Source organism: Tasmannia lanceolata, unplaced genomic scaffold (genome assembly GCF_043159265.1).
Source record: "Tasmannia lanceolata isolate RefF3 unplaced genomic scaffold, GAP_Taslan_0.1 ptg000024l, whole genome shotgun sequence".
Lineage (NCBI taxonomy): Eukaryota > Viridiplantae > Streptophyta > Magnoliopsida > Canellales > Winteraceae > Tasmannia > Tasmannia lanceolata.
In genome coordinates, this window is record NW_027518701.1 from 16088553 (window position 1) to 16232731 (window position 144179).

The window sequence follows — 144179 nt, forward strand, 5'->3', positions numbered from 1 at the left end:
CCTCTAGTCTCTCCTCCCCACCTTCCCTAGCCCTCTCCCACCACTTGATAAACTAAAATTCCTTGGAAAGAAAAAATTTCATGCCAGCCAAATATGGCCTGTAGGATATAGTTTTTAATCGGCCACATAATACAATTATGAGATGTTCCCCTCATGAACAGCACTTGACACAAAAGAAATGAAATTAACAAACTATTTTACTGTGATCAAATTAAATTACTACAGCTAGAAGAAAGGAAACAGAATTCAAGATGGGGGGCAAAAAGACCGGAATTAGATTTCTTCAATTTCCTGCAGAAATGACGTTACATACAACAATAAATTAGGTGGAACAGTCTACAACAACAGTTAAAACCCGAGCCAACGTAGCAATGTATTGACAAATCAAGCAAAAGACTCGGCGAACCATCGAAGAGCTGGACCTGAATCCAGTTCCCAACATCTGTACAATGGCCTCAGACCAAAAAAATAAAGGTCCAGACCCTACCATCCTTTTCAACTTAGTTTTTTCTCTCTTCTGTACTAAGCCTTCGCTTAGTAGTACCATATTTCAAGCTATCAAAGTGTTTTGGCTGGTGAGCTAATTTTCGGATAAAATTAGTAAAGAGAAACATCCCCAGTTCCTCACAAACTGTCAGAAATCCAAATGAAATTCATAACTCAACAGAATTGCCCTTGAAACACAGAACTGCTTCAGATGGTTTCAGTCGCTTCACAGAGAAACTCAATCTGCCAGAAATACTAACCATCCTAATGATCAAAGGGGAAATGAGTAACGAAAGTGTGGTCCCTACCTATGGAGGACTTGCACGCCGATGCCCTAGGTGAGAACCATGTCCCTTCAGCTACTTCAGCTTCCAATGATCCAACTTTATTCCACAGTTTTCCACTTTGGGTCATTATTGTACAAATGGGCTTTCTTAGCCAGTAACACGATGATAACCCAACTGCGCCAAAATCAAAAGAATAATCCCATATGATCAAAAGCCTGCTCCAAGGGCCAGCTCGTGTGATATCAGAAACCATTGACACGGCCAATAGTCGGAGATCCAGGGCTAAGGTCAAGTGATGGGTTCGACTTCACATGATCCCTCAAGAGCTGCTGAGAGACACGATCTGCCAACACTGATTGACCATCATACACTTCCCGTGGGTCCCCATGGACTACCCTTCCAAATGGCTTTCCAAAAATTTCATTTTCAGATGCCACTAGTTCCCGGAAGGCATGCGAACCTGGTTGAATCGCTCGAAAGAGTTTGGGATTGGGGTCATGATAGGTTGAGCCATTGGTGTAGTGACTGTTGGGAGACCTTGGCATGCTTCCAAAGCCTTCATGTAGGTAGGCTGATTGCTTTAGGTGATGAAATGGGATGGCGCCATTACTGCCGGTAAGAGGTGTGGACGAGCCAGAGGTAGTTCTAGGACTGGATATAGGAGAAGGGGACATCCTTCCATTCGCATATTGTGGAGATCTTGGATGCAGAAGAGGGCTTCCAATAGGAGAAACTGGACAAGATATGTTGTTCCTTGGCATATGACTGTCACTGAAAATCAGAACACCACATTCAAAAGGATCCAATTTAATGCATGGTGGTAATAGTTGGTGATAGGCTTGAATCTTATCCCTATGTGCCTGGCTAGGGTGGTCAACAACTCATTGTTATGATATTCAGAAAATTAATGAGGTGGTGAAGACAACCAGCAAAAAATAATTCACGAAGGTCAGATGACTTTGTGAAAACACAGGTCCTATGAACAGTTACTGAAACTATGATCACTATCTACTTCATATTATGTTCAAAACAAATGAATCAAGCATAAAAGCAAAATACAAGAGGCAAAGAAATATAGAATTCTGACCCTGATATCCAACGGACGCAAACTAGTAACTTTCACTACTAAATGAGAGAGAGAGAGAGAGAGAGAGAGAGAGAGAGAGAGAGAGAGAGAGAGAGAGAGAGAGAGACCGACCTGGACGATGAATAAGTGTTTCCCCCTCTAGGCTGCTGAATTGCTAGCCCTTCCATGTCCAAGGAGGAAAGATTTCTTGAATGTCTAGCACCCTGGATAAAGATCACAGAAAGATTGAACATTCAAACCCACCACCTAAGACACAAAAACTCATGCAAACAAATATGTAAACCAGTGTTTAAAAACATGGAAACAGATGAGAACTCAGTCATGGTAAAAAAAGAATCGACTCCAGCAGAGTCAATGATTGACGCGGTCAAAATCTCATAAACTCGGATGAGTCAAAGGAGTTTTCGATCATAACTCAGTCACAGATGAGAACTCGGCCAAGGGAAAAAACGAGTCGACTCAGGTGAGTCAATGATGTGGGAGGGGGTGGATTTTAAACAGTGATATGAACTAAACAGATTCTGCACAAAATTAATGAGCCAGGATGAATTTTGTTGGTCTCTTGTCTAGTTAAGACTGGATACACAGGCCCAACAGGGAATGCAACAAAGCATGCCTGCCTGCATTTCAGACTTCTTTAAGTGTGCCTACAAAAAATCTAAAACAATTTTTTACTAAACAAACACAGCATAATATGAGACAAAAAGTGAAATTAATAAACACTAAGAAAAGAAAATGACGTTCAATTCCACTTGACCGATACACCAATCTTGATCACCATGTAATAAAGAATTTGGAATCACATCAGAAGCTAGGCTACTTGGTGATCATATGGGTTGTAAACAAGCTAACAGGGAAGTTTTCCTCGTGAAGTGGAAGCCTCTATTTATGCTCTTTTGTGGAAGAAAGGACTGTTAGCAATTTCAATCTCTCTCTTAACTATCACATAACATAGATAGGGGTAAAGAAAGTAATAACAATCCTCAAACTGCAGGCCTAATCTGTACAAGTTTGTATGCAGTGTAAGCCATGGCACTGTGTTCTATTCATGCTTGATTGTGCTATGAACTATTTCTTGGTTCTCGGAGATACTAAGTTTATCCTCAGAACACGATATTAAGGGCTTGACCTTCAATAGTCATATGAAATTGTCTAATCAGTGTCACAGTATGTTAACTTGAAAGTTATTTCATCCTATCACAAACAGCTTGCTACCATACTAAATATATCAAATAATAATATTAGATGACTGCAATATTGTATACAAGCAATGAACAAGGTTTAAAATTTCAGTTTCGGACATATAGCCGAAACCAAATTTTTGCCGAAATACCGAAATTTTGGCCGAAATTGGTAAAAAAGGAAAAAGAAATCATTTAAATCCAAAAATTTTACAGAAATTTCGGCCTAATTTCAGTAAAAAAAGCGGAATTGCAAAAAAATAATAATAATAAAAAATGCCAAAATTACCGAAATGCTGAAATTTCGGCCAACACCGAAATGTGTACTGTTGGTCTCGGCCCCGGCCGAAATCCGGAATTCGAAACGAAATTTTGGTATTTCAGTGCAAATTTAAAACCAGGGCAATGAAGCATGTGACGTTCAATAACCCAGGATGTCAGAAGAAAAATATAGAATTTCCTAGAAGCCAGATTCATGCACCTAGTATTAACAGCTTCCCTTCCCTTTTTTTGTTAAACGATGACCAGGGGCCAAGGACAACGCTTTGGCTAAATCAGATTCTGAAACACCATCTCTAGCAAGGATATGCAACCAACTCATTGGTATATCTTACAACATGCACAAACGGAACATCAACTCTATGATTTCACATATAATATGACCAATTCTCCAACACATTACATCAACCTCCCAATTTAGCCAACCCATTGCCCATCTATGTTGGTAACCACCTCCATTTCTTTTTTTTCTTTTTTTTTGAAAATTAACAACTTTATAAATCAACATAAGTTGGGGGACAAGATGTCCCCGGATACAAAGAGCCCATTATGGAGCCCGGGAATCTTACAGTGAGGAAAGATACATGTAAGCGACACAATGAATTCTAAGAGTCCAAATTCTCATGAATAGGTGCTACGCTGACCGTCGTTGATGAATAGCTTCTACGCTGACCGTCGTTGCTTCCGCTACCACTCCTTGCTTCGCCAATTCATCCGCCATTTCATTCGCCGTTCTCCTTCTGTGGAGTATTTTAGGATTCATCACACTAACCAGATCCTTAACTTCTGATATTGTGTTTTGCAGTCTCCATGGCCCTTTGGAATTATTAAGGGCCCAAGCAATGGTGTTGGAAGAGTCCCCCTCGATAATGAGTGGCTTTGACACATTTCGATAGCACCATTTGAGGCCGAAAAAGTAAGGCCCTAACTTCAGCCTCATTGGCATCGCAAATTCCAACTGGCCCAAGGTATTTCATCAGCACTTCACCATTCGAATTCCTCACCACACTGCCAATACCAGCTTTCCCCGGGTTTCCAAGAGTGCTGCCGTCAAAGGTAAGCTTTAACCATCCCGATGGCGGCGGTTCCCATTTTGGGGTTTGTTTAACTCTAATTTTCCTATCCCAAATAATCGCATTCCAATTCCGGAGAATCTCCCCATTTCCGCAAGTGACGATTCTACGGCTTTTGACCCATGATATCAGTTCTATCTTTTACTTCAGTGAGCACCCGCTCCACATTTTTAGCCTTCTCGACAAATATTCGATTATTTCATTCCTTCCACACGTTCCATATTATGGCAAGAGGCAATAAATTCCACATTAATTGCCCTAGATCTCCAAATAAGCCCCCGACCAATTCAATAGTATCTTCGATATTGATTTCTGGAAGACCCACGTCACTCCAAAAGTCTTAAGCATCCTATTCCATATTTTCAACGAGAAGGGACAATGGATTAATAGATGATCTAATGTTTCCTCTGACTGCTTGCATAGGATACATTGACTAGCCAATCTGAAGGATCTTCTCTTTAACCTATCACAGGTTTTAATCCTTTTATGGACAACCGTCCCCGCGAATGCCAATATTCGAGGAGGTGATTTGAATGTCCATATCCGCGCTTGCCGGGAGGCTGGTTTGTCACCATTATTTAAAGCAGAGAAGAATGATTTTGCGGAGAAATCACCTTGGGTGTCAGGAGTCCAAATCCTTTCATCTTTATCCTTTAATGCACAGTATTGGAATTCAATAGCTCAAGTAATGCAATAAATTGGTTAATTTCTACATCCTTCAGATTTCGCCGTAATCTGACATCCCAAAGGGTCTCACCATCCACCACACTCCTCTTCATGTACTCCGACACCATTGATCCACGATTTACTGCAAGCAAAAATAGGTTCGGGAAACTGTCCTTCAACATTGTATCCCCACCCAAAGGTCCAGCCAGAATCTGATTTCATCTCCCTCTCCCACCCTGAATCTTACCACTGGATCGAAATCCTCTCTAACCGAGCATATTGATTTCCATACCCCCGAGCCTTTCCCAGTCCCTGGATTTCTCGCCTCCCATTCTTCACCTAGTCTTCCATACTTGTCTCCAATTACACTATGCCACTGAGCCTTTTTATCTTCCCCAAAGCACCATAACCACTTACCTAAAAGTGATTTGTTTCTCAATTTTACTCTACCAATCCCCAGCCCTCCATATTTTTTTAGGTTCGAGACCTTATTCCAGTTCATTAGGTGCTTGAGTTTCTTTGAGTTTCCATGTCCTTCCCACAGAAAGTCTCTCTGCAACTTCTCTATTATTTGTGCAGCTTTGCTTGGGATTTTGAATAAGGACATATAATAGACAGGCATGTTCGCGATCGTGGCTTTGATTAATGTGATTCTCCCCCCAAAGGATATATATTTTGACTTCCACATTGCCAATTTGCTCTCAATTCTTTCGACCACCGGGTCCCATTGTTCAGGCTTAAGGATACCGAATCCAAGTGGTAGCCCCAAATATGTCATTGGAAATGTGCTTTCATCGCATCCAATAATCTCCGCATACCCCTTGACAGTCTCCTGTTGGACATTTATCCCCGCCATCATACTTTTGTAGAAGTTTATTTTCAGCCCAGTTACAACTTCGAACCACCTAAAGATTCTCTATATATTTCTTACTGAAGCCATCTCTTCTTCAATTAGAACCAAGGTATCATCAGCGAACTGAAGATGGCTAACGGCTTCAGAGTTACTGCTCGGTTTTAGACCTCTTAAATATCCCATCGCTTGGCCTTTGGAAATTATCAGACTTAGTGACTCAGCCACCATTATAAATAGATAAGGTGATAGTGGATCACCCTGTCTCAAGCCTCTATTGCTTTTGAAGAAGCCTTCAGCTGTGCCATTAATTAAGACAGAAAAGGAAGCAGTTGATAAGCATGCTTTGATCCACTTCTTCCACCTTGTGCCAAATCCCATTCTGTCTTGTATGTATTCCAATACCTCCCAATCGATGTGGCCATAAGCTTTCTCAACATCTATCTTTAGGACCAAACCCCTCTGACCATTTCGCTTTACTGAATCAATGACTTCATTTGCAATTAGTACGCCATCTAATATCTGTCTTTTCTCCACAAAAGCACCTTGAAAATTTGAAATGAGGCTCCCCATCACCAATTTAATCCGTCTTGCAAGAATTTTGGAGATAATCTTACAGACACTGTTTATTAAGCTTATCGGGCGGAACTCCTTCAGACCAATTACCCCACTCTTCTTTGGAATAAGGGAGAGAAAGGTCGTATTAGCCTCTGAATTCATTACACCACGCTCATAAAATTCCCGTACAAAAGCCATGATGTCATCTTTGATGATTTCCCAGTAATTCTGGAAAAAAGCCATCGGAAACCCATCAGGCGCAGGTGCTCTGTCTTTTCTCGATCAAGAATACTGCGCCTTGGACTTCCTCTTCAGTGAACGGTCTTTCGAGCTGAGTTGCTTCTGACTGACTTAGAGATCTGAACGCCAATCCATCCATTTTAGGTCTCCAATGATATTCTTTGTGATATAGACTAGAAAAGTAAGAGATTACCATGTTCTTAATCTCTTCCTTGTCTTCTACTAGAACATCTTCCTCCCGTAAGCAATTAATAGCATTTGTACGTCTCCGAAAACTTGCAGTCCTGTGGAAGAATTTTGAGTTGCAGTCACCTTCTTTGAGCCACAGGGCGCGGGACTTTAATCGCCATTGAATTTCGTCCCTTCGTAGAATTTCTTCAAATTCCTCTATTAGCTGTAATCTTTCCATTTTCTGAGCAGTTTGTAGCCTACCGGCTTCTTCTTTTAATTCCAGTTTCTGTAAAGAAGATATAATCTCCTCCTTTCTACATCGCTTTGTTTCATCCGCCCTTCTTTGCCAATCCTTAATTTTCAGCTTCAGTGCTTTAAGCTTCCTACATAAAATGAAGCCCTTCCACCCCTCAACCGAGATTTCGTTCCACCACGATTTGATTTTCTCATCAAACCCCTGAATTTCACATAGGCTCCTATCGAATCTAAAAGGTTTGGGTTCCCCAGAGTAGTTTGACAATTCTAGGAGGAGAGGGTTATGGTCCTAGGTAGGTTTAGGTAATGTTCGTTGGTATATAACCAAGAAAGCCTCTTCCCATTCTTTCGAAATAAGTATTCTATCCAACCTGCTCATTACGAGATTATCACGATTGTTTGACCAAGTGAATCTCGACCCTTCTACGGCAGATCAATAAGTTGTCCCTGCTAGATGAAATTAGAAAATTTTCTCATGCTGATATTGATTCTCCCCTGCATATTTTTCTCAGATGGAAATCTTATCATGTTAAAATCTCCCCCTACAATCCACGGTCCCGACCATTGATCCCTTCTTCCATTAATTCAGTTCACAAAGCTCCTTTCTCCCTTGCTTTTGCTGGCCCGTACACGATTGTGATCTTCCATCTTTCAGTCCACTCGTTTGATGTAAACATAATGGATATTGTAAAACATAATGCTTACCTCCTCCGTGTTTAAACGGTTGCTTCTCCAAATCGCTATTATTCCCCCCGCCGATGCAATCGCCACCCACTGCCTTTGGTTTCTACCCCAGATTTTGTTGATTATCGCATCATTCACCCCCAATGATTTTTCATTCCACAATAGCCATGAAATCAAGCTTCCGGCTTTGAATTATATCCTTCACCGCTATGCATTTATTCTCCGTCCCAAGACCCCTTATGTTCCATATTCCAATCTTCATATTAACAGATTTCCCAATCCCAATCCCAATCCGAAATTCATAGTAGGGCTCAAACCTCCCTAGTTCCCCTTCTCAACTTTTTCTTTGTTTCCTTTCTTCAATCTTCACACTTGTCAGCATCCTCCATAATACGCCAGGTTTCAGCTTCATTTTCATGATGAGAAATACCAGATCATTGCCCAAAATCCCCATAGCTTCACGCTCAGAGATTGTTGCTTCTACAATTGACTCATCAGAATCAGGAGCTCTAGAGTAGGCTTCATTAATTTTTCCTTGAAGCTCTACCTTCAACAAATCAATTTCGATGGCCGTCACCGGAGTCCCTTTTTCCTCCACGTATTCTTCGCCTTCATCTCCAATAATTTTGTTCAGAGGATTTTCTTCTTACCCGGATCGTCATCAGTCCTTGAATTTTGTTCATGACCTCGATCCTCCATCGATTTTGCAATTTCACTTTCCTCAAGAATTTTCCTTGATCCTTCAGAAGCATCTGCCAATTCTTCCTTCTTACGTCTTCTTGATTTCAATTTGAGGAATTCCTGGACGATCTCTTCTTTTGAAGGGGACTTGACGGATTTTCTTCGCTTTAGGGTTTTCTATATTCCGGCAGACTACGAGATTTCCGTCCAAAGATCGTTTATCACATTCCTAAGTTTATCCTTGACTAAAAATTCCATGCCCTTCTCCTTTTTTCCTCCTCCACGGAGGCCGACACCTTTAATCTTAACATTTTTTCTGAAACGATGAAAAGACCTAGGCATCCTTTCTTCTCTCTCCGTTCTCCAATAGGAATAAGGCATTCTTTCCATCTGTCGGTCATGCACCCATCTTTGAGTACCATCCGTTACCCCCAAATGGATTCACACCAACATGTGGTCCTCTATTGATTCTAAAGGACAGATCTCGATGGTTATCTTCACTAATGGCTTTAACACGTACCCTTGTAGCATTTTGGTTTCTACCACGTGTCACTGCCTCTTTTAATGACTCACGTTGATTTTTGTCGGCTTCTCCAGAGTAGCTTCTACTAGACGGCACAGGTGGGAGGCCACGTAACCCCATAGCTGGCAATACTCCAGACCTTATCCTCATGTCACTGTCATCCACCCATGTAATGCCACGTTTGAGAGGGGCTTCTACCGCCATCGAATTTTCTGCCAGGGGTCCCTTTAATTTGAAATTTGAATAAGCGGTAGGATTTTGATCGTTCCTTTGAATGGTCTGATCAACGACTATTGCTTTGCCTTTTCTATCACGTTCCATCTGCCACGTGTGAGTCCGTAGCTCAGATTGACCGTTCGATTGTTGATCTTCAACAATGAACGGCAGATCCATTATCTTCTTCCTTTGTCCATCCGAATGGAGAAAATTTCCAATGTCTCTGTTCTCCGATCTTTCATCTTCTCCCAGATCGCGATTCTCACTTATCCAGTTCTTCCTGTCATTCTCCATTGTTTGTCTTGGCCTAATATTATCTTCTCCACCAACCGGTGTGGGATGCCTCAGAGTGTTCACCCACCACTCCTATTGTGTACCACCGAGATTCAACCTTCAATCGAACATAAGAACGGAGAAATCTCCATTCAGACGTGTGCACCTTCGCCACCGCATATTCATTGAAAAAATCACCTTTACCGTCCATTTTTGTCTCCATTACCGCCCCGAATAGCCCCCCCAATGCTTCCACAGTTGAGGATGCCCACGCATGGAGCGGGATCCCATAGAAGCGGATCCAAATTGCTTTAGCTCCAGTTTGAAGCGTAGGATGCCAAGAGCCAGGAGATGTTAAGAAACTCCCATATGCATGCGCTCCTCTTTTGAAGATCGATTCAGCCTGAGATTCAGATTCAAACCCAAAAAGAACCTCACGTGAACCTATAGAGAACGGTTCTGGTACGTTGGGGAGATTCCAAAACCATTTGGCCCATTCCCACACTTCTTGTAACTGCCATTTTTCAGATTTCATTCTACCGATAAGACAAGACCTTAGGAGTTCCATTCTTTCAGATACCTCCATTTCTGACTTGTCCACCCCACCTTTGGCAAGAGTATCGGCTTCTCCATTAGCAGAGCGAAGCGAGTGATACAGAGTGGGACGGATAGCCCTGAAAAGATCCCATATCTCCCTAATGGTGCTAGCCAATTTCCATTGTTCCTGAGCAGAGCCATTTGCATGATTTAGTTAAAGCAATAACATTCGAAGAAGCACCTTCCACGGACAATTTTCCACCTATTTGCAAATAAAGATGAGGAAATAAGAGTACCAGAGCATTCATTTCATTGGAATCTTAAATCCAAACACCTAGCAATTTTTTTTTACCACTTCTCTTCTCCATCCTCAAGAAACCCCAATACTGGAGAGGAATAGGTTCCAAGAGAGTCAGCATCACTGTTAAGTTTCAAGGATTTAGTCAAGGAGGCAACAGAATCCATCCCAATGCATCACCATCCACTCTATAATGGCCTCTGAAAATCTGCTTCCAATAAGTTGAAGATCTTGCATCATGTCCAAAAGTCCTTGTGAGATACGGGAAAAATACGATTGAGCTCTATCCAATTTCGCATTCCAAAAGGGCTTATTTTCTCCTAAACTTCCTCTTATTAATTTCATTCTATAATCTCTAATGAACTGCAAAAAGGAAAATTTTCCAAAAAAATTGTTGCTTTACACCAAAGGGCCCATCTGTTGGTTCACCAAAGAGATCAGTAACTATCCAAGAACATCCTTTTCATACCGAAGCGTCAACGGATCTAGTCCCAAAGCACGCCTAGTCAACTTGCAAATGACTGAAAATATGGTTAACCCAAACTTTTGTTCTTTGAAGTATCAAACATGTGAGATCTTGCTAGCCATCGGAATCCAACAAAATACCTCCACTCTAATGCTCTGTTTGGTTGCCGGTTTTTTTTGTGCCTGGGAGTTTTGTGGGAGAGTAAGTTAAATTTTGGTCCCATCCCATGTTTGGTTGCCTTTTAGCACTAGGTTTATTTTAATCCCACTCTTGTAATGATTACTTGTGGGGTGAATTTTTTAATCCCACTTTTGTAATGATTGCCTTTTCATCCCATCCCAAGATAACCCCAGGAACCAAAATAAACTCAGGAACCAAAAATAAGCTTGAGAAGAATTTTTTTCTACCCAACAGTTCAAGCAACCAAACAAAGGTTTTTTTTCCTCCCACCATATCTCCCAGGGTATTTTTTTCACAGTAAATGGTAAAAATGAAAACATCACTGTATTTTTTTAAAATATCACAATTTTTTCAGTTTTTTTTTTGTTTTATCAAAATGTCGCGATAAAACCACGATATTTTGAAAATGTCCGGGATATTTGTGACATATGACCAGACAAGTAAATCAAGCAAACATGCACAGTACCTAGCTATTTTAACAGTTACCATGAAAATGAACTTCAATATTGAAATAACCAATAAAAGAGTTGACAAATATATGCAACTTAATAGTAGCCACAAGCCAATCAGCTTAGCAGATCCAACAACTTTCACAACACAATATAACATGGGTAGCATAAGAAAACAGAATGATAAAACTAACCACGAGAAGAAAATAGACTATCCCGTGGATAAAATTTATAAAAAAAAAGGAAATTCCATACCGTGGATCTAATTCCATTTGTAGCTCCAGAAAGGAGTTCTAGATACTCGGAGCCAGGAATGGGTCTTTCCAACGGCGCTGCATTTTTCACGAAAGGGTGGTCCAAAAGCTGAGCAGCCATAGGACGATGTATGGGATTGCGTTGCAAACACTGCTTTACAAAATCCTTGCCTTCATCTGAGAGATGATCAGGAATTGCTGGAAGTTCTTTACTATTCCCAATCTTAAACATGGCAGCAACCTTTGGCTCAAACATGAAACACATCAATATGATAAACCAACAAGAGCCATTCAAAAAAACAAAAAAAAAACCCAACAAGGCGGCTCAGAAAAATTTAGTAAAACAAGTATGCAATTATGATGAGGCAATAAGAAATATATGCATTTCAGACATGCAAGAAACAATGAGATTTCAAATCAATCTATAATAGAATATAAATTAAAAAGCTAAGTCGCCCATATCTAATATTTGAAAAACTGACCCCTTCATACTGGCTCCATGGTGGTTTTGTTGTAGCCATTTCCAAAACAGTGCATCCAAGACTCCAAATATCCACAGCAAGATTACAGCCATTTGAGTTTTTTATGACCTGAATGGTCTATGGATGAGAAAAATGCAACTGGAAGTTATGTTATGAACAGAAAATAAAGGCTGTGGCAATAAAATATTCCAACCTCAGGCGCCATCCAGTAAGGGCTTCCCTTGAATGATAGTGGACATGATTGCCCAGTAATCTGAAAAATTGAAGCATGTGTTGAGATAAACAAAATCAAGAAACTATTATAAAGAGAAAATACAAATATTTAGAGTGCACAAGTACGCATGTATTTAAGTGACCCATAACACCTTGTTGAAGAAAGCTATCAACCAAAAAGGGAAAGTGTTTAATAAAGTGAAGAGTGCCATTGTCACAACAAGTGAATGTCATTAGGGATAAATATGGTCCTGGTCGGAATGAGTCAATTTTATTAAATATCAGTGGCAATGGTTTGTAAGCTTCGAAATTAGTTTGTATTGCAAAGGACAAATTATTTTGGATGCCAGATTTAGTTTTAGAATAAGTTGAGAAAATCATATTTGGTTGGAAAGGTCAATGGTTGGATGAGGCCGTGGAGGCCGGATCTGGAGGCCGTGGAGGTCGTCGGGAGACCAATGAGGCCGGACTTAATGGGGGTCTGACGGGGTTCGGTGTTGGTGCGAGATGAAGTCCGTAGGAGATCGGGTGGTGAAGATGGGTTATTGATCTGAAAATGGAGGAATGGGATGAAGAAAATGGGTTGTGGTGGAGGTGGGTTTAGATCTTGAAGAAGATGGTGGTGGTGGCTGGGTTTCAGAGGTGGAGATGGGTGGCTTTTGTGGAAGAGATGTAGGAGATACTGGAGGTGGTGATCGTGTAGGAGAAGCTGGTGGCCGGCGGGGAGAGCTGCCGGAGAAGACTACCGTCTCTCTCTGAAAATGCAGCCGAAGAAGATGACCTGGTGTACGATAGAATAAATGGCTATCGTGCACGGTTATGGGTGCACCATAGCTCTAGGTCTTCGAGCGGGATTTTTGAAAATCGAAATCGCCAGCTGGGATGAGGTGGATAAGTTTGTGTGGCATGGCAGACACGTATCATGATTTGGTGGGGCCCACAAATATGGTACTTTTGTTGTTTCTGATACAAGTTAGGGTATTGGGTAATGTAACTGGGAATGGGGATGGGTATCATATAATGGATATGTAAGCTAATTCTACTGTATGTATGGAGTGGTACTGTTGTAGCCTGTTAGGAGACAACTTGTCCCTTATTTGGAACTTTTTGGAATAATAAATGTCAATTTAAAAAAAAGGTTCAATGGTTGGATGATTCTACACTCTCACTATTGTTTTCTTCATGATATGATTTTGCATCTAACAAGGAAGCACGAATCTCAAATTAATATCATCAAGTGTGAAACAAGATTATTGGGATTGGTCATTTAGATGAAAGTTGAAAGATGGGGAAATGGGCATGCCCTTTGATCTCCCAGTAGGTTGGATAAATGTTTAAAAATGCGGGTGTGGTGCGGAACGGAGTTAAAGAAAATCCTAGTTGACTCGGCACGATATCGTCAAGTACTCGGTTGACACGGTTGCGTAATCGGTAGATGCGGTCATAACTACGCAGAGTCAATGGAGTTTTTATTGACTTTAGGGAAAAACGCGGAACGCGGCCAAGGTAAAATGGAGTCGACTCAGGGCAGTCCACGATGACGCAGGGTAGTTTTAAAACTAGGGGGATAACTTAAATTTCCCCCTTTTAGAAGCAATGATATTGGATTCATGACTCTATGGGTAGCTTCTACTTGCTATCCTTCCTTGCTTTCTTGACTCGAATCGATGATCCAAATCTAAACCTCCCATTGGTTTGGCCGATCCAAATTCCTTTGTGTGGAGGCTTTTGTTGGAATGTTATTGACAACAACATCAATACTTGAGACATGATGAATAATAACAAGGCTAGATAATTAGTGCATCACCTATAGAGAAGCTGGAAAATTTTCCAATCGGTACTATCCTTTTATTGGTTAGAAAGATAAAAAACTCATTGGAAAATTTCCCCTTTGGTAATATTATGGAGTATTTGGATGCAAAAGAACAATTTCAAAGCCAAAGATTGTCCACATGGCTTAATCACATGTAGAATTAAATCCTATATCATTCAATGGATGATCTCTTACTTGGGTAGAGGTGGTTAATCCAACTGACGCATTACAGTTGAATTTTGTTGGTACTTCATGTGATTAAAGACAGTCAATGCTCTATCATTTAGGCTTTTCCAGGTCTAATCTGTGTAGAAAATTCATGTGAAGCAGAAATCCAGGCTTCGCATGAAGGTTTTAAGGTATTTACTGTCAATCCAGATAGATTTTAAAGGGGAGGGTCATTCGGCTAATGTTATAGCTTGGGCTTCTGATAAGTGCACAGGCCTTGAGCACTTTATTAATTCCTATCGCAGATTTTTTGTATTTATTGAGTCAATAGAATATATTCGCATATCTCTTGATGTGCCAATGACATCGATTATGGTTTGGCTAGAGAGGGGGCAGAAAGAGGCCATTTGGGTGGGAGAGGCTATCTCTACTGTAATTTATTTTTTCCGTTTTTCCTTTTGTTGCTCTCTTAGAGGCCCTTTGGGCGGAAAAGGGTATCTCCACTGTAGTTTATTTGTTCTCCTTTTCCTTTTGTTGCTCTCCTAGAGGCCCTTTGGGTGGGAGAGGGTATCTCCACTGTAATTTATTTTCTGTTTTTCCTTTTGTTACTCTCTTTGTTGAGAGATCAGCTAAAACCCTCTTTACTTTTGCTTCAAATAATAACAACTCTAGTCATCATCAAAAAATAGGTACCAAATTTAGTGACCTCTTGAAAGTAGGTAAGACATGTACTGGGAATACAAAAAAGATATTTCAGCCCGACCCAAAAACTAAAAATACAACGGAGAGGAAAAGAAGATTTATCTAACACATCAAGTTATACAAGCTAAAATAATACTCAACTAGGGTTCCTCCAAATGAGTTATATGAGATGTTTTCTAACACATACTCCCATAAAAAAATAACGGAGGGAAAAAGTTGTGTTCTAAAGCACGCATCAATATAACTCTAAAGAGACTAATGTATTACCCACATGTCACACATATAAATAGCAAATGAAAATCTTACGTGCTTTGCCATCCCAAAATCTGCCAACTTAACACGGCCAACGGGGTCTACAAGGATATTTGCACCTTTGATGTCCCTGAAGAGGAAATATGGTTTAATGACAAGTATGAAGAGTGTCTAGAAACAGGAAAATCATACAAGAACGACGTGAAAGGGGTTACTATCAAATGCTTGGAATTACTGAATCCAACCTAATAATTCGAAATGAGAATAAAATTGGAAGTACACCCACCTATGCACAGTATTCTTAGCATGCAAATATGCGAGGCCCGAAAGGATTTGTTGGGTGTAGCTGCGAATTGCCAGCTCCCCGAATTGCCCGTACTCTTGAAGAAGCTTATGGATGGAACCACCAGATACATATTCCAGGTAGATATACAATTTGTCATCGACCTGTTCAAGGAGTGGAGAATCAATCTACTGAAAGAAAACTAAAGGTCTGCATGGATTGCAAGAAAAACATTTCTGATGGAAATTTTTTTCTTGGGGAAATATTTTCTTTCAACAATTTAGATGGAAATGAGGTGATTATGGTTAATTTAGAGTGATATCATCATAATTGAAGGCCCCTCTAAATAAAAATTGAATAGGGTTGGTTCCAATTATCCTTTTTTGTGTGTAACAAAAGTAGGACATTTTAGAAATATTTTTCCGTTCCAAACTTTTCCAAAAAATTCATGCAATCCAAACAGGGCCTAAACATATCTGACATTTATGCATACACAGCTGCTTGATACATTCTTTAAATGGAAATAACTCCACAAGAACAATTTTAAAAATGCGAGAAATTGATTATTCAAAACCCGGAATTAAAAATAGAAGGTTCAACTGTAAAATCCTTCAATTTGATATCAAACTACACGCAACACTAAGTTGTAAAATCCGTTTCGTTCGCCGTTTCGTTTTGGCGACTGGAATGGAACACTTCGGTGTTTTAGACGTTTCGTTCCACGTTTCGGTTGCGAAACTTTTCTTTCTGCTTTCCAGAGGGAATTTTTTTTAAGTAGTTAAAAATATGAAAAAATGCAAAAAAATCAGAAATTGTCAGAAAATCAGAGAAGCTTGAAGAGCTTAAAAGAAGATTAGAGTTCAATAGATCTTAGTTGGTGGGAAAGTGTGTAAATGAAGTTTGTAAGAGAAGAGTGGAAAAACAATGGTTAATGGGGTATATATAGCGGTGTGAATGCTTGTGGATGTGAAAAAACGGAAAATACCCTTCCAACGGCTATAAAACGGTCATAAACAATCATAAAATGAGGGTAGAATGATCCCAAAACAGTCCCAATGGCTATAATGGCATTCCCGTAATTTTTTAAAAAAATTCCGCCTTTTAGACAATTTCGGTCGAAACGGACCAAAACGGGCCGAAACGGAACGAAATCCGGAACGGAACGAATTCCGATTGGATTTCGTTCAGGTTTCCAGTCCGAAACCGAAATTTCGGCCTGTTTCAGCCGAAACGAAGTGAAATATACAACTTAGCGCAGCAGAGATGCACAGTTATAAAAAAGCAGCACCAATAACCATTTGAAATTAAAAGGTCGGTTTTATCAGGTGTAGTAACTTCAGACTTAAAGAAATAGTACCTTTTAACAATTAATAAATAGGATATTACAGAAAAAATCCTCTACCCTACTAAACACCATTTTACAACTAACTGCCTGACTTCTCTAATAATAACATCCAAAGGTCAGACACCCTCGTTCCAGATACTAACAGTTCATCAGCACATGTGACAAAGTTATGAGCTCAAAGAGCGGGAAATATAAAGAACAGTAATACTGCTTGTTCATATAGCAGTATTACTCTTCAACAGAAAAGAGCCAAGAAAATTCAGAAATTCATGTTCGAAACAGCTGCTGAAATTAGTCACTTCAGAACTGTTGAACTCGATGAAGAACTTAAAACTTCTAAGAAGAGGGAAACGACAATTAGAACCTTACCAACCAAAAAAATCAATTAGAACCTTTGTCAAGCCAAAAATGAAATCAAATCCGAAAATAAAACTCCCAAACAAGAGTGAAACAGTAATTAGAACTTGTTAACTTACCAACTTCTCCAAAAGCTTAAGCTATTGGAGAAAGGCGTTATTTATCTTTTATACTTTAACACTTCCCCGCACGTGTGGCCCACTTGGCAAACACGTGGCATATGTGGTCCCACTTTCGGCCCACCATCGCATGTGGATTTTTGCTATCCGGGAGGTTTGAACTCGAGACCTTTGGCTCTAATACCATGTTAACTAACCAACTTCTCCAAAAGCTTAAGTTGTTGCAGAAAGGCGGTATTTATCTTTTATACTTTAACAGAACTTAACACACTTTAGAACTCCTAGATAAAGATGTAAATGGAATACCTCAAATCTCTAAACATCAAAGATAAAGGCTTATGAATTTGAGATCAAAAGGACCAATAATGAGCCCATATGCTGAAGTCATTATGACATCATCACTTCAACCAGTTTTCAGGTCCTCCACCTTCTTTAACCAGTATACCTAATTATCAGTTGGAGACGGTGGTTATCCGGACTCAATGTCACCATTAGTTCTGTCACCTTCCCCAACCACACTCTGCATGTCTCATGCAATACATCACTGAGAAAGGTCACTAGCATTCCTCAAAATCAATCGCTCAATTTTTAAGCATGAGGTTGTAAACTTGTAAACTCAACTCAGACCATTTTCAAGTTGGAACGGACAGGGGTCTTCATCGAGTTCAGATATGTTTTTCTTCAAAGAAGCATACTAGAAAGTTCATCCACCTAGATCTCTCCGTCGGGATTTCTCTTTGGAGGAGGAATAATGTGCGTAACTTCTTTTTGCACAGGCGGGAAAGCTCCCCGGGAGTGCTCTCTCTGGGCAACTCGATAGGGAAGGGATTTTGTAGCTGTAAATATAACATTGAAAGTCTTAAAGAAACCTATCTTGACAACATTGAGGCAGGTTACTCTGTATATGAGGCGTTCCAAACCTTGGAGAAAAAATTGGGATTGCCTCATCTGTGGAGATTTGATAGGTATTTTGATGAAATGCTCGATTGGATAAAGCCTTTCTCTTTAGAGTTTAAGCATGTCTGCCGATCGGCAAATGAGGTGGCCGATAGGATTGCGAGAGAAGGAATGTCGAAAGAGGCATTGCCATTGTTTGACTCTCTACCTCCATGATTTTCTCTTGCCTATTTTTGTATTTTTCTCTTTTGGGTTGTTTTCCTCAACTGAGTATCTTGACCATCTCGGTCCTTTTTGCAATAAAATTGGCGATCTTTCAAAAAATAATAATAATCTTCTTAATTGATGTAACCGAATTACATCATTAGGGACAAGGTGTCCCCCAAGTGTAAAAGCCAAGATTACATTGATATCCTACTTGTACCAAAAAACAGAGCTCCTCAACATTGAATTCGCCCCACTGTAACTACAACCTGCAGTTGCATAAACAGTCTCTGCCAAGCAAAAAAACATTGTGTGTGGAAAGGAAAGGACTTTATGTGTCAAATGACCTTTCCTTGTCGAACGACCTTTCCTGCAAACCAAACAGGCCTTAAACATTCATGAACATAGGAAAAAGTCGTCGCCCCAGTTAATAACACCAAGAAAAGTAACTGCAACGATAAAAAGCCTACATCAGAATCAAAGTATACTCGTGTCCATAGTTTTAAAACTCCCCCACATCATCGTGGACTCCTTCGAGTCGACACCCTTTTTCCTTTGGCTGCGTTCCGCGTTTTGCCACTTTGTTCCGCATTTTGCCCCATAAAGTCAATAAAAAATCCATTGACTCTCCTGAGTTATGACCACGTCAACCGAGTACTTAGCAGCGTCAACCGAGTACTTGACTGCATTGTGCTGAGTCAACTAGGGTTTTCTTCGACATCGTTTTGACCAGCATCAGTATTTTGAAACACTACACATGTCACATTGCCTACAGAAATTCCAGCATCCAATATAAACTAGCATTTTAAACAACAATGGCATACAAAACCATAGTTTGCAAATTGAATCGAGTCCACCGCTGATAGAATGATACAGTACACCGCCAGTTTGAGTGATTAAGACTAGAGGGAAACAATATTTTCAGACTCCAATAAGAGCTTCAAGTCTAATCAATTCAATCATTATTGGAATCTCTTTTAAATATAATTTTTAGGATTGAATTGGTGTATGCAACGACTTTTCTGAGCCTCAATGGCTATGTTGCATGAATTCTTCGGCTTGGTGTGCCGCATTTTGCCCCATAAAGTCAATAAAAAATCCATCGACTCTCCTGAGTTATGACCACGTCAACCGAGTACTCAGCAGCGTCAACCGAGTACTTGACTGCATCGTGCTGAGTCAACTAGGATTTTCTTCGACATCGTTTTGACCCGCATCAGTATTTTGAAACACTACACATGTCACATTGCCTACAGAAATTCCAGCATCCAATATAAACTAGCATTTAAACAATAATGGCATATAAAACTATAGTTTGCAAATTGAATCGAGTCCACCGCTGATAGAATGATACAGTACACCGCCGGTTTGAGTGATTAAGACTAGATGGAAACTATTGCCTTGATTTTCTGACTCCAATAAGAGCTTCAGGTCTAATCAATTCAATCATTATTGGAATCTCTTTTAAATATCATTTTTAGGATTGAATTGGTGTATGCAACAACTTTTCTGAGCCTCAAAGGCTATGCTGCATGGACTCTTGGGCTTGGTGTGCCGAATTGTGTGTCGAGGCGTTTGGATATGAACTCGCATAGGAAACGCACGGATTTGTGTCCCAAGTGTATCCCGCAGGATTCCCGTTTTCGGGATGAACCCGACACGGCTTTAATGGGTTTTTTATACGAATCCAATATTATAAAGTTTTATAAAATATGCATAGAAATATATGTTTAGCAACAAATGGTAATACATGTAAAAATGCATGTTTAGAAACAAATCGTAAAACTGGAAACTCATCTCTTATTAAAACCCTAACCCCTTTCATCCTCTTCCTCACTCCTCAACTCACCCTCCCTTTCTCCTCTACTTCCGAAGCCCTTCTCGCCTTATCACCCTTCTCTCGATGCCCCTCTTACTATTGGGAAATTCAGACCTCTCGCCGTCAAAAAAAGAAGTAGAAAGGAGGAGAAGAAGCAAGAAAGATATCCATCAACAGTCATCCAGGTACTTCACCCCAAGCTCTTATTTTTCAAATTTTTTGGGGGATGACCTGTATTTTTGGATTACTAACAGCGGATGTCATTTTTTGATTTTTGAAGGAAGGTTTGATCTTCGGCGAAGGTCATTTGCTTGCATTTAGTACTTCTCTCTCTGAAGAGTCGCTTCAATAATAGTATTTGTTTTTTATTTATTATTTTTTGAATGGCTTTTGGGGGAAACGCCCTGAGAGACATTGATTCAGTAGTTTAGTGCATTTCAGGATCGCTGTGGGTTTAGGTTTTACTTTTTTTTGTTGCTGCGTTTTGGATTTTTTATTTGGGAGAGGCAAACTGGTTTTGCTTCCTTTTTTGTTGTTGAAGAGTCCCACAACAGCAGTATTTTTCGAGTATTCGATCAAACCATAAATTGTAATAGTAGTATTTGTTCGAGTTACTATTTTCATTTGTAATCAAATAATTAAAACACTAGAAATTCTTTCTTTTCCAAACAATTCATGCAATCTAAATATGGCCCAAGTGTTTTTCTTTTACCTCTCGATCCTTAGAAATACTAGATTAGGGAGTGAACAATTAAAAATCTTTCAAAAAAAATAAAGATAACGGGGTTTAGGCTTTAGTTTTATTGTAGCTGGTTTTTTTTAAAAAAAAAATTGGGTCTTTTTCTTTTTGTAGGAACATAATTTATTTCAGAAGAAATTGATTAAGATTTCAGCTAAGACATGACATTCTTAATGAAAATTTACGTCTGTCTTAAGATAATATACTTATGGGAAATTGTATTTTCACTTGTTTTGATATTAGCCCTCATTATTTTAGAAAAAATAAGGATGGGTAAAAGTTTTGTTGGGTTGGTCCCGATGGTAGATATACAATGCTCCAAAATCTTTTTTTCATTGGGCAATCCTTTCATTCATATCTCATGGGGTAAAATGTACAGCTCAGAATGCTAAAATGCAATTTCACAAAATCCTTGTGAAACAAAGGGCTAGGATTGCCCGATGCTTGATTTATGACCCATTCATCCTAGGGTCTAGCAGATGCTGCCCAATGCTTGAATTATGAACCATTCATCCTAGGGTCTAGCAGGTGAATGGTTTAGAACAAAAAACTGTTGAACCTCAGTTGTACTTTTGCTGCAATATTTTTCCTTGGTGTTTGATCAAATTATGGTTGCAATTTTGATGTGATTTGTGAGTATGGATATATTACTTGAATATTTCTTAGCTTTCTTGAGAATCCTATTTTATATTGAAAACATTCTCTTTAAAAAACCAATTTGGACTTTGGAAGCCATTTAAGATGATAAAATATAGGAAATGCTGAGTTACCTATTGGGGGAATCCTCTACTTTCCGTTTCTTAATAATTGGTAACCTTGATGCACGATGCAAAGGTGTAGGATCGCTCTTATACTAATGTCTTTTTTGGAGACTATTATTCTTAACTCAAAAATTTATTATTGCTCAAATTTTACATGATATATAATTTTTTAATTTTTAATTATTTATTTTTTTAACCGATTTTATGATTTGTTTCTGGTAGACATATGTAATAATCCTGACGGCAATTTAGTCATCGTACATAATTCTAATATATAGATATGATAGAGACAAGGAGCTAGTTTCTTAACTCTTCTCATTCTCTCATTTCCACTCCAACATGGTATCGGAGCCCTAGGGTTACGATGCCCTAGGGACCACGCCCGCCTCTCCTCGCCTGCGCCTCTCATCCCTAGGGACTACGCCCTCCTCTCCTTGCGTCCGCCTCTCATCCCTCTCTCTCTCTCTCTCTCTCTCTCTCTCTCTCTCTCTCTGACAAACCCATCCCTATATCTGCCACAAACTCGAGCGAAGCTCCAGATTGAAGATCGACGATTCCACTCGAAAGCCCTAATCCTAACTCTAACCCTAGCCATAACAATCCATCCATTCCAAACCCTAACCCTAACCCGTCAACAATAGCATGAATAGTGCCGTGAACAATAGCGTGAACAGTACCCATGAACAGTACCGTGAATAGTGCCACCCCCTCCAATCCCTAATCAGTGCCGCATCCCCTCTCCCTTACCCAAATCAATACCGCACCCTCTATCCAACCCTGCCCCCACCTTATTCTACTTCCTTGTTCTTAAAACCCTAACGCTAACCATCATTTAAATTGCCTATTTACTATTCCTTCGCAGCTTTTCTATTTTTCTTATGCCCTAATGCACTAGATTGCCATTCTATCATCCCTTATTTCTTTTCTCTCGTTCGCGGCTTCGTATTTGTTCCCTATGGATGCTTTATTGTGCTTTACTTTATGTGTCTATTCTCGTCGAAGCCGCATTTAGCGTGTTCTTCCTCATTTAGTCTGTCCTTCTTTTCATTTATCTTTGTTTTCTGAGCCACATAGTTGGGTTGTCAGTTATCTCTTCTTGTTTGTCGTTATGGAACCTGTTATTGAGAATCCATCTACTGGCATAACCCATGGGATCCATGTGATACCCTCTTCTTCGGCTTCTTCTTCTTCTATCTCTGTGGATGGTTCATTCCTACAGATGACCACTGCAAAATTAGATGAGACAAACTATGTGACTTGGAAGGTTGCCGTCGAGACTTATCTCGTTTGTCGTGGAAATGCTCACATCATTCGTCATGATCCTCCTCCTACTACTGATCCTACCTATGATAGATGGGAACAGGATGATGCCCTAATCCGTACACTACTTTGGCGGAGTATGGCCTCTCATATTGCTGGTCCCTTGATGCTTCCTTACACACATCTTCATTAGCAGATTATTAGATCTGGATCTATTCCTTCAGTTACGAAGGTATATTCCGGTGTTCAGCAGTGCTCTCTTGGTGACTCCTTGGTAGCTGTTTCTATTGATGGCTCAGCTCTCGCAGCATATGATAGTAGTAGTCATTCGAGCCGTGGTGGTGCCTCCTTTGGTCGTGGATGAGGCCGTGGAGGTCATGGTGGCGGTCGCCTTGGTGGCGGCCGTGGCCGCTCTTTTTTCACTCATTTTCAGCGAGAGGGCCACCATATTGATATTTATTTTCAGCTGCATCCCGAACTTGCCGTCTCGTTCGGCCCACATTACTGTTGCCAGTCTGCCTGATACTTCTGTCCCAACTGACTCGACGTCTGCACCTACTACAAATTCTCTTAACATTTCACGGCCTGATTAGGATGAGTTTCAACGTCTTCAGTTGAGCAACCGCCCAGCCACTGCGAGTTTTGCCCAGCCAAGTAGTGTTCTCGGGCATCTCTACTTAGTACCTCCAGTATCTGATCCCCACTTGGTAACTCTAGCTGATGGGACGTCCAACCCGATCTCGGGTATTGGTACTCTTTCACCCCATTTTGGGCTTACTTTGTTAGTCAGATTACAAAACATTTAAACTGCTCTGTCTCATTCTTTCCATCTTATTGTGTCTTTTAGGATCTCTCAACTGGGAGGATGATTGCTTCGGGCTATGAGCATGATGGACTCTACCGGTTAGACAGTAGCCCACCTCGTCATATTTTGCACAGTTCCGCTGATTCCTACTTTTGACAATGTCGCTTGGGTCACCCCTATATGCATAAGCTTCTTCAGTCGTCCATTGTTCTGTATACTATTCAGTCTTTTGATTGCGGGTCTTATGAACTCGGGAAGCACCGTCGTGTGTCTTTTCCCTCTGGAGTTGTTCGTCGTGTTATGAGTCCTTTTGATTTAGTTCATTCAGATGAATGGGGTCCTTCACGGATTATGTCAAATTCTGGTTAGAGATATTTCATTGTGTTCGTGGATGACTATTATCGTGTTACTTGGTTGTATTTGATTAAAGATCTCTCTCTAGTTTTTCATGTTTTTTTCACATTTTATGCTGAAATCGCTGATCAAGACTAGTGTAGAATTAAATGTTTGCACATTGAGAATGTTAGGGAATACTTCTCTACTGACTTCCAGGAATTTTGATCCAACCGTGGTATTATGCACAAATCTTCTTGCGCTCATACCTCCTAGCAAAATGGTGTGGCTGAGCGCAAACTACGATACCTTCTTGATATCATATGCTCTATGTTATTCCAGATGCGAGTTCATAAGCCTTATGGGAGTGATGCTGTACTCACTACCTGCTTCTTAGCTATCCGCCTTCCATCCTCCGTTATGGATGGATCTACCGCTTTTCCATCCTTCATCCGACTGGTGAGCCGTTTCCTGTGAGTCTATGAGTGTTCGGCTGTGTCTATTTTGCCCATACTCTCTCTCTCCATGTCCTGATAAATTGGATCCCAAGGCAGAAAAGTGTGTATTCCTGGGATACTCTCGTACCCAGAAAGGCTATCGTTGCTATAGTCCACGGTTGAGACGTATGTTTGTATCAGCTGATGTCATTTTCTTCGAGTCGGAGCCGTTCTTTCCACCTACATGAGATACTTCTGTCATTTCCGCGCAATCGATTCCTCTTCCTATACACGTCCTTCCAGATCCTGTTGATCATCCTTGTCCTCCTACAGATACACCGTGTCCTCCACCACCTGCTACTAAGGTCTATCATCGTCGAGCGAAACATACGACATTTGATATTGTGCCCGAGCAGATTTCCTCTCAGACAGAGATCCCAGTTGCTAACCCTCAGGTACTTATTGTTTCTAGCCCTGTTACGAGATCTCATCAGACTGCTTATCCTATTTCTTCTGTTGTTTCTTATAAGTATCCCTCCCCCTGCTTTCGCAGTTTTGTCTCCTCCTTGTCTTCTATCTCTTTACCCAATAATATCCAAGAGACACTTGCTCACCTTGGCTAGCGTGTTGCTATGGATGCTGAAATGGATGCACTTCAGACTAATCATACCTGAGATTTGGTTCTGCTTCCTTCTGGGGCTCAGGCTGTTGGTTGTCGATGGGTATTTGCCATCAAACACTTGCTAGATGGAACCATTGAGTGACTTACGGCGTGCCTTGTCGCTAAGGGCTACACACAGACATATGGACTTGACTACATAGAGACATTCTCCCCAGTGGGCAAAATTCCATCTGTCAAAGTTTTTATCTCCCTCGCTGTCAATCGAGGCTGTACCCTATATCAGCTAGATGTCAAAAATGCCTTCATGGACAATTGACAGAGGGGGTGTATATGGAGCAACCTCGAGGGTATTTTGCTCAGGGGGAGATGACCTCAGTTTGCAGACTTCATAAGTCCTTGTATGGACTAAAACAATCCCCAAGAGCATGGTTTGGATGCTTTAGTGATGCGATTATGAGATTTGGTATGCGACAGTGTGATGTAGATCACTTTGTGTCCAGTTGCCGTTCAGATGCAGGGCACGTCCTACTCATTGTTTATGTAGACGATATCATCATTACAGGGAGTGATACTATTGGCGTATAGAGGTTAAAGGTGTTCCTACAAAAAGAATTTGCTACAAAGGATCTTGGACGCCTTCGATATTTCTTGGGGATTGAGGTTGCATACTCTGGTACTAGTTTATATCTCTCATAGAGAAAATATGTACTAGATTTGTTGGAGACTGGTACCACAGGGATGAAACTAGCTACTATGCCTATGGACCCTAATACTTAAGATATGAAGCACGGGTACAGGTGCGGGTACGACACGGGTATGCGGGTACGCGATTTTCCAAAAAACCCAGGTGCGGGTACGTTCAGGTACGCCGAATATAATAATATATTTATAAAAATTACAAAAAATTAAAAAAACAATAGGAGAGCAATCAAATAACAATAACATCACAAAAATGAAAAATTCTACTATTACTCTTCATTTCATAAGTGATTAAATTGCAAATTGTTCCATATTTCATCATAAGATTCATAACTTAAATCACCAAAATACAAAATACATCATTCTTCATAAGAAAAGAAGTCTGTTGCCTCATCTCCAATATCGTCCTCAACATCATCGGTAAAAACAATGGACTCCAACTCCGGCTCATCCAAGGAAAGACTAGCAACTTCAAGTATCCTAACATCCTCAAAAGAATCAAAAGTATCTCCACCTATGTCCCACATCTTTGTCTCTCCTTGATTATATTGTAGAGATTGTCTTGAAAGAAGGCGAAGATTGCTATGAACGAAAACCAAATCTTGAGCTCTTTGTGGAGTTATCTTGTTCCTCTTGAGGGAATGCACAAAAGAGTAAGTGCTCCAATTTCTCTCGGCACAAGATGAAGATGAAGGTTGCATAAGAAGCTTCAATGCTATGCTTTGAAGCATAGGAGCACATGTACCATGGATGGCCCACCATTCATGAGGCTTGAAAGTGAATCTTTCATTGATGCAATGTCATTGAACATTTCAGACTTCATAGAGAATTGTGCAAACTCCACATTAGCTCTCGTGCGATCCTCAGAGTTGGGGAAGTATCTTTTGAAGCACTTTACCCTCTCCGTATAAATTTCCGCATCCTTATGTGGAGGCACCCAACTTGAATCCTCACTAAGCCATTGTTCACTATAATACCTTTAAGAAAGAAAACATTAATTTAGTTTCAAGTTCTAACTTTCAAGTTAAAAGTAAGAAATAAACATAGATAGCTACAAATCCAAATAAATTTAAAGTTTAAATCACCTAACCTTGGATTCAATGAATGAGGCAAGCAATGGAGTGGAGTGTTGCTCTTGTTCCAACGAGAATGTTGTGCACCACGCCATAAAAGGTCGAGTCATCTTCTTTCCTCTTTCCTTCCTTCCTATAAATCGCGCCTTCACTTTCTATTATGGTGTCCCACAAATCATACACCACATGAAGGCAAGGTATATCCGTGTCACACTCTCTAAGCATGTCATAGATGGGGGATGTAAATGAGAGTATGTAGTCGATGGAATCCCACCATATGTCATATAATACCTTCTCTTTCACATACCTTGCTTTCCCCACATCATCCTCCCTATAACAACTCCATTTGTCACTAATCACCATGGCTTGAAGACCTTTGCTTTAAGAGTTTGAATCTCTTAAGCATGAAAATAACACTCGCGAATCGTGTCTCCGCCACGAAAAGCAACTTCAAACTATTGAACTCGTTGAATATGGCTAATCTCATGGAATGATTCATTATGCAATTCTTAATAAGCATAATATCTCCCGAAACATCCGTGATCCAACTACATTCTCCATATATCTTGGTTTGTTTCTACATTCTTTGCCGCACATATGTTCTTCAAAGCAAGGTTGAGGGTGTGTACCATGAATGGAGTCCAAAAGATAGAAGGAAATTGTGCCTCAATAAGTTGTCCGGCCGCCTTGCAATTTGCGGCGTTGTCGGTAATTACTTGCACAACTTTTTCATGCCCAACCTCTATAATTACCTCCTTCAACAAGTTGGCAATGAAATGTTTGACCTTTGTCTCCCCCGAACAATCTATTGCCTTGAGAAACATAGGCCTACCCTCGGTTACCGCCATGAAGTTAATGAGAGGCCTTCTTTGTGAGTCGCTCCATCCATCACTAACGATGCTCACCCCTTTATCCTTCTATGTATCTCTAACGGGTTGCAACAACCTATCAACATTTGCCCTCTCTCTTTGTAGTAGAGTTGTCCTTAGCAAATTATATCCTGTAGGCAAATAACCGGAAAGGGCATTATTAGCGGCAAATGAGTATGAACTCGCGTAGTGTGGGTTCCTTGCTAGGTGAAATGGCAAGCCACCGGAGTAAAACATCCGAGCAAATTCGGCATGTAGTTGATTGCGAGCCGCCATATTGAATGCCTTTTCAACAGCACTCCCACTCCCACTTGGACCACTTGTCTTCCTCCACTTTAGATCAAAACTTGGAGGGGCAAGCATACTACTCGTGCAACCCAATGATCCACTACTCGATGAGATTGATGTCGACAATGGCACTCTCTTGGGAGCATTTTGCTTCATACGCTCTTTGCATTCTTCTTCAAACCTTTGCATTGCAAGTAGATCAATTGCTTTCACTTTAGAACATGGTCCGATTTCTTGTCCCGCTATCTTCAACAAGTGCGCCCTGACCCTTGTGTAGGAGCTACTGAAATTCTTACTACAAAAATTGCATTGCCACCTCACATTCCCTCCACCCTTAGGATCTTTATCAAATCTAGAGACATGCTTCCATAAAGGCTTCGACAAATCTTCATTAGTAGAAGACGTATGTGAGGCTTGGGCGGCACTACTAGCACCAGATGAAGACATTCTAAAATCTATTAAGCAACAAAGACAATTTTAGCATGCAACGTTGCAACCCAACAAAACAAGGTTACAAGGCAACAATATATACATATGTGTGTGTGTGTAAAGTGAACAGGGCATAAATCACTAAATGTAATGAGCCCCAAACCGATTTTTGTACTCAAAATTAAAGAGAACAGGGCCTAAACTGAACAAGTGAAGAGGGCCTAAACTGAAAAGGGCCTAAAATGAACAGGGCATAAATCATTAAATGTAATGAGCCCCAAACAGATTATTGGACTCAAAATTAAACAAAATTTTGAATCCAATAATCAGTTTTGGACTCTCAACACTCAACAGTTATTGCATTTAAACAGATTATTGCACAGATTATTGCAGAATTCCAACAGATTATTGGACTCAAAAAAATTATTCCAGAATTATTGCAGAATTCCAACAGATTATTGCACAAACAATTGCATTTAAGCCCTCTTTGTTTTGGATTTGAGAACAAATTGTGAGTCCGAAGCTGATTCTTGGACTCAAAATTCATCTCAACAGATTGTGAGTCCAATAATCAGCTTTTGACTCACAATCTGTTCTCAAAATGAAAAACAAACAGGGCCCAATGTCACTTTCAGTCCAATAATCAGTTGTGGACTGAAAAAAAAAATAGGGACAGCAGTAAAGCCTATTCTCTAGCAAGTCCCATATACAAGCAAATCCCAAAAATCCATATACTAGCAATTAACAAATCCCATATACTAGCAAATCCCAAAATTCCCTAGCAAATTCCATATACAACAGTAGACCTCTAGCCCTCTAGAGTTTAAGGCCTGTTCGTTTCAGATTTTGACAACCGATTGTGCTCCCAAAAGGCCAAAAGCCCAAAACCTGTTTGGAGATTATGACAACTGATTGTCAGCCCTAAATAGGTTTGAGGCTGATAATCAGTTGCCAAAATATCAAACGAAAAGGGCCTAAGTTTGGAGATTATGACAACTGATTGTCAGCCCTGAACCTATTATTGGACATTTGGACTCAAATAGGTTTGGGGAACACAATCCGTTGGTATAATCTGAGGAAAAAGAAAAAAATGGGAGGAATAGAGAGAGAGAGAGTTGTATACAGAGAGAGAGAGCAGTAGAGAGAGAGAGTTGTAGAAAGGGAGGGGGTGAGAGAGAGAAAAATACCTTTGAGAGAGTGGGAGGGAAAGCCGGAGAGAGAACCGGAGGGAGATTCCGTCAGAAGAGGGAGCTGGAGGGAGAGTCGGAGAGAGAACCGGAGGGAGATTCAGTCAGAAGAGGGAGCTGGAGGGAGAGCCGGAGTGAGATGCCGGAGGGAGAGGGAGAGGGAGTTGGGCCTCGATCGATCGATCGATCGATCGAGAGAGATCTGCGTTAGGGTTTGACAAAAACCTAATTCGTGTATCTTTTAAGTGTTTTTTAAACCCCACCCCACCCAACCTTTACTCCACACAACTCACCCCATTACATTGTATGTATGTTTAACCCCCCACACCCCCCGTAACTTAAGTTTTTTTTTTAAAAAAGTTAAACGTGTCGGGTGCGCACCCCAAACGCACCCGATTCACAAAACAATGGTTTTTTTTTTAACATTCTCTTGGGTGCGTGCGTACCCGTACCGGATACGCACCCGACACAGGTACGATGGGTAATTTTAAGTACCCGTGCTTGCTAAGTTATGGTAGAAGGAGACTTAATGGATAATCCTGGTATATATCGCCGACTAGTTGTGAAGCTTATCTACCTTATTGTTACTCGCCCAAACATTTCGTATGCAGTTGGGGTGGTTAGTCAGTTTATGAGTGCACCATGCACTTCTCACTGGGCAGCGGTAGTTCGGATACTTCGTTATCTAAAGGGGGCACCAGGGCAAGAAACATGGACATGCCCATGTGGAAGGTTTTTGTGATGCAGATTGGGCAGGTTCTCTAGTAGACAGGAGATCTACCACAGGATATTGTACCTTTGTTGGAGGGGAACCTTGTATCATGACAAAGTAAAAAGCAGGATATAGTTTCCAAGTCTAGTGCAGAAGCAGAGTATCGAGCTATGCCACACACTAGTGGAGAGCTTCTCTGGCTACAATCTCTCCGATTGGTTTTTCATCGTCATTTCCAGCACAGCTTTATTGTGATAATAAAGCTGCCATTTACATTGCTACTAATCCTGTATTTCATGAGAGGACTAAGCATATTGATGTAGGCTGTAATTTCATTCGCCAGAAGATACAGAGCGGCGAAGTTCAGGTTGCCTTCACTCAATCTGTAGATCAGCTAGCAGATGTGTTTACCAAGCCCTTAAGTAAAGCTACACTCAATGACATTTGTAACAAGTTAGGAATGTATAATATCTACATTCCAGCTTGAGGGGGAGTGTTAACATATGTAATAAGCCTAAGGGCAGTTTAGTCATTGTACATAATTCTAATATATAAATATGATAGAGAGGGGGAGCTGGTCTCTAACTCTTCTCATTCTTTCATTTCCAGTCAAACTTTCTAAACATAAGTTTCTACGTTTACAAAGATTTGTTTCTAAACATATGTTCTATGCATATTTCATAAGCTTATAAAATACTAGATTCATATAAAAAACCCATTCAAGCTGTGTCAGATTCATCCCGAAAACGGGAATCGTACGAGATGCACCTGGGAAACAAATCCGTGTGTTTCCTATACGACTCCGTGTCCGTATCCGTGCCTAAACGTCTCGACACGCGAATCGGCACACCAAGCCCAAGAATCCATGCAATATGGGTTTCTACCTACAGGGACAATTAATTCTAAGTTTCTACCTATAGAGAGATTAGCATGGACAAAGTAAGAAGTGAATAAATGAGCTTAAAATAATATAAGGAACTTTTAGGAATGCGTAAGTCGTGAAATATAATTTAATGACACGTATCCAATTTTCAATAAAATTTGATGAATAAGCATATTGGAAACACAACAAGGAGGTACAAAATAAAAGGTTAGCAATCAGCAGAAATCAACACAATGAGGCGTACTGTCTCTGATCCATAATACTGCACAATGTTCTGATGCCGCAAGCGACTCAAGAGAGCTATTTCCTGTCAAAATGGCCAAGAAAGGAAAATGAAATTCCCAACGAAAAAAATAATATAAAACTCACAGTAAAACAAGTTGCAGAAAGAATAATATAACAAAACATAAACCGCAAGCTTTGGGCAAATACTTCAAGTAATCATAGTGGGAAAAGACATACTTGCATCAATTGCTTGGCACTTTCTTTTGATTTAGCATCATCAGCAAATAGTGTAACCTCCTTCATGGCGCACATTTCACCACTTTCACTAAAATCAAGAGGAGAGAATAAGAACATTCATGCTCAAATGAATAGATAAGACAACATTACTCTAAAAAAAGCTCAGAAGATGCATGTGATGGCGGCATATAACTTCTCCTCCCATTTGGAAAATCTATCTATCTATAATGTATACTAAGCATGCATCTTTCCATTGTCATTCGCTTTCTTTCCAAGAATTTTTTTATTAGAAAGCATTTTCTTTATACCTCATGTCTTGTTTTGGGAGGGTGGGGCCTAACACGGTATACCCAAGCAAAGCATGGGCTGGGCCACTATTTTACACTTACTCTGATCGGCCCACTATTTTACACCTAATGCTATGATGGGGTGGGACTTAACATTTAATGATCATCCCTAGCATGGGTGGGGCCCACCAGTCTACACCTAAAGTTTTGATGCCGTGGGCCCATCATCTCCACCCAAACCCATGCATAGGGTGGGGTCTACCATTTTACATCTCATGTTATTGATTTATTATGGGATAGGGCCTGCCATTTTACACCTCAAGTTTTGGTGCGTGGGTTCCACCATCTTTACCCTAACCTATGCATAGGGTGGAGAACAAAATTTTACTCCTAATGTTATTGATGAGGTGGGGTCCACCATCTCTAGCCAAACCTATGCATTAGGGTGGGCTCCACCATTTTACACCTCATAATTTGATGGTGTGGGGCCCATCTGGAACGTGGTTTGTTCCGGTATGCGGTAGGGGAACAGGTATGGGGTACGATTGAAGGTAGGTATGCGGTACGATGGGGTTAGGCTAAGTCGGTTCGCTATTTTGGCTTGTGGGTCGATTTGGAGCACAAATCTGGGTTACTTTGGTGCTATATATATATAGCAGAAGAGAAAAGGAGAGAATTATTTGAATTTCTCCCAAAATTGTATGAGAATTACACATCACTTTTTTTGACTGTTTTTAACGAAGGCACCCATTCAACCCACATATTTTCAATCCTACCCCCTCCTTTATGCTTTTTAACAAAGGCACCCATTAAAGCTACATAATTTCAATCCTACCCCCCTCCATTATGCTTTTTTAATTATGGAAACCTCTATAGATTGGAGGGCTAGGATCAGCCTATGGAAATGATTTTACAGGCACAACCTATTGATGTTGTGTTCCATCACATGGACAGTTTGGATCAACCTATGATCTGGTCCGTACAGTTCTTTGTCGGCCCGTGCATCGCACGGGTTTTTTTTACTAGTATATATATATATATGAGGAAAGTGAAGCTTTGGTGATCCAAAGAATTCATTTGATATATATACACCGCCGGCTTAAAATACAATGGGCCCACATTGTTTTGGTGATCCAAAGAATTCATTTGATTGGCCCTCACATAGATAGGGTGTCCACCAAAAATCAGCTCCATAGGATCATCCCAACCCTTCAAACTGTGGAGGCAAAAATGGACAAATTTGTGAAGGTTTTTACACGTTCATTTTTGCCTCCACAAATCGTAGGGTTGGGATGATCCTATGGAGCTGATTTTTGGTGGACACCCTATCTATGTGAGGGCCAATCAAATGAATTCTTTGGATCACCAAAACAATGTGGGCCCATTGTATTTTAAGCCGGCGGTGTAGCTTCACTTTCCTATATATATGAGGACAGTGTTCCTGAGCTCGAGCTCAAAAACATGTGGCCCCACATTTTTGGGGTGATCCAAAGCATTCATTTGGAAGGCCCTTCCATGGATAGGGGGTGTACCAAAAATCAGCCCTATAGGATCATCATAACCCTGCCATCTGTGGAGGGAAAAAATGGGCAGAAACATGGACACACAATGTATGTCCATTTTCCCCTCCACCTTTGATTGGGTTAGGATGATCCAATTGATCTGAATTTTGGTACACACCCTATCCATGGAAGGGCCTTCCAAATGAATGCTTTGATGGCCCAAAAAATGTGGGGCCACATGTGTTTTGGAGCTCGAGCTGAGATAAGGTTATCTGAGCTCGACCTCAGGAACACTTTCCTCTCTCTCTCTCTCTCTCTCTCTCTATATATATATATATATATATATATATATATATATATATATATATATATAGAGAGAGAGAGAGAGAGAGAGAGAGAGAGAGTATATATATATATATATATATATAGAGAGAGAGAGAGAGAAGGGTTCCTCCGCTCGAGCGCAGATAGCTTATTTGCGCTCGAGTGCAGGAAACAAGGGTGGGGCCACATTGTTGGGGTGATCCTAAGCATTCATTTGAAAGGCTCCATCATGGATGGGGTGTGTACCAAAAATCACCTGCATTGGATCATCATAGGGTGTCCATTTGTCGGGGTGAAAATGGACAGATACTGTTTGTCCAGTAATCTGCCCATTTTTTCACCCCACAAATGGACGATGATGCAATGGAGCTGATTTTTGGTGGACACCCTATCCATGAAGGGCCTCCCAAATGAATGCTTTGGATCCCCCAAACAATGTGGGCCCACCCCTGTTTTTGCACTCGAGCGCAGATAAGCTTATATGTGCTCGAGCGCAGAAACCCTTTACTCATATATATATATATAGGAAAGTGTTGGTGAGCTTAAGTGCCCAATCACATTGGGGCCTACTTTGTTAGGATGATCCAAAGCATTCATTTGAAAGGCCCTTACATAGATGGGGTGTGTACCAAAAATCAGCTCCATAGGATCATCCTAACCCATCCATTTGTGGAGGTCAAAATGGATAGACATTATTTGTCCACAAATCTGCCCATTTTTGTCCTCCACAAATGGAGGGGTTAGGATGATCCTATGGAGCTGATTTTTGGTACACACCCTATCTATGATAAGGCCTTGCAAATGAATGGTTTGGATCACCACAGAAAATGTGGGACCCATGTGATTGGGGCGCTTAAGCTCACCATAAGTTTGGTGAGCTTAAGCTCACCAACACTTACCTCATATATATATATATATATATATATATATATATATATATATATATATACTAGATTTAGACGCCGCTTTGCAGTCAAAGACCGAGTTTCTATGGGATCGGTTCGAATATATGGGATTTGCTACCATCCATTGCAAAAGGCATTTCGCGGATGGTCTGTTGCATGTGGCAGCAGCCACCTCGTGAATGGAGATAAAATCTGTTGAAAAGTGAGCTTATGTGGCTGCTGTCACATGCAACAGACCATCTGTGAAATGCTTATTGTGACGGACACTAGCAAATCCTTAGACACACACACATATGGAAAACTGTTTATGAGCTTGAGCTCATATAGATTATATGAGCTAAACTGCTAGAGTGCCACAAAAACTTGGGTCCCACATTTTTTGGGGTGATCCAAAGAATTCATTTGGAAGGACTTTACATAGATAGGGTGTGTACCAAAAATCAAGTCCATAGGATCATCCTAACCCATCCAAAAGTGGAGGGGAAAATGGACAGACACTGCTTGTCGACAAATTTGCCCATTTTTGCCCTCCATTTTTGGAGGGGTTAGGATGATCCAATGGACTTGATTTGAGGTACACACCCTATTTATGATGGGGCCTTGCAAATGAATGGTCTGGATCACCAAAAAAAATGTGGGACCCATGTGTTTGGGCACTCAAGCTTATATAAGCTTATATGAGCTCAAGCTCATGAACAGTTTTCCCCATGTGTGTGTGTGAGAAAACGGTTCCCGCGATTGTCCACTAATCTACCCATTTTTTCACCCTACAAATGGACACCCTAAGATGATCCAATGGAGCTGATTTTTGGTTGACACCCTATCCATGAAAGGGCCTTCCAAATGAATGCTTTGGATCCCCCCAACAATGTGGCTCCACTGTATTTTAAGTCGACGGAGTAGCTAAGTTAGCTACCCGTACGTGTAGCTACACTTTTCTCACACACATATATATATATATATATATATATATATATATATATATATATATATATATATGAGGAAATGGTTTGTGAGCAGCTGCTCAGATAAGCTTACCTGAGCAGAGCTCACAAACCATAGTGGGGGACCACATTTTTGGGGGATCCAAAGCATTCATTTGGTAGGCCCTTCCATGGATAGGGTGTGTACCAAAACCAGCCCTATAGGATCATCCTAACCCAATCAAAGGTGGAGGGGAAAATGGATAGACACTGTGTGTCCATGTTTCTGCCCATTTTTCCCCTCCACAAACAGGGTTAGGATGATATTATAGGGCTGATTTTTGGTAACCACCCTATCAATGGAAGAGCCTTTCAAATGAATGCTTTGGATCCCCCAAAAAATGTGGTCCCCCCTATGGTTTGTGAGCTCTGCTCAGATTAGCTTATCTGAGCAGCTGCTAACAAACCAATTCTCTCTCTCTCTCTCTCTCTATATATATATATATATATATATATATATATATATATATATATATATAGAGAGAGAGAGAGAGAGAGAGAGAGAGAGAGAGAGAGAGAAAGAGAAAGAGAGAGAGGTAGCTAAGATAAGCTTGTCTGAGCTATAGCTCAAAAACACATGTGGCCCCACATTTTTTGGGGGATCCAAAGCATTCATTTGGAAGGCCCTTCCACGCATAGGGTGTGTACCAAAAATCAGCCCTACAGGATCATCCTAATCCTGCCATTTGTTGAGGGAAAAAATGGGCAGACACACATTGTCTGTCCATTTTCCCCTCCACCTTTGATTGTGTTAGGATGATTATACAGGGCTGATTTTTGGTACACACCCTATCCGTGGAAAGGCCTTCCAAATGAATGCTTTGGATCCCCCAAAAAATGTGGGGCCACATGTGTTTTTGAGCTATTGCTCAGATAAGCTTATTTGAGCTATAGCTCAGGAACACTTTCCTCATATATATATATATATATATATGAGGAAACTGTTGGTGAGCTTAAGCTCACCAAACTTATGGTGAGCTAGCTTGCCCAATCACATGGGTCCCACATTTTGGGGAGTGATCCAAACCATTCATTTGCAAGGCCTTATCATAGATAGGGTGTGTACCTGTGTCTGTCCATTTTTGTCGTCCACAAATGGAGGGGTTAGGATGATCCTATGGAGCTGATTTTTGGTACACCCCCCATCTATGTAAGGGACTTTCAAATGAATGGTTTGGATCATCCTAACAAAGTGGGCCCCCATGTGATTGGGCAAGCTAGCTCACCATAAGTTTGGTTAAGCTCACCAACAGTTTCCTCTATATATATATATATATATATATATATATATGAGAAAACGGTTTCTACACACGTGTAGATAAGTTATCTACACACTAGCTTAAATTACAGTGGAGCCCACATTGTTTGGGTGATCCAAACCATTCATTTGATTGGCCACATAGATAGGGTGTCCACAAAAAATCAGCTCAATAGGATCATCCTAACCCTTCAAACCGTGGAGACAAAAAATGGACAGATTTGTGAAGGTTTATACACGTCCATTTTACCTCCACAAATCGTAGGGTTGGGATGATCCTATGGAGCTGATTTTTTATGGACACCCTATCTATGTGAGGGCCAATCAAATGAATGGTTTGGATCACCCAAACAATATGGCCTCCATTGTATTTTAAGCTAGTGTGTAGATAACTTATCTACACGTGTGTAAAAACCGTTCTCTCTCTCTCTCTCTATATATATATATATATATATTTCATATTTTTTTAACAAGAATGTCATTCTATAGTCCATACTACATACATTTAATAAATAAAACCACCGTGTATGCCATTCATGTATATTCAAAATGAAAATTCAAGTTTCAATCCAATCTATAATGTATAAAATTTGAAGATATCCAAATATCACTAAATTAAGTACTAACATGTATTGCATTCTCAATCTTAAATGAAAGCAAACAAAAAATCACTACCCAGTTCTGAAATAAAGACATAAAAACATGAACAAACTAATAAACTATTGTGCAACTCTTTTTTTCTAGTCCACCGAAGTGTTCCCTCTCTACGCATCTCTCTCTCTCTCTCGAGGGTCGCTCGGGTCGCCAGTTTCGGTGATCCGGGTCACAAACGACCCACGTTTCGGGTTGGCGACCTCGGACCCGGATCGCGGGTCGAAGCGTGGGAGGGCGACCCTGGTAATATTGGTCCACCGTATCTAGGCATAGGATGGATCACACAATTTTACCCCTAATGTTATTGATGATGTGGGGTCCACCATCTCTAGCCGAACCTATGCATTAGCGTGGGCCCCACCATTTTACACCTCATATTTTGATGGCGTGGGGGCCATCATTTTACACAATGCATAGCATGGGACTAGAAAACTAGTACCGGAATAACTTTGGAAAGAGCCTCTCCAAGGAAATTAAAAGCAAGCATACACAGTTGCAAGATTTTAAGCTCTATTGAAAATAGGACTATGTGACTGGGCCACGGCTAGAAAATATATAGATGGTAAACAATGAAAAAGACCAATATGACTACCATCCACAATTATCTAACAGGCTAACATGCAAGCATACTAAAGCAGCAACATATTGCTAGTAAGTTCCATGTAAAAAAGACAAAACCAGTATATGCAAACATCAATTTCCTTCAAAGCTCTCAAAAGACGAGACACTCACCTGTTAAAACCAACATAAACATGTCCAAATGTGCCTCTGCCAAGTAGCTTTCCTTTCTTCCAGCGTGAACCAGGGCTTGTGGGATTCTCGGCCCTTCCAGGACTCCGTGGAATTGTTATTGGGGGGAGTGGGAGCCGGTGGCTTTGTTGTTTCCCATCATCGGGCCAGCTTGTGGGCGATTCAGGTTCGGCCCCTCCAGCCCGAGGGTGCAGCGGAGTGACAGCACCACTATGTATTCTAGAGCTAGGTCCGGGACTTGTCATTCTAGGGCTAGGTATTGGAGAACACTCTGGGCTACCCCTACTCTGCTGCCAAAATAACTGTCCCGACATATCTCCTCCCATTGAATTATGCCCAGAGTTATGGCCTGAACCTGGACTGGAGCACTGGCCCGATCCAAGTAGAGCAACATCAGGGTAAGGCTTTGCAGCCCAAAAGGCAGAGGCTGTAATCTGATCGGGGCAAACCACTCTCATAGGACTTCTACAAGGACTTGACATTGAACTGTCAGGAGCACTGCCAATCCCAAATGCACTATAGTGAGGAATTTGTAAGTTAGATGGGCAAGTGCTTAAAAGTCCTTGTTTGGGCGATGTAGAGAAGCCTTGGTTATTGAACAAAGGATTGGTTGGCTTCAGTGTCTCCTTTGAGTTCCTACGGTTGATGAGAGAGGATTGATCCTTATGCATCAAACTTCAGGAGAGATTAACAAAAAACATGTTAGGATGGGGGTCGAGACTCACAGGGGAACCAATTAGAAATGTAATCACAAATTAATTGCCCATAATCATATTTCCTCCACTACAAGATCCTTAGAACTATGTCACAAATATCGTGAATTTCTCAGCAAGGGAAAATCTCGGGATATATTAATTTTTGTTTATTTTTTCCGAGTTTATATCGGGAAAAATGATAAAATAAAATAATTTAAAAATATATAAATTAATAAAAAAAAAATATCGTAAAAATATCTTGATATTATCGAGATAAATGAAAATATTTCTATATTTTTTAAATGCTCAGGATTATATCAGGATTTTGTCGTTTTACTAAAATATCATGATAAAGTCGCTATATTTTGAAAATATCGGAGATATTTGTGACATAGCCTTAGAACAAGCAGTGTAGTATTCAACCAGATCATTAGCAAACTCACCTGGATGGGCTGTTTCCAACAGTTATGTACCCATTCTCGTAGTCATTTCCCTGGGGGCTAAAAAGACGAAAATCAACTGGATCATCACTATCAATGGAGCTACCACTCGAAATAGAAGCAGTAGCCAGATCTGCGTCAATGTCTATAGCATCTGATGTAATAGGGATACAATCAGGTTTTGGAAGAGGCAAAAACATTGATGGCTTGACACATTTTTCTGATAATAGTGGTCTCGATAAACTGATTCCCGAGGCAGTGCGCCCAATGCTTGAAGGGTGCAACCCAGGTAATGGAAGTGGCTGTGCATGTGGCCTCTCTGCAAAACTTTGACAGCGCGATACTTGAGTAGAGGGTGATGGTGATCTTGACTCTGCTCGGGATCTAGACCCTTTTTTGGAAGAGATCTCACTATTATTACGCCTTCGAGACCCTCCTGATTTAATATTTCCTTTCTGTTCAGATGGTGTCTTAAGTTTTCTCTGTAACGTATCAATAAAGTTCTCCTTGCTTGTCTTCTTTTTCACTTCTTTGGATGAAGACTTCCCCCACCATGAAGGCATGTTTTAATGTAACAAAGTTACAGAAAATGATGACTTGGATCCTCCAACTTTAATGCATTCCTTGCCTGTCAACTACCTGAATGAAAAGGCCATGGCCATAAATATGTAACATACATGAGCTATCATTGTAAAAGTCCGGCTGGCATTAAATAAATTGTACAAAACATAGTTCAGTGGAAGAATCAATAGAGCACTTAAAATAGGCAGAGACGAATAAACTTTTGAAAACAACCATGCAAAACGAGTCCGGTAATTGCAGTGAAGTGAACGTAGAAACTAACAAGAACAAAGTCAAGTAGGAAATTTTTGGAACTTGAGCAATAGCTTCTTTTAATAAGTTATCTATATGTATCAAAACAAAATAAATTAGTGTGGGTAAAAATCCAACCTCACAAATTGAGAAGGGAAAGAGAGTTGTTCATGTGGGTGAAAATCCCACACGAATCCGTGGCGGGATCCAATACCAAACGAATCGATTTGCGATTCTCAGTGGGCTTCACACGAATCCATGCAACATAGTGAATAACAAAAATAAGGCCAAATTCTTCTAACTCCCGAAATTCACACGCTTCCACTTATTTAAGAGTATGTTTCCTAATTAGGTGATTACTTTGTTCTTAAAGGAATTTTTTCCCTTTTTAATAATGCCAAAAGAGTGTACTTCAAATTCAAAAACTCATCTTAAGATCCAAATAAAACTTCAGTGGATCTTTCCACAAACTTAGACACTAAATCTAAATGAATAAAACATGTAAAAGTATAAATTCCTATAACTTGTAATTCTAATCAGTAGTGAAGTCCTCTTTTCTACTTAACCTACATTAAACCTTCCTAACCCACTATAACTCTTATCTTTCTAAAAGCTTTGTTTCATCTTTTCTTTCCATAGAGCTTTTTATTGCCTGCATTTACTCTTTTCTAGCTCCCATGTTTCTGCCTTCAGCCTCCCTATCGCTTCTTGCACTCGCTTCTCACTCTGGCAGCTAAACCTGATACTTAAACCTTCATATATTGGGCCCTATCTCATTCTTCTTGGTACCGTTCTTCTATATCATTCGTCTCTATCCCATTCTTTTACAATATTCAATATTAAATCAACATTTTTTTTTAGAAAGGTAACTTTATTGATTTGAAATAGTCTTACATATGAACGGAGGGGACAAGTTGTCCCCCATCCCTAGGTAAGGTACAAATATAAGAAATTTAGGGAAACCAAATCCCTATTTTTGAAGCCTAACTGGCCTGGGATACAATGAAAACACTCTCTACAATGCAACTGCTTTTCATACCGGCCTTCGCTAACTCGTCGGCCTTTCATTTGCAGACCTATAGGTATGTGAGAAACTTGCCCAAATCACCTTGCAGCAGTCCTGAATTTCCATGATGATATCAGAGAGTTTCCAAGGGATGATGTTCGAAGTGTAATACAATATTTTCACCTCTCGCCCAAGAAATGATGTTCGAAGTGTCTCCCTCTGCTATTAAGGGGCCCACACGATGGGTAACGAACCACTTAAGACCATGCAATAAAGCTCTTGCTTCTGCCTCATTTGATTCACATATCCCAGATGGACCAAAAAATGAAAATATTGTATTGCAGTTTGTGTCACGGATGGTCCTCCAATTCTTGTAGGGCCCGGTTTACCGTTAGCACTTCCATCAAAATTGAGTTTAAGCCATCCGATCAAGCGTGGCTTCCAAGATGGTGAAGGGTAGATTATGACTCTCAAATCAAAATTGAACTCGTGTAAATGATGACTCTCAAAACACAGATGATATCGAAGCGACAAATGATGAAAATCAGAAAACATGGAGTGGTGTCAAAATGTTGACCAACTATTTGACAATGCATTGGAGTTGAAAGTATAAAAAATAGATGAATGAATTCAGTATGCAGAATCTCAAATAGGATCAAGTCAACATGTTGACTGTTAGCTTAGTTACCAGAACATCACATGCCTTGTGGAACAATCTGTTTTTGCCTACAAAAAGGTAAAATGTCTACCCTTAAGAATACTAGAAGCAAGGCAAAGGATCATTATTACAATGCAATCATTCTAGAGGTACCTGAGAAAACTAAGCTGTCTTTAATCAACTAAGCAGATAAAAATCCTTACCCTCTGGAAAAGATTGAATAGATCAAACTGACTGTTAATGTGTATTGATATCATGTGAAGATGTAGTCATTGAAAACACATCAGCTATCCTGCCTCTACTAAAATGATTTTGCAAACCCTTAAACTGTAAGGAGACAAATTCAGGTACATTGGTTAATTTTGCATACATCATTTCCAAAACACCTGTAACAGCTAAGATCTAAATAAATGTAAAAATGAGTTATCAGTGATCCTACAGCTGAGAATTAATAACCATATGGGCCATAACAGCTATTCACTTGCCAATTCAAATTGGTTGGTGTTAATCATAGATATAAAAGCAAGAGGTCTTAAAATAACAAGGAAAATTTTTGAGAAACAAATGTCTAACACTTGGTGGTCAATCGTTGACCCACCTAGCTGACTTGGCTTTAGCCCAACCTATAAAAAATCAAAACAATCATTCAGATAAAGGCCAGTAAAGAAATTCTTCAATTCAGCCAAGTCAGCTAAGTCAAGAATTGACTTGGTCAAGTTGAATCCACCGTGCGCCAGAACAAGTCCACGTCGAAGACTGAGTTTTTAAATGTGCGGAAAACAATGAGCATGAACAATATAAATATGTTTGCATAGATTGAAATGTCAAGAGGTCTTAAAATAACAAAATACTTCTTGAGGAAACCAATAAATTACAAAATACTTCTTGAGGAAACCAATATTTAAACAATTGACAGGTCAACTGTTGACTCAGCTGAGCGCACTAAATCGATCGAAAAATTGAAAAAATTGTCTAGATCATGGCCAATGAAGAACACGTTCAACTCAGTAAGGACGGACAGGTAAATAATGAGCCAACTCCCACAGGTCACTTAGCAAGCCCACATCTAACAATGAACATGAGTAATATAAATGTGTACATGATTTATATATATGAGGAAAGAGTGCCTACTCCCCGGAGTAGATAACTTATCTACTACGTGAGCTTAAAATATAGTGGGGCCACATTGTTTGGGTGACCAAAGCATTCATTTGACGGGCCCTCACAAAGACTGGTCTGCCCAAAAAATCAGCTTCCATAGGATAATCCCAACCCTTCGATTTCTGGACGCAAAAATGGACGGGTATAAACCTTCATAAATCTGTCCATTCGAAGGGTTAGATGATCCTATGGAGCTGATTTTTTGGGCACACCCTATCTACTTGAGGGCCCATCAAATGAATGCTTTGGATCACCCAAACAATATGGTCCCCATTGTATTTTAAGCCCACGGAGTAGATAAGTTATCTACTACGTGGAGTAGGAACTCTTTCCTCATTATATATATATATATATATATATATATATATATATATATATATATATATATATATATATATATAGAGAGAGAGAGAGAGAGAGAGAGAGAGAGTAAAGGGTTCCTGCGCTCGAGTGCAGAAAACAAGGGTGGGGTCACATTATTGGGGTGATCCTAAGAATTCATTTGAAAGGCCCCATAACAAATGGGGTGTATGCCAAAAATCAGCTTCATTGGCATAGGGTGTCCATTTGCGGGGGTGAAAATGGACAGATACTGTTGGTCCACTAATCTGCCCATTTTTTCACCCCACAAATGGACACCCTAAGATGATCCAATGGAGCTGATTTTTGGTGGACACCCTATCCATGAAAGGGCCTTCCAAATGAATGCTTTGGATCCCCCCAACAATGTGGCCCCACCCTTGTTTCTGCACTAGAGTGCAGATAAGCTCATATGTGCTCAAGTGCAGGAACCCTTTACTCACACACACACACACACACACACACACACACACACATATATATATATATATATATATATATATATATATAGAGAGAGAGAGAGAGAGAGAGAGAGAGAGAGAGAGGAAAAGGATTGTGCGCTCGAGCGCACCAAGCTTAGATGCGCTTGAGTGCCCCAAACTCATGTGGGCCCACTTTGTTAGGATGATCCAAAGAATTCATTTGAAAGGCCCTTACATAGATGGGGTATGTACCAAAAATTAGCTCCATAGGATCATCCTAACCCATACATTTGTGGAGGTCAAAATGGACAGACTCTGTTTGTCCACAAATCTGCCCATTTTTGCCCTCCACTTTTAGAGGGGTTAGGATGATTTAATGGACCTGATTTTTGGTACCCACCCTATCTATGATGGGGCCTTGCAAATGAATGGTTTGGATCAGCACAAAAAATGTGGGACCCATGCGATTTGGCACTCGAGCGCACCTAAGCTTAGGTGCGCGGTTGCACAAACCATGTGGGGGGCCACATTTTTTGGGGGATCCAAAGCTTTCATTTGGAAGGCCCTTCTATGGATAGGGTGTGTACCAAAAATCAGCCCTTTAGGATCATCCTAACCCTGCCATTTGTGGAGGGAAAAAATGGGCAGAAACAGTGTCTGTCCATTTTCCTCTCCAACTTTGATCGGGTTAGGATGATCCTATAGGGCTGATTTTTGGTACACATCCTATCCATGGAAGGGCCTTCCAAATGAATGCTTTGGATCCCCCAAAAAATGTGGCCCCCACATGGTTTGTGTAGCCATGCACATATAGCTTACCTGTGCAGCTGCACACAAACCATTTCCTCTCTCTTTCTCTCTCTCTCTCTCTCTCTCTCTCTATATATATATATATATATATATATATATATATATATATATGTGTGTGTGTGTGTGTGTGTATGGGATTTGGTAGGGACCATTGCAGAAGGTATTTTGCGGCTGGGCTGTTGCATGTGAAAGCAGCCACTCAGCCATGAAATGCCTTCTGCGATGGTCCCTAGCAAATCCCAATATATATATATATATATATAGAGAGAGAGAGAGAGAGAGAGAGAGATAGAGAGAGAGAGAGGAAAAGGATTGTACGCTCGAGCGAACCAAGCTTATGGTACGCTTGAGTGCCCAATCACATATGGGCCCACTTTGTTAGGATGATCCAAAGCATTCATTTGAAAGGCCCTATCATAGATAGGGTGTGTACCAAAAATCAGCTCCATAGGATCATCCTAACCCATCCATTTGTGGAGGGCAAAATGGACAGACCACAAATCTGCCCATGTTTGCCCTCCACTTTTGGAGGGGTTAGGATGATTCAATGGAGCTGATTTTTGGTACACACCCTATCTATGATAGGGCCTTGCAAATGAATGCTTTGGATCACCACAAAAAATGTGGGACCCAAGTGATTGGGGCACTCGAGCGTACCATAAGCTTGGTACGCTCGAGTGTACAATCCTTTTCCTCATATATATATATATATATATATATATATATATATATATAGAGAGAGAGAGAGAGAGAGAGAGAGAGAGAGAGAGAGAGAGATGTAAAGAAGAAACCAAGGCCTTGAAACAAGGTTGAATGTGCATTTAGCAAGAATTAAGGAGGAGAAGCATGGAATGGTTACAAGCCTTGGAAATATAACAGGCCATGCTGTGTTTTGGCCACTTCAGTGGTTTACCAGAATAAGATCCTTTGATGAATGAGTAGCAAAGCATGGTTTGCAATATTTGATGGAATAACATGCAAATATGAAACCCAAACCCAAATATGAGATAATTTTTTTCTAAAATATGGTCAAGCTTCCTTCTAGTCAATTTTCATATAACGTTGTAAGTTTTAACTGATTCCCAAATGAGGTAAACCCCAAAAAGCTTTCCTTTGCAGTAAGGCAAAATACCTGGTGTAAACTGTAGGAACCCAATAAATCAGTCTGTCATAACCCCTCCAATGGCATAATCAAGTTAATTGATAATACTCATTCATTTCGCATCCAAATTTATTTAAAAGCCAGATTCTTCTATTAAATTATTAAATGCCAATAACAATCACACAAATCCCACCTAACAGTTTAATAACCCTTCGTTTTCAAACCAGTTTTTTTCAAAACGGGGATGCGGGTGAAAATGCAGCCAAAGAAAATCCTAGTTGACTCGGCATGATGCAATTGAATACTCGGTTGGTTGACACAGTCATAACTTAGGAGAGTCAAAGCAGTTTTGATTGACTTTGTAGGGCAAAACATGAACTTGAGAAAGAACACGACCAAGGCAAAAGGGAGCCAACTCAGTAGAGTTTTGAAGCTATGCTTGAAACATCATTTTTTTTGCCTTCATTTTAATCACACAGATCCCAGCTAACATTTTAAAATTTTAATCCTTCCTCTCCAAACACCATCAAATTCCAAACAATTGCATCAACATTCTCACATCATTTCTCAATGTTTTTAAATAAAACTCTTAAACAAACATCATTTTTTGCCCTCTGTTAGAAATGAGATTAGGGTTAGAAGAGAGGAAGAAGAAGAGGAGTGAAGGATGGAGAGTCTCCACTAGGGAGCTCCTCATGAATATGACGTATATATAGGCCCAAACTAAGGCAAAAACATACAATGACTACAATACCCCTAACTAATACAAGTAATGTCTAAACTAACCTAATACATTATTCAACACTCCCCCTCAAGCTGGAGTGTATATACTATGAATAGGGGTGTGCACAATTCGGTAGTAACCGAACAAACCAACCGAACTGAATTATATTTCGGTTTCGGTTTCGGTTATTTATAATTTCGGTTCGGTTTCGGTTTAAGAATTTTTGTGTTTTCGGATATCGGTTACGGTTTCGGTTTTAAAGAAGAAATTATTCGGTTAGACCGAATAACCGAATTATATTTTGGCTATTTGGTATTTTGGTTGCTAAAACTAAAAGTCAAGGGATTCATTACAACCACATAAAAAGCATCTTGTAAAGAGAATAATTATTACAAAGGACAAGGCAACCTGACGTGGCTAATAGCTATCCTAGCTTTTCCTCTTTACTTTTGAATTAAACCTATTTCCATTCTCATTTCTCATTTCTCACAGCAAAGATCACAGCAAAGCTTTTCCTCTTTATTTTTGAAATGGGTTTCTCTCTCGACGCCACCTCCACGACTCACCGACGGGCGATGGGCTAATGGCCTTCGAATCTTCTTCTCTCTCTCAAAGCCTCAACGAGTTTTTTTCTACTCTTTTCTTGAGAGGGTTTTTGCTACAAGCCTCCTCCAACTCCGGTTCAACTCCGGTCAGATGACTCAGATGAGAACACTCAGAAATCAGAGGTGTATGCCTTTTTTAGGTTTTTAGGTTTTGCTTTTAGGGTTCTCCTTTTTTTCCAATTGAAATAGGGTTTTGTGTCTTTTTTCATTGATTTCGTTGTTCTACTGGCATTGAATAGCTTACTGCTCTTTTTTTCCATGAATTGATTATTGATGTTTCATGGAGAAATGGGTGCAATATTTTTTTTTACCCCCAATCTTAAGTCAAAAGAAACAAGATTTGATTATTCGGTGAGACCGAACTAACCGATTAACCGAATTAAAATTTCGGTTTCGGTTAGATTCGGTCATATAAACTTTCGGTTACGGTTTCGGTTATGGGTTTTAGCTAACCGAATTTAATTCGGTTAGTAATTTCGGGGCAATTCGGTTCGGTTAAAACCGATTGAACACCCCTAACTATGAAGCTCCAGCTTGCTACAAAGAACTACGTCAACAACTAAAAAAGTAGAAGAAGCTCATACACATCCAGCTTGGTATAACACTCATCCTCAAGCTGGTGTGGTACATACATAATGAAAAACATAAACAAAAAAACAAAGGCCACCATGAACAGCATCGAGATCAATGTCCATAAAAAGAGTAGCTCCCCTGAAGTAGCACAACAACGAGAGCGATCAAATAGGGCCTCTCCCTGAATGAGAGCACGACAAACATATCCGCATATCGAGGACAATGGAGGCGCCATGGCAAGAACAACTACAATTCAGCAAGCAGAAGAGGCACACCAAAGGTGCGGACAACGAACATTGGCGAAGCAGCACAACGCCAAGTGAAGAGGATAGCAATTGATTGAGAAACCATCGAAGACAAGGTCGATGGAGAAACTGTTGCCTGGAGAGAAGGGATAGAGAGAAAGAAGATAACCAACCAACGATGGGGAAACCATCATCTGGAGACTAGGTCGACGGTATGAACATCGTCACCTGAAAAGATAAGAAGATAGGAAGAGGATACCCAACCAGCGATGGGGAAACCATCGTCTGGTGACAACGTCAACGGCATGAACATCGTCGCCTGAAGATAAGAAGAGGAAGATAACTAACCAACGATGGGGACATCATCGCCTGAAGACAAGGTCGACGGCATGAACATCGTCGCCTGAAAAGAGCATACCAACGATGGGGAAACCATCGCCCGTAAAGGAGAGGTCGACGGGAAAAGACAGTCGCCTGTAAGAGAGCCGACCAACGATGGATATGGAAGCCATCGCCCGAAAAAGGAGGAAGAAGATAACATGAAGGGATAAGGCAAAAAACCGAACAACAAGAAGAGACATGAAAAACAAGACATGAAAACAAGACAACACTCCCTCAAGAAGACAAAGACAACACTAACAACACTCCCCCTCAAGAAAAGACAACAAAGTGGACAACACTCCTAAGAAAAGACACAAAGAACTAAATGAAAACACTCCCCCTCAAGTTGAAGGTCAAATACCTTCAACTTGCAAAGAAAAGAAGACAAATAAGGCACTGCACCGCTTTCGGACATTTGATCAAACACTTGGTGTGCGCCGTAGAGAAGAAGACAAAGGAAAAATGACAAACAAGGCACCACACCTCTCTTAGATATTTTATCAAATACTTGGTGCGCGCCTTGAAGAACTACATAAAAGACATAGAAGGTAATAGAAAGAAAGAGATGATAAAAAGACGACAACAAGACAAGCACAAGAGAACAACAAGAAACAATACAAGACAACACTCCCCCTCAAGTTGAGGCCAAAGGCCTTCAACTTGAAACAAAAAGAACACTTTCAAGGCACAAAATCCCTTTGAGACATTTCATCAAATACTTGGGGTGCACCTTGAAGATGAGATGAGAAAGACAAAGGCCATAGGCCAAAAAAGCTATAGAGAAGAGAAAATAAAGAGAGCTTTGGAATGGAGGAGAACCCAAAATGGGTTTACACAAGTAATACAAACATGATTTTTGTTTTGTTTTGAGATATACGATAGAGGGAAAATGGGTTAAAAACGAAATGGGTTTGACGAAATGAAAAAGAAAGAGTGAGATTTCTAGGGTATAGAAATGGTTTTTTTTATTTATTATTTGGGTATTGTAGCAGGTTACTGTAGCGGTACTGTAGCGGGTTACTGTAGCAGTTACTATAGTGGCTTACTGTAGCAGGGAATGGAGGGGTTAGGGGAAAGGGAAGAGGGGCAGTGGGAGGAGGAGGAGGGAAGGACACGAGTGGGGAGAAGAATTGAGGGAGAAACTATAGAGAGATAAAGAGAGGAAAACGAGATACGAGAGAGATACGAGAGAAAGGGATGATGGCATGGAGGGAGATACTCTTCTTCTTTGCTTCTTGAAGGATCAGCCCATTGGCTCTGATACCATCTATGAAGCACGGGTACGGGTACGGGTGCGGTTACGGCACGACACAGGTACGTGATTTGCCAAAAAAACCGGGTGCGGGTACGTTCGGGTACGCCGAATATAATAATATATTTTAATATTTTATTATATATTTATAAAAATTAAAAAAATAATAATTGTAGAGCAATCAAATAACAATAACATCACCAAAATGAAAAATTCTAATATTACTCTTCATTTCATAAGTGATTAAGTTCCATATTTCATAACATGAGGCATCAATATATCATTCATTAGAAAAAAAGTCTGTGACCAGTGTGTTGACCAGTGCCTGACAAGATGAATAAGTTTTAGAGACCAAATTATGAGATTTTTTTTACCGGACTTTTGGGATTTAATAATGTTTGGACAACAATAGATTTTATGAATTTTTAAAATTTGAAAAATACCCTACCGTTTGGAAGTTAAGAAAGTTAAAATTTTGACCCGACCCTTTTTCTTTGAATTTTGTACTAGAACTGGAGAGTTGACTTTTTTTCCTTTTAGATTTGAGTGTTGAAACTATTTTTAATAAATCCAAAAGGGGGGTATTCCGTTATTTACATGTAAACCATTTAAGTAAATGACATTTACTTAAATGGTTTACATGTAAATACCGAGTAAAGGAAAGTAGAGAGAAGTACAGGAGAGGAAAGAGAAGCAGCAGGAAGAAGCACGACGTGTCGGGTACGCGTGGTGCGCACCCGACACGGTTTTTTTTTATAAAAAAAATGGGGTACGTACCCCGGACGTACCCGGGGCGTACTCGGACGTACCCGCCCGCACCCCATACGTGTCGGGTGCGCGAGCCCCGGGAGAGTACCCGTGCTTCCTAGGATACCATGTTAGAAATGAGATTAGGGTTAGAAGAAGAAGAGGAGTGAAGGATGGAGAGTCTCCACTAGGGAGCTCCTCATGAATATGATGTATATATAGGCCCAAAATAGGGCAACAACATACAATGACTACAATACCCCTAACTTATACAAGTAATGTCTAAACTAACCTAATACATTATTCAACACCCTCATTTCGGCAGCCAATTCATCCCCATATTTAAAAGTCCGAAACTGAATTTCACCAGACCACCCTCTGGTATACAATCTTCTAAACATTACTGAAAGTTTGAAACTTTTAAGTTCCAATTAAGTTCCAATCAGATCATCGCGATGAAATCGGAGGAAGGAGCTCTCACTACAGAGCCAAAGGAAATTGAAAACATCCTTATTGACTATTTTCGGGGCCTGGCTTCAATGCAAATTTTTTCAAGCATTTATGGTACCTTACTAAACATGACTTTGTTGCAGCAATCAGAAAAAATTTCAAAAGTGGTAAATTGCTGGCTGAGGTGAATTCGACCTTGATCACTTTGATCCCAAAAGGCTCGGACTCCACCTCCCCCTCCAAATTCGGGCCTATTTCATTATGCAATGTAATTTATAAAACCATTACAAATATACTGGCTTCGAGGTTAAAAACAGTGATTGGTAAGCTGGTGACTGCTCCGCAATCAGCTTTCATTAGAGGGAGACAAATTCAGGAAAATATCTTGCTGACCCATGATTTATTACACAATTTCATAGCCCCAACCATAAAGCTGCAATGTGTTTAAAAGTTGATCTGGTGAAAGCATTTGACAATGTCAACCGACAAACCATTGCAGGTTTCATGCTTAGGCAAGATTTTAACCAGACCTGGGTAAATTGGATCATGGAGTGCATCTCAAAGCCCTCTTTTGCCATCATGATTAATGGCACTCCGCGCAGTTACTTCACCTCCTCCATTGGAGTAAGGCAAGGGGACCCGCTCTCTCCGTTGCTATTCACCTTAGTCATGGAGATCCTAACTCAGCTCCTGGAGAAAGCTAGACAAAATCACACTTTTTCTACTCCCTTCGTTCAGGGCGAACTCACAGTATCTCACTTGATGTTCGTGGACGATTTGATGATCTTCTCGAATGCAACCAGGACAGCAGCAAAGGGGCTGATGGAAGATTTTACTGATATAACTGGTCTTGAAGCTAACAAATCTAAATGTGAAGTGTTCTTTGCAGGAACAAGCAGTCGAAAAAAGGAGCAAATCAAGAGGACCTTGGGTATGCAAGAAGGCATGCTGCCAATTAAGTACCTGGGGTTACCTCTTTTCACTTCGAGAATAAAGAAGGATGATTGTCAGCCGCTGATTGGAAAGATCAGAAAGAGAATTCAATCCTGGGCTTGCAAATCCCTATCTCAGGCAGGTCGACTGGAGCTGCTGAAATTGGTTTTAAGCACTTACCAGTTATACTGGTCTGCTGCTTTCAATGTGCCTTCTGGAATCTTGGAAAGCATTGAGAAGATTTTCCGAGACTTCATCTGGGGGGGAGGACAGAAGAGAAGAAAAAAAATTCACACAATAGCATGGAGCGACATTTGCAGGCCTAAAAGAGAGGGAGGCCTTGGTCTAAGAAGGCTGGCAGAGGTAAACAAGAGCATGCAGATTAAGAACATTTGGCACCTCATTAGCACAAAGAATTCTCTTTGGACGGCCTGGTTCCACGCATAATATGTAAAGCACAAAAACATTTGGACCATCCCGGTTTCAGCGAAGCCATCATGAGGAGTGAGAAGTATCCTCAACTCCAGAGATATAGCAAAACAGCATGTTTGTTATCTTGTGGAGGAAGAAAGCAGCATCGAATTATGGAATCAGCCGTTGCACTCAAAGGGGGTGCTGAACTGAATACACTTATTTCAAAAAGAAGTACCTGCTCCTCTCTTGCTGTAATGAAAATGTTGGACAATGTCACAAGCCAAGGAGTATGGAACCCTGTTTTGTTTAAGGAGTCCCTGAAGGAAGAAAAAATAATTCTGGGTCAAATTCTGAGGAGTGGAAGCCAAGAAAACCTGCCAATATGGAAACTAGAACCAAGTGGAAAATTTACAGTCAAATCAACTTGGGAAGAAATCAGAAAGCATCATGGGAAGCCTGAATGGTGCAAAACAATTTGGCGCAAAGGGTTCAGCCACCGTCAAGCCATTGTTACTTGGAAGGCTATCCAGGGAGGGCTGAATACGAAAGAAAGGCCCACTCATCTGGGCATCCGTATCGACACAACCTGTAATCTATGTGGAGCAGCTGCTGAAAGCACCGATCACTTGTTTTTCAAATGTGGGTACTCGGCCAGGATATGGAGGTCGATTCTATGGCGAATAGGAACAAGAAGAAAACCAAAAATTTCAATTCTGGAGGAAGAAAATTGGATTAGAGAATCTGTTAAAGGAAGAGGGCAGAGGGCCACGGCTCTAAAATTGGGCTTCTAATCTACCAGATACAACATATGGAGAGAGAGAAACCAGCGAATTTTCAAAAATAAGTCCAGCCATAGGAAACAAATTTCCAGGCTGCTACACACTTGGGATATAAATTGCTTCCATCATTAGATAACGAAAGGTACTGCTCATGGGAGAAACCTGAGAAAGAAGTCAAATTAAACAGTGATGAATCTCTGGAGGAGGAAGGAGCCAGCATTGGCGGACTACTTCGAAATAAGAGAGGAATGATCATGATGGTATACTCAGAAAACATGGAATGCGATGAAAGCGCTGATATCAACATGCTCGAGCTTTAAGCTATTCTTCGTGGCCTCAAAGCAGCAGTGACTATAGGAATTAAGTGAATTTGGATTGAAGTGGACTCTTTGCTGGCGGTTCAAATCATAGAGAGAAAGGCTTGTACACCATGGAAGGCAACCCAAATTGTAAATCAGATCAGATCCTGTCTGCTTCGATTTTCGGCATGGAGAATCACGCATATATAGCGAGAAGGAAATGCGCCTGCAGACTATCTCTCAAAGAGGCTTTGCCCTTGCAAGGGTGCAGAGATAGAGATGGTCAAAAATATGTTAGGCTTAAGGACTAAGCTTAGGTAGAACCTGCTGGTATTGTGTTTTCTTTTTAGTTGGCCGATGTTGGCTCCTTCTCCAATTGTATTCTTTTTGCCTTCTGTTTAATGAATTCTGGTCGGGGTCCGCCTAACCCCAGCTTGCCCATTAAGAAAAAAGTCTGAAACTTTGAATTAACATTAATCTTGCAAAAAATTAACTACACGATAGTCCGATTTGATCATAACTCGAACCAGAATGCCCAAAACCCAACTCATCAACACAGATCTAAGAATTTCCAACAGTACATCAAAGAAAAATTACATAAATTAAAGAAAAAACTTAACAAAAACAAGCTAAAATTTATAAATAATCAAATAAAACACTCTACTTACCTTAAATATCCGAAATCGATACAATCCTTCAACAGAACGAATTGTCACGAATTCCCTACCGAACGCAGACTGACAAGTGGCAAAACCGTAATTTTCTCCAAATTAAAGAACCTGATGGCATAAAACCCTAGCAAGACCATGGAGTGTCCGTATCACTTGATACGCAAAAAGAAACAGAAAAATCAGTCGATTTTTCAGCTGAGAATAAAGCTATTGGTGTAAAATATGAAACATGGAAACCCTAGACAGTGAGAGAGAAAAAGAGGCGAAATGGAGAAGCAGGGAGGGGATTTACGCAAGATTTGGAGATTTTTGAGAGTGAGCTTGGAAGAGAGGGCTGAAAAGGGAGAAATGGGATTGAAGAAATGAGAAAGAGATGATTAGAAGAAATGGAGTTGTCCGAGTGTTGATTTTAGTATACTAAAATCGGATGTTAAAATAACCCCCCTCTGATGGATATTTTGCCCCTTTAACAGAAATCGTTAACTTTTAATGCTTTTGGAGTTAACGGTTGCGCCTCCATCCTTCACATATCCTAATTCCTAAGGATATGGAAAATATCCATCAGGAGGGGGGGAATTTCACTGCCTTAAAATAATGGGAAAATGACCAAATAGAAGGAGTTTCTTCTGACTATGACATTTCAAGAGGGCTGTTTTCTAAATCACCAATCAAGAGTGCATATGACTAAAATGCCCTTGACTCTCTCTCTCTCTCCCCCTATCAAATCACCTATTTGAAATGATTATATTTAGGAGAAAACAAATCCCAAAACCCACATTTTTCCCTCTTCTTCTTCTTCCTCCCACGTACCAAAAAAACGTACGTATGAAAAACCCAAAAACCTCCATTGTTAGATGCCAAAAGCTCCATTCTAATGCTAAAAACCTCATTTTTAGATGTAAAAGCCTTCCTAACCCTTCATTGCATTGCACAACGCCTCCATTTTCAACAAATATTGGAAAAACACGTTATTAGATTTGGAAATCTTAAAAATCTTCACTAGAAACCACCATTCCATTTCAGAAAGCTTCCATTGAATGGAAAGGTGTGTATTTTTACCCCTCTCCCTTCTTTCCATTATAAGGCATGTTTATAAACTTGAATGAAAGTTTTTCATGTTAAACTACTGTCTTCCATTGCAGAAAGCCTTCAATCACTATTTAATCTTATTTAAATTACTTTAAACACTTTATAATCATTGTTATTTTACTGTAATCCACTAATTTCTTAAGTTAAACCAGTATTTCACTACCATAAACCAGTACTCAAGTGGGTGTTTATAAGTGGTTTATATAGGTTCTTTGGGTAAGATTCCTCCGTAGTGGTTTATAATCGTAAGTAGTGGTTTATTAAGGGTTACCAGTGGTTTAGAGTGTTTATAAGTGGTTTATAAGGATTAACAATGGTTTAAAGTGTTTATAAATGATTTATACAGGGTAAGAAGTAGTTTATAGTGTTTATAAGTGGTTTATATAGGCTTATCAGTGGTTTAGAGTGTTTACAACTGGTTTATATAGGGTAAACAGTGGTTTATATAAGCCTATCAGTGGTTTAGACTGTTTATAAGTGGTTTATGTAGGCTTATCAGTGGTTTATAGTACTTATACATGGTTTATACAGGGTAAGAAGTATTTTATACTGTTTATAAGTGGTTTATATAGGTTTATCAGTGGTTTAAGTTTTTACAACTGCTTTATATAAGGTAAACAGTGGTTTATATAGGCCTATCAGTGGTTTAGACTGTTTATAAGTGGTTTATATATGCTTATCAGTGGTTTAGAGTGTTTATAGATGGTTTATACAGGGTAAGAAGTAGTTTATAGTGTTTATAAGTGGTTTATATAGGTTTATCAGTGGTTTAGAGTTTTTACAACTGCTTTATATAAGGTAAACAGTGGTTTATATAAGCCTATCAGTGGTTTAGACTGTTTATAAGTGGTTTATGTAGGCTTATCAGTGGTTTAGAGTGTTTATACATGGTTTATACAGGGTAAGAAGTAGTTTATACTGTTTATAAGTGGTTTATATAGGTTTATCAGTGGTTTAGAGTTTTTACAACTGCTTTATATAAGGTAAACAGTGGTTTATATAAGCCTATCAGTGGTTTAGACTGTTTATAAGTGATTTATGTAGGCTTATCAGTTGTTTAGAATGTTTATACATGGTTTATACAAGCTAAGAAGTAGTTTATAGTGTTTATAAGTGGTTTATATAGGTTTATCAGTGGTTTAGAGTTTTTACAACTGGTTTATATAAGGTAAACAGTGGTTTATATAAGTCTATCAGTGGTTTAGACTGTTTATAAGTGGTTTATGTAGGTTTATCAGTGGTTTAGAGTGTTTATACATGGTTTATACAGGGTAAGAAGTAGTTTATACTGTTTATAAGTGGTTTTTATAGGTTTATCAGTGGTTTAGAGTTTTTACAACTGCTTTATATAAGGTAAACATTGGTTTATATAAGCCTATCAGTGGTTTAGACTGTTTATAAGTGGTTTATGTAGGCTTATCAGTGGTTTAGAGTGTTTATACATGGTTTATACAGGGTAAGAAGTAGTTTATACTGTTTATAAATGGTTTATATAGGTTTATCAGTGGTTTAGAGTTTTTACAACTGGTTTATATAGGGTAAACAGTGGTTTATATAAGCCTATCAGTGGTTTAGACTGTTTATAAGTGGTTTATATAGGCTTATCAGTGGTTTAGAATGTTTATACATGGTTTATACAAGGTAAGAAGTAGTTTATAGTGTTTATAAGTGGTTTATATAGGTTTATCAGTGGTTTAGAGTTTTTACAACTGGTTTATATAAGGTAAACAGTGGTTTATATAAGCCTATAAGGAGCATGCCATATGGCAAGGAGGCTCTGGACCGCTTAAGTGTTTGGAACATAAAACGGAAGATGATATAGGGTAGGCAAACCTTGCGACGCTCAAGAATACAATAGATGAGGTAGGCCTCTAAGGGCCTTAGAGCATCGGTCATGCCCCCGCGAGGGGTGAAGTTGCTGAACATGAAGTTGTGAAGCATCTTAGCTTCAGGAATGAGATGGGAGGCTTTCACTATCATGTTGGATCTATAACTCCGGGTAATCCGACCATACACAGTGTCGTGATCAAGATCATTAAGTGAATGGATCCCATTTACAGGCCAAAAGTAATGCTCAAAACCATTGGGACTAATCTCAAGCATCTCAGCAAGTTCATGATAATTGAGTCGAATCGTTGTTTTCTTGACGCGAGACTCAATTTCGAAGTACGTAGGACTGATTGTGAGATTGGCATAGAAAAGACGTACCAATCTAGGATAGATAAGCTCATCAAGATGAAGAAATTGTGTCCATCCAAGAGCGTCAAACCGAGCTTGAAGGTCAAAGTGTTTGAGGACGTCGGGCTCTATGAAGCGCCCTGTGCGGACACCACGATTAGCCATTTTCGGCCATGCCTTCTTCGCTTGTCCAGAGGAGAAGTAGGGATTTGGAATAAGCTCCGGTTCGGGAGCCGGAGCCGTAGCTTTCTTAGACCGCTTCCTCGATGGTCCTTCATCGTCCTGGCGTTGGGAAGAACCTCTGATTTGGACATTTTTGGTTCGAGACATCTTGAGAACAGTTAGGGAATAAGAGAAGTTGTAATGGAGGGTAAAACGGAAGATGGGAAACCTTAGATTTCTGAAAATGGAGAAAATGAAAGAAAATGGAAGAGAAATTGATTATAATGGAAGAGATGACGAAGAAAATGAGGAATGTGGAAGAAAAATAAGAGAAAATGGAAGGAGAAGGAGTGTGAATGGAAGAAAATGGACAAAAGGAGGAGGAAATGGAGGAATAGGAAGAGAAATTGGGGGTGTTAGCAGGGATGACGCATTTTGTGACCTTTTGGGTAAAAAACAGGGTTTTGGAGGATGAAGATGATGAATTACGGTTAGATTTGAAGGGATTGTAAGGGAAAATGGTTAATGGAGTTAGGGTTTGGAAACGGTTTTCAGAGAGAACGGAAAACGAAGGAAAATTAGAAGAGGCAAATGAAAAAAAATGCACGTTCGAGGGTTTAAAAGCGGTTAGATAAGTGTCGGAATTCCGAGACTGAAATTTTTTTTTTAACCCATCAGAGTCGCTGCGGAATTCCGATAGAAAATTCTCGGAGTTCCGACTACATAGGTTTTGCATTTTAAAAAGATTTGCAGTTTACTGCGGAATTCCGAGAAAAATTCTCGAAATTCCGACCAGAATTGTGAAAAACCAAAACATTTTCCTATAGTATCTGCGGAATTCCGAAAACAATTCTCGGAATTCCGACAAATTTTTTTTTTCTACGGAATTCCGACTAAATCTCGGAGTTCCGAGCAGTAGTAAATTTTAATTTTTTTTTTGATAAGAAAAATATCATATCTACCCTAATGTGCTATATTGGATTTGATTGGCCGCCTCCATTAAGTCCATTATTTTGGAGCCTTTTCCATCCATCCTATCCCCATGAAAACAAATAAATTGAATTTGTTTCGAATAGTGTATCTCACTGCAAGCAGCATATGTGAACTCATGACCATGCGCAACAATCAAATCCTAATCCAACCAATTATTAGATGCCAAGGTCTTGAAAGTTACATTCGATTTGAACCTGCATTGGAGTTGGAAAATGGAAGAGACGGTCTGATCCTTACACAATGGAGAAATTTACATACATTCGAATTTGGAACTGAAGAAATGGAATAAGTGGTCTGACAATCACCATAATACATTACAATTTACAGACATTACAATTTCGAAATGATATGTCTCGAGAGCGTCGACCCACCATAAGCACTCGGCCTCACAATCAGCATAACAATCACTGCCTTCTAAAAGTGGAACATAAGGTGCCTAACCCTTCAATGGTTCCCTCCGTAACAATCACCTGCAACACCACCACCACAGCCCCTACAAGTTCACAATCGTGCCACACCGGCCATCTAAAAAATCCTCTAGTAGTTGTCTTCTCATGACCATGATCTCTGCCTGACTGAACTTTGGCGGCACATCACGTGCTAGGCAATCCATCTCCTTCAGCACAAACAACCCACAATCATTGCTGCAAAAGAAGAAGACATCATCGACCAAGCTCGTGGAGCGCAAATAAGAGGCACAATGAATTTAAGTTTCCTAACTCCTGATTCTAATGAAATTTAGTACCTTTTTCTCTGTATGGGCCTCTTGTCAAGTTCTTCCACTAGAAACTTACTTACATCCACCTTCCACTTTTCTAAGTATAGCCCCTCCAGGTATCGAACCTATGAAATAATCATTACAGGGTAACAGTTTTATATACTTACAAATTTAATGAAGAAAGGTGAGACTCGAACTCACCAATGGTCGAACCTCTGTCCAGTACTTAACATCTTTCAAGGAGTTGTAGATGTAGAACTTTTTGTCCACCATATCAAGGACTAGAAGAATCCAATGCTGAGGGACATGCACCGGGAAGAGGACTCTTTTTAGGCTATCCGGCGGGCATTGATTCAAGCGGCAAACGTACTTCTCAACGGAGTCGGGGCCGGGGCCGGCGTAGCCCTTGTCAGTTATACAATCCTACAGAAGCAATACAAGCAAAGTGATTCGTGACCAAAACACATTCAAAGCTTCCTAAAAAATTATAAAATGAAAGTTTGGGAATGAAAAACGATTTATTCTTACGTAGAGGTAGGTGCTGATGGAAACACAGGCTCTTTCTCCAGGTTTTCTATTCCGTTCATCCCGGACGTTCAGATACTCGGCGTATATGTTCATAAGCTACGTAAGATAACATATAGATATTAGAGACGAATATCACTACTGAAAGAAGTCAGTATTAGAAAAAATAACCAAAACACTTACTGGAGAAGTTAACCACGCTACGGGGTCGTTAAGAATAAGCAAGTCTTTGGCACACATGTACTCGTTGTTGATCTTTATGACTCGGTGGCTGCAAAACTCCGGATTGTTTAGCATTTACAAAGGGTACATAACTATATTACAGAAGAGCTTCAATCCAATTTATCTTTTGGGAAGTGCAAGAAGCGGTCTGAGCAACCGATGGTTTTGCGGCTCTGTCGCCGTCTGTTTATTGTTCGTCTTCTTACGTCCAATACCTCTATACGGCGAACTAGTGTATTGAGAGGCTTTCTTCCTTCTTAAACCCAACTTCACTACTCTCTCAATACTCCAAACTTTCGGACCCATAGGTTTTATTGGAGTGTCGTGGATGGAAATTACTACCGGCTCTATTCCCTCCCGTCGGTCTTGGCTTCCAAACACGACCAACTGCTGGTCCTCCCCTCCATCCGGACCTTCACCTTCAACCACCTCCGGTGTATCCTGGCTGGGAATGATGACCAACTCTCGGTCATCCCCTCCTTTCATCACCTCCCCCCCTCCTTCATCTCCATCCTGGCCTTCGGCCTCCTGGTCCCCTTCAGCCTCCTGGTCCCCTTCAGCCAGCTTCCTCTTCAACTCAGCTACTTCATCTTCCAACTCAGCTACTTCATCTTCAAGTTGTCTTAACCTCCCCACTATGAAATTTAATTCAGCCCTGCTTATAGGCTTCTCTTCTCCATCCACTTTATTCTTTTCCTTATCAGTTTCTTTTTTTTGTCCATCTTCTTCTCTTAACAGCTACATTGCTCTGAAAAACGTAAATGTGAAGTTAATAACATATGAAATATATAGTTATTGAAAATGAACTATAAAGACCGTACCAGTAGACTCAGAGACGCTATCGTTTCTTCCTCTGAAATCTGAATGTCTTGGAGACGATCCTTGTCTCCAACACCTTTTCTCTTATAAACCTACGAAGATTAAAGGAAATTTAGATAACTTGAATACAATGACCCTATGTAAGCAAGATAGTGATGTTCCTTACCACTGATATCGGAGTAGAACGTTTTGCGATCAAAACATTGTCGACATCTAAGACATCATCTTCTCCGACGGACTGCCGCTGTCCCTCTTCTTGAGGAAAAAGAGGATCGTCGAGATTGTCTACATCATCTGCTACGATGGATAAGAGACTCTCTTCTTCAGGAATAGGTAGTAGGCACTTCAGAACCTGACATCGAATAGTTCATTTCGGTTAGAATAAGTGAGACCTAGAGGAGTACAGAAGCTTTACGTCTCACCTCCTTCTTCTTTAGCTTCCTATCACGGATCAGGGTAATGAGGGTTGTCTGCTCCTTCATCCGTGTATCGATCCTCGCGGTTCACTTCAATAGGCGTGGACGCGCATCTGGAACTGAAGGTTCCCACAGGGTAGTATGCTCGAATAGCCACACCTGGAATGAAGACGTACGATGATTAGAGAACAAAAATTTAACTTACATATCACTTATATGGTACATACTATATGTACTCTTTACCTGTAGCAGAATAGCACAACCGTTGGTATATCCCATCCCCTTCTTCGAATATGAATCCAATGACTCTATGAGGAAGCCATAGACAGGGTATGCCCAACCAATTCTTCTGATGGTCTCTGCTTCTAAGTAGGGGAAAATGCAGGATTTCGTCTTGTGATCCGTGGAGTCGGCATGTGCAAAAAGCACAGAGCAGCAGAGGAGTAGCAAGACATGTCTGACTGTCGCCTGGATCGATAAAATCTCGTCCGACATGGACTCTGCCCTAATAACCTTCTCAATCTCAGTGAATCTTGCCGTTGGACTGCCAAACCTCCAACCTTCGACCTCTTCTGTCGAATGCCAGTCTATCCTTATTCTATCCCCTGTAAGGCTTAGACCTAATGCTAATGCTACATCCTTAACCTCAAAGGGGACTACGATGCCGCCTACTCTAAATGCCCTGGACTTGGGTATCCAGGATCGCACGAGGGTGGTCAAAATTGCCTTGTGCAATTTTACACCTTCTAGGTTAAGCAAGCCTCCAAATGGGCTTCTACTTAGGATATCAGTATGTACATTCCTCAACTGCAGGGACTGGAAGAAGTCGTAAAACTTGGAGGGGCAGCATCTTGACGTAACATAAGACGGCTGGAAAATAAAGCATTATTAGATATATAGCACATTAGCAGAAATACAACACTTAAAAGAATAACAGGAGGTATTACCATGATTTCACAAGATGATTACTATATGCAAAAGATGAATATGAATCCAAATAATCAGATGTGGACCTGTTCAAACACAATGTGAGGAAACAAATTACCAAATATCCATTTAATTTCTTAGAAGCCTATTAGGGTGTAGAGCAAATCTCTAAGGAGAATTAAACCCCTAATTTATCTATTAAACCACTGTAACATGAAAAATTAGGGGTTTAAACACCTGATTGCTCGCAAACTCAAACCCAATATAGCAGTGAAATGTTTATTCTATTTTTTAATAGCCTAGTAGGGTGCTGACCAAATCACTACGGAGAATAAACCCCTAATTTATCAATTAAATCACTGTTAACATAAAAAAGTAAGGGTTTAAACAACTGATTTGTAACAAATTCAGCCCCTATAGAGCAATGACATGTCCATTCATTTTATTACAAGCCTATTAGGGTGTTGAGCAAATCACTATGGAGAATAAACGCGTAATTTCTCAATTAAACCACTAATTTCTCCTAAATTAGGTTTTTAAACCATCAATAGTTAGTTAAAACACCTTATTTATCAATTAAACGACTGATTTCTCACAAATTAGGTGTTTCAACAAATAATTTCTCAGAAATTAGGAGTTTAAACCACCGATTTCTCAGAAATTAGGTGTTTAAACCACTGCTTTCTAACAAATTAGGGGATTATAACCATCAATACTTACTTAAAACCCCTCATTTATCAATTAAATCACTGAGATTGGTTTAAACCACTGATTTTTCATAACCCTAACTGAGAAAACGACTAAATCACTGCCTTATCAAAACCCTAAATGACAAAACCACATAGAGACTGAGAGGGAGAGAGTGACAGTGAGAGAGATGGGTTACCAACCTGTGAGATTTGCCGCTGAGATTTGCTGCTGAGATTTACCTAGAGAGAGATAGAGAGAGGCCAAGAGATAGAGAGAGAGATAGAGAGAGACACACAGAGAGAGAGAGAGCGAGACAGAGAGACTTGCCGGAATTTCTTCGCCGACGCTCGTATTTGCAGCGAGAGAGAGAGAGAGAGAGAGGGAGAGAGAGAGAGTAAACAGTGGAAAGTAAAAAGTAAAAAAAAAAATCAAGAGAGTAAAAACAGAGGGAGAGAAAGAGAGTAAAGTAAAAACCGTGTTTTTTAAGTAAGGGTATTTCTGTCCCATGGTCATCCAAACCAGTCAACATCACTTCTGTTTTGTGATTTACAAAACACCCCTCTTGAAATGTCATTCTCAGTAGAAACCCCTTCTATTTGGTCATTTTCCCTAAAATAATTAGTCTACTGATGTTGGCACCACCATTTATGATAATTGTATGAACTCATTTTGTCTTTTAGTATTTTAACATCTAGCAAAAGTTATCACAATTCATAAAAAAGCTCTCAGAAGCTAATTAAAAAGGAAAAGACGAGGTGAGTCTACGCAGTTTCATTAAGAGATCTCCACATAAGCAGCAACCAGCAAGAGAATGGTGAAATACCGGTTTTACCCTTCTATAATTATCGATTAAAATCATGGTATTTGCTAGGCTTTTGTGGAAAGCCCTTTCACAGCTGATTTTTGCACGAGCGGACAGCCACACAGGCTCACTTTTCAACAGATTTTGTCTTGTTCATTTGATTCGTTAGAAGACCTTAAGGGTGCAACTCGGGTCGGGTTGAGGCCAACCCGAACCCAACCCGAGCAACCATTTACTCAACATAACCCGAGTTCCAACTGGACGAGATTCAACCCGACCCAACCCAAGGAGCCTTTTTTGGCAACCCAAACCCAACTTGACCCGAGTTCCACCCAAGGTTTAAAATTTCGGTTTCGGTACCGGTTTCGGACCCTAAAATTTCAAAATTTCGGTCGAAATCTGGTACAGAAACCGAAATCAATATTTTATTTAATATTAAATTTTGGTAATTTCGGTGAAATATTAAATTAATATTAAAAAAATAGATTTTTTGGGTCAAATTTCAGAAAAACCAAAATTTCGACTGAAATTCTGAAATTTCGGCCGAAATAAATGACCGTTTCGGTTTTGATCGATTTCGGTGTCGGTCTCCACCGAAATCCGAAATTTCGGATTTCGGTCGAAATTTAAAACCATGGTTCCACCCGACCCAACCCGAGATTTTAAGCTTAAAAAATAATAAAATTATTTAAAAATGTCGGGCTTCACCCGGGTCGGGTTGCCCAAACCCGATCCGAATTCAACCCGGGCTAAGAAAACCCAACCCGAACCCAAACTCAAACCCGACCTGAACTCAACCAAACCCGACGGGCTTGGGTTGAGCCCGCCCGAGTTGCACGCCTATTAGAAGTGGTTGATCTCTCTTGCAAAAGTCAGCTGCGAAATTGCGTAGCAAATCCCTAAAATCAAATATTGAAATCTTTATATATAAATGATTTTTAGCTATCAATACCCAATTGCCAACTATTTTCCACTTAGCCAATGAAATTAAGAAAGAGTGTTGCCAGGGGAAGTGAAACTGAACAAATTCCCCCACGCCACACGGTATAAGATGAGTAGTTTTGCAATTTTAAGAAACAAAAAGCCATAAAACAACAAAAAGATTGCTAATGTGGGAAAGGCTGTTCAGAGTCATCGCCCACTCTACACAAGTGCCGGAAGGGACTTTTCGGTGCAGGGTGATGCGGGCCCACACGGGCATAGATAAATCCTAATTAAACTAGGAATTCTATTCACTTAAGAGTTTATCTTTAATTGTGGTTTCTAGAAGTATTGCTTGGGTTGGAATTAGTTTCTAATTTTATGTTAAGAGTTAGTTACTGTAGACACCCCATTTTGATCGTGCCCAGCACCTCCATGTTTTGTGTTTAGCTCTTCCAAATCAGTGCGTTAGGGCCCCAAATTGCACCCTGGGCTAGCTCAGTGTCCCACCAAGGTCTCTCTAAAATTTCGTCGCGATCCGAGCCCGTTTGCCTAGCGAACGAGCTAAGACAGTGTCGTGGTACAAGTTCAGAAGGGCGGAGGCGAAATATGTCATTTCCCGTATACAAGAGGGCATTCTTGGAAATTTCTATTGCTTCCTTCACAAGCAATCTTTGGTGGCCATTAGATCAAATCAGAGGGTTAGGACTCATGTAAAGGTGAGTGAATTTTTGCCCTGTTCTCTACTTAGACCACCCATGTCAATATAAGAAAATATTGAGAAGTGCCTTGGGGTGGGCTGTCTGGGGAATAAAAGGGGGCAAAAATATCATTTTCCTTCTTTAAAGCCCAAATCAATTAGGGTTTTGGAGGAGGCCTCTTCATTCTCTTCTCCAAGAGGGAGCCCCATCTGCAGCCGCATAGCAGAGAGAAGCAGAGGGAGAGAAATTTACAGAAAAGAAATCGAGCAGAGAGGGGAAGAGCCATTGCCACCATTCTTCTTCTTCTTCTTCTTCTTCTCCCAACCATCACCTCCATTTTTCATTTATCCCTGATCCAAACCCATCCTCTGCAAATCCGACCGAGCACCACCATCTCCCACCATTCGAACCCACCGGAATCCATTACCCACCGGAGCTTCACCACCTACACCCCCATCGACCGCCTCCAATCAAACCCCCATTTAACCCCAAACCCCTTTTCCATTTCGGAAAATCACAGAGAGAGACGAGAGCAGAGGGAGATCTCATATTTTTACAGAGAGAGAGAAAGAGATTGCAAGGAGAGGGAGGGTGCTTCTTCTCCGGCAAGCACCTCCTCCGACCAAATCCGCGCCACCATCTCCTCCTCCTTCTTCTTCCTCTTCTTCATCTTCTACCTCCATCAATCCCCACCAATATTCCCACCACCTTCTTCCATCATCCAAACCACCAAAACCCCCTTCTCATTTACCCATTCAATTCCAACCTCCATGGATTCCGGTGGCTTTGCCGGAATCCGGTCATTCCCCTCTACAAACCCTCTTCAACCCCACTTCATTTTCTCCACCTCCAAACCCCCAACCGCCATTTCCACCACCCAGCTCTCCTATTGCCGACACTTCCATCTCCCCCTTTTCTAGAAAACCCTCTTCCATTTCCCATCACCATTGATTCTGGCAATTTCCCCGGAATCCGACCAAACCACCTCTCAGCCGCCCCTCATTCCCACTTCTTAATCCCCAAAACCCTTTTCATTTTCCTTTCAAACCCTCTTCTCCACCATTATCACCACCACCATCAACCTCCACTCAAACCCACTCCGAACTAGAAACCCATATCCATTGTCCCCCATCGCTCCTCCATTAAACCCTCTTTGAAATCCATACCGACGGATTTTCGTTTCTCATACCCAAACACCCAAAACCCACTTCGATTTCTCTACTGCCCAAACCCATAAATCCAATCTGACCCTTTTCCCATCTCCTAACCATAGACCAAACCCATCTCCGACCACCTCCTCCCTCTCTGCAACCCATTTCCATCTATAAAAAAAAATCATTTGCAAGAGAAAAGCAGAGAGAGAGAGAGAGAGAGAGAGAGGGAGGGAGAGGGAGAGGGAGAGGGAAAGGAGAATCCGATCCCCTCTACCCATCTTCTCCGGTGGGTTCTTCACCGGAGCCCGGCCAATCTTCAACCGCATCCTCCAGCGAGCCACTATCTCTGCGCCGTTGTCGTCGTGACCAACGTCTCAATCCGTTGGCAATTCTACCATGGCTAATTGATTCCCCAAAGGATTAAGGAGCTGCTGTCCATTGCATTATCCTGCTGTAAGTGTAGTTGGTTCCATCAAGTTCCTTATGCCTTATTCTTGGTCTACGCTACTCTGTGTGCATTGCTCCTTCGATTTTCTTGTGTTTTATGCTGAATTCGAGTAAGAAATCGCTAGACAAATATAGGGTTTTCTTTGGAATTTTCATAAAATGCAAAGCCCATATTTTCTTTGATCTGTTCTCAGCAAGGAAATGATAATCCCATTACTGATTTTGTGGAAATTGGAGTACTTGCAAACCAATTGAGATTTTCTCTTTGTTATGTTCGAGTATATGGTTTGAAGATTTTTTCTTTCACGGTGTATGTGAGTCCAAGTCATTTGGGTATCCGTAAAGGCAATTGAGATTTTCTTATTTTTGTGTGGGTCTTGGCTGATGGCATATGGGCAAAATAACTTTGGTTTCTTTCCCTCTGTGTTTGGAGATGTGGCTTAAAGTTTTCTTTTGTGGTATATGTTAGTTCTAGTTGGTAGAGCTTTTGCAGGGAAATGGTGATTCTCACTCTTATGGGTTTATTTGCTTTGGTTTGAGCATTGATTGAGAGGCTTGTATTTAGAAGGAATCAAGAATAGGAGCCATTCTTGCAGCTTCATTTCTTTTGGAGCTTTAGTTCTCGAAGTTCTCGCCCGTAAGGAGAAAAAAATAGGACCTTGTTAGAAACTCCAATGTTTGATTTCATGTCTTTGTATCATGGGGCGATAAAGGCGATAGCTCAAGCCCATCCTTTAGAGGACCTACCTTGTCTTGATGATACCCTATGTCCTCTTTCTCTTTCTTTAGGTAGAGATCTCTTACCTTTTAGGTGCCTTCTAATTGAAGATAACCCTTTCGTTGTGAGGGCGATGAAGGCGATAGCCCAAGCCCATCTTTAGGGGACTCGCTCAATCCAAGTAGCGCTCCCCTCTTTTGTTTAGTAGGCCTACCCAACCTTTTGGATTTCTTTTAACCATTTTTTTTAAAGAACCCTTCTCTGGGCAATGATAAGGTTACTTGGAGCCCGTCTTTATGTTTTGTGGCTCACTGCTTCGTACTTGGATCTGCACAAGTTGATGTCCCCTGTATGCACTGAAATTTTTACTAATTGGGATTATCATAATCTTTTGATATTTCTAATACTCTTCTTATCTTAAGCATTGAGTTAGGTTGTGAAGACAATAATGAATGGACTGTTCAGGTGAGATTATTTTGAAGCTTATCATATTTGTTTAAATTTTATTTAAATAAATTGTTTTAGGAAAGAAGGAGATCAGATGACTACTCTATTCGATATTATCGACATGAGTACTGTCTGATTTCAAGGCGGGATTAGAAATATTATCATATGTATTATGATATCAGATGATTACTTTAGCATCATCTGATTTCATCCCCATATTGGGGTGGTGTTTGTGGTTGGGCATAGAAGTGTTTGATATTGTTTTTTTGCTTTATTAGGCTATCCAGCGGCTGGTCTGGACTAATTAATGTTGTTTATCATTTTATGATTGCTATAGATTGTGTATTTTTTTTATTGAAAATTCTTCTTTGCTTAGCGCTTGTTTTATTTTTTATAAGAATAGAATGGGTTTGCGATTATCTGGTAGCCTTTTCTTCTCTCTTTGATAGACTAACACAGTCTTATAGATTTCTGTTAAATTTCTTCAGATACTAGAATCCCCTCTCATTGCAAGGGCGATGAAGGTGCTAGCCCAAGCCCATCCTTAGGGGACTTGCTCAGTCCGAGTAGCATACCCCTCCTTTGTATATAGGAGACTTGCCCAGTCTCATTCTCTTGCTAAACCTCCTCTTTGTGCGTCGTTTGGTTTTGGGAGAACACCCTACTCAGCTTGGCAGCATACCCCTACCCTTATGGGTATTGGGTTGCACATTTGTTGCACCCTAGGGCTAGGTAGCTGTCCGGCCCGGCTGGGTGTTTTACCTTTGCCAAATATGCACAGGGTCTCTTATTCCTTTTTACGTCATTTATGTCTCGGAGACAAGCCTTGTCTCATGTAGAGAGTTTCTCTTTTAGGAGGCTTACCTAGCCTCATGTTAGAGTGGCTTCCTCTTTTAGAGTGAGTCTTTGACTCGGTAGTGTTACTAGAGAGTCTCTGACTCATTTGTTCCCCTCTTTAGTATTTTTAGTTAGGAGTTTCTCCTTTAGAGTTGTCGTTACTTCGCTTTGATTAGAGGCTAACTCAGTCTTATTAGAGCTTTGCTTGCTTGGGATCTTGGATCGTTTTCTCTCTTCTTGGGACGCTATCTTTCTTGTTGTGGTTCGTCTCTTTGAGGCGTTAGTTGCTTGTTCGGGGTTTCCCCTTTTGGATTTAGGGCTTTGCCCTAGTTTGTGGTTGTTCTTGCGTGTTCCCTTCAAGATTGAAAACGTTTAAAGGTTTAGAGCATTGGAAAAGCTTTAAAAAAAAAAATCAGAAATTCGAAACTAAGAAAACATTTGAAAACTTTAAAAATATCAAAAATATTTGAAAAACATAAAAAACCTTTAAAAAATCTAAAGTGTTGAGTGTTTCTTTTAGAAGCGTAGTTTGAGAGTTCGTTTTCGAACTACGTTGGCTTGATCCTCTTCCACGAGGTACGTAGTGCAGCTTGAGATTCTTATCCCAGGTCCAGCCAAACCTTTGTAAATAAATCTTTTAACCCTTTTAAAAAAATATATATAAATCTTCCAAAATATTATTTTTCGAAAAGATCTTCCTCTAGAGTTAGGACTTTGTCCTAGATAGAGAGTTTTAGAGTTATGAGTTTGTCTTGTGTTGTGTGGTTTGTTTGTGTTTGTGTTAGAGTTAGGGGTTTGTTACGCCTCCGTCCGGTCAGTTGGCGATTCACATCGCCGACTGATGACTAGGTCTAGGATGCGTTAGCGATCCCATTGTTTTCCTTAGGACGCACAGCCTAGTTACACATAGGTTGTAGGAATCACCTGCATTAGCTTATGGCTAATCTGCATTTAGTTAGGGCATATAGGGCGTCCTAAAATTCACAATTCACTGGAATTTAAATAATCGTTCAAGAAGCTTTAATAACTAGTCCGGTCTTTTAGATCGAGTCTAAGATAGAGGTCTAGGTGTCTTAGGCATCCTAGCTTAGAATAGGCGCGAAGAACTACGTTGCCTTGATTCTCGTGGAGGCGGGGATACGTAGGCTTCTTTGGATGAATATCAGACCATCCGAGGACTCGGGCTAAATCGTTTAGAGTCTTAGGATTTGTTGTGTTGTTATATTGTGTATTTTGTTGTGTTTCCTTACTTTCTTGTGCAGACCCTATACCTGTAGCTGTAGCATGCATGTGTTTGTCCACCAGAACTTAGACACCAGTTAGGTATGTCACTCATAACCTAGTTGTGATTAGGCGACACATTTTTTATTTTGTTTTGTATGTGCTTATTATTTCATCCCCTGGTCATGCATGATTAGGTAGACGTCTTCCCGGGGATATTTGTTCCCATTTCACATGATTTTCGCCCAAAACTCTTCGAGGTTAATAATAAATGGCATAAGAGACCAAGTGTTCGCACTCGGGCGAATTGGGGGCGCTCTTCGGACCTTCTCCATTCGTCATCAGGCACGGACCTTTTGTATCTCTGGTTATCCATTGTAAACAGAGCATTTGTTTTTGGTTCCATGGCGTGTCCATGGATGGCGACTTTGAGTTATTTTCAGATATATCTTGGTTTCGAGCCCTGGCTCCGGATCAGGATGTATCTCTTTCTTTTTATATCGCCACTCATGCTATGCTGTGAGGGTGGCAACAGTTTCGAGAGTTCCTTGGTAGAGCTCTCCTTCACGTTGTGGAGATCTTAGAGGATTGCAGGAGGGATCTCGCGTCCCTCGGCACTCGTAGAAGAGCAATCGAATGGTGTTCTCTTCTCTCCATCGTAGAAGAGTGGTGGTCTCTTCTCTCCATTGTAGAAGAGTGGTGTTCTCTTCTCTCCATCGTAGAAGAATGGTAATTCTACAATATTTGAAGACCACCAGAGGGTTGATTGTGATGAAGAGTGGTGTTCTCTTCTCTCCATCGTAGAAGAGCAAATCGATGCGTGTGAAGTTGCTTTTACGAGTGCAAATGTTGTGGCTATCGCTAGTTCGGCGGACATAAACAAAGGTGACCGAATAGACTATTCTAGAGATTGGATAGTTGATTTGAGATGTTTGAATGACATGATCGGAGATGAGAAGAAGTTTGTGACAAAGACCGAATACAAAGGCAATCGAATGGTGGTAACAACGAATGATACGAAATTGCCTATTACCCACATAGGTAATGTTTCTCGATCTACTGAAGAGCACCATTTTTTGAAGGATGTCTTCCACGTTCCAGACATGAAGAGGAACTTAATGTCTGTATCTCAGTTTACGAGAGCAGGAAATTATGTTCTTTTTGGCCCCGAAGATGTGAAGATCTTCAATGAATTATGTGTCTCAAGTACTCTTTTTATGGAGGGAAAAAGAGTAGACTCGGTCTACGCGATGACAGCTCAGGAAGTGTATATATAGAGAACCCGGAAGAACGAGACTGTGGATTTATGGCATGCGACATTGCCGCATGTTGGGTACTCAAGGCTGAAGGTGATGATGAAAAAGAAACTGGTGAAGAGACTTCTTGATTTAGAGGTTTGACATGACATTGTCTGTGTCGGGTGTTAATATGAAAAGGCACATCAACTTCCATACCCCAATTCAACATTTCAAGTGAAGAAGCGCTCGAGCTAGCACTCAGACGTTTTTTGGAAAGTGAGAATACCATCCCACTGGTGGTATGAATTATTTGCTGACATTCATAGATGATTTCTCACTTTTTGTGGGTTTATTTTCTCAAAGAAAAATTAAAAGTTTTTAGAAAGTTCAAAGAGTTCCAAGAACAAATGGAGAGTGATCTTTGGTTGTAAGATCAAGTGCCTGAGAATTGATAATGGTGGCGAGTACACATTGAACGAATTCATAACTTACTTACGTAAACACGGGATTCGTAGGCAGCTCACATGTCTTGATACACCTCAGCCGAAGGGGATGGTTGAGAGAAAGAATCGGCACTTGGCAGAAGTTTCGTGGAGTATGTTGCATGCGAAGAATGTACCGTCTCGGTTTTGGGCCGAGTATATGAGAACTGCCGCTTATGCGATGAATCGTCTTCCACACCCAAAGCTTGGGTTTATCTCACCATATGAGAAGCTGTATGGTACCAAACCAACTGTAAGTCATTTCAAAGTTTTTGGTTCAATTTGTTATATTTTTGTGCCTGATCATCTGCGTAGTAAGTTTGACAAAAAGGCACTTCTTTGTGTTTTTACTGGTACTGGGTATGACTATGAAAGAAAGGGTTGGAGATGTGTGAACCCAGAAAATGGATGTGTGCATGTTTCAAGAAACATGTTTGATGAATCTAAATAGCCCAGAGCTAGACACTAATCTACGAGAGAAGTTAAATGCTGAGGTTCCAAGTGGAGATGGTGTTGAATCATAGAAACCTCAGAAGGAGGTGATGCCTAGACAAGAGAGCCCTAAAAGTTCAAAGTAACGGAGTCCATGGAAAACTAGTGTTCATGAGCCAAAAACAACTGAAGAGATGAGGCCGTCTCAATTAGAGGAATCTGATGTTCAAGTGAACTGGCTAAGGAGATCCTTGCGGATACGGAAGCCAAATCCAAAGTTTGTACATGCGGCACATGTAGAAATACCAGGTAGTGAAGTCGGTATTGCAGAACCGACAACTTTGAAGAAGTGTACAAGAAAACTTGGTGTGACTTATAGAGAATCAGCGCTGAGGGGGACTGTTGAGAGTCATCACCGACTCTACAAAAGTGCCGGAGGGGACGGGACGATGCGGCGTGATGTGGGCCCACACGGGCATAGATAAATCCTAGTTAAACTAGGAATTCTATTCGGTTAAGAGTCTATATCTTTAATTGTGGTTTCTTGAAATACTGCTTGGGTTAGAATTAGTTTCTAATTTTATGTTAAGAGTTAGTTACGATATGGCGTTGGAGTCCAATTAGAGTAGGTTATGGTGGGTTTTAAATAGAATAGAGTTAGAAAAAGGAAAAGTTTGTTTATTAGAAGGCTATTTTGTTTAGTTTACTTTACACTAGGACTTTAATTTATCTTAGCCTATAAATAGAGAAGAGGATAGAATGTGCACACAGAGAGGAGGAAAACGTTACACACGGCAGAGAGAAGTGCAAAACGGTTTTGTAGATAGAGAGTACTATGTGTGACCACTACTTGTGTTGAGAAGAGAGAATGCTCACTGCTTGTGGTGTGAAGAGAGAATGACGTGAGCCAACGTTAATACTTATGTATGTTTTTTTTTTGTTTTGAATATAATATTCAAATAGAAGAATCTCTCTCTCTCTCTCTCTCTCCATCTCTTTTGGGATTGTATTTCTTGTGTTTGGCTTGTGGTTTTGCTTCTTGTTTTGGTCACTTTTGCAACAAGGGTATCAAAGGTTTTGTGTCTTTGATCTCTTGTTTTCTACAAAGGCTATTTGTTTGCTTCAACTCTCAGTTCTACTCTCGGTTAGCATAATTATTATTAAGGCTCTGTTTCTTTAAATTAGGTATATGCAAAGTTCAAGGGAATCCTCGAGACTTACCTAGGGTTTTCCGTATTTGTGTTTGCGCGTAAAATTGGGATATAGAAAAAAACTAAAAAACCAACAAAAGAAAAGATTAAATTTAAAAACTTACCTTTTGAATTGCTTTCCCCTTTGCTACAGTGCTTTAAGATTTGCTACAATGTTCTCTTCTTTTGTGAAAATGGTGCGTGGAGAGGGCTGGGCATAGGGGCAGGTAGGCCTAGTCAGAGGGGGCGGGCAGAAGGATTGGGCAGAGGTGTGGAAAGGGTGGAGAGAGAGAGAGACAGAGAGACAGAGAGAGAAAGTAGGATCATGGTGCTACCAATCTTACCAAAAGCTATGGCTGATGGAAATGGCGGAACAATTATCTTTATTGAGTAGCACCATCGCAGACGGACGGGGTTGATCACACCCTGGTGCGGTTTGAGCCCTCTAAGTAGAGGGTCATTGCTGGCCCACTTAAGCAAACGAAATCCCCCCCAATGAACACAGGAAGTCTCGAACCCACAACCTCACTCTAATACCACATGTTGCATCATGGCACTACCAATCTTACCAAAAGTTATAGACTTATAGCTGATGGAAATGGCGCAACCATTATCTTTATTGAGTAGTACCATCGCAGGACGGATCGATTTAATCACAACCTTGAACAGTCAGAGCCATCTGAGCACAGGGGTATCATTGGACCCCGTAAGCCGAGAGAGAGAGAGAGAGAGAGAGAGAGAGAGAGAGAGAGAGAGAGAGAGAGAGTACACGAGTACCTACAAAAAAACCCACTTTTGGGGTTATTTCACCGGGGGCAGAAGGTATGCCACATCACCCGACACCCTATGGTTCCCTCGCCCATTACTCTTAAAAGGCAAACAATCAGAGGTTTTTGCTTAGGTTACACCTCATCCTCCCAAATAATCCCTAAACATGCCAAAAGTTGGGCATCCAAACAGAGCCTAAGAAATGTCTAGAGAAGTTTTAATTTCTTAAAAAATTATTTCCATGAAGTTCCTGAATACTGCATTATTGTTTAATTAATTCTAAAATCATGATTGTTTGGCTAAATAATGTTTAGGTTTATTGTTTTCTCATATTAAAAACCATTGAATCCTTTTTTTAAAAAAAAAACCATTGAAGTTTTTGCATAATATAAGAAAATTGGGCAAAAAAAGTTAAGTGTGGTATTTTAAAATAAGAAGTATTTAGGGACTTATTTGAAATGATTTTTTTAAGAAAAAAGCTAACTATGACTAAATCATGATTCTTGACAACTAAAGCCACATTTATTTTGGATTTTGAGAACTGATCGTGAGTCCAAAACTGATTATTGCACTCAAAATCAAACATAAATTTGAGTCCAAGAATCATTTCTAAACACACAACTGGTTCTCAAAATGCAAAACAAACATAGCCTTAATCTTGAGTTTAATGATTAGTTCGACCCACAGGCAGTTCTCAAAATCCAAAACAAACATGGCCTAATTGGCATTTATTTTACGTATAATGGGTTCATAGGTAAAAAAAGCCTACCTATTAAAAACTATCTCAAGAAAATTATTTGACAACAAGGAAAATGCGAGAATTGTTCGTGGCTCAAAATAAATTTGAAATCTTACCTATTTTATGGCTTTTCGATGGGTCCCATTATACGAGGCCATGTTAGAAATTTAATTAACCTTAAGCGGAAAGATTGTTACCTTCGGCCATGATGATCAGATAGAAGCGATTGACGATGCTCTAGATCCAACGGTTGAAGACGCTCCACGATGAACGCGACAGACTCAGTTCTGACTTAGTCTTCAGATCTATCCAAGCCTTATGCTCAGATCAATGGAATCACGGGTCGTTCTAGGTAGATCCGGGACCAGACAGAGAAAACCCTAAACCCAAGTTTCTGATGGAATAGAATTGTTGCTCCCATTAAGAAACACACGTATATATGCTTGAGGGAATGATTTGGTTTCCCAATTACACTAACTCTTTCTAATTTAGGTTCTTAATGAAAGTTATCTTTAGTAGCCAAAAACCCACTTTACAAAAGTCTAAGATTTCCCAAATCTTAGATGTATCAATTATGGTCCACCTAAATGGAAATACGTTTTCAACCGTCTCCCACTTTGTCCATATTGATAAGCCTAAGGTTTTTTTTTTTTGAAAAGACACTTGGGTTTTAGGCATTTTAAAAACCTTACGTATGGCCATACATTTCGAAAACTAACTCTCAATCCATATTCTTTAAAAAGTTTACCTTAGTTCATATAAAGAGTCTCAAGGGCGGTACTACCCTAAAGCGAGCATTCCCTTCCATGTATCACAATGCTACTGATTCACTTTATTGAACAATTTATTTAGTGTAATTCTTTATGAATAGGCTAACCAATGCCCATTCCGGTCCAACTTTATTTTGTCCTCATAGACAAACCTTATCTTTCATTGGAACTTTATGTATAAACTGTAGTTGAAAGATAAAAATAACAATAGCAAGAATCATCAAAACATAGGTGCAACTCAAATGAAAATAATGGTGTCACTGTATCACAATCAAGCACTAAATGATCTAACTAGACCCATGTGCTCCACTTGACCCTCATACAATCTGGGAGGAAGCCCCTTAGTCATGGGATCTGCAATCATCATATCAATGCGAATGTGCTCTATCATCACTAGACGATTCTTAATCCTCTCTCGAACAGTAAGATACTTGATGCCAATGTTCTTGTTACCACTGTCACTCTTATTGTTCTTTGATAAGAAAACTGCGGCAGAATTATCACAGTAAGCCACCAAAGGCCTAGTAATGGAGTTAACAACCCTAAGCCCTGTGATAAAATTTCGCAACCATAATGCTTGTGAAGTGGCCTCATAGCACGCCACAAACTCTGCCTCCATAGTGGAAGAAGCGGTCAGACTCTGCTTCGCGCTCCTCCATGAAATAGCACCTCCTGCAAGTAGGGAGACATATCCTGAAGTGGACTTCCTAGTATCGAAGCACCTGGCAAAGTCTGAATCCAAATATCCAATCACCTCCAAATGATCAGATCGCCGGTAAGTAAGCATGTAATCCTTCGTCCCTTGAAGGTATCGTAGAACCTTCTTTGCTGCCTTCTAGTGCTCCATCCCTGGATCACTCTGATATCTGCCTAACATCCCAACTACAAATTCGATGTCTGGTCTAGTGCAGACCTGCGCATACATCAGACTGCCGACTGCACATGCATATGGAATTTTTCTCATCTCATTTCTTGCTAATTCATTCCTCGGACATTATTCCTCTTGGAACTTATGACCCTTCAGTATAAGAGCTACACTAGACGAGTAGTTTTGCATCCGAAATCTCTCTAGAATTTTGTTGATGAAGGCCTTCTGAGATAGTCCCAAGAGTCCTTGAGACCTATCTCTGTGAATCTCTATGCCTATAACATAAGAGGCTTCACCCATATCCTTAATATCAAAGTTCTTAGTTAGAAACTACTTTACCTCATGTAGTAACCCTAGATCACTAGCTAGCAAAATGTCATCTACATATAGGACTAGAAATATAAATTTGCTCCCACTGACCTTAAGGTATATACATTGATCCACGACGTTCTCTATGAATCCGAATGAGGATATCATGTCGTGGAATTTAATATACATTGGTGGGATGCCTGTTTTAGCCCATACACAAACTTCTTTAATTTGCTTACCAGGTGCTTTCCTTTATCCGATGTGAACCCTTCAGCCTGAGCCATATAAACTTCCACGTCAAGATCCCCATTGAGAAAGGCTGTTTTCACATCCATTTGGTGTAGCTCTAAATCAAAATGAGCCATCAATGCCATGATTACTCTTAATGAGTCCTTCTTAGAAACTAGAGAGAAGGTCTCATGGTAATCCACACCTTTACATTGAGAAAATCCCTTAGCCACAAGTCTTGCTTTATGCCGTTCGATATTACCAGATGAGTCTCTTTTAACCTTATAAACCCATTTGCATCCAACAGGTTTTACTCCTTTTGGTAATTCTACAAGATCCCAAACTTGATTTTTGGCCATGGAATCCATCTCATCCTTCAAGGCGTCATACCAAGACGTGTCATTTTCTCTACTCATGGCTTGTGAAAATGAGATTGGGTCACCATCGATCTTACCTTCATGGTCAATATCTTGCAAGTACACCTCATAGTCATGTGGAATAGTCGACTCCTTACTCTTGAGGATCTCCTTAAAGTCACCTCTTCGTCTACTGGAAGTGGACTTAATGCAACGGGTTCAGTGGCAATCGGTTCCTCATGGGGCGGCACTGTATTGGCTGGTTGCTCCACCGTGATATCCTGTGGGATGGCAAGGGGTGCAACCATCTTTAGTGCAGGTGTAAAATCCTGATCCCACATCTCCTCAAGTTTGAGACTTCGAGGTTGCTTGCTCCCACTGATGTCACTATCTTCAAGAAATCTGGCATTCCTAGCCTCAACTATTTTGGCCGAGTGGGATGGACAATAGAATATGTATCCCTTGGACCTATCAGCATATCCTATGAAGAACCCACTGATAGCCTTTAGGTCCAACTTATTCTCATGTGGATTGTACACCCTCACCTCAGCTGGACAATCCCATATGTGTACATGGCCTAAACTGAGTTTCCAACCATTCCAAAGCTCAAAGAGAGTCTTTGGAACTGCCTTACTGGGAACCTTGTTAAGAATGTACACAACGGTCTTAAGGGCTTCACTCCACATAGAGATTGGGAGATTGGAGTTGCTGAGCATACTACTTACCGTATCCATTAGCGTATGATTCCTTCTTTCAGCCACGCCATTTTGTTGTGGGGTTCCCGGCATGGAGTATTGGGCAATGATACCCTCCTCCCTAAGGAAGTTCGCAAATGGACCAGGCTTTTGTCCTGTTTCCATGTACCTACCATAATACCCTCCTCCTCTATCTGACCTCACGATTTTAATTTTCCTTTCCTTCTGTCTCTCTACCTCTGCCTTATAAGATTTGAAAGCATTTAGTGCCTCACTTTTCTCAAATAGAAGGTAGAGATACATGTATCGTGAATGGTCATCGATAAAGGAGATAAAGTATCTTTGACTGTGAAATCCAGTGTCTTTAAGATACCGTCATTCACTAACCTTTTGATTCTATTTATGGAGATATGTCGTAATCTCCTATGCCAGAGGATAGATGAGTCCTTATCCATATTACGTCTTTTAATGCCTCTTTTATCATGTAGGGCCATTAGGTTGTAATTAGAAGGAGATTTAAGGTGTAATTTATACGAACCATCAACAAGATTACCATACCCAATAACTGAATGGTTTAGATAGCTCAAATGTAGCGTCAAAGAAATTAAACGAAAAACCACAAGCTGTAAGTCTGGAAATAGAAATTAAGTTCCTAGAAAACGATGAAATGTAAAAGACTCACTCAAGGTGCAAACTAAAACCAGACTGAAGAAAAAGCGTATATGACCCAACTGCTTCCACACGTGAGCTCACCTTCAGTTGGGGTTCTGTGGTTGGTTAAGCCCTGCATGGTATTGGCAACATGGATTGAGGAACCAGTGTCAATCCACCAGGAATCATGAAAGACGTCAGCAGCATGAGATACATAACTAACACATGAATAGAGATTACTTTTCTTTTCAAGCCACTTTGCATATTTGGGGTAGTCTTTCTTGATGTGTCCTTTCTTCCTGCAGAAGAAGCAAGGGCATTGATCCTTATCGCCAGTAAACCGAGCTGACGGTTTCTTATACCAGTCTCCCTTCCTCTTGAACACACATGGTCAATAATTCATTTATGGACCAATTCACCTTATGTGTGTTATAAGAGATCTTGCCCATATTGATTTGGAAGGGAACTGAGTATGAAATTCACGAGGAAAGGCTCAGAAATCTCAATCTTCAGTGAGTTTAGTTGAGCGGCTATATCTCTCATCTCTATGATGTGTTCACGGATCCCTCTTGCTCCAGTATGTTTTAAAGAAGATAACTTGCCCATTAGGGTGCTAGCCAGAGCCTTATCGGAACTTCCATACTGCTCTTCAACAACATTCAGAAATTCCGTGGCCTTATCGTACTTGGGGATGGATCCCCTAATGCTCTTACTTATGTGGCTCTGCATGAGTAGAAGACTCAATCGGTTGGATTTCTCCCACCTCTCATACAGATCCTTTTCCTTTGGCTTACTGGTTTCCATGGATTTAGGAGGTTCTTTCACACGGAAAGCCAAATCAAAGTCCATCCACCCTAATGTAAGCAAGACTTTATCTTTCCAGTCCGAGAAATTTTCCCCACTAAGAAAGGGAATATGAGTAGCTTCATTACTTAACATAGTAGAAAGCAAGGTTTTAAATTTCAGTTTCGGTACCCATTTCGAACCCACCGAAATCGGTTTCAGTATCCATTTCGTACCCGTTTCGGTACCCATTTCAACCGAAATTTTGTAACATTTTTTTAATAAAAAGTGGCATTTAATCGAAATTTCGGTTTCGGTCCCCATTGAAATCCAAAATTTTGGATTTCGGTTGAAATTTAAAACCATGGTAGAAAGTGCAACTGTAAAACATAAGAACACGGCATTTTAATAAAATGCGTGCTAGATTCCATTTAAATATATTAGGTCATCAACCCACGTTAACGACGCTGGCTAGAGATAAAATGCGTCATTGCAACACTCCTGTGGGCAAAGGTTGCAACGCACTAATAATTTGCCAAAATCCTTATTTACGGGGTCAACCAGTTGTAAAACCAATCTCAGAGATATCCTTATACTTGTGGGCATCTAGAAATATCCCCAAAACTGATCTCCCACTGATCACCTCAACCGATCAATCAGTGAACCATGATTGCTTCCCTGTGGGGCCTATCAATCACGTTTCACTGCCTGATCGTAATGGCATGTGTCACTTAATTCAATGCAAATCGATCAACCCCATGTGGCGTAGTGCACTTTGCCGTTGCACTTCGCCATGAGAACCTCATCATAGCCCAGGATGCTGTGGCTACTCCCGAGTCAATTGGAAGCTCTTGCCTTAGATCGATTAGAATCAATAAATCCATAGTTCATACATTTGCATCGAATTCTCTTGCTGTGGTTGAGTGCAACCAACGGTCTTAATTAACCACCGAATGCCAATACAAGTCAAGATGTTGTGGCCACTCTCAAGTTGTCATGACATTCTCCTTTACGTGACATAAAGAAAATCAAAATCGACTCATTGGCCCTAAACCGTATGCTAGTGGGTCGATTCCGGTTCACAAGGGTTCCTTCGGGGAGGTACTAACTGTAGAGTATGGATATCAGAATTACATTTCCATAAGAATCAATAAAGAAAACAAACCATAATCCCATACTAATCATTTAGAAGTACATCCATACATACACCAAAATAGAACATAATCCATAAGTGGGCCTTGCAAAACATATGCTTTGCATACTTTAAGGTCCCAAAACAACTTTTTACACCAAAGCCCATAACGATAAAACCTTAACCATTGAGCTTGAACTCTTGGTTGACCAATGGAGTACTTTATATGGCCTAAGTCCAAGAATCCAAGTTAATGGTCTACTTGAGCGGTTCCCATGATCGACTTTAACATCCTTTAAAAATCGATCTTTGGCCCCAAAAAATCATTATGGGTTTTAACGATCCACTTACTTTGCTGTAAATATATTACGGGAATTTAATTTCTATGTTTGGGCTCAAACAATAGTTTTGGGCCTGGTTAACTGGATCCTGGGCTCAGTCCCAACATTCTGGATCCAAAACTGGGCTCAAGGACCGGACCGTGGGCCCAATTCTCAAAATTCAAGCCCCAATTTTCATAAATATCCATTTCAATAAAAGGTAATAGGAAACATGGTAAAATTGTAATTAAAGCATTCATAAGCTTACAACTTTGCCCTTCTTATTTCACCTAATCACCAACCAACCGTACTTGTGGCATTAAATGCTAAAGTGGGTTGTGGTGGGTGAGATTACTGTCTTGCCCTCTCCTTTTCTCTAAATTACAAGTCAAACCATAGACTTTAAAGGAAAGCCAAAGGGTGTTGAAATCAATAACCCTATTTTTAACAAAGTTTCCTAATTCCTTTTAGAAAGTTTGACACGGGGGGGACAAATAAATCACATAATATCACAAGGGTCAAGTGTTTGTTGAAAATTACACAAGGGGGTTAAAACCCAGATAAAGAGGTCAGGCATGACGAAAATGCCCCTCTGCCATATAAACAGAAGCAGACAACTGATTTGACTTGAAAATCTATTTTTCCCTCTTCCCTCTTCCCTCTTCCCTCTTCTCTCTTCGTTCTTCCCTGTTTTGTTTCCTCCTCACCTCCGGCAACGTCATTTTCGCCGGCGATCTCGATGGTGAGCGCGAACGTGTAGCATATACACGGTTAGGGTTCAAAAAATGTTAGTTATTTCCTCTCTCTCCCTCTCCTAACTGCCATGCCATGTTTTTTTTTTGTTGTTGACCTATGTGACCATGAACTTTTTGATGGGTAATCTTTGATTTGTAACCATTTTTCTGCTATTTTGTGCTTGGATTTGTGATAGGATTTCAATGGTTGAAATATAGATTTTTTGAACTGTGATGAGTGTCGGATTGAATGGATTCCCTTCCCTCATACTCTTTGGTCTCTCCACAATCTCTTCTCTCATACTCTTTGGTCTCGCCACAATCTCTTCTTTCTCAAAATGCCCAAACACCGATTTCGCACTCGCCGATTTCTTCATCTTCTCCAGCAACTTCACCGGCCGTTCTCCGGCCGTCGGATGTGTGTCCGACACACTCCTCCCAAAATGCGGGTCGGCCTCCTCTACTAGGGTTTCCGAATTTTCTAGGGTTTGGTGGGTAGAAGGGTGTTCGAGGAATGTGGTAATGGGGGAGATTTCTTCAGTTTTTTAACGGTAGAGATTGAAGGATTTTAGTCTTTCTAAGACAGAACCCGCAGGTGTGAGTTGGGGTTTGTTCTCTGGGTTTCTTATTTTTTGGATGAGAAAGCTATTATGGTTCCAATTACTCTGTTGATTAGGATGAAGAGAACTGTGGGGGTGAAAAATTGTACATGGAGAACCAGATTGAAGGAAAGTTTTTTTCGAGCATTTTTTCTAGGTTTTGTTTTTTCTGATGAGAGATTGTGAGGGTTTTGGGGGAGAGAAAGAAGATTCTAAGCTTCTGGTTGGAGAGTGAGAGAGATGAGAGGGGTGAGTCCCCCTTTACTACTAGTAACCCAATATAGGTAGTTGGAAACCCCTCTGAGTGTGAACTTCATGACCATGGTTTGTAGTTGATGGGCCCTCTATGGGGACTTCTTCTACCCCATTTAAGGGCCAATAATATCTTCTTCAATACCTTGTAGAGCTCCCCTATATTGCCCTTCAAAACCCTCTTTAAGGACTAGTAACCCCACCTAGTTAGCTGAAAATCCTTTTGTGTGAACTTGAGGACCATGGCAGTTGATGGGCCATCTATGGGGACTTCTTTTACTCCATTTAAGGACCCATAATACCTTCTTTAATACCATGTGGAGACCCATGTACCCTACAGAATCCCCCTTTACCTACTAGTAACCCAATATAGGTAGCTGGGAACCCTTGAGTGTGAACTTCATGACCACGGTTTGTAGTTGATGGGCCCTCTATGGAGACTTCTTCTACCCCATTTAAAGGCCCATAATACCTTCTTGAATACCTTGTAGAGCTTCCCTACATTGCCCTTCAAAACCCTCTTTAGGTACTAGTAACCCCACCTAGGTAGCTGAAAACCCTTTTGTGTGAACTTGAGGACCATGGTGGGCAGTTGATGGGCCCTCTATGGGGACTTCTTCTAACCCATTTAAGGACCCATAATACATTCTTTAATACCATGTGGAGACCCATGTACCCTACAGAATCCCCCTTTACCTACTAGTAACCCAATATAGGTAGCTGGGAACCCTTGAGTGTGAACTTCGTGACCACGGTTTATAGTTGATGGACCCTCTATGGGGAATTCTTCTACCCCATTTAAGGGCCCATAATACCTTCTTGAATACCTTGTAGAGCTTCCCTATATTGCCCTTCAAAACCCTCTTTAGGTACTAGTAACCCCACCTAGGTAGCTGAAAACCCTTTTGTGTGAACTTGAGGACCATGGTGGGCAGTTGATGGGCCCTCTATGGGGACTTCTTCTACCCCATTTAAGGACCCATAATACCTTCTTTAATACCATGTGGAGACCCATGTAATGCCCTACAGAATTCCCCTTTACCTACTAGTAACCCAATATAGGTAGCTGGGAATCCTTGAGTGTGAACTTCATGACCACGGTTTGTAGTTGATGGGCCCTCTATGGGGACTTCTTCTACCCCATTTAAGGGCCAATAATATTTCTTCAATACCTTGTAGAGCTCCCCTATATTGCCCTTCAAAACCCTCTTTAGGTAATAGTAACCCCACCTAGGTAGCTGAAAACCCTTTTGTGTGAACTTGAGGACCATGGTGGGCAGTTGGTGGGCCCTCTATGGGGACTTCTTCTACCCCATTTAAGGACCCATAATACCTTCTTTAATACCATGTGGAGACCCATGTAATGCCCTACAGAATTCCCCTTTACCTACTAGTAACCCAATATAGGTAGCTGGGAATCCTTGAGTGTGAACTTCATGACCACGGTTTGTAGTTGATGGGCCCTCTATGGGGACTTCTTCTACCCCATTTAAGGGCCAATAATATTTCTTCAATACCTTGTAGAGCTCCCCTATATTGCCCTTCAAAACCCTCTTTAGGTAATAGTAACCCCACCTAGGTAGCTGAAAACCCTTTTGTGTGAACTTGAGGACCATGGTGGGCAGTTGGTGGGCCCTCTATGGGGACTTCTTCTACCCCATTTAAGGACCCATAATACCTTCTTTAATACCATGTGGAGACCCATGTAATCCCCTACATAATCCCCATTTACCTACTAGTAACCCAATTTAGGTAGCTGGGAACCCTTGAGTGTGAACTTCATGACCACAGTTTGTAGCTGATGGGCCCTCTATGAGGACTTCTTCTACCCCATTTAAGGGCCCATAATACCTTCTTGAATACCTTGTAGAGCTCCCCTATATTGCCCTTCAAAACCCTCTTTAGGTACTAGTAGCCCCACCTAGGTAGCTGAAAACCCTTTTGTGTGAACTTGAGGACCATGGTGGGCAGTTGATGGGCCCTCTATGGGGACTTCTTCTACCCTATTTAAGGACCCATAATACCTTCTTTAATAACATGTGGAGACCCATGTAATTCCCTACAGAATCCCCCTTTACCTACTAGTAAGCCAATATAGGTAGCTGGGAACCCTTGCGTGTGAACTTCATGACCACGGTTTGTAGTTGATGGGCCCTCTATGGGGACTTCTTCTACCCCATTTAAGGGCCCATAATACCTTGTTGAATACATTGTAGAGATCCCCTATATTGACCTTCAAAACCCTCTTTAGGTACTAGTAACCCCACCTAGGTAGCTGAAAACCCTTTTGTGTGAACTTGAGGACCATGGTGGGCAGTTGATGGGCCCTCTAAGGAGACTTCTTCTACCCCATTTAAGGACCCATAATACCTTCTTTAATACCATGTGGAGACCCATGTTCATTGTTGAAGCAGTCATGGTTCACTTGTTTTATCTTGGATTTCATTTAGTAAATTATTGGTCCAATGGTGGTCATTGAATTCCAATTGCTAGTGCTAATCTGCTTTCTTTCTCAAAAGGTCTGATGCTATGAGTTTTTTTTTTAAAGTCATCTGAGCTAATACTCGCCTGATGCCCATGTGGACCAAAATTTGTACAGACCTCCTAATCTGTTTTGGGGGTTTGTCCTTGTTGTTGTGCTTTGAGAAAATTCATATAGAACACTGATCTTTGCACTTATTGGTCAACTCTTTTGTTTCTTGTTTGCTTTGCTTGATATCTAAGAAGCCAGACCTTAGAGGTTACAAACATGATACATATTTTCAGCTTAGTATGAGAATTGTAATAATTGTTGGTTTTCTTGCTAGCTTTTCTTCAAAATAGTAGTGATTGGGAATATGAGTTTATGCCATGGCTTGGATTTTATTGATTTTCTTGCTAATTTCTTTTAGAGATGATGAGGATCAGAATTTTAATGATGGTCAATATAACTGAGTTTTTGGGTTATGAATTGATCTTGGTGATTTTGATTTGGTTGTTCATTGCCATACAATTTTTATCCAGTCAGGAGCTATGGCAAAGCCTTGAAAGATGTTGATGCGAAAGAGTGATAGACTGAAAGTAAGAAAGGCTCCAAGAAGGTCGGAAAGGAGTTTAAGAGGGGAGGAGAGGAAAACGGGAGCTGTGAAGAAGAGACGAACACATGTAAGTGTGTATGTTGTTAATTGTATAAATCATAGTAAGTTTTTTCATTTACGACATATATTTTGGCGATGTAATTTATTTTGCAGGCTCCATACGTCCCAGCACGATGTTCTTCAGCTTCTTTCAAATCGGCAATGGACAGGATAAAGTTGCAGCCAGTCCATTCTGATGCCATAGAAAAGACTCATTTTCGACATCTGTTTGGCATTGAGGACATTATCATGCACAAGCCTCTGATAAGAGCTATCCACGATAAGTAGACTCCTACCACTAAGACGTTCACGTTAGGGAGTATAAATGTCCCCTTCCTTCCAAGCGATGTTGCATTGGCATTAGGACTGCCACTTAGTGGAGAGAGAATGGAGGTCGTGAGGGTTCTCTCATTCGACAGGACAAAACCCCAACCTAAAGTGCCTGGCTGGCCATTTCTAGAGGCCAACGTGAAGGCATCGGTTATCGAGAATGAGAATACAGCAATAGTTAGAGAATGAAATCAAGCTTCGATAGAGAAGACCGTCAAATATGTTCTCCTGTATCTTTTTGCGTCTGTCCTTTCCACAAAAAGCGCACATCGAGCTGACGAGCTGTTCTGGCCCTACATCGACGACATAGGAAAGATTGGCAAGTATAATCGGGCGATGGCAGTGTATGACTGGCTGGTAGATTACCTAGACAGAGTCAGTAAGGGTGGCAGGTACCTTGGTGGCTGCTCGTTGGTAATTCAGGTAATTTGGACTCATGACGTTTAATATTCTAACTGCGCTGTTTATAGTATGATTAACATGGTGTTTCATATGTATGCAGGTATGGTTATACGAGCATACCACATTTTGGATTCCCACCAAACCAAGTGCTCGTCCACGTGTGCTTAAATGAGACTGGAAAGCAAACGAATCAAAGACACATCGATTAGTCGAGCAGAAGAAGATAAAGAAATCGAAGGTGAGATATAAAAAAATTGTTAACGTATATATCAATACTACTATCTTGTTAACTGACTATCTTTTCCAAAAATTCAGGTGGTGGTCACATTGAAAGTATCTATGTTGGAGAAGTCATAGGACCTAAAGGATGAGGTAATGCAGTCGAGCAGGACTATGTTGCCTACGTTATTTTATTTTACTTGTTGATATTTTAAAATTGATCATTGACTGTCATGTTTAAACATTAGGATGTTGATGAGACAATGGAAACCGATGAGGAACAGTTGGAATCCGAGGGGATAGTTTTGGGAGTACAAAGTGAATTGAAGAAAGGAAGTAGTGAAGATGAGTGGAAGCATATAAAAATTTTGGCGAGAGAGAGAGATGTAGTGGATAAACAGTGGCAGATGATTAGAGCAGCATGGGAAGACATTAAGAAAAAGAGAGGAAGATGTCGGAAAGAGAGAGGAGGAATTGAAAAAAGGATGGGAGCGTATGCGGACAACAAATGAAGGGACAGGGGGAAGAACGGAGGGGGTTGAGGAGGAGACAAAGGGCGAAAATGCATCTCAAGGTGCACGATTATCTTCGCAGCTGTGCGAGGATTGGACGGATTTACCTGACCTTGAATGTGACATGGATGCAACCGCCACCCTAATAGATGTATCGTCTCAGTACCCCGACTCACATGAAGAACGATTCTGCACCACACACGGGGTGATCGTTAAACCTTTGCAACAATTGTTCGAAATGGAGGTGAGCAAGGAAGTAGCACCATCTACTGAACAAATTCCTCGTAGCCCTGATGGTGAAGTTGAGCTGAAAGTGAGGGGTCCAAGGGATGAGATGGTGGATTCCGAATTAGGGAGCATTGTAAGGGGTGTGAAGATGGATGGAAGGAGTAGGAAACCTGAGAGAGCCAGAAAAAGCCCCTACTTATCAGGAAAGACTCGAAAGAGGAGGCAGAAGAAAGGGAAGAAAAAGGGGGAGGACCCCAACATACCTAAACCACCCCCGAAGAAGAAAGGGTATGACGGGAAATTCCCTAAGGGAAGGAGAACAGCTCTAATAGAGAGACGTCTAAAGCATGAAAAAAGGCAAGTATATGTGAATTATATTAGACCATGATTTAAGGTGATCAGAAACGAAAATTATTAACTAACAATTTAATACAATTTTGCAGTGATATTCTCATGGAAAAGGATGATGTACACCTATTAGCCGAAGACCTACAACACCTTCGGAATGTCAGAGAATACCTCACTGGCACTGTAAGTGTCATTTTTTATCAATAAATTCTACATTACCATAGGTAATAATCTACATCTCACATTTACTTCTCTTCCTTGAAGATCGTGGATATATATGGGAAGCACGTACAGTCCTCCAACGAGGATGGGTTAGCAGATCATAGGGGCGGAATTGTCTTCGTTCCTTCGGTGGCACATGTAAGTGTAATTTCTATCATCCCACATTTCAGTTTACATAAGATTATATATGTAGTATCCCATTGAATTCCTTTTTTTTATAGGGAACTCTAACTGCAGTGGGGAGCGAAGTGACTGACGAGCAGAGGGTAGAAAGTGGAAGACGGCGAAGGACGCTCTGCACGGTAGACTTATAGACCACCAGCTCGAAGCAGTAAAAATGGTACTATTACCATTATGTGAAGACAGCCATTGGGTTCTTCTCATTGTCGATATGGTGACTAAAATCTTCCACGAATGCAATTCGTGTAAAGGAATGGAGTTCCAGGAACGAGCAGGATTGACCGTAAGTGGTTTAGCATCTTCAATGTTTTCCTAGTTATAAATCTATACGTATAACACTTATGTTTCCTAAACCTCTCAATGTTAACCACTTGCAGGTAGCGTTGTTGAAGGAGTACTTCAAGGAAAGCGGTTGTGATATAGACCATTTTCAATATGCTCAGATGGACAATTTCCCACAACAGGCCAATGGGTCAGTATATTTAAATGTTTCTTTTTCTAGGGTATGAATTTGATTCGCTTAATACAACCGTTGTTATGCAGGTTCGACTGTGGTTTGTTCGTGCTTAAAGCGATCGAGCATTTGTATGAAAAGGATCATTCACTTTCACCAAGTGTGACATTCCCGCTTCCCGCTTATCGGGGACTGTGGCGATTTTCTTAAGGGGGATATATGAGTGAAAAATGAAGAAGATCTCCACAGCTTGATAGACTTATGTCTTTCGCATATCGGGTTTACATTTATTTATCCACCTCGGGTAAATTATGTAAAGTTCTCATGGATGGTGTAAACGGGATGGATGTTGATGGTCCTTCCAGTGAAGTTTTGTGTGTATTTGTAAGCAAAATGGGGTAAATTTATTTGTAATTATTGGGCGCATATGTATAGGATAGAAACCAGGCTGTAGAAACACAGAGGGAGGGTTTTTTTGTATCTCAGCATACTGAGAATTATGTATTTCTAATTAAAAATCAAGTTCTGTCAAGTGATGGTGGTTGTGGCATTGGGTTCATTGCGAAATATGCTACAGGACTTTGAAAATCATCAAATGTTTGTTCTGAAAGTTTTGGGGGAATTCTTATTTGTATTGGATGGAAATATGATTTATTTGTATTTAATTGTGGTTATTCTCTCTAGTTATTATTTTCATCCTCAGAGTTGGCAATGAGATCCCTGTTTTTTGTGCTTTTCCGGGTATTTATATTTTTATTGTAGCTGAAAATGTTAGGACTTTGTCTGAAAGAGCCCCAAATTGCCCCCAAGTCTTTGAAAACCATGATAAGATCGATTCCTTAATAGGGTAAAAGTGCTTTTGGATGCTCAGACAAAAGCTGAAAGTCTCATCTAAGAGGAGGCAGTTGAGTTCAAACTCTATTCTTTTTACACTTGTATATGGAGCTTTGTTATTAATTCCATTTTGGTGGGGATTTCGTTTGCTTAGTTGAATGAAACATTCTAATGCTTTAGCCGTTTCGAAAAAAAAATACACTATGATTATTGATTTTTTGTATTTCAGTTCGTATTTTAGGAAAGAAATAGGTTTTGTACAGGTGTACAAATGAAGGATTTTGATACATTCTAATGCTCCATTTATTTGGGACATCAATGCCCTTCAAACGAACAAAAAATGGTCACTAAATATGGTACAAAGAAAAGAAAAACCCAAAAAAAATATTGCAAAATGATGAACTTTTTTTGGCCCATTATCTCAGTATTCGTCCAGTTTTTTGGCAGAAAGTTCTGTTTCGTTATTTGTTCCATTCTCCAAAATGAAAAATGAAATCGAATTCATAACTAAAATTTAGAGCATTTGAAACTCATCAAAAAAATTTCAAGTAAACGGTATTCTTTCAGTTATTTACACTGGAAAGTGAATTGATTCAGTTGAAATGGATTATATATATATATATACAACCAAATTTCTTTTCCAGTTGTTGATCTATTTTCTTAGCAGCAGGAAAAAACTTATTTCAACAATGCTTGCAAGGTAGAACTCATTCCAGCTTCAGAAAACTGGGCAGCCTTCAACTATGAGAACTCATTCCACCTTCAGAAAACTGGGCAGCCTTCAACTACGATGCCTTTCGCAGTAGGACAAGAAGCCAAGGGGCACCCATCCAAGTCATTTCCCCACTAGTTGAGGCTAATATTCTCCAATCCCAAACACAGATACAACAACACTCCCATGAAGGCCAGACCGGCATCGAGCGCACCAGAAAGCACATAATTATGCCTCTGCCACCAGTCTCGCCGGTACTGATACACAACGAAGCCCGAAAGGAATCCAAGAATGACCTAGCTAGTCTAGTTAACAGCTGTGGCCGGCGGCATATTTCATGTGGCACCTATAAGGATAGGCATGTTGATGAGAGGGATCCATTTCTGGTGAGGGTAGGCCTTGTGGGCAAGCCACACAAGGAGAGGAGCAATTGCACCGCCGAGGAAGAACCAGTTTATGGCGGAGTATGTGCCGAGATCTCCGAAGATTCTGCGAGGCCCTATCAAACCCCAGATGACGGAGGCATTGTAGAATACATGGTCACCTGGGCAAGTCCATGGACTGTTTGAGGACAATAATTCAGTATCACAAATGTCTGGGATAGTCTCCAAGAGCCACCATGCAGTTCCCAAGTACACCAGTGCTGCTATGAGGGTACCCACCACCTGAAAATTTCATTCTATTCATCTTCATTGTCATTATTTAGAAGGAAAAAGATATTGTTAGGATGACAAATTTGGTTATTAATTTGTTCAATTGGGTAAAGAGGAAAGGTGGAAGAGGAGAGACACAAACCTGAGCCATGAACATTGTTCTTGGAGGAATCTTCATGTGATGACCAAGCTTGAAGTGTTGCAGAAATGTGATAGCCTGTGACATACTGATATACCCATAAACCTTGAAGCATATGTTAGCGACGGGGTATCCTGGGTATAAATACCCGAGTATATACTCTGTTGTGATATTTATCCCCGGCGTCTGGCAATAGAATCACCAAGTCAGATAATAATATTGAAAACTCTATTAAGGATACTCTTGTCATTTTATATAAAAAAGGAAGGCATTTTTGTCATGAGAAAATGTTATGTGGATGATCATAAACTGAATGAGTTTGTGTGCACTGTTTACACCTGACTAGCGCTGAAAATGCAATTGGATTAGACGCTCAATCTGTCACCCACCCTATTTGTTTTGGATTTTGATAACCTATTAGGAGTCGAGAGCTGATTATTGGACATAGAATTAAATGTCAATTTGAGTTGAATAATGACTTTTGGGCTCTCAACAATTACAATGTCCCCCTACTTTTTACATGAACTTTCGAAGCTCTGATGACAGTTACTTCATAAGTTCAGAATTTTGTGACCTAATTTCATGTAGCAGAACTAAAAACAAATTGAAGCATGGAGTCAGAATGCAGGAATTGACTTTCATCTACTCTTCATGTACTGTTCTGATCTTTCTCTTCGGGGAATTTACTCTGTTTGAAGACATCGAATATTTTGTTTTAGGATTCTTCCCTGCCAAATAGACTCAAACCCAATATAAACTAGGATTCGAGTACATTTTTTGAATTCAGTACACAAAAAAGATAAATATATGCACACCACTAATTACAGTATACCAAAAAAGGATTTCCCGTAGCAAAAAATTAAATACAGGAACTAATTACTGTGCACACTTTCAATTAATCCACTTGTCCTCCTTCATCCGAGTGGAGCCTCCAATGCATTGTCCGCGGAGTAATTACGTGAAAAAAGGAGCTGCATAAGGTACACTCGACCTACAAACACCACCACCACACCGAATAAGTATGGAATCGGGGAAGTTTGATACTACTTATTGACCTCCATAAATTACGTATCACGTACCTATTGAAAACGGGGGCAGAGGGTCCAATGGCAGTTTCATCAGGCAGTTGTCTCTCCATGGGAGGTTCTCTGCAAGTCCTTTTGTTGTGGCCAAGTTTTCCACAGATCGTGCATTTACGATGCACTCCACTCTGCAATTCGCGGTCAGATCTTCTCGTACGCGGCCGTCCATGTGGTCTTTTCGCAATTGGAGGTAATACAGTGTTGAGAGGTTCTGGAGGCACTTCCCATTGACTGCGATCTACTGTAGGGTGGAGCACCTCAGAGTACGTTTCCCGATACATCTCTATACGAAACCATTTCTGGCAATAATCGTACTCATCAAAATCCGTGATGGCAATGGTTGCCATGGCATGTCCGCACGGCAGCCCAAGCGTTTGGAACTCACGACATGTATAGGTTTGCAGCAGCAAGTCTACGACATCATGATGATCACGGGACCTTACTTCAAATTCGTGCACACCTACTCGATAAGCATCATATCCACGACCTTGTTCCCTGGCCAGACCCAAATGTTTTTCTGCATAATGTGTGCACTTTGTTTCCCACATCGCTTGACGTTTCTGTATGTATTCGGAGCTCTTAAAACGAGTCAGCTCCACCGCAGCTGCAATCGACAATTTTCTGGCATCCTTCAGCACTACATTGTAATACTCCGATCTATTGGTGGTCAACACATCATATCTATCCCCCTTGAAGTAGAAACTTGCCCAGTTTTCCTTGGGAATAGCGGCTATCCAGTTGTGTGCATTTTCACTCATCGCCTTAATTTTTTTCATTGTGTCTATGAAAACACTCTCTCTCAAAGCCCTAGCATCTCTCCAGAACAATTTCTTAAGTGAAGGGTCTTTGAAGTCGGTCTACAAATTGGCGGCGAGGTGACGCATGCAGTAGCTATGGTTTGCAATAGGCATTACTTTAGGCACTGCTTGCATCAACCCCTTTTGTCGATCGGAGCATAGGGTGAATGCGCCTATCCCCTCCGGCAATACGTGCCGCTTCACCAAATAGAGGAACCAGCACCAGCTATCTTCATTCTCAGTCTCGACAACTCCAAAAGCTAATGGAACTAATCCGTTGTTCCCGTCTACCTCAACTGCGATCAGTAAGATTCCAAGATACTTTCCATGTAGATGCGTCCCATCGACCAAAACTATCGATCTGAGTGTTGCTGGAAAGAACGTATGCTGGGACCAAATGCCCAGAATAAGCGAGCAAATTTATCATCTCCCCCTGGACGTAGATCTCTCGCTCGAAAAACATGCATGTAGGTGCCCGGGTTTGTTCTCATCATCTCAATTATCAGTGCAGGCAGCAAGCAGTACGAGTCCTCCACATTTCCACACTTTATTTCAAGGATGATGTTCATCACAAGGTGTGCTCTTCGGTAGGTCATGGTTATACCCCAATGCGACTTGATGTACTGTCTTATGATCCTTGTCCCGACATCTTTTGGATGATCAAATAGGGGTAAGCATGTCTCGGCAACCCATGGTGATGTAGCTAGATGATTATCATTGCCCTTTAAGTGAGATGTACACGTATGGTCTCTGACAAACTTCTTCACTAACACATAAGTCATACGGTTAATGCCTGATATACGCCACTTGCAACCTGGTTCCTTGCATACAACGGCATACTTCTTGGGAGTTGACCGTGACTTCTTGAACACGAATCCTTGCCGAATTGCATACTCCTTAATGACCTTCTTGAACTGCTTCATATTTGGATACATAGCCCCAACAGTTAACTCATCGAACTGAAGATTATCTGCATCTACCTCATCAGCCCCAACATACATGTCGTCTACTTCGATTGGTCGACTTGTGCCAGCAAGTAGAAATGGCCGACCATTGCCGGTAGGGGGAGCCACTTCTGTTGGCCTAAGGTTTTCACCAGAATCTTCTTCGTGATTTTGATTTCCATTATAATTTTCAGGATCATGGGGGGCCTCATCACCCTGCTCATCCTGAACCTCAGCCTCAGCCTCGTCATCATCCTCATCATCATCCTCTGCAGGATCATCATCATTGTCATCTTTAGTTCTAAATTCTTCCAAATCACAACTGAAGACATGAAAATCATCCTTGAAAACATTAATATGCTCCAACAGCACATCTGCATCGTTCCCGGGGACAATGATATCTTCGGAGATATGGTTCCTATACATATTGTCCGAGAAGTTTTCATTTAGGTCAACTCGAACCCTACACAGTTCAACAATATAAAATAAGGATAGTAGATTGAGTACTTGAATATAAATAAAATTCTACAAGACATACCTTGAACTAAATTGTGCCGAGTCACCTCCTATGCTTGTATTACCCAATTCTGTTTCATAATCACTTTGTAAGTCTACTTCAAAACGAGAGTCGGGAGTGACAGTTACTCGTTCCGGTGGATATCTTAGGTGTGGAATCGGTGGAACGGAAGTAGGAGGTATGCATGCATTATGAGAGGGATTTTGAGAGGGAATCGGTGGTACAGAATTCGAAGGTATGGCCAGGTTATGAGAGGGATTTCGCGGTGAAAAGGAAGGAGAAGGTATGACATTGTTTGGGGGCAGAATAGAAGAATACGATGAATTTAGGCCATTGTCAATTTTTATTATGTATAACATCACAGAGTTGAAAGTATCGTTCTCAAGCACCCTAACCAACGTTTGGAAGATATCATCGCTATCGACGTCGATTAGAATGCTTATATATGGATCAACATATCGACATTTGATGGATAGTGACACCCGTCCTCCAATACTCCCAATTCGACTGTAGATTAGAGCCTCCAATTCTTTAAGATTCATTCGGGGACTTACCAATAAGAATTTCTTACTCCCACCAACATATTCCCAATTAACTTCATCATTCAGTATGCCATCATAGTGTAACAGTAGAGAAAGCATTGTGCGTGCCAGTTTACGAAGACCTGCAAAGGGCCGACAAGATATCATAAGAACCACTACGTAAAGGGGGCTTCTCAAGGCGAATAAGTAGAGGCCGGCTTAACCAAAACCTTGGGAGGCACACGTTGAGGAGGTGAACCAGACAACTCTGGTTCTGAAAGAAGAAAATATGAGCTTCCTGATTGAGAACTTGTTTGCAAAAGGAGTATATGATATGGTTAAGACTTAAACATGACAAGAAGATGGTAACATTTTTATTTAGAGTATATTTAATACCAAACTAAAGCATGCAAATAATTGCACATAAGTGAACATTGCATTTCAAGTATACAGGTCACAGTACCAAATCTAGTTTAAAGACGAAATCTATCAGAAATTAGTTTAACATGTTAGATCTGGCAAGGATATAATATTTTCTTAATTAAATGACACCAGAAAATACTACTTGGAAGAACAGAATGAAGACTGGAAGGAAGAATATCTAGAACTAGAGTAGAAAAGAGGAATAGTAAAAGCTGCATGCAAACCACCTACACATTTCCAGAACTAACCAACACAGTTGTAACCCAGTCTCAATCAATGGGAAAGAACATAATCAATTAGGTTATGCATGCCTCATTTATGAAATGAAACTAATATAGAAACTGAGGATGAAAAGGAGCTTAAATAAATGAGTTTCTGATGCGGGGAATCCAACAAGATACATATCGATAAACACAAATTCAACAAACATGATTTCCTAATAAAACACATCCATAAGTCTGACAAAATATCATCGCTATCGAGGTCGATTAGAGTGCTTATATATGGATCAACAACAACCTGCTTCATATTTGATTGATAGTGACACCCGTCCTCTAATACTCCCAATTCGTCTGTGGATTAGAGCCTCCAATTCTGTAAGATTTATTCGGGGACTTACCAATAAGAATTTCTTACTCCCACCAACATATTCCCAATTAACTTCATCATTCAGTATGCCATCATAGTGTAACAGTAGAGAAAGCATTGCGTGTGCCAGTTTACGAAGACCTGCAAAGGGCGACAAGATATCATAAGAACCACTACGTAAAGGGGGCTTCTCAAGGCCATTAGAGGGGAGCGGTGAATGGTATTACAGAAGGGATTATGGGCCCTCAAATGGGGTAAAAGAAGTACCCTTTGAGGACCCATCAAATCCGAGAAGATGGTCCTCAAGTTCAAACTTAGGAGTTTTCAGCTACATAAATGGGGTAACTGGTACCTTAGGGGGGCTTCTCATGGGCAATAGAGGGGAGCTGTGCATGGTATTACAGAAGGGATTATAGGCCCTCAAATGGGGTAAAATAAGTACCCTTGGAGGGCCCATCAAATCCAGAAGATGGTCCTCAAGTTCAAAGTCATGGGTTTTCAGGTACAAAAATGGGGTTACTGGTACATAAGGGGGGCTTCTCATGGGCAATAGAGGGGAGCTATGCATGGTATTACAGAAGGGATTATGGGCCCTCAAATGGCGTAAAAAAAGTACCCTTGGAGGGCCCATCAAATCCAGAAGATGGTCCTCAAATTCAAACTCAGGGGTTTTCAGCTCCATAAATGGGGTTACTAGTACCTAAGGGGGCTTCTCATGGGAAATAGAGGGGAGCTGTGGATGATATTACAGAAGGGATTATGGGCCCTCAAATGGGGTAGAAGAAGTACCCTTGGAGGGTCCATCAAATTCAGAAGATGGTCCTCAAGTTCGAAGTCATGGGTTCTCAGGTACAAAAATGGGGTTACTAGTACCTAAGGGGGGCTTCTTAAGGGCAATAGAGGGGAGCTGTGCATGGTATTACAGAAGGGATTATGGGACCTCAAATGGGGTAAAAGAAGTACCCTTGGAGGGCCCATCAAATCCAGAAGATGGTCCTCAAGTTCAAAGTCATGGGTTTTCAGGTACAAAAATGAGGTTACTAGTACCTAAGGGGGGCTTCTCATGGGCAATAGAGGGGAGCTGTGCATGGTATTACAGAAGGGATTATGGGCCCTCAAATGGGGTAAAAGAAGTACCCTTGGAGGGCCCATCAAATCCAGAAGATGGTCCTCAAGTTCAAACTCAGGGGTTTTCAGCTATATAAATGGGGTAACTGGTACCTTAGGGGGGCTTCTCATGGGCAATAGAGGGGAGCTGTGCATGGTATTAGAGAAGAGATTATAGGCCCTGAAATGGGATAGAAAAAGTACCCTTGGAGGGTCCATCAAATCCAGAAGATGGTCCTCAAGTTCAAAGTCAAGGGTTTTCAGGTACAAAAATGGGGTTACTAGTACCTAAGGGGGGCTTCTCATGGGCAATAGAGGGGAGCTGTGCATGGTATTACAGAAGGGATTATGGACCCTCAAATGGGGTAAAAGAAGTACCCTTGGAGGGCCCATCAAATCCAGAAGATGGTCATCAAATTCAAACTCAGGGGTTTTCAGCTTCATAAATGGGGTTACTAGTACCTACGGGGGGCTTCTCATGGGCAATAGAGGGGAGCTGTACATGGTATTACAGAAGGGATTATGGGCCCTCAAATGGGCTAAAAGAAGTACCCTTGGAGGGCCCATCAAATCCAGAAGATGGTCCTCAAGTTCAAACTTAGGGGTTTTCAGCTACATAAATGGGGTAACTGGTACCTTAGGGGGGCTTCTCAAGGGCAATAGAGGGGAGATGTGCATGGTATTAGAGAAGGGATTATGGGCCCTAAAATGGGATAGAAGAAGTACCCTTAGAGGGTCCATCAAATCCAGAAGATGGTCCTCAAGTTCAAAGTCATGGGTTCTCTGGTACAAAAATGGGGTTACTAGTACCTAAGGAGGGCTTCTCATGGGAAATAGAGGGAAGCTGTGCATGGTATTACAGAAGGGATTATGGGCCCTCAAATTGGGTAAAACAAGTACCCTTGGAGGGCCCATGAAATCCAGAAGATGGTTCTCAATTTCAAACTCAGGGGTTTTCAACTACATAAATGGGGTAACTGGTACCTAAGGGGGGCTTCTCAAGGGTAATAGAGGGGAGCTGTGAATGGTATTACAGAAGGGATTATGGGCCCTCAAATGGGGTAGAAGAAGTACCCTTGGAGGGCACGTCAAATCCAGAAGATGGTCCTCAAGTTCAAAGCCATGGGTTTTCAGGTACATAAATGGGGTTACTAGTACCTAAGGGGGGCTTCTCAAGGGCAATAGAGGGGAGTTGTGCATGGTATTAGAGAAGGGATTATGGGCCCTCAAATGGGGTAGAAGAAGTATCCTTAGAGGGCCCATCAAATCTAGAAGATGGTCCTCAAGTTCAAACTCAGGGGTTTTCAGGTACATAAATGGGGTAACTAGTACCTAAGGGGGGCTTCTCAAGGGCAATAGAGGGGAGCTGTGCATGGTATTAGAGAAGGAATTATGGGCCCTAAAATGGGGTAGAATAAGTCACCATGGAGGGCCCATCAAACTCAGGGGTTTTCAACTACATAAATGGGAATCCTAGATCGAAACTTGTGCAAAACAGGAGCTGATTCATGGGTTTATCTTGTGCATAAACAGAGGTAGGCTGCTTACTCCTCTTTCCCTATTTGCTTTTTCTTGCCTGGTTTAAGCTCGGACAAAATGGTGGGAATGATGGCTGTAAATCTGTTTCCTTTTTTATTCTCTAAAATCTGCTAATGCAGCTCCTTCATCCTCCTCTAACAGGTTCTAAAAATAGGCAATGTTTAACGAACGGAGAGAGAGAGAGAGAGAGAGAGAGAGAGAGAGAGAGAGAGAGAGTGGGGTTTTAAAGTTTGATGAAATTGGAGCTAAATAAGACCCGATCATTGTTAGAGGGCTAAAAGGTTTGTATCAAAGCCAATAGAGGTGATAACTGTAGTATAATGAAAGCCTGATATTGAATGAGAAAGATCTCGAATTGCTCTAGGCAATAGAATTGCAGGTGCAACTGATGATGGAGTGCAGAAATCAAAGGGGCTGAAATTGGAGTTCTAAAAAATTAAGCTCTCAACAATAAATTCTTCATCCAATTGGAGCATTGCCACGAGCCACTTGGATATTTTCTTTGCCTATTTTGACAGAAGCGAACCACAGACTTGGCTTCCTGAATCTCAAATGACTTGAATTACCGTCAGACTTCAAATCGTGATGTTTCTCCTACACATTGAATCTGCTCTTTTCCTCTTTTCAAATCGCCACATGAGACTTCTAATATGAGTTGCAAGATCAAATCATGGCCATTTGTTTTAGCCAATGCTCAATAGAGAGGATATTAAAAATGGTTGTTTTCATACCTAATGTGGCCTAAAGAGTGGTTTCCCTCATAGTATAGTTGAATGTTCTCCTGTTAAAGAATGTTTCCAAAGTAAGATTTATGTTTAGTGATAACAACTACTTTCTAAGGTAAGATTAATAGCTCTTGGACAAAATTCTGTTCACACCGAATACAAATCATGAAAAAGAACAAGAAGGAAACTTGGTGACATGTTTTATTGTCTAAATTTTGTGGAAGATAAGATATTGCTAAGTCACAACTTTCATCAAACACTAAACAAGCAGAAGTGTTGAAAACTTTAGTCACTTCAATTGATTCAATCCGACACTCATCACAGTTCAAAAAATCTATATTTCAACCATTGAAATCTTATCACAAATCCAAGCACAAAATAGCAGAAAAATGGTTACAAATCAAAGATTACCCATCAAAAAGTTCATGGTTACATAGGTCAACAAAAGAAAAAAAAACATGGCATGGCAATTAGGAGAGGGAGAGAGAGGAAATAACTAACATTTTTTGAACCCTAACCGTGTATATGCCACACGTTCGCGCTCACCGTCGAGATCACCGACAAAAATGACGTCGCCGGAGGAGAGGATGAAACAAAACAGGGAAGAGCGAAGAGAGAAGAGGGAAGAGGGAAGAGGAAAAAATAGATTTTCAAGTCAAATCAGTTGTTTGCTTCTGTTTATATGGCAGAGGGGCATTTTCGTCATGCCTGCCCTCTTTATCTGGGTTTTGACCCCTTTCTGTAATTTTCAACAAACACTTGACCCCTGTGATATTATGTGATTTATTTGTCCCCCCTGTGTCAAATTTCCTTCCTTTTATTATTATTTTTTAAACCCTAAGAATACCAAAGGGAATAAAGAAAGGACGACCATGTCCTTCTTCTTTCTCAACAGTATGAACGAAGAATGTATTGGTTCGTTATACGTTTCCCATGGGGTTGGACTTCGTGGCTAAGGCGCCGACCACCACCGACCTGAATCTTGTCGCCTCAACATGCCATCTCCTAATGAAGAAAAGGCGACGGTCATGATTCCAAATAAGCGACATGAAGATGGCCCAAACGGCAACTAAAACCCCATATTCTTTTGAAACCCCTTTCAATATTATTTTTCCTTTAGGTATTTCCAATCTTTTCTGGAATTTAAAGTATTTATCAACCCCAAATCATAGATCCAGAAAATTGAAGATGTTTATCACTGATCTGTTGATATGGGATGGAATTTCTCGGCTCTTGATACTGTAGACACCCCCATTTTTCTACGCTTTAAAAAGCAAAAGGTTTGTTTGGTTTGTGTCTGTCATTTTCATTAGGTATTCTTGCATATCACCTCATTTTAGGAATTTTGAAGTTGATTCGCAATCCTAAAAGTCTCTAGGGGGAGGCCACATGCAAAAACGTCCAACATGGGATGAGGTGGTTGGTGACATCATATTTGTTTTGAAAAAACTAATAAAGAAAGGAAGAGTTATAATTAGAAAGGGCTAGTATGATCAGGTTACTAAAACGGCCATAACTTTTTACCTCCTTGTTTAAAGAATTTTTGTTTATTCTTGTTCCGAACATCTCGAAAAGATCTACAACTTTCTAATTATGATTTTTCCTGATTCTGCCCCTAAATAGGTCGAAAACGAGCTCAAACGTTGGGCAGTCCTTTTTGGACGGGAATCTTTCATATATATGTTATTTCCATTGTGTGAGAATTTTTAGAAGAGTCCTGAAAGATCTCCCCTATGCAAAATGGCATGCTTTGCTTTCCAAGTAATCCTAATTAGAATCAAATCAAATTTGAAAACAAGAAAGAAAGCAAGAGAGGAAAATTGGAAACAAGCTAAAGAAAGGAGTTCCCACATTGGAAACTACTAATCCTCTCTTAACCCTAACTTTTTCTATAAAAGCAACCACACATCAACCCTTGGGCGGCTCTTAGAAATTCGTCCCTCTCTCCTCACTCCCCAAGAAAATTCATCCCCTCATTTGAGTGTGTTTAGTTCATCTCTCCCAAGTATTCTACACAAAGTGTACTTGAATTCCTTCTTCTTCTTCTTCAACACATGACATATTACGGATTATTGGATCATTCTTCTGGCTTTCTTTAGCAATTATAAGGGCTAGACAAAGCGTATATCTCGAAATATCAGCCCTAGAGATAAGGATTCGTGATCAACGGTAGGCGTTCTTTCACTTTTTTAGTTTTTTGTTTAGAAATCATATTTAGGATGTTTTAGGGTTTAATTTTTAATTATGATCTAAACGATTGAGTTTTTGGATGAAATTTGAGTATGATAAAATATGAGTCATGATATTTTATTTTTCAGTTTTTTGCTGAAAAATTAATTTTTCTTCATTAAAATATTAATTTTCTTCGATCTTTCTTCAATACGGGTTTTGAATGAGATTTTCAAAGCAAGTCCTCCAAATCGTTGTGTTTTTCAGAACCTAATATTTTTTGATTTAATATAAAATTAAGAACTACTAGAAAGTATAATTTCTGACCATGGTTTGATCGATTTATTTTCCATTTTATTTTTTGAAAAATAACCCAGAAAATGGTTATTTCTCGAAGAATAAAATAAAAAATGGTTCAAATAAAATCCAAATTCGATAGGAATGTATTCGTAAACCAATATTTAGATTTTCAGATTACTTAATTTTTTTTGGATTTTTTAGAATATCTTTAATCTGATTTTAAATTATTTTAAATTTGGGCTATTTTTAATAAATATCAAAAAAATTTAAAAACTCATGAAACTTTCTAGATATTAGGTTTATATATAAATAGAATTTTTTATGAAAGAAAATTTTGAAAAGTTTATTTTATTCATTGTTTTCCAGCCGAGCTTTTCGTTTTACGTGCCATAATTATTTCTTATGATAAAATCATTAATTCCAAAAAATTTCTCTACAAACCAGTAATATATATTACTGGTATGTCTTAGAAATTTTTTATGAATTTTTATAAAGATTTAATATGGTTTTTGATTTTTTTTAATAAAGCGGGTTTTGATTTTCTTTGAAACAAGTGAACTTTTCTTTAAAAATTGAGTTTCTTGGAGAAATTTTGATTTTCAAGTTCTGAAATTTTGAATATAAATATCATGATTTATATTACATCTACTCTAATTTTTCTTTGATTTTAGGATGTCATTTAGTATGCATTTTTGATTGATTCTTCCAAAATATCCAGATTTTGTGTGACTTTTTATTTGATATCAAATCAAAATACAAATTCATGAAATTTTTACAGTAGTCTATATCATGATTATCTTGATACCATAAAATGTTGGATTAATTTGGAATTTGTTTGCTATGGGTTGTTTTGTATTATCATACAATTTGGAATAAATCTAATAAAATCGGATTATGATAGTAAATCACCTTCGTAATTCATGAAAGTTTTACAGTAACCTTCTCTGGTTATGAGTAAGGTTCTGTAAACATTTGAACTTGATTAGAATCCTATTGTTATATGTTTCTTTGTAATCAACAACCTGAACTCAAGCTATTACAACTGAATAATTAATAGTAAATCATAATTAAAATTAATAAATTTTTTACAGTAAGCTTATTTTATGATCCTCATGTTACTGTAAAAATTTGAACTTAATTGGAATAGATTTGCTATGTGTTGCTTTGTAAATCACTAATCTGGCCTCAAATTGATAAAATCCTTTAAAAATTGATTTTAATTCAAAAAAACCATGAAAATTTCTGAAACATCTAAACTTTTCAGTAAGAATGTAATTCTTGAACCATTTAAACAGAATCCATAGATGTTAGTAGTTTCCTTTGGAATTTAGAGTGTTAGGTTATTCTAAGTGCAAAGATTGAATTCATAATCCTTTATTAATTGCATCAATCTTGTATAGTCTGGCCATCAAAATTATAGCATGTTGTTGGCTCCGAGGTCTTCTGTCCATGGAAATCCTGAGAACATGCGAGGCAACAAGGTGTTATAATTTATATGCTAAATTGTATAAGAGTGGAAAGCACGATTCCCTTCCATGAAGGCAACCTATGCATAAGAATATGTCAGCCCTTAGAGCCTTAGGTTTCCCTTAAATTTTAAGATATTAAAAACCCCCTTTAAAAACTAAAAAATTAGCAACTTAACAAATTAAGTTTATTTGATTCATGCTTTTGGAACCGTTGGATAACAGTATCATCTTGTAGGAACCCTTAAAGCTGATTAGAAACACTTATGTCACGTCGTGTTCTAGGTTTTAGGGTGTCCTAGAGTTAGCAGTCCAGCCTCATCACGGTCGTTTGCTATGGATAGCAACTGTGCTATAGATCTAGTTACACTAGTTAACCCATCTCCTTATAGGACAGGCCTAGTTAACCTAGGATGTAGGTTCACCTGCATTAGTTTAGGGAACGTTTTTCACTTAGATAGGACCATATAACATATTAGATGAAGTCCTAGGATAATAAAATCTATTCAACTTGAACTAAATAATCTCTCTTAAACTGTTGAAATAGTCAATTCAGTCTAGATCGGTGTCCTAGATGTCTTAGGCATGCAGCTTAGTTCAGGCACCGAACTACGATCGACTCTGATTCCAGTGAGGCTTGGATACGTAGGCAGCTTTGGATGCTTTGAATGGCATACCGAGCACAAGTTGGCCCCACACACAATCAGTGGGGTTTTTAGGGTAGTTTTTTTTATTTCTGCTCATTTAAAACCTTAAATTAAATTGATTAAATCACTTATGATTTTTTTCCAAATTAAAATTTTAGGAGAACTTTCATATAGATTGAATCTCAACAAATTAAAAAAATCAAGATACACATTTAGGAATTACATTGAAATTAGATTTTAGGATGCATGTCACATAGTTCGCACATCAAAAGAGTTTAAATGAGCCATTTAAAAGAAATTCAAGAGAGTTAACTTTTAGAATTGAAGACCGGATTACGGGGTAAGAATGGTGCATGTGGTGGTAATTCCCCATACCTTCCATTCTAATAATCAGGTAACGAATCTAGACTTCTGGGACCGCAGATCATTGCAGTGTCACTTATGGGTCATAGGTCTCTTACCTAGGTGGTGAATCTGGTCATTCTCTTTTGCGTGAAATTTTGAGTGATCCCAAGTTCACTGAAAAGATGAATTAAATCAATAATAAAAAGTACACGCCATTCGCGTGGGTACGAGAGACCAAGAGGGGGAGACGGGTCGGGCCCCCTCTCACGGGATCGGGTCCCACAGATACATCGAGTACTTGTAGTGAATTGAAGATCAAGATCCAACCAAAAGCATACTATAAATCCCAAATAAAATTGAAAACAACATACTAATTATTCGATCAAAGCATCACGCTACGATCGACCATTATGGATCAGAGGTATGCTCTTATACCAACTGTTAGAAATTTAATTAACCTTAAGCAGAAAGATCGTTACCTCCGGCCATGATGATTAGATATAACCAATTGACGATGCGCTAGATCCAACGATTGAAGATGCTCCACGACAGACTCGGTTATGACAGGTTATTTTAGGCGGTGAAGAATTCAAAGTTGAGTTTCAAGTTATTGATATCAAGGCCACATTTAATATGCTTCTGGGACGTCCCTAGCTATATAAGGAAGGCGTCGTTGCTTCAACCCTCCATCAGAAACTAAAATTCATCAAAGATGGAAAGCTGATCACTGTCAGAGGTGACGAAGAGCCAGAGATAGGGCAGATAATAGGAGAAATTCTGATTCTCCCTGTGGCAAAAGCAAAAGAATACAGTCTGGATGGTTTTGCGTTCGAGGTTGCACTATTTCATACGAAGAGGCCTCCCGTGAGGAACCGTGTTTGCCATATGCCATGAACCCTGTTGTTGCCAAGATGATGAGAAAAATGAATTATTTTCCTGGTATGAGTTTGGGCCGTAATTCGAGTAAGGCGTTTAACTGGCGTCCAATCAAAGCAAACAAAGGAACCTTCGGTCTCGAATATGTACCTACTGAGGAAGAGGAAGAAGCCATGGAAGAAATGTTGAAATTAAGAGACAAAATCCGCCGCACTGGAGGGGTACTCCCAATGGCTCCGTACTCCCTATCGATGAATGGTCATTTTGTCAGGGAAGGCGAGAATTCACCATACTATGGGTTCTTTGAACCATGGTATGATTTGGTAACCGGGATTATGATATTTGGTTTTGAAATATTCAATGGACTTGCTCTCCAAGAAACAGAACCGCCAGTACTTTGTGTTGAGAAAGCTGTGGAGGACTGGTTAGTCTACCTTGAGCCGGGTTTGCTGCAATCCTTATATGAAGAAGATGAACCTGTGGTTGATTGACAAGAATTACCTGGGTCAGATCTTTTAAAGAAAAAGACGTCCTGATAGCTGCTATTCAGAGTGATTCTACATTCGCCGAACCTCAGAGTTAGATTGCACCCACAACAGAAAGTCTTTCAAATTGGAGTTCTGATGTTATTCATACTTATCTTATTGCTAAGTCGAGTCCAGTTAAGTCAGTTAAGTCCGTGTCAGTGCCTAGTCCGGGCGAGTCATTTTCTGATTTTATTTATAATGTGAATCCTGAGCTTGTTCAGGATGCATCCGATGATGATGTAGTTTCTTTTAATTCAATGAAATCTGATTCTCAGTATGTATCTGTGTTTGCTTCTAACTTTAATAACAATAACACTCCCTCCTCAGACTAGGAAGAAGGGATCGACGAAACTCCCCTTGAGTTGCAGCATATGCTCAAACGAGCCCAGCCTCTTAAAGATGAAATCGAAATTATAAACATCGGAACAGAAGATTTAACACAGGAAATACGAATTGAATATACTCTATCTCCTGAAGAGCGCGACGAATTAATAAACCTACTTAGGGAATATGAAGAAGTTTTTTCGTGGTCCTACAAAGATATGCCCGGGTTGAGTGAAGACATCGTTCAGCACATGCTACCTTTGTTACTAGGAATTAAACCTAAAAAGCAGAAACTAAGGTGCATGAAGCCCGAGTGGGTCTTGAAAATAGAGGAAGAGGTTACTAAGCAGTTGACTGCTGGGTTTCTACAAGTAGTGGAATATCCAGAATGGCTCGCAAACATAGTACCTATGCCAAAGAAAGACAAGAAGGTGAGAATGTGTGTAGATTTCAAGGATTTGAACAAGGCAAGTCCAAAAGATGATTTTCCTCTACCACATATAGATATCTTGGTGGACAATACAACTAGGCATGTGTTACTATCGTTCATGGATGGTTTTTCTGATTTTAATCAAATTAAAATGGCACCCGAGGAGATGAGTGTGGACCCCGATCCGAGAGAGGCGGGGGACGAGCCCCCGAGAGTCTCTAGATCATCCACGTGAAGGAGAGCTCTACCATGGAACTCTCGAAAAAATGTGCCTCTCACAGCATGAGTGGCGATGTAAAGTGAGATACCTTTCGATTCGGGACCAGCCCGGATTTGAGACGTACCTTAAACAAAGAAGAGTCGTCATCCAAGGAAGTAGGCCCTGAATCCCATACTATGCTCTGTTGCAATGGATAACTAGAGATGTAAAAGGTTCGTGCCTGGTTACGAATTTGGAAGGTCCGAAGAGCACCTCGTCCGCCCAAGTGCAAGCACATGGTCTCTTATGTCATTTATTTATTGATTTTGAAGAGTTTTAGGCGAAAGTCATGTGAAATGGGAACACATATCTCCGAGAAGACGTCTATCTAATCATGTATGTCTCGGAGATGAATAATAAGCACACACAAAAGAAATGAAAGAAGTGTCACCTAAGAATAGCTAGGTTATGAGTGTCATGCCTAATTGGTGTCTAAGTTCTGATGGGCAAACACATGCATGCTACAGCTAAAGGTATAACGCCTGTACATGAAAGTAAGAAAACACAACAAAACACACAACACAACTTGACTCCACACACGACTCGACACGACAAACCCTAGACTCTAATGTGATACTTGACTCAGACCAAGATAGCCATCCATCCTGGCTGCTCTACATATCCCAGCCTTGGGAAGAATCAGAGTCGACGTAGTTTGGTGACCTATTCTAAACTACGATGCTTAACCATCTAAGACCGCTATCCTAGACTCGATCAACTACACCCGACTAGTTTTTAAAGCTTTTTGTACGAGTTAAGTTCAAGTGAATTGCAATTTTTTAGGACTCCCTATATGCCCTAACTAGTGCAAGTTGGTTAGCCTTAAGCAAATACAGGTGGTTCCTATATCCTATGTGTAACTAGGCTGTGTGTCCTAAGGAAGACCATGGGCTAACTAAGTATTTCCTAGTCTAGCCATCGGCTCGATTAAGTGTCTAACCGACCACGACTCGAGGCCTCCTAACTCTAGGGACACTCACACGACAAGACACAACATATCAACACAATCAGGACATACTCCTAACTCTAAGACACCTCAAATATTTAGGACAAACTCCTAACTCTAGGGGAAGATCTTTTCAAAAACAGTTGTAAAAGATTCGTTTGAAGAATTTTTTAGATTTTTGGAAAGTTTGAAATGTTTATTTTGGAAGGTTTGGCTGAACTTGGGATAAGAATCCCAAGCTGCCTACGTACCCTATGGAAAGGGATCAAGCCAACGTTGTTCGGATCAGACTTTCCTAACTACTCCTAATGACTCAAGATTTTTAGTTTTTCAGATGTTTTTGCTGTTTTTGACTCAAGAGGAGCGAACCTCTCATTATAAGAGTAGGACAGACTCTAGATATCCCGCAAAGGTTGGACAACATCCTATGCTTTGCGGGAGAATTGAACAGAATCACGAAAAATGCAAGGGTTGGACAACATCCTATGCCTTGCAAGGATTGGATAAAAATCACATGACTTGATGAGAGGTTGGACAGAATCCTAACCCCTATGATGATAGGACAGACTCCTGAAATTGAAGGACCGACTCCTATGCTAAAGACTGACTCTCTAACTAAGGATAAAAACTCTTATGCTAAGGACAGACTCATATACGAAAGGACTGACTCCTAGTGCACAACCCTAAGAGGAGAGTGCTAATGAGACTAGGTTAGTCTCCTAAAAGGAAACTGACAGCTGATGCTTATGAGACATGGCCTGTCTCATAAACTCTGAGAGGACAAATAAGGGTGTCATCGAGACTAGACAAGTATCCTAAACACAGAGATGGGCTCCAAGTAACCTTATCATTGCCCCTGCAATGATAGATATGGTTAAGGTAACTACCAGACTAAGCTGGTCTTCAACTAGTGGGGGTGCAACTTGTGAGACTTGGATAGTCTCCTATGTGTAAACTCTCTGGTAAGAGAAAGCGTGTCTCCCAAGGATGTGGCTCTACCGAGACATAGCTTGTCTCCTAAAAGGGAAGGCTCCAGATGTCTCTATCATTGTTCTTGCAATGAGAGAGCTAATGATTGCAAGGTACATGTCTAAAAGGCTCGACAAGTTTCTAAATGAGAGGGGGATTACTATTAAGACTGGTTAAGTCCTTTAGTAAGATGGGCTTGGGCTAACGCCTTCATCGCCCTTATTCTAAAAACTTAATCTAATAGTCCTATCTCAGTTGACAATTATCTCAATATCATAGAACAAATAAAATGAGACAAATATCTCATAGATAAAATTACCATCTCATGACTATCTAAACCTGAACATATAGAGTGATTCTTTAGCTCACATAACTTCCATATAATGAATACCAAGCATATGAGAAATTACATCTACAAATAATGTGAGGTTTATAAACAAAATAAGCTACAAATGATTCCACTGTCAATATATAAATCTTGGATTTTATTCCAATCACCACCATAACATACCTCTATGCATACCTGTTACTTCATTATGCATAGGAGTAGATCACACCATCTGTTCATGGCCCAAACTCTCATGATTGATTTGCATTTAACCAAATAGGCCTCCCCAAAGTTCATTTCAACATTTAGCTCTAAAATAAGTCCAAAATATTGTGAATATTTATTACATTATGCTAGCAGCATAATACAACTATATGACCGAAAGTCCAATAGTTCAAATGGACTCATAACTATTTTGGGAACCCAACAGAACCAAATCAATAATTATTACAAGAACAGGTTCCGAGTTCAAAAAAAAAATGATAGGTTCAAGGTCACTTGAGGTTGTATATATATAAGGAAAAAATCAAAATGCAAGTCATCTATAAGGCACACACAATATCATCTTTTGCATAGGCAAATTATTTATACGAAAATACTCAATCCAACCATTACCAACTCAATACTATATAAAAATGATGGACAATGTCATGAACTTTAGCCAATCCCATGTAGAGGTGCCTTACTATTCGAACTACCTAAAAGATACCTCATTTTTCAATCACCATATCCTCAAATAGAGAACTCTAAAATCAGCCAAGAATAACATATAAAAGACATCCCATAGACAATATAGCAATGGTGAGTCAAAGCCTTGAGATATGAGGGAGAAAGGGCTACCAATATCAAAGTGAAAAGGGGGCTGCAAATACTAAAGTGAAGTGGTGGCTGCCATTATCAAGAATGTAGGGGCTGTAAATATGAAATGGTGGCTGCCATCATCAAAGGATGTGAGTAAAAGTAGTACCATAATCAAAGAATGACAATGCAAGTATCAATTGCTTAAGGAATGATATTACCTCAATCATATTTATCTCATGGGACAAGCTCACTTTGTCTTTTACTTAAACGAAACAATTCTAGAAGCCAAGAAATTGAAATAAGAGAAGTAGGTTGAGCACGAGCAGTTCTATAAATAGAATTAGAAGGGTACCATTTGAATCCACAAAATTAATAGCAAAGATCTAAATACCATTTTCAGAGAATGATTCCACTTGGTTAATGAAAGGTTGTCTGACCACTTCAAGGATAGAAGTCATATTTTTTAATAAAACAAAGTCATACCATATAGGGATCCTAACAAGGTAAGCCTACATTAATTAGCGATCAAAGCATAGTAGGTTCTCGCTATTAAATAATCTGAACAAACCACCTTATTTAGTGATCCAAACCATTCATTTATTTGGGGTGCCTTGATGCAAGCCCAGGTTGTGAAGTTGGAGTCCCAAGATAGAGCCAAAATCATTTCATGGGGGGAATTACTTAGGTATACTCTATCCTAATCTGACAAAAGTAATGAATGGCTCAGATCACTCAAGTAATGTGTCTAATTATACTTTGAATTACATGTGCCTGACAATGCTCTATATAATTTCTAGAACGATCTCAACCTAATGTGTCAATTGTAAGCTCACTCAACACAAACTTATCATATTAAATTGAAGTAGCAAGCTTTTACCTTATAAATATTAGAAATTATAGTAGCATATTACTAAAAAAAAAAAAGGAATACGTACCTGACAAAAGTAGTTGAATCTTTGAAAGCCGAGCTTTTGCCGGACAACCTTGGGTTTCATAATCAAATCCCCTCATTTTGTGCTCCAGGTGCAGAAATCAAAGACTTACCAACACTCTGCAATTCACACATTCTTTCCTTGTTTATACATAGAACATCTTCTAGGCAGGCCCAAATAAGACATCCCCTCCACCATTGCTAGAATTTGACAACCTTCGGATTTGGAAGCCCAACTATAATTTCTGAAACACCTTAAGATAAAAGCCTCTCTTTTATGCTACCCGGCAACAAAAATTGGGTGAGATCACCGGATTTCGGCGGGATTTCTGCCGGAGAAGATGACTATTCTCTTCCTTTTCTCCATTTTTCTCCCTCTCTCTATTCCATGCTTTACAATTTTCTATAGATCTAGTCTTTATATGTATAGCTAATGGAAGAAAAACATTGGATCTAAACTTTTAGAATGTAATGGCTGCAAAGAGGTTTACAAGAATAATAAAAAAAATGTATCTTATGGCTGACTAGAGGTTGAAGATGAAGGTAGGAGAAAAAAGATCAATAGTAATGAAACAGGATTGAAATGATGAGTGGCCGAATTTCATGGTGGACGGCCAAATTTCGGTGAGTCTTGCAGGAGAAGACAAAGTTAGGGTTTGCATCTAGGGCTTAAAATTTAGATCTAGGATTATAGGGCATAGATCTAAGGCTTTGATGAGTGTAGAAGTAAGGAGGAGGTGCAGGAGATGATAAAGAAGTGCTCCGGCGGTCGGATCTCCGGCGAGACGGTCGGAATCCGGCGAGATCTCACCGGAGAAGATGAAGATTAGGTTAGGGTTTAAGTGAAAGGAAAATAAGAGTTTTTTTACCAAGAAGTAAAGATATAAAGAGAGAAAAACAGAGATCTTCTTGGAGAATGAGCATGGAGATGCCGACCGGAGGTTAACCGAAGCTCCGGCAAGGACGGTCAGAGAAGAAGAGGAATATATTTTCTTTTCTTTTTCTCTCTCTCTCTCTCTCTTTCTCTCTCTTAATTAGATTAGAGGAAAAACCTAATTTATGAAAAAGAAAGGGTTAGCTGCTATTTATAGGAAATATAGGTTGTTGATAATGCCACTCCAATTTGATAAGCGGGCGGATTTGCGCAAAAGTTGATAGGCGCACCACTGAATCGTGTCCTATTAGGCTCTGGGTCGGCCTCCTCCAAGATAATCCACCCCCTTTCTGCGTATTTACAATACGACATTGCTTGACTTGTTCGCTAGGCAAACGTGCTCGGATTTCGATGAAATTTCGCAGGGACCTTGGTGGCACCTTGTGGACCCCGATCCTGAGAGGACGAGTGCGGTGAGGGACGTGAGGTCCTCCTGCAATCCTCAAAGATCTCCACATGTGAAGGAGAGCTCTGACAAGGAACTCTCGAAATAGGTGCCACTCTCACAGCATAGCATGAGTGGTGATACATAACGAATGAGATACATCTTGATCCGGAGCTAGGGCTCGAAACCAAGATATACCTAAAAATAACTCAGAGTCGCCATCAATGGATACGCCATGGAACCAAAAATAAATGCTCTGTCTGCAACGGATAACCAGAGATACAAAAGGTCCGTGCCTGATTACGAATGGAGAAGGTCCGAAGAGCACCCCCAATTTGTCCGAGTGCAAGCACTAGGTCTCTTATGACATTTATTAGTAACCTTAAAGAGTTTCAGGCGAAAATCATATGAAATGGGAACAAATATCCCCGAGTGAACGTCTACCTAATCATGCATGACTCGGGGATGAAGTAATAAACACATATAAAATAAAATGAAGGATGTGTTGCCTAAGCACAGCTAGGTTATGAGTGACATACCTAAATGGTGTCTAAGTTCTGGTGTGTAAACACATGCATGCTACAACTAAAGGTATAAGGTCTGCACATGAAAGTAAAAAAACATAGCAAAACACACAATTATAACAAATCCTAAGACTCTAATGATTGAGCCCGAGTCCTCGGATGGTCTGATATTCATCCAAAGAAGCCTACGTATCCCTGCCTCCACGAGAATCAGAGCAAAGTAGTTCTTCGCGCCTATTCTAAGCTAGGATGCCTAAGACACCTAAACCTCTATCCTATACTCGACCTAAAAGACCGGACTAGTTATTAAAGCTTCTTGAGCGATTATTTAAATTCTAATGAATTGTAGATTTTAGGACACCCTATATGCCCTAAGTAAACGCAGGTTAGCCCTAAGCTAACACAGGTGGTTCCTACAACCTATGTGTAACTAGGCTGTGTTTCCTAAGGAAAACAAAGGGTGGACTAACGTATCCTCTTCTAGTCATCAATCGGCGATATAGATCGCCAACTGACCGGACGGAGGCGCTCCTATAACTCTAGGACAAACTCCTAACTCTAAAACAAGCACACAACAACCACAACAAATCAAGGACAAACCCTTAACTCTAAAAGAAACTCTCTATCTAGGAGAAAATCCTAACTCTAAAGGAAGAGCTTTTTGAAATCAATGTGTTGTTTATTCAAAAAGGTTTAAAACAATATTTTCAAAGTTTGGCTGGACTTGGGATACAGATCCCAAGCTGCACTACGTACCTCGTGGAAGAGGATCAAGCCAGCGTAGTTTGAATCGAACTCTCCTAACTACCACTAAAAGCAAACACTCCAAATGATTTAATGGTTTTAATGTCTTTCAAATGTTTTTAATATTTTTAAAGTTTTCAAAAGTTTTTAAAGTAAAGAGTTTTCACCCTTTTGGTCAAAGACCTAAGAGAATATACAAAGCAAAACCATAGGGCCAAACCCTAGGGCTAACGGGGGAAACCCCTAAACCAGGTAAGCTAGTGCCATAGACAAGGAAATGATCTAACACTGCCAAAGGGACGAAGGAGTCAAAGACTCTCTAAAAAAAAAGCCTTCACGAAGATAGATGAGTCAAAGACTCTACAAAGGACAAATGAGTCAAAGACTCGCTAATAATACCACTAAGAAAGACAACTGAGCCAAAGTCTTTCTAATACTACCATTTAAAGGATGAATGAGTCAAAGACTCTCTAATACTACCACCTAAAAGACGAATGAGTCAAAGACTCCCTCCAGAAGAAGGGGGGTTCTAACATAAGGCTGAGTAAGCCTCCTAAAAGAGAAACTCACTAATGAGGCAAAGCCTGCTTCCCTAAGAAGGCACGACTTTTCAGCGAGACAGAGCTTGTCTCCTCAGAGATGCAACTAAATTCTAATGAGACAGTGTATGTCTCCTATGGGTTAATTTTCTATAAAACTAAAAAAAAGGGCTCCCTAAGGGATAGATTCTAAACTGACAAGGCGCGCCTCCGAAGGAGAATCACCTTAGCGAGATCGAGGGTGTCTCCTAAGAGAGGCGCGATTTCGCTTATGTAAGACATGGGTTGTCTCCCTAAGGGTGAACTCTAATTTCTACAGGTGTCTAAAAGACTGAGGCTAGTCTACTAGAATACAGAGGGGAGCGCTATTTGGACTGAGCAAGTCCCCTAAGGATGGGGTTCTTTTTTTTTACTTGGCAATCTAAGCCACTTAAGCTCTCAACATTTAAGAATCCGAACACGTCTAAATCATTAAAAGGGGAATATAGTATAGATTGCTAGCACAACTATAATAACTCAAATATAATATCAAATCACCTTGCATTGTCAATCATCATAATTCAATTCACATCTGGATCTCTAAAGATTTATCAAAACTTGAACAGTATCCATGAAATAATTCTTGTGTATCACATTCACATTTTGCTCACTTCCCTAAATCAACTTATCTTTTAATATTTTAAAGAAAAGCTTGTAGAGTTTACCATTTTAACCACCTGAGAGAGTATCACAAACTACTCAAAAGAGAAGATAAGCTATAATAGCGCAACATCCACAACAGGTTTGGACGAATATCATCTTGTAACAAACAGAAGTATCATTCCAATAAAATCACCTAAGGGTCAAGCTTGTAATCCATGAGTCAAATATTAACAATAATTTGTAATACAAGATATCATTGACTCTCTCCTTGATCTCAAGAAACCGAGACTATAATCCATCTATACCCAATGTATCTTGTCGTCAATGAATTTACAGTCCATTACATACATGGCTACACCCAGCAAGATTCCACCAATGAAATCACAGGCATTTCATTTATAAAACAATATCCTAAGCAATGAGTAATAATGATTGTTTCAATGACCTAGGCTATAAAAGGCCTCATAAATTGGTCCTTTTTGCATCAAAAATAAATTTTTTTTTAAAATCTCAAAAATCATAAAATCAGGTTTTGACTAAAAAAAAATCAGGAAGGGATTTTGAATGCCTAATATTCAGCAATTTAGTAACCACCATCTGCATACATGCATCTACACTCCACAAACAGAACATGAACCATGTTTCCAGGTTCAATCACGCCTCTCAAAACCAAAATAGAATTAGTAGTCCATGTAATGTGAATCTCATACTTTTAGCCCAAACACCAGTATTACAACAAATCGAAAATGAACATATTGTACTGGTATGGAATTTTAGTATACCCCAAAACCCAAAGCAAATTCGAATATCATTAGAATACCCATTTCACAGTATATGACAAGGATCCATGTTAAAACAGAAACAAGGATAGAAACAATGTACTGATTGAGATTTTCAGCATTTTTTGCAAAGTTTCAGAGAAGATCAGAAACAGAGTTTTAATTCTAGAGTTCTTCTTCATTAAAACAAACATGCGGATATCAATGGACTGGATGATCAAACGAATTACATTCCAGAAAAGAGATTAACCATGATACTTTAATTAGAGCAACCCATGATTCATATCAACAGGGTGAATAACAACCAGAATTGTTATTGCCGTAACAAGAACAAAAGTGTATACACTACCTTGCTTCAGGGGATACTCCAAATTCTCTTCAAGTTTCATTATAGACATCACATTAGAGCTTGTTGCAATACCACAAAGTAATCTAAGAAACCAAGTGAAGTTTCGAAGACAAGCAAGTTTTTGTGACCATCGAACATGATTGAGCTGGTGTCATTTTACATGGAAAGTAATCTAAATCATGGGAAATTTTCGAACATGGTCATGCCCATCTATATTGAGCCAAGATTCTGAGAGAAAGGGTTCTATTAGAAGCAGAAAATGTACAGACTCTAAGCTTTTGTGCAATCAGCAGGGGGACCAAGAATTCCCAAAAGATAAATGAGATACAATAATCTAAGAAATGTGACAGGGCTCGCGCATGAACATTCGAGATAGAAAAGGTGAATATATCAGCTCCCAGCTCAAATTATGTCGATTAGACAAAACAAATATCCGAGATCACTGAAGTAGTGAATATGAAGCTAGGAAGAACAATATCTTATAGAACTTTAGGGCATAACGAAATCTCAAACAAAACAGAGCATTATCCGCTATTGATCTAAATGATGGAAATGAGTAAAAATTTATACAAATCAGGCCACTACTCAGATGCTCAAATTAGCATGCCGAAAAAACAAATCAAATGAAGAATCGATAAAATCATTGAAACCCATTCGACACTCCTCCAAACACTATCAATGAAACACTTCTCAAACACCATCAGTGAAACAAATCTCTAGCAAGAAGCAAAATCCAAACCCTCAATTGAAGAACAACCACAATAGGAATTAATAAGAAGGGTAAATGGGTACCTTCTTTTCTGTCTTACTCTTTGGTTTCTCTTCCTCCTGATCTCTCTGTGCTTGCTTTTCTTCTTTAAGAAACTTTAGATCACAACTATTTTTTTTCAACCTTCTCTTCTTTCCCAATTTCTACTATGTATTTAGCTTTAATAAAAACCCCAATCGAAGGAAGAAGAATGCTTTGGATCCGAAGAGGCGATGGAGTTGGCCGGAGCTCCGGTGGGTTGTGGTCGGAATTAATGGAGGCAAACTCAGAGAGTGGTGGATGGGCTCTAAATCTGGTGGAAAAAAAAGGATGGGGTAAGGGTTTAAATTGGGTTCCTAGGGTAACAGAGGAGGTAAGAATTCTAAAGGTTATAGAAATGGTTGTAAAGAAGAAGAAAAAGTGATGGGGTTTGATGGTTGTAAAATTATAAATGAAGAAGAAGAAGAGGTGGTGGCGTTGATCGGTGGTGGGGAGATGGGATTCGCCGGAGAAGATAGGGTTGGGCCGGAATGGGTTTGAGGATGGGGTTGAAACAGAGGGTTAGAAAATGGTGGAGATGGAGAAGAATCCGATGAGGGTCTTGATTTTGCCGAAGGTGGAAGATAATAGAGGTACTGGTGGTGGGATTCCGACAAAGGTTGGTCGGAGAAGAGGGATGGAGGTGGATGATGGGATTTGAGGTGGGTTTGGGTTGGATTTAATGGAGAAGGGTTTGAAATGGGTTTAAGGTGGAGATGAGAGGTAGCTGAGAGAGGGGGTTTTGGTTTAATGTCCGGCCAGAGTGGGATGGGCTTGCCGGATTCTATGGTTGATGATGAAAGAAGGATTTGGGGTGGAGAAATGGTGGTTGGTCTTGGAGAAGGTGGAGGTGGTTGATGGAAATGGGTTTGGGGAAAGAAGAAGAAGATGTAGGTGGGTAGTGGGGGTGGCAACTTGGCCGGATTCCGGCCGGAAGTTGGTCGGAGGAGATGATTAGGGTTTACAGAGGTGGTGGGAAAAATGAAGTCGGTTTAGGTTAAACAGAAATGGGGTTTATGGAGATGGAGAAATGGTAGAAATGAAGGTGGTCGGTCGGAATCAATGGGGTAGGGTTTGGGTCGGATTTAAGGATTAGAAATGGGGTTTAAGAAGGAGATTTGGGTGGTGAGGGTGAAGGTAGCAGAAAAGGGGAGATGGTGGTGGACCTCGGGTTCCGGTGGCTTACCGGAGATGAGAAATGGCCGGGGAGATGACAACTCCCTCTCCTTCTCTCTCTCTGCAAGTTTCTCTTCCCTTCTCTCTGCTATGGCCGGAGCCACCGGAGGAAATAGAGAAAGAAGAAGAAGAAAAAGAAGAAAAAGAAGAGTAAGAAGATGATGGTGACCTTGGATTTGGATTTTGAGAGGTGGGGGTTGGTGGCTGTGATGGAAGGTGATGGTGAGATGGTGGTGGGGGGCCGATCGGATTTCCAATTGGAGGTTGGCCGGAGAAGAGGGAGTTGCCGGAGAAGATGCAAAGAAGGAAAAATGGCTGAGGCCCCTCTCTGTGTTTTTCTCTTTGCTCGATCTTTAAGAAAATAAAAAATCCTCCACTAATGCCCTGATTCGATGGTCTCTTATAAGACCAAAACTATTATGCCCCCCCTCTCTCCTATGGACAGTCCACCTCTAGTATATTTATGGCTATTCTTTATATTAGCAGGGGGCGGCCCAAGTAGCAAATAGGGGGGGTGGAAACTTTTTGCAAAATATTTTCTCTCTTTTGATCCCAACCCTCCAAATTACCTTTGTCGTTCAAGGGTTGGGATCAAAGGAAGCATAACCAACTAGGAAGCTGCCAAGGAAGCTTCCTAAGATTCTCTCTAACTAATCCTAGTCCTAAGCCTTTCACTAACCTGGCTTAGGGCCTAATGGTGACTTGGAGGGGAAGAAAAGCATCTTCACTATTTACGAGATTGCCCTGGCTCAGGATAATACACCCCCTAATTACGTTACACACTAATACTCATACCCCTATATCTCCCCGGACAACCCATTACGGAAACTTTGAACTGGTTTTCCAGGTTCCAGCTGTAGACACCCCCATTTTGCTAGGCTTTAAAAAGCAAAAGATTCGGTAGTATCACCAATTTTTATATCTGTATTTAGCATTAGATTAGGCATCCATGCATTTTAGGGTAGATTTCATTTCATTATGAGAGTTTTGAAGTTGATTCGCAATCCTGAAGGTCTCTAGGGGGTTCCTTTGGCATCTGAAAGATGAAAGTTCAAGTTTCCAAGCAAATGAAAAAACCTGCTATTTTTAAAATTTTCAGGGTTTCCCTCAGTTTTGCCTATTTTGCACTGCAGGGGTATTTTGGTCATTCCCGATGTGTCTCGTTTGACCCCCGAGTTATATTTGAGAAATCTTGAGTGATTTTACAAATTTTGAAAAAGCTGCTATTTTTAGAAACTCATGGGGCTTCCACATTTTCATCATCTTATGGATATTTCAATCATTTCTCATATGTCCAAAACCATCTCGAGGGTACGGCTGATGGATTATGAGTAATTTCGTAACCTTTGGGAAACCTGCTAAATTTAGATCTCTCAAGATTTTCTCTTAGTCTTGCACTTGGGGGGTATTTTAGACATTTCCAAACATATCATATTTGGTCCCTAAGTTGTGTCTAAGAAATCTTGAGTCCGTTCATAAATTTTCGAAAATCTGCTATTTTTAGAATTTCTCAGGGTTTTCCCTAGTCTCGCCAAAATTCTAGCGCCTTGGGGTAATTTGGTCTTTTCCTGTGTAATTCTTTTGATCCTCGAAATATGTCTGAGAGATTATGAATGATTTCCTGAATTTTGGAAAACCTGCTAAATTTAGAATTTCTCAGGAATTTCGCTTAATTTGGAAATTTTAAGTGTTGAGGGCATTTTGGGTATTTTCAGGGGATACCAAATGATTCTGTTTAATATTGCTCACCGAAAGGACCCAATTTTAAAAGTTTCTATTTTTGAAGTTTGACCACAAAGACTTTCCATTTTTAATTTTTCCCTTTAGGGGTGAGCCAATCTGAGGGTATTTTGGTCGCATTTGGAGTCTAACAGTCAAGTAAGGGCATTTTGGTTCGAAAAGTTATTTTCCAAAAAAGATGGTCCGATCATGTGTGAGGGATGCACCATTAATGTCAAATGGGTTGGGTCCATATATAGAATGTTGAATTTAGAAAGATTTTATTGATTTTTTACGGAAAATCTCGAAACCCGTGTGAAATGGCCCATTGGGCTAAAGCCCGCAAAGATGAAGCTCATGTGGGTTCACCCATATGGGTCAACCACCATGGTGGGCGGCCCAAGTGGTTGACCCGCATGAGTTGAGTACCCACCTTGATGATGTCACAATGGTGACATCATATTTGTTAAAAGAAAAATAAAAAGAATAAAAAATGAAAAGAAGAAAAGAAGGAAAAGATGAATGATTGCTTAAAAAAGTTTTCTTCCAAAGAAGCAATGTGGAATGAGGATAACATGTCTTGATTGACAAGAAATTAAGATTGGAATCAAATCCAATTTGGAAACAAGAAAGAAAGAAAGCAAGAGGGGAAAATTGGAAACAAGCCAAAAAGGGAGCTCTCACATTAGAAATTGCTATTACTCTCTTAACCCTAACTTTTTTTATATATAAAAATCAAAGCAAACAATCCAGAAAAGGGGAAAAATTCCAAATTCGTCCATTTTCTCTCTCCTCCCAAGAAAATTTTTTATTTTTTTTCTTTTCTCCCTTTAAGTGTGATCTCTCTCTGAAGTGTTCTTGAAAAAAGGAATTCTTGAATTCCTTCTTCTTCTCCAAGGCATCATACAATCAAGAATGATTGGAGTGTTCTTTGGGTCTTTTTCATCATAAAAAAGGGTGCGACAAAGCATATACCTCGGAACTACGCACTCTAAAGACAAGGAGAGCGATCAACGTGGTGGAAATAAAAAAAAAAGCAAAGAAAGAAAGGGAAGAAAGGACGCAGGATCGAGCGTTGGTGTAGACACCCCATTTTGCTCTACCTTAATCGATAAAGAAATTAGGGTTTGTTTTCCGTCGGTTTTCCAATGTCTTTCTTTCCCGCATCCGTTTGTTACATTTCTAAATATTTTTGGTCGTTTCCGTCGTGTTTCGTATTTTCCCGCTAAATGTTGAGAAGGATTATTCAGAAAAATCTAAACCAGAGAGAATTGGGACCCGTTTGGTGGGCCCGCATTGGGTGCTTCGATTAAATTTGGATCGAGAAAGTTGGACCCATTTGGTGGGGCCGCATGATGCATTTTGATTAAATTTGGACTCGTTTGGTGGGCTCGCATTGAACATTTGTTTAAAATCGAATCAACCGAGGGCCCACATTGTGGGGCCCGCGTTGTGGGGCCTCAGTGGGGCCTCTTGTGAGGCCTCTTATGAAGAGCAATGATGGTAGCTCTCCACTAAGAAACATGATGGGCCCTCCACTAAGAGCAATAATGATGGACTCTCCACTAAGAAACATGATGGGCCCTCCACTAAGAGCAATAATGATGGACTCTCCACTAAGAAACATGATGGGCCCTCCACTAAGAGCAATAATGATGGACTCTCCACTAAGAAACATGATGGGCCCTCCACTAAGAACAATAATGATGGATTCTCCACTAAGAGGGACAACATGATGAGCTCTCCACCAACATATCTCTCTCTCTCTCTTTCTCTCCCTATATATATCTCCCTTCCCATCCATAAGAAAGAGGAAAAAAAAAAAAGAAATTTATCTTCCATTATCTCTTTCTCTTCCATTATCTCTTCTAATCACTCCCTCCAATCCCTTTCCTCTATATATTCTTCCATCCCTCTCCCTAATATTCTTCTTCCATTATCTCTTCACTCCCTCAATCACTCCCTCTAAACACTCCAGAGAAAGCGAAAGACGGCGGAGCGGATCGGCGGCGGCAGGATTTTTTATATATTTTTGGATTGGGCGGAGATCTTCACCACAGGTAGGTGCATTGTTCTCAAAATATTTCTGTATTTTTCCGAATTTTTCTGATTTTTTCCGCAAATTGTGTTTTAAAAATGGAAAACTCTTCAAAAAACATCTTTTGACAAAGAAAAATTAAATTATATACCAAACAGATTCTAAAATTAATGAAATTTCGTGGGAAAATAATATGTTACTGATTCATTTTACCATGAATTTGTAAAGATTTTTGGAGTTTATTTGGTATATTATTTAATATTTTCTTTGAAACTTATCAGATTTTAGGAGAATTTTTACTAACATCAGATCATCATTAAAATTCATAAAATTTTTACAGTAGTCTTATCTTCCATATTACTTGTTACTGTAAAATTTTCGTGTGATTTGGATCTGTTTTAATATGGGATGTAGTGTTAATTTATAATCTGGTCTGGAAATTGTAAAATCCGAAATTGGTAGTAAATAATTTCTAAAATTCATGAAAATCTCACTGCATGCTATTTTGATTCATATAGTATTTCTGTAGAAATTTCATAGAATTTAGAGTTATATTTTTACTAGTTTATGTGTTAATTGTGCAATCTGGACATTTAATGGTTTAATCAAGATTAAATGTGAATTTAATGTAAAAATATGCAAAACTCATCCTGTAAGCTACATACATTTTCATCTTGCTGCTGTAGAAATTTCAAATCATTTCGAATTTATTTGCAACAATTTCACTTGTAAAACCGCTCATATGCTTAAAATTGATAAAATCCATGGAAAATTCGAAATTAATTGAAAATCATATAAAAATTCCTAAAGAACTTTAAAATTCTGTCACATGTTCACTCCTTAATCCATTGAAACAGAAATTTTAGGATCTTTAGATTTTCCTGGAAAAATGGCCAGTGCATCCATAATCGTATCCCAATTGCAACTTGATCTTTGACAATTTGAATATTTAAGTTATAGCATGTTGTTGGCTCCGAGGTTAGTGTCCACGGAAATCCTGAGATTCTGCCAGGCAATAAGATGCTATAACCTAAGTATTAAATTGCACAAGGAAAGAGCGCACGATTCCCTCCTTTGGATGCCATTCAAGGCCGAAATTGGTGAACCCTAGAACCATTGGTAATCCTTAAATGTCTAGAAACTGAAAATCTTCGAAATCTGAAACTCATTAACCTCGAGAACTTAAATCGATTTATCTTGTGTCTTTCGGAACCATTGGATTATGGTTTCCAATCTAAGAACCATTAGAGCCCAATTTAGGAACACTGGTGTCGTGCCGTGTCCTAGGTTTTAGGGAGTCCTAGAGTTAGGAGTCCAGCCTCATCACGGACGCTTGCTATGAATAGCAACCGTACCATAGGTCTAGTTACACTAGTCACCCGATCTTTCCCTAGGACAAGCCTAGTAAACTAGGATGTAGGCAAAACCTGCATTAGTCTAAGGGACAACTTGCATTCAGATAAGAATCATATAGCATCTTAGATGAAATCCTAAGATAATAAAATCCTCAACTTGAATTAAATAATTCCTCTTAAAACTGTTGAAACAGTCAAATCCGTCTAAGTCGGTGTCCTAGTTGAGTTAGGCATATGTAGCTTAGCTCAGGTGCACCGAACTACGTCGACTCTGATCCCAGTGAGGCTTGGGTACGTAGGCAGCTTGGATGTCTGACGGCATACCACCCGCGAGTCGGCACCACAACAAATTGTGGTGTTTTGTATATTAATTTTCTTGTAAATACTTAATCAAATCAGTTAGGGTTTTCCATGAAATTAGAATTCTAGGAGAACTTTCACGTAGAATGAATCCAGACAAATTAATAAATCAAGATACACATCTAGGATTCACATTGAAATTAGATTCTAGGATGCATGTCACTTAGTTCGCACATTAACATAGAGTTGAATGAGCCATTTAAAATAAATTTAAAAGAGTTAGCTTTTGGAATCGAAGACCGATTATCGGACAAGAATGGTGCATGTGGTGGATAACTCCCCATACCTTCCATTCTCGTAACCAGGTAGCGAGTCTAGATTTCTGGTTAATTACGGGTCCTAGATCCCACATCTAGGTGGCGACTCTGTCAGTCTCTTTCGTGTGGAATTCGGATTGCCTTAGTGATCCCAAGTCCACAGGAAAGACGAATTCAAATCAATATTAAAATGCACACGCCAATCGCGTGGGTACGAGAGACCAAGAGAGAGCGCGCGGCGGCTCGCGCCCCACGCCCCTCTCGCGGGATCATGTCCCACAGTCTGGCGACTCTGCTGGGGACCACCTAACTTCATTAAAATTTCAAAAGATAATTCATTTGAATTTAATTTAACTGGCTCATAAAAACTCTATACTTGTTAGATTAGTTTGTCTCGTTTTATTTTCTCATCACATTTTACTCAAACTTAATTTAACAAAACCTGAAGGCATCATAGATTGCGCGAACTTATTGCACACACTTACATCACTTGCATCTAAACCCTTGCATTTCACATGCACACACGTCCTATTTTAGGAACCCGGAGTGTTATCTAGCATGGTTGACTGGGATTTCATCACCTGGTGCCTCTGTGCTAGAGAAGCATTCCACCCTTAGCCTAGTACCTTTATGGTGCGTAAACGGATCTCTTGTTCACGTACTGATACGCCGGACACTGGTACAGTATATCGAACATGGATTCGCGCTAAGGGGACTCTTGGCCTTACCCCTAGATTAACCCACACATGCATGCAGTATACGAACACATGTGCACCACATGTGTGAACCTAGTTTAGGATATCCTACCCATTTGTGTCTAGATTAGGCCGTAGTCCATCTTCCAATGGCTACGATCGGTCCTAGGTACACAAACAAAGTCATGAGTCGAGATCCTCTCTCCACTCCGCTAGATTAGGATTAGGGTTGATGCCTTCAGGTAACACTGTTAAAATGTGCGAAGACTAAAAACTTTTCCTTTGGGGTTAGGATATAAATCCCATCATTTCCAAAGATCTCATAGGATTAGTTATTCTTGATCTACCCGTTGAAAGTAATCCTATGCAATCTCACATTTTGATCATGTGTCTATCATTCGTCTCTTGTGGGATTCGATTGTGTCTTCATTGGCGGAAATTGTGTCTCAATCATTTGATCGTGCAATCTTGATGATCCAATCTTGCATGTACCCTTGATCTCTTCCTCCTCTAGGGGCTACCTTTTTCAAGAATATTTCTGCTAAATCCTTCAGAGTTCACTATCATAATCCTTGAACTAGGGGCGTTCCCATATGCGAATCAGTAATCATGGTCAGTACAATTGTTGAGTCCGGTCTTACATTTCAAGGTCAATGCCTAGTCCAGGCAAGATATCTTCTGCTTCTCTTTTTTATTTAGAGTTGTGAATCCTAAGAATGTTCAGGATAGGTCATCAGATGTAATAGCCATTTCTTTAAATAAAAATTTCAGTTCCAAAAGTTCATTGGTGTCTGTTTCTTAAGTGTGCTTCTGATCTTAAAATAAGACTCCCTCATCAAATGAGGACAAAATTGACGAAACTCCACTTGAGTCACAACGATTACTTGAACAAGAGGAGGAGCGCCAATCTCAGCCTTTCAAAGATGAAATTAAAGTGGTAAACACTGGCACTGAAACCTTGATCCAGTAAATGCCGATTGAAAATACATTACCCTCTGAAGAATGTGAAGAATTGGTAAACCCATTTTGAGGATAAAAAGATGGTCCGGTAAGTGTTACCATTAATGCCAAGAGAAAGACCCAGATAGAAGGTTCAAGAAAGAATGAAGTGAATATCATATGCTATGCAAGGGGCATGGAGTGGAAACAACTTTCATATTACCAATCAATGACCTTGGTTCTCAAATTCATAACATAAAGCCATCAAATTCGAGATAAGAAGTTCAAGAGCAAGCATTGAAAAGTGATCATCAGATATCAAGAGTTACAAATCCATAGATGGAGGATGTCGAAGAACAAGTTTCGCTCTATGAAAGTCGAAGGCACGTATTAGAATCTTGAAAGAAGAAGATTTATTATCTCTTACCTGGAAATGCCGTCAAACTCCGTAAAAAAAAGAAAAAGAAAATAAAAAAATAAATAATCAGTACCAGAGGGACTCTAGTAAACTAGATCGACTCCCAATCTGAACATCGGAAGGCCTCCTTTGGCCGAATAAATCCCAAAATCAGAACCCAACGTCAAAAGAATACTGGTTTGCAAACCCTTCGAGCCTAAATGAAATTTTCTTGAAAACCCATCAAACTAGGGGCATTCGCCCCGAACTACGCGAGACCTGATCCCTACACTGGGGTACGTAGGCAGCTCGGTTAAACTGAGTTCGGTCAATTCAAAAAAGAAAAGCAATTCAATCAATCCAAAAAAAAAAAAAAGAAATTCAATCCTTTCAGAGAAAAAAAAAGGGGACAAGTTCCTAAAGAAGAGAAGTCAATTATTCCAGAAAGAAGAAAAAAAAAGAAAAATCAATAAACTTTCGAACAATTTATCTTCAAACTAGGGGCATTCGCCCTGAACTATACACGACCTGATTCCTACCTTGGGATATGTAGGCAACCTATTCACAGGTCCGGTCGAAATCTTTGTTGAACCTTAAGCCATTCTTTGAAAAGCCCTATCCTACCTATAAAGTCCTTCCGGTGTTCAGAACTAATGATCTAGGTCCCGAAACAAAAACAAAAAAAAAATGATGATGAATAAAAAAAAAATGGAGTTTGAAGATCTGCTAGACTGAAAACCTGAAAGGGCGGTTTAGGCAAAATTTAAGATCATTCCCCTGTTAAGTTGAAAACCCGAAAGGGCGGCTTAGGCAAAAGCTAAGGGGATAGCCTGCTGAATCGAAAACCTAGAAAGACGGTTCAGGCAAAAGTTAAGGCTACCACGGTCCGCCAAGTTAAAAACCCTGAAGAGGTGACTTGGTCACGGTAAGAGAATCATTATAAGAAGGCTACAGCCAGTATCAAGACTGAAGATCAACTGAAGTTCAAGCAAATTTATAAGAAGGTTACAGCCGGTATCAGGACTGAAGATCAATTGAAGTTCAAACAAATTCAAGTGACATCCTCAAAACTGGGGGCATTGGAGCTAAGCAATCCTAGGAGTTGTAATTAAATCATTGAGGCATTACTGTTTTAAGGAAAAAGTCCAGTGTTTACCAATTGAAAAAAATATTCCTTGAAAGGATAGACTTACCAAATAAAACGTTAACTAAGTCAGAAGCATTACTGTGTCTGTCAGTGTAGTTAATCAATCGTTGTTATTCTATGTTCACTCCTTTAGAGCTCCTCAATCCTTTGAGTAGTGCCTTTTATCTAAGTTTTCTATTTAAAAAGAGTCAATCGTCATCCATATGTCCAAATGATGCAACTGTCTCGGTGAAGGAGGCCCGGCCTCGTCAGCTCCCTGCGATTGTACCTGAAAAAGTTCGAGAATCTAGTCAAACAGCTATATTTCAAAGATGATCAACCCAGAAGAATTCAGAAGTAGAAACATCAGAAAGCCCAGCTTCCGTAAAAAGATCATACCCCAGGAAGGCATCTTAAGCTTGGAAGAGCCTCAGATGCAATGATGGTCGAGCCAATTTCTCAGAAAGATGAACCGTTAAAATTCAGAATTTCCTTCCAGTTAGTTAAATACTTTCCTGGTCAAGAAATGTTTATCTAAACACCTATCAAGAGGCAAGTCCCACTTTTCCATGATTATATCCAAGAGAGCCGTTGTTCTAGATTACCAATTTCAAGTGTCTTGTTCAAGGTTTCAGTCATCCAAATCCCCAAAGACAAGACTAGCAGTCTCTTTGAGAAAAATCTTGTTGAAGTTTCATAAAAGTGTTTCTAATCCATTCTTGTTAGTAATGGTTCTTCGGTTTGCCGTTTCATCATTCGTCAAAGTCCTAGTTTCCGATATCTTTGTCAGGCACGATCTATAACATCCTCGATTTCATTAAGTTCAAAAAAATCAAAAATTTATCAAATCCAATCCTATGTCAAATTCAAGTTCATGAAAAATCTCTAAATTCTTCGTTATTGAATTCATCAATCAAAGCTATCTTGTTTCTTTGAGCCTGTTTGTGAACGGTGCCTCTTTTCTCGAGTCCATTTGTAAATAGTCTCGTCTTCTCCTTGAACCCGTTTGTGAACGGTGTCTCATTTTTCTGAGTCCATTTACGGTCTCATGTCCTCCTTGAGCCCGTTTGTGGACGGTGCCTTATTTCTGAAAAATCAAAAATTCATCAAATCCAATCCTATGTCAAATTCAAGTTCATGAAAAAACTCTAAATTCTTCGTTGTTGAATTCATCAATCAAAGCTATCTTGTTTCTTTGAGCCTGTTTGTGAACGGTGCCTCTTTTCTCGAGTCCATTTGTAAATGGTCTCGTCTTCTCCTTGAACCCGTTTGTGAACGGTGTCTCATTTTTCTGAGTCCATTTACGGTCTCATGTCCTCTTTGAGCCCGTTTGTGGACGGTGCCTTATTTCTGAAAAATCAAAAATTCATCAAATCCAATCCTATGTCAAATTCAAGTTCATGAAAAAACTCTAAATTCTTCGTTGTTGAGTTCATCAATCAAAGCTATCTTGTTTCTTTGAGCCCGTTTGTGAACGGTGCCTCATTTCTCGAGTCCATTTGTAAATGGTCCCGTCTTCTCCTTAAGCCCGTTTGTGAACGGTACTTCATTTTCTGAGTCTATTTGTGAATGGTCTCATGTCCTCCTTGAGCCCGTTTGTGGACGCTGCCTTATTTCTGAAAAATCAAAAATTCATCAAATCCAATCCTACGTCAAATTCAAGTTTATGAAAAATCTCTAAATTCTTCGTGGTTGAAGCTATCTTGTTTCTTTGAGCCCATTTGTGAACGGTGCCTCATTTCTCGAGTCCATTTATGAATGGTCTCATGTTCTCCTAGAGCCCGTTTGTGAACGGTGCCTCGTTTCTCGAGTCCATTTGTAAATGGTCTCGTCTTCTCCTTGAACCCGTTTGTGAACGGTGTCTCATTTTTCTGAGTCCATTTACGGTCTCATGTCCTCCTTGAGCCCGTTTGTGGACGGTGCCTTATTTCTGAAAAATCAAAAATTCATCAAATCCAATCCTATGTCAAATTCAAGTTCATGAAAAAACTCTAAATTCTTCGTTGTTGAGTTCATCAATCAAAGCTATCTTGTTTCTTTGAGCCCGTTTGTGAACGGTGCCTCATTTCTCGAGTCCATTTGTAAATGGTCCCGTCTTCTCCTTAAGCCCGTTTGTGAACGGTACTTCATTTTCTGAGTCTATTTGTGAATGGTCTCATGTCCTCCTTGAGCCCGTTTGTGGACGCTGCCTTATTTCTGAAAAATCAAAAATTCATCAAATCCAATCCTACGTCAAATTCAAGTTTATGAAAAATCTCTAAATTCTTCGTGGTTGAAGCTATCTTGTTTCTTTGAGCCCATTTGTGAACGGTGCCTCATTTCTCGAGTCCATTTATGAATGGTCTCATGTTCTCCTAGAGCCCGTTTGTGAACGGTGCCTCGTTTCTCGAGTCCATTTGTGAATGGTCTCGTCTTCTCCTTAAGCCCGTTTGTGAACGGTACCTCATTTTCTGAGTCTATTTGTGAATGGTCTCATGTTTTCCTTGAGCCCGTTTGTGAACGGTGCCTCGTTTCTCGAATCCATTTGTGAATGGTCTCGTCTTCTCCTTGAGCCCGTTGGTGAACGGTACCTCATTTTCTGAGCCCATTTGTGAATGGTCTTTTTATTCTCCTTGAGCCCGTTTGTGAACGGTACCTCATTTTCTGAGTCTATTTGTGAATGGTCTCATGTTTTCCTTGAGCCCGTTTGTGAACGGTGCCTCGTTTCTCGAATCCATTTGTGAATGGTCTCGTCTTCTCCTTGAGCCCGTTGGTGAACGGTACCTCATTTTCTGAGCCCATTTGTGAATGGTCTTTTTATTCTCCTTGAGCCCGTTTGTGAACGGTACCTCATTTTCTGAGTCTATTTGTGAATGGTCTCATGTTTTCCTTGAGCCCGTTTGTGAACGGTGCCTCGTTTCTCGAATCCATTTGTGAATGGTCTCGTCTTCTCCTTGAGCCCGTTGGTGAACGGTACCTCATTTTCTGAGCCCATTTGTGAATGGTCTTTTATTCTCCTTGAGCCCGTTTGTGAATGGTACCTCATTTTCTGAGTCCATTTGTGAATGGTCTCATGTTCTCCTTGAGCCCGTTTGTGAACGGTGCCTCGTTTCTCGAGTCCATTTGTGAATGGTCATGTGTTCTCTTTAAGCCCGTTTGTAAACGGTACCTCATTTTCGAGTCCATTTGTGAATGGTCTCGTCTTCTCCTTGAGCCCGTTTGTGAACGGTACCTCATTTTCTGAATCCATTTGTGAATGGTCTCTTATCCTCCTTGAGCCCGCTTGTGAAAGATGTCTCATTTTCTTTTTCTTTAAAAAAAAAAAAAAAAAAAAAAAAAAAAAAAAAAACCGCTTGAGAACGATCTTTGTTCTTTCTGTTCGGAATCCATTCGAAAGTGGTATCTCATTCTCTCGTTGCCCGTTTGTGAACGGCACCGCATCAGGATTTCTTATTATGTTCTAATTCTAGGATTTCATTTAGGGCCTTGCATTAGGTAGTAAATGTTTGCGTCTAAGTTCCGTTTGTGTAGAGTCTTTTGTCGATTAAAGCTACGCAAAATGGCTCTGTCATTTTGACTTTGGTATTCGATGACTACGTCATCTCTACCAAAGAGGGGCATCTGTAGACACCCCATTTTGCTCTACCTTAATCGATAAAGAAATTAGGGTTTGTTTTCCGTCGGTTTTCCAATGTCTTTCTTTCCCGCATCCGTTTGTTACATTTCTAAATATTTTTGGTCGTTTCCGTCGTGTTTCGTATTTTCCCGCTAAATGTTGAGAAGGATTATTCAGAAAAATCTAAACCAGAGAGAATTGGGACCCGTTTGGTGGGCCCGCATTGGGTGCTTCGATTAAATTTGGATCGAGAAAGTTGGACCCATTTGGTGGGGCCGCATGATGCATTTTGATTAAATTTGGACTCGTTTGGTGGGCTCGCATTGAACATTTGTTTAAAATCGAATCAACCGAGGGCCCACATTGTGGGGCCCGCGTTGTGGGGCCTCAGTGGGGCCTCTTGTGAGGCCTCTTATGAAGAGCAATGATGGTAGCTCTCCACTAAGAAACATGATGGGCCCTCCACTAAGAGCAATAATGATGGACTCTCCACTAAGAAACATGATGGGCCCTCCACTAAGAGCAATAATGATGGACTCTCCACTAAGAAACATGATGGGCCCTCCACTAAGAGCAATAATGATGGACTCTCCACTAAGAAACATGATGGGCCCTCCACTAAGAACAATAATGATGGATTCTCCACTAAGAGGGACAACATGATGAGCTCTCCACCAACATATCTCTCTCTCTCTCTTTCTCTCCCTATATATATCTCCCTTCCCATCCATAAGAAAGAGGAAAAAAAAAAAAGAAATTTATCTTCCATTATCTCTTTCTCTTCCATTATCTCTTCTAATCACTCCCTCCAATCCCTTTCCTCTATATATTCTTCCATCCCTCTCCCTAATATTCTTCTTCCATTATCTCTTCACTCCCTCAATCACTCCCTCTAAACACTCCAGAGAAAGCGAAAGACGGCGGAGCGGATCGGCGGCGGCAGGATTTTTTATATATTTTTGGATTGGGCGGAGATCTTCACCACAGGTAGGTGCATTGTTCTCAAAATATTTCTGTATTTTTCCGAATTTTTCTGATTTTTTCCGCAAATTGTGTTTTAAAAATGGAAAACTCTTCAAAAAACATCTTTTGACAAAGAAAAATTAAATTATATACCAAACAGATTCTAAAATTAATGAAATTTCGTGGGAAAATAATATGTTACTGATTCATTTTACCATGAATTTGTAAAGATTTTTGGAGTTTATTTGGTATATTATTTAATATTTTCTTTGAAACTTATCAGATTTTAGGAGAATTTTTACTAACATCAGATCATCATTAAAATTCATAAAATTTTTACAGTAGTCTTATCTTCCATATTACTTGTTACTGTAAAATTTTCGTGTGATTTGGATCTGTTTTAATATGGGATGTAGTGTTAATTTATAATCTGGTCTGGAAATTGTAAAATCCGAAATTGGTAGTAAATAATTTCTAAAATTCATGAAAATCTCACTGCATGCTATTTTGATTCATATAGTATTTCTGTAGAAATTTCATAGAATTTAGAGTTATATTTTTACTAGTTTATGTGTTAATTGTGCAATCTGGACATTTAATGGTTTAATCAAGATTAAATGTGAATTTAATGTAAAAATATGCAAAACTCATCCTGTAAGCTACATACATTTTCATCTTGCTGCTGTAGAAATTTCAAATCATTTCGAATTTATTTGCAACAATTTCACTTGTAAAACCGCTCATATGCTTAAAATTGATAAAATCCATGGAAAATTCGAAATTAATTGAAAATCATATAAAAATTCCTAAAGAACTTTAAAATTCTGTCACATGTTCACTCCTTAATCCATTGAAACAGAAATTTTAGGATCTTTAGATTTTCCTGGAAAAATGGCCAGTGCATCCATAATCGTATCCCAATTGCAACTTGATCTTTGACAATTTGAATATTTAAGTTATAGCATGTTGTTGGCTCCGAGGTTAGTGTCCACGGAAATCCTGAGATTCTGCCAGGCAATAAGATGCTATAACCTAAGTATTAAATTGCACAAGGAAAGAGCGCACGATTCCCTCCTTTGGATGCCATTCAAGGCCGAAATTGGTGAACCCTAGAACCATTGGTAATCCTTAAATGTCTAGAAACTGAAAATCTTCGAAATCTGAAACTCATTAACCTCGAGAACTTAAATCGATTTATCTTGTGTCTTTCGGAACCATTGGATTATGGTTTCCAATCTAAGAACCATTAGAGCCCAATTTAGGAACACTGGTGTCGTGCCGTGTCTTAGGTTTTAGGGAGTCCTAGAGTTAGGAGTCCAGCCTCATCACGGACGCTTGCTATGAATAGCAACCGTACCATAGGTCTAGTTACACTAGTCACCCGATCTTTCCCTAGGACAAGCCTAGTAAACTAGGATGTAGGCAAAACCTGCATTAGTCTAAGGGACAACTTGCATTCAGATAAGAATCATATAGCATCTTAGATGAAATCCTAAGATAATAAAATCCTCAACTTGAATTAAATAATTCCTCTTAAAACTGTTGAAACAGTCAAATCCGTCTAAGTCGGTGTCCTAGTTGAGTTAGGCATATGTAGCTTAGCTCAGGTGCACCGAACTACGTCGACTCTGATCCCAGTGAGGCTTGGGTACGTAGGCAGCTTGGATGTCTGACGGCATACCACCCGCGAGTCGGCACCACAACAAATTGTGGTGTTTTGTATATTAATTTTCTTGTAAATACTTAATCAAATCAGTTAGGGTTTTCCATGAAATTAGAATTCTAGGAGAACTTTCACGTAGAATGAATCCAGACAAATTAATAAATCAAGATACACATCTAGGATTCACATTGAAATTAGATTCTAGGATGCATGTCACTTAGTTCGCACATTAACATAGAGTTGAATGAGCCATTTAAAATAAATTTAAAAGAGTTAGCTTTTGGAATCGAAGACCGATTATCGGACAAGAATGGTGCATGTGGTGGATAACTCCCCATACCTTCCATTCTCGTAACCAGGTAGCGAGTCTAGATTTCTGGTTAATTACGGGTCCTAGATCCCACATCTAGGTGGCGACTCTGTCAGTCTCTTTCGTGTGGAATTCGGATTGCCTTAGTGATCCCAAGTCCACAGGAAAGACGAATTCAAATCAATATTAAAATGCACACGCCAATCGCGTGGGTACGAGAGACCAAGAGAGAGCGCGCGGCGGCTCGCGCCCCACGCCCCTCTCGCGGGATCATGTCCCACAGTCGGCGAGATTTTTCAGAATTTTTGGCTTTTGGATTCGGCGAGGATCTCCATCACAGGTAGGTGCACTATTCTCAGATTTTTCCAGGATTATTTGGTATTCTTTATATATTTTGGCATGGTTTTTAGCATTTAATTGAATTTAATTCGATATTATATGTGTGTGCTCAAAATCATGATCTACATGAGTGTTTCAATTCCGATTCGTCCCGAAATTTAATACAATGATCTATTTAAATAGACTAAAATAACCATCGAATCGGATCGGACATTGAATTAAAGGATTTTGAAAATTTGAGTGAAGAGTGGAATTTTATTTAAAATAATGGCTGAGAAATTACAAAAGTTAAAAAAATAGCTATCTCAGGATGATTTGTTTTGTGGAATTTCAAAATTTTCTTGTGTTCATCACATCAGAACAAGGTTAAAGGACATTTTCCGGAGTCGTAATTTTCTCGAAAATCATGTTTTAAAAATAGAAAACTCTTCAAAAACATCTTTTTGACGAAGAAAAATAAAATATATACTAAACATATTCCAAAATTAATGAAATTTGGTGGGAAAATAATATGGAATTGATACATTCTACCATGAATTTTTAAAGATTTTTGGATTTGTTTTTGGTATATTATTTGATGCTTTCTTTGAAAATTATTAGATTTTGTGAGAATTTTTACTGACATCAGATCACAATTAAAATTCTCAAAATTTTTACAGTAGTCTTATATTTCATATTTCTTGATTTGGTAAAAGTTTCAATTGATTTAGATCTTGTTTCCTAAGGGTTCTAGTCTAAATCCATAATCTGGTCTTAAAATTGAAAAATCCGAAATTGGTAGTAAATGGTTTTTAAAATTCATGAAAATCTCACAGCATGCTATGTTTACCCATATCTTATTTTTGTATAAATTTCAATGAATTTAGATTTCTATTTCTAGTAGTTTCTGTGTTATTTTAACAATCTGGTCATATTATTGTTAAATAAAAAATAAATAGGAGCTTAATGTAAAAATCTGTAAAACTTTTCCAGTAAGCTACATACATTCCCATCTTGCTGCTGTAGAAATTTCAATCCATTTTGAATTCGTTTGCAATAAATTTACTTGTAAAATCACTCATGCGGTTTAAAATTGAGAAAATCCACTCAAAATTGAAATTAATTAAAAATCATTATCAAAATTTCTAAAGAACCTTAAATTTTTGTCACATATTCACTCTTCAATCCATTGAAACATAAATCTTAGGATCCTTAGATTTTCCTGGTAAAATGGCCAGTGCATCCTTAATCGTATCCCAATTGCAACCGATCTTTGACAATTTGAATATTTAAGCTATAGCATGTTGTTGGCTCCGAGGTTACTGTCCACGGAAATCCTGAGATATGCCAGGCAATAAGGTGCTATAACCTAAGTATTAAACTGCACAAGAAAAGAGCGCACGATTCCCTTCCTTGGATGCCATTCGAGGTCGAAATTGGTGAACCTTAGAACCTTTGGTATTCGTTAAATGTCCAGAAACTGAAAATCCTTGAAATCTGAAATTAATTAACTTCAAGAACTTGAATCGATTTGTGTCGAGTCTTTCGGAACCATGGGATTATGGTTTCCGTTGTAAGAACCATTAGAGCCCAATTTAGGAACACTGATGTCAAGTCGTGTCCTAGGTTTTAGGGAGTCTTAGGTTTTAGGGAGTCCTAGAGTTAAGAGTCCAGCCTCATCACGGACGTTTGCTATGGATAGCAGCCGTGCCATAGGTCTAGTTACACTAGTCACCCAATTTTTCCCTAGGACAAGCCTAGTTACCTAGGTTGTAGGTTAACCTGCATTAGTCTAAGTGACAACTTGCACTTAGATAGGATCATATAGCATCTTAGATGAAATCCTAGGATAATAAAATCTTCAACTTGAATTAAATAACTTCTCTTAAAACTGTTGAAACAGTCAATCCAGTCTAGATCGGTGTCTTAGTTGAGTTAGGCATAAGTAGCTTAGCTTATGTGCACCGAACTACGTCGACTCTGATCCCAGTGAGGCTTGGGTACGTAGGCAGCTTGGATGTCTGATGGCATACCAACCGCGAGTCGGCACTACAACAAATTGTGGTGTTTTGTATATTAATTTTCTCGTAAATGCTTAATCAAATCACTTAGGATTTTCCATGAAATTAGAATTTTAGGAGAACTTTCACTTAGATTGAATTCAAACAAATAAAGTAATCAAGATACACACTTAGGATCTACATTGAAATTAGATCATAGGATGCATGTCACATAGTTCGCACATTAACATAGAGTTAAATGAGCCATTTAAAATAAATCTAAAAGAGTTAGCTTTTGGAATCGAAGACCGATTATCAGGCAGGAATGGTGCATGTGGTGGATAACTCCCCATACCTTGCATTCTCGTAACCAGGTAGCGAGTCTAGATTTCTGGTTAATTTCGGGTCCTAGATCCCACATCTAGGTGGCGACTCTGTCAGTCTCTTTTGTGTGGAATTCGGATTGCCTTAGTGATCCCAAGTTCACATAAAAGATGAATTAAAATCAATAATAAAAATGTACACGCCAATCGCGTGGGTACGAGAGACCAAGAGAGAGCGTGGCGGCTCGCGCCCCACCCCTCTCGCGGGATCGGGTCCCACACCAGCGCACCCCTATTTCGGGCTAAATCGCCACCCTTATTCCTACACTACGCTACACCACAAATGTCAATCGTTTACTAAGCAAACGGCGACGGATTCAGATGAAAATTTACGCGGATCTAAATGAGACCCTAACCTACCTTAGGGACAAATTGGGGACATTAAAACACTAGTTTGATAGGGTTTCTATCCTAATGACTCTATTAGGGTTTGGTCAAAATGGGGTGTCTACAGATGCCCCTCTTTGGCAGAACGTGTGTAACGCGCGAAGGCCAAAGCTGAACAGACAACACATTTCGGCCGACCCGAAAACAAAGCAAATTTTTGGGTTTTAAAAAGGGATTCACAAAGGTAAAATAACAAAATAACACTATGAGACTCAAAACTGCAAACAAAAGGGAGATAACCTCTCACCGACCCTTAACTCGACAACCATGATATCTCAATGAGATAGCCTCTCTCTAATACTCACGACTCAACTATCTAAACCAAAATGCAAAGACTCTATTAAGAGAAGCAAACACAAAATACAAACATACTCTTTATCTTTAAGACATACTCTTATGAAAATGAACACAATGGAATTACTTCAGAGAATGTAAACCATTATCAATGCAAATGTAAATCAATCACTCGAGGAATATCAAATCAATCACTCGAAGAGTCTATAACACTCACAGAGTCTCAAATCAAACACTCAGTGGGTCTGTAACACTCAGAGAGCTTCAAACACATACAGAAACCTTTATACTCAAAGAGCCTCAACTACCCGAAGAGTCTGCAACACTCAAAGGGTCCCAACTACTCAAAGAGTCTCAAATACATCAAAAAACATTTATACTCGAAAAGTCTCAACTACCCAAGAGTCTGTAACACTCAAAGGGTCTCAACTACTCAAAGAGTCTCAAATACATAAAAAAATATTATACTCGAAAAGTCTCAATTACCCGAAGAGTCTGTAACACTCAAAGGGTCTCAACTACTCAAAGAGTCTCAAATACATCAAAAAAACATTTATACTTGAAAAGTCTCAACTACCCGAAGAGTCTGTAACACTCAAAGGGTCTCAACTACTCAAAGAGTCTCAAATACATCAAAAAACATTTATACTCGAAAAGTCTCAACTACCTGAAGAGTCTGTAACACTCAAAGGGTCTCAACTACTCAAAGAGTCTCAGATACATCAAAAAACATTTATACTCGAAAAGTCTCAACTACCCGAAGAGTCTGTAACACTCAAAGGGTCTCAACTACTCAAAGAGTCTCAAATCGACAAAGGAACTGCTAAATTGTCCCACAAGAACCCAGATTTATATGCCCGTGATGCAACACGGTTCCATATAAATCCAGACATGTATGCCCGTCATGCAACACAGATCCATACAAACCTCCCTGCAACTACGCCTGACTCCTACCTTGTTAGGTAGGGACATATTGCGGATATTCAATGAGTTTTAACACTCAGGGAATCTCAAACCAAAATACTCAAAGGATCTGCAACACTCAAAGGGTCTCCTTTTTTTTTAGAAATTGAAGCTTTACGAAAGCGACACTTAACCAAATACTGAAAGAGTAAGAATTAAACAAGTACACTAATGAATCAAAAAGCTCTTTTTTACTGGGGATATGATTTTTGAAAATCTTAATCTAAAAGGAAACAACTCAACAGGGGAGCTTGAACTAAAAGGATGTTTGAAATTCCACTTAGCAACCCAAGAGGGGGTGAATTGGGTTTCTTTTCAAATTTTAAGGATTTTAAAAACTTAGATTGCACTAGTTTTAGATTGAATAGGAAATCAAAAATAGTATTTAAAGCAATAGTAAAAAGCTTACCACAAGAGAAGAGGTGAAGAGACAAAGAAGCTTTGACACAAGGATTTTTATAGTGGTTCGGTCTTAGCTCAAGACCTACTCCACTCTTCTCAAGTTACTCTCCTTGAGGATTCCACTATCTTCTCCAAGGAACTTAAATACGGCGTTCCTTCCACCTTGTACAAATCGAGCTTCACGCTCCAAGGGTCTACTATGGCGCCCTTTCTACCAAATACTAAGAAGATGAAAGGTTTTAGCTTGCTTGCCTCTAGATAGGCTAATTACAAGTAAAGCTCACTCACTCTCATAAGAAAAGGATCAACAAATGAAAACCCAAAAGTCTCTCAAGAATAATCTAAGGTAAAGGCACAAGAGAGAGATGGAGAGTGAAAATCTTGAGGAGAAAGAGGATCAAGCCTTTTAGTGCTCTTAAAATATTTGTAAACTCCTTAGATAGTTCCCCAAGAGTCCCAAGGTTCATATATATAGAGGGGAGAAAAATACATAATTTTTAAGCTCCCCAACGGTCTTCTCGGACTTCGGGCTCGGAGCTCCGAGTCCTTATTTTTTTGAACCTGGAACAATTCTCGGAGCTCCGAGAATATTCTCGGAGTTCCGAGAAGCCTATAATCAGCAAGATTTCTTGTTTTATTGCTGATTTTATTTGGGCTTTTGGAACTCAATCTAAGCATGATAAATGGAATGTTATGTGGGTCCAAATATGTTGGGACACCACCATGAACATTCACTAACCAATTAAATTCTATCTAGGTTGATTTTAACTCTCCCTTCTGCCATAAACCTAGATTATACATGAAGGACCATTTACATCTTAATTTTACTTGGTCTTCAATCTTGTTGGCACCTTGTAGAGGCTTTGACATGTCTTTACTCAACTCCATTGATGCTTGAGCCAAGCTTGAACTTTTGAGTTGATTGCCATTGTAAGCCCAAGGGTCTACTCTCCTATCTTGTTTTGATGATTCTAAACATAATTGATTATGTTCTTGAATACTAATCAATTTGCCCTGAAGTGTTGTGTTAAGATAGGTTGATCATTGAAGGAACCAACACACCACATGGTCATGCTTGAAGATGTACCACACAAAAGTCAAAGGAGCTAAGTGGAGCTCACATAATCTCTCAAGCAAGCATACATAAAATGGAAGATCAATTGAAGACCAAAACTAAAGAGAAGTTGAAGGTTACATAGATTTTACTCTACATCTTTTCTCTATAGATTTCTAAGTCAAGGCAACGTTTTTCAGAAGAGTTTTCAAAAACACTTAAGAGCTTAAATTGTTTAGTGACTGGTTATGTGGTGGACCAACATGTTGGGACCCTCATAAACATTCCAAAATTATCATAGGAATTGAGTTCCAAAAGCCCAAAATCAAATAAGCAATAAAAACATAAAAATCTGCTTATTTTAGGCTTCTCGGAACTCCGAGAAATGGTCCAGTAGTATTTCTCACTTCTGGTCATTTTCTCGGAACTCCGAGAAATTTTCTCTGAACTCTGAGAAATGGTCCAGTAGAATTTTTCCAACGTCTGGCCGTTCTCTCGGAACTCCGAGAATTTCTCGGAGCTCCGAGAATGTCGCGACAACTGAGAAAAAAGCCGTTGGTTTTTTAATTAAATATTGGTTTTTGAATTCTTTAATCCCAAACGGTCATATTTTGTTGAAAAGCTATATATACACCTTCAAGAGGATTATTTTCCTCTCTTGAATATTTGAAACAAACTTGCAACCCATTTTGAGCTTAAGAATTTGTTTTCTCCCCAAAACTTGCCTTGCACTTGCAAATCTTTTGAGTTTGGATTTAGGGCTTTCAACTTGCAACCTACTTTAGAGAAGCATTCAAGGGACTACAACGTGCATCAAGCTTTCAAGAGAAGCCAAGCTATTAATCTTCTATTCTTGTAAAGGTGGCTAGGGCATCCTATCTTAATACCCTAGAGAGTAATCGCTCAGAACTCGGCGAAGAAGGAGAGTCGGTGTAAAGGTGTCAAGGGCATCCTCATTTAATATCCCTTGGAAGTGTAATCGCCTCTGAGCCGGGCATCGTGGAGGTCTCGCATAGTGGAAACCCTTAAGGACGATCTTAAGAAGAGTGGAGTAGGGCTTTGCCCGAACCACTATATATCGGTGTGTTCTTTCTTTTTCTTGCACTTTCATTCTTGATTTTGGTTTGGCATTTCATTTTGTTTTGGTTCAATACTTAAATTTCAAAAGGCATAATTTAGTGTTAAAACCAATTCACCCCCCCTCTTGTTTATTTCAGCCATTCTTGTTAGGCTAGAGTTCAACATTGTCTTAGAATACCTTTGAGATGGTGATGCCTTCTTCATGCCTTTGATATCACTTTGAGCTTGAATGATTTGCCATTTGTCATGCACTCTTGAGGATGCTACGCTATGAACACCATAACTTTGCCAATGGAAATCATTAGTGTAAAAAACCTTTATTTTATAACAAATTGAGTTTGTTAATCATCAAAACATTTCAATGGGAGTACTTGTTGAACTCTTGGGCTAACGATCTCCCCCTTTTTGATGATGACAAACATAATTTGTTTTAGGGTAGGAGCTCCCCCTTTAGGGATGAATAAAATAATTTGTGCTCACCCTAAGAGTTTGATTTAATCGAACATTTAAGGCATTACTTTTAATGATGGAAATTTGATTGCAAAATTATAAGCATAGAGCTTTGCTCTCCCTTAATATATGCATATTATTATGACTTGGGAGCTCAAATATTCTCCCCCTTTTGTCATCACCAAAAAGGTGGAACAAAAGGAAAGAGGGTAGGTGTGAGCCAATGAGACAATTGAATTGCAATGCAATAGAGAAAGCAGGCATAAGACAAGGTATGCGAGCAAAAAAATAGAACAGATAAGAACACCGCACAGTAAACCAAAGATATATATATATATATATATATATATATATATATATATATATATATATATAGATGATGTGAAATGACATACATAAAAGTGCATCCAACCAGTCAAAGAACATAGCATCCACGACACATCATAACAATGACAGAATTAGATAATCCGAATACATCCCAAAAAGATCCAACGGACTATAAAAGCATCTAGCTAAATAGGATCCATACAACCAAGTTATAATCCAAAGACGACCTAGGCAAATAGAAACTTATAGATAAGCCTAATATAAAGAGAAATCTGAGCAAGACAGGATCCATCATCAGAGAACGAGAGCCATCTACTGCTCCGGAGGAGGCGGTGGCTGATGAGAAGAACTGCCCGGCACCTGGCCCCACTGGCCACTGGAGATGTAGCGATAATAGGCGGCCCACTGGTCAACAACATTGGTAGTCATGGTCTGGAAGCGAGTAGAAATCTCAGAGTCGACATGGGTAGACAGCCGCTAAAACTGTGAGGCCATGGATCGCTCAATAGCCTCCTGCATGTGAGCCAAATCCTGGCGAGTGCAGAACTGAGATGTATCCTGTGACGGTTGGGGTGCCGGTGCTGCATGGTCCTCGGCTTCGTAGCCGCCTCCATCGTCAGAATCAATGTCAATTGCTGCTTGATTAAGAGCCATGCGGTTAAAGGTCTGAACATCAAATGGGGTAGTAGGAGTCATGGTCATCTCTCCATCCAAGATGATGCCAAAGTGGCAGAAGATACGGGTGAGAATCATGCCATATGGCAAGGAAGAGCGGTAGCGGCCAGGGGTCTGAAACATGTAGCGAAACATGATATAAGGCAGACAAAGCTGGCGGCCCTCTAGGATGCTGTAGATAATATAGGCCTCTAAGGGTCTTAGGGCTTCACGCATCCCAGCACGAGGTATGAAGATGTGGTACATGAAGTTATGGAGCATGCGCGCAACCGGAATGAGGTCGGCAGATTGTACGGGCATTTTAGGGTAGTAGCGCCGTGTGATCCGACCATAGACAGTATCATGATCAATATCATCAAGTGAATGTGTCCCATCTTCCGGCCAAAAAATAGTGTAAGAAGCCCTCATGGCTAATCCCAAGAAGTGTGGCAAAAGTGTGATAGGAGAGTTTGATGATAGTTTTCTTGATCTTAGATTCGATTTTGAAGAAGGAAGGGGAAATGGTGAGATTGGCATAGAAGAGACGCACCAATCGAGGGTAAACGGGTTCGTTGAGGTGAAGGATGGGTATCTAATGAAGGGCATCAAATTTGGCCTTTAAATCAAAATTTTGAAGGACAGGGGGATCAATGTACCTACCGGTGAGGATGCCCCTAGTGCCGACGTCAGCCCAGAGTTTCTTGGCCTTATCCCCAGTGAAATAGGAGTTGGATACAACCTCGGCCGCCACAGCCTTGGCCTTCGCCTTCTTCCGTGAAGGCCCTTCTTCCTCGGGAACGTCTTCAGGTACGTATTCGGGATCCGCAACTTGGGAGGAGCCTCCAATGTTGAGATTTTTGGTTTTAGGAGGCATGGTGAGAGGAAATGTGGGTGGAGAGAAAAATAATGTGTTAAAAAAATAGAGAAATAGCCCTAAAGTGGAGGAAAATAGGAGAAATAGAGAAAGGAAGAAAGAAAAAATAAAAAAGGGTTGAAATCCTAGGGTTTGAATGTGAAAAAAGGAAAAAACTAGGAAGAAGAGAGGGATTTGGAAGGGAGAAGAGGGTTTTGGAGGAAGATGTAGGGGAAAATGAAGAAAAAAGGAAAATGGAGTTAGGGTTTGGAGAGAAATGGAAGGAAGAGGGAAAGAAGAGAAGAAAAAAATAAGAAAACCGAACCGGTCCATGGTTATAACGCTCCTGGCCCGATTCTCGGAGCTCCGAGAAAAATTCTCGGAGTTCTGAGAACACACGGATTTTTTTATTTTCTACTGGCCCGAATCTCGGAGTTCCGAGAAATTTTCTCGGAGCTCCGAGGACCACCTGGACGAAATCTCGGAGTTCCGAGATATTGTCTCGGAGTTCCGAGAACCTTTCCAGGTTCCCTCTGTCCCTATTCTCGGAGTTCCGAGACAAAATCTAGGAGTTCCGAGATTTTTTTTTTTGAATGTAGGAGGACATGGTTATATGATCCAATGCATGATCCAAATTGCAAGTTCAAACCATGATCCATTGCATGAATCACACATATGACTTACTGTGGGACATGATCCCGCGAGAGGGGCGTGGGGCGCGAGCCGCCGCGCGCTCTCTCTTGGTCTCTCGTACCCACGCGATTGGCGTGTGCATTTTAATATTGATTTGAATTCGTCTTTCCTGTGGACTTGGGATCACTAAGGCAATCCGAATTCCACACGAAAGAGACTGACAGAGTCGCCACCTAGATGTGGGATCTAGGACCCGTAATTAACCAGAAATCTAGACTCGCTACCTGGTTACGAGAATGGAAGGTATGGGGAGTTATCCACCACATGCACCATTCTTGTCCGATAATCGGTCTTCGATTCCAAAAGCTAACTCTTTTAAATTTATTTTAAATGGCTCATTCAACTCTATGTTAATGTGCGAACTAAGTGACATGCATCCTAGAATCTAATTTCAATGTGAATCCTAGATGTGTATCTTGATTTATTAATTTGTCTGGATTCATTCTACGTGAAAGTTCTCCTAGAATTCTAATTTCATGGAAAACCCTAACTGATTTGATTAAGTATTTACAAGAAAATTAATATACAAAACACCACAATTTGTTGTGGTGCCGACTCGCGGGTGGTATGCCGTCAGACATCCAAGCTGCCTACGTACCCAAGCCTCACTGGGATCAGAGTCGACGTAGTTCGGTGCACCTGAGCTAAGCTACATATGCCTAACTCAACTAGGACACCGACTTAGACGGATTTGACTGTTTCAACAGTTTTAAGAGGAATTATTTAATTCAAGTTGAGGATTTTATTATCTTAGGATTTCATCTAAGATGCTATATGATTCTTATCTGAATGCAAGTTGTCCCTTAGACTAATGCAGGTTTTGCCTACATCCTAGTTTACTAGGCTTGTCCTAGGGAAAGATCGGGTGACTAGTGTAACTAGACCTATGGTACGGTTGCTATTCATAGCAAGCGTCCGTGATGAGGCTGGACTCCTAACTCTAGGACTCCCTAAAACCTAGGACACGGCACGACACCAGTGTTCCTAAATTGGGCTCTAATGGTTCTTAGATTGGAAACCATAATCCAATGGTTCCGAAAGACACAAGATAAATCGATTTAAGTTCTCGAGGTTAATGAGTTTCAGATTTCGAAGATTTTCAGTTTCTAGACATTTAAGGATTACCAATGGTTCTAGGGTTCACCAATTTCGGCCTTGAATGGCATCCAAAGGAGGGAATCGTGCGCTCTTTCCTTGTGCAATTTAATACTTAGGTTATAGCATCTTATTGCCTGGCAGAATCTCAGGATTTCCGTGGACACTAACCTCGGAGCCAACAACATGCTATAACTTAAATATTCAAATTGTCAAAGATCAAGTTGCAATTGGGATACGATTATGGATGCACTGGCCATTTTTCCAGGAAAATCTAAAGATCCTAAAATTTCTGTTTCAATGGATTAAGGAGTGAACATGTGAAATTGTTGCAAATAAATTCGAAATGATTTGAAATTTCTACAGCAGCAAGATGAAAATGTATGTAGCTTACAGG

The 144179-nt window shown here is 40.0% G+C and overlaps 1 protein-coding gene and 1 pseudogene across 3 annotated transcripts; both read right to left on the reverse strand.

The window, feature by feature from the left end:
- Positions 1 to 254: 254 nt before the first annotated feature.
- LOC143857179 (mitogen-activated protein kinase kinase kinase YODA-like) lies at positions 255 to 54528 on the reverse strand. 3 transcript variants are annotated; one of them, XM_077367567.1, is made up of 12 exons: positions 54108 to 54528; positions 39709 to 40340; positions 38553 to 39245; positions 31908 to 31995; positions 31690 to 31752; positions 15611 to 15771; positions 15379 to 15454; positions 12370 to 12429; positions 12177 to 12293; positions 11696 to 11935; positions 1972 to 2063; positions 255 to 1544 (listed from the first exon to the last, which is right to left on the reverse strand). In XM_077367567.1, exons 2-12 carry the CDS (start codon positions 40266 to 40268, stop codon positions 1016 to 1018), a joined length of 2679 nt encoding a protein of 892 aa, XP_077223682.1. In that variant the 5' UTR covers positions 40269 to 40340; positions 54108 to 54528; the 3' UTR covers positions 255 to 1015. The 3 variants fall into 3 exon arrangements, with proteins under 3 accessions (XP_077223682.1, XP_077223683.1, XP_077223681.1); XM_077367568.1 differs by having other exon boundaries at positions 12177 to 12284; positions 39709 to 40344; positions 54108 to 54527; XM_077367566.1 differs by having other exon boundaries at positions 39709 to 40344; positions 54108 to 54527.
- A 35638-nt stretch (positions 54529 to 90166) lies between these two features.
- Positions 90167 to 92421, reverse strand: LOC143857092 (oligopeptide transporter 7 pseudogene; annotated as a pseudogene).
- Positions 92422 to 144179: the final 51758 nt, after the last annotated feature.

What these genes read in the sequence shown, in the direction of transcription:
- LOC143857179 (XM_077367567.1), bottom strand. Translation starts at nt 40,268, where the DNA reads ATGCCTTCATGGTGGGGGAAGTCTTCATCCAAAGAAGTGAAAAAGAAG. An exon ending in GTGCCAAGCAATTGATGCAA is followed by an intron (nt 31,753 to 31,907) that starts GTATGTCTTTTC and finishes CCATTTTGACAG; the next exon opens with GAAATAGCTCTCTTGAGTCG. An exon ending in CTTACTGGATGGCGCCTGAG is followed by an intron (nt 12,294 to 12,369) that starts GTTGGAATATTT and finishes TCTCATCCATAG; the next exon opens with ACCATTCAGGTCATAAAAAA.